The sequence below is a fragment of the Mauremys mutica genome, chromosome 16 (genome assembly GCF_020497125.1).
Source record: "Mauremys mutica isolate MM-2020 ecotype Southern chromosome 16, ASM2049712v1, whole genome shotgun sequence".
Classification (NCBI taxonomy): Eukaryota; Metazoa; Chordata; order Testudines; family Geoemydidae; genus Mauremys; species Mauremys mutica.
This window is the reverse complement of record NC_059087.1, coordinates 9,570,742-9,692,637: the sequence shown is the minus strand read 5'-3', so window position 1 is coordinate 9,692,637 and position 121,896 is coordinate 9,570,742. Positions and strand designations below refer to the sequence as shown.

Below are 121,896 nucleotides of genomic sequence, written 5' to 3'. Positions count from 1 at the left end.
GTGTGTGTTGCACGGTGAGGGGAGGGGTGTGCAGTGTGTGTTGCGCTGTGAGGGGTGTGTATTGTGAGGGGGAGGGTGTGCAGTGTGTGTGTTGCACTGTGAGGGGTGTGTATTGGGGGTGCAGTGTGTGTATTGTGCTGTCAGGGGTGTGCAGTGTGTGTGTTGTGAGGTGAGGGGTGTGCAGTGTGTGGGTGTGCAGTGTGTGTGTTGCGCTGTGAGGGGAGGGGTGTCCAGTGTGTGTGTTGCACTGTGAGGGGTGTGTATTGTGTGGGGGAGGGGTGTGCAGTGTGTGTGTTGCGCTGTGAGGGAGGGTGTGCAGTGTGAGTGTAGCGCGGTGAGGGGTGTGTATTGTGAGGGGAGGGGTGTGCAGTGTGTGTGTTGCACTGTGAGGGGTGTGTATTGTGAGGGGGAGGGGTGTGCAGTGTGTGTGTTGCGCTGTGAGGGGAGGGGTGTGCAGTGTGAGTGTAGCGCGGTGAGGGGTGTGTATTGTGAGGGGAGGGGTGTGCAGTGTGTGTGTTGCGCGGTGAGGGGTGTGTATTGTGAGGGGGAGGGGTGTGCAGTGTGTGTATTGTGCTGTCAGGGGTGTGCAGTGTGTGTGTTGTGAGGTGAGGGGTGTGCAGTGTGTGGGTGTGCAGTGTGTGTGTTGCGCTGTGAGGGGAGGGGAGTGCAGTGTGTGTGTTGAGCTGTGAGGGGTGTGTATTGTGAGGGGGACGGTGTGCAGTGTGTGTGTTGCGCTGTGAGGGGAGGGGTGTGCAGTGTGAGTGTAGCACGGTGAGGGGTGTGTATTGTGAGGGGAGGGGTGTGCAGTGTGTGTGTTGCGCGGTGAGGGGTGTGTATTGTGAGGGGGAGGGTGTGCAGTGTGTGTGTTGCACGGTGAGGGGAGGGGTGTGCAGTGTGTGTTGCGCTGTGAGGGGTGTGTGTTGTGAGGGGGAGGGTGTGCAGTGTGTGTGTTGCACTGTGAGGGGTGTGTATTGGGGTGCAGTGTGTGTATTGTGCTGTCAGGGGTGTGCAGTGTGTGTGTTGTGAGGTGAGGGGTGTGCAGTGTGTGGGTGTGCAGTGTGTGTGTTGCGCTGTGAGGGGAGGGGTGTGCAGTGTGTGTGTTGCACTGTGAGGGGTGTGTATTGTGAGGGGGAGGGGTGTGCAGTGTGTGTGTTGCGCTGTGAGGGGAGGGGTGTGCAGTGTGAGTGTAGCGCGGTGAGGGGTGTGTATTGTGAGGGGAGGGGTGTGCAGTGTGTGTGTTGAACTGTGAGGGGTGTGTATTGTGAGGGGGAGGGGTGTGCAGTGTGTGTGTTGGGCTGTGTGGGGAGGGGTGTGCAGTGTGTGTGTTGCGCGGTGAGGGGTGTGTATTGTGAGGGGAGGGGTGTGCAGTGTGTGTATTGTGCTGTCAGGGGTGTGCAGTGTGTGTGTTGTGAGGTGAGGGGTGTGCAGTGTGTGGGTGTGCAGTGTGTGTGTTGCGCTGTGAGGGGAGGGGTGTGCAGTGTGTGTGTTGCGCTGTGAGGGGTGTGTATTGTGAGGGGGAGGGTGTGCAGTGTGTGTGTTGCGCTGTGAGGGGAGGGGTGTGCAGTGTGAGTGTAGCACGGTGAGGGGTGTGTATTGTGAGGGGAGGGGTGTGCAGTGTGTGTATTGTGCTGTCAGGGGTGTGCAGTGTGTGTGTTGTGAGGTGAGGGGTGTGCAGTGTGTGGGTGTGCAGTGTGTGTGTTGCGCTGTGAGGGGAGGGGTGTGCAGTGTGTGTGTTGCACTGTGAGGGGTGTGTATTGTGAGGGGGAGGGGTGTGCAGTGTGTGTGTTGCGCTGTGAGGGGAGGGGTGTGCAGTGTGTGTGTTGCGCGGTGAGGGGTGTGTATTGTGAGGGGGAGGGGTGTGCAGTGTGTGTGTTGCGCTGTGAGGGGAGGGGTGTGCAGTGTGTGTGTTGCGCAGTGAGGGATGTGTATTGTGAGGGGAGGGGTGTGCAGTGTGTGTGTTGCGCGGTGAGGGGTGTGTATTGTGAGGGGGAGGGGTGTGCAGTGTGTGTATTGTGCTGTCAGGGGTGTGCAGTGTGTGTGTTGTGAGGTGAGGGGTGTGCAGTGTGTGTGTTGTGAGGTGAGGGGTGTGCAGTGTGTGTGTTGCGCTGTGAGGGGAGGGGTGTGCAGTGTGTGTGTTGCGCGGTGAGGGATGTGTATTGTGAGGTGAGGGGTGTGCAGTGTGTGTGTTGCGCTGTGAGGGGTGTGTATTGTGAGGGGGAGGGGTGTGCAGTGTGTGTATTGTGCAGTCAGGGGTGTGCAGTGTGTGTGTTGTGAGGTGAGGGGTGTGCAGTGTGTGTGTTGTGAGGTGAGGGGAGGGGTGTGCAGTGTGAGTGTAGCGCGGTGAGGGGTGTGTATTGTGAGGGGAGGGGTGTGCAGTGTGTGTTGCGCTGTGAGGGGAGGGGTGTGCAGTGTGTGTGTAGCGCAGTGAGGGATGTGTATTGTGAGGGGAGGGGTGTGCAGTGTGTGTGTAGCGCGGTGAGGGATGTGTATTGTGAGGGGAGGGGTGTGCAGTGTGTGTGTTGCGCGGTGAGGGGTGTGTATTGTGAGGGGGAGGGTGTGCAGTGTGTGTGTTGCGCGGTGAGGGGAGGGGTGTGCAGTGTGTCTGTTGCGCGGTGAGGGGTGTGTATTGTGAGGGGGAGGGTGTGCAGTGTGTGTATTGTGCTGTCAGGGGTGTGCAGTGTGTGTCCCGGGCGAGGGGCGCCCTGCGATGAGGGCTGCCCGGGCCGGGGGCTCCTGGGCGGGCGGGCGGCCCCGAGGGACAGGCCCTCCCGCTCCGCCTCCCGCAGGGGGCGCTGCAGCCGCCGCCGCCTGACTCCGGCGCTGCCCGCCTGGCGGGAGGATGCTGGGAGCGGCGGCCGCAGGCTCCTCGCGGTCAGGCGGCAGCGTGCGGCGCTAGGTGGGCTTGGCCGGGCTGAGCGACATGGCGGCGGCAGGCAGGGGGCGGCTCGTGCCCGGCCTGGCGCTGCTTCTCCTGCTGCTGCTGGGCGAGGTGGTGGGACCGGGAGCCTGGGCGGCCCGGAGCCGCGGCGCCGACAAGCAGAACAGCCTCCGCCGGGCGGCCAGCGGCGTCTACCAGGCGGTGAGCAGCCTGTTCGGCGAGGAGAACGTGCGGGCCCTGCAGAAGGTGAGACCCGCCCCCCCCCCAGGGGAGCCCCCGCTAGCGGGCCCTTCGGCCGGGCCCTCCCGCCATCCCGCGCAGCCGCCCTTCCCGGCTTCGGGCGCTCCCCGCCGGCCCCCTCCCCTTCCCGTCGCAGGCCCCGCTCTCCTTGCGCTGCCCCGAGCACGCCCCGCCAGCACCTGGGGGGCTAAGGCTGCCTGGGAGCGGGAATCGCTGAAAGCACCACGGAGGCCACCTGCCTTCGTTGCCTCCTCACCCCGAAGCGTCTCTTGGTTGCGTGTGGCGAGGCTGGAAGGGGGGGGGGGGCTTGGTGCGTGCACGTTTTCCTGTGATTTATGAGCTAATAAACAGCCCCCCTCCGCGCAGACATTCTGCTCCCCGAAAACTTAAATGAGACCCCATTGTAAGGATTAACCAGCAGCAAAGAGCCTTCACAGAGACCACGGGGCTGGACGGGGGAGCACTGTGAGCAACTCAGCGCAGCAGCGAGCTGCCTGGCTCCCTCTGTGGGTGGCTGCTCTGCATCTCTAATCCACCAGATACTAGCGCAGCTTCGTGCGGCTTAGAAGAAATGGGCAATGACTTTCATATTGTGGACCCTGGGCCCTCTGACCTCTAGTGGTCTAAAGCAAAGAAAAACAAGGTTTGAGAACGCCTTACCATCCCAAGCAAACATTGAGTGAGAAATCCTTAGCCGCCTCCTTGTTGTTACTACAAATAGAAGTGTGGATGAATTGTTGAACTAGTGCTGGGAGAGTAAACTAGAAACTATAGTAAACAATTTATACAGAGCATATATTTCTGTTTTGTCACAGTTCTTTTTGAAATATAGTTACATAATTGTTTGTATTCAATACAGTAAAGTATCGGAGGGAAAGAATCAAGACACCTGAGCAAGGAAAGAAAAAAATGTGTTCAGATAAGATTATTGAAACGGAGAGAGGGGAAGGCTGAGCTGAATGTCACTAGGAGGCCAGGAGAAGGTTCTTGCAGGATAGCTGGCAGTGTTAGGGAGCAGCATGGAAGATGCAGGTGCTAGATTAGAGGAAGCAAGCTGAGCCAAATATCCATCTTTTTCATCTATAATCTTGATAGCTTTTTGTTCAGGAAGTTTATAGTGACAATCTTCAGAAGGCTGCTACTACATTGGCAAAATTTGGACCTGAAAACCTTTGGAGTAGCTTCTATAGCAGTGAAGGCAGTAGCATTGAGAGGATGCAGGTGTTTTTTCCACAGTGTTGTCTGACCCTTCTCAGCGATTCAGGTCAAATTCTTCAGGGATACACACAAGAACTGAAATAAGACTAACAAGAATTGTAATCTTCAAACCAAATTTAGATTAGGCTGTTCCCAAAAGAAATCAGCCTTCAGGTGTACTCATTTTCTCATTCAGTCTTCTAACTTCACAAATTCCCAATCTTAACTCCCTCTGTATCATAGTAACATAAAGGTATGTTAATTTACTGAATAGAATGAGTATAATTTGCACTGTCATTCAAGTTTTGTGTATATCTCCAACACATTGTTTATGGACCTGTCAGGTTTTCAGTAAATATCTGAGGATTGCATTGAAAGAGTTTTTAGTTTTCACATACCAGTTATGAACCTGTTGCAAATAACACACATATGAACAAGCAGGCAAACAAAAACTATGTTAATTCAGTTTTTCCTGTGATCTGGAAGGGAAGAAAGATTTGCTACATTTATTTTTAAATACTTGGAGGCGCTCAGATACTATGGTAAAGGGAAATATATATTGTATGTACCTTGATTGATCAATCAGTGATGTATATATATTTTTAGATGCACTGAAAATTGAATAAACTGCATAAACCTCTCAAGGTTGATTTCCAATGGCCATTCTTTACAGTATCATTTTATTTTACAGTTTTTCTCTAGGCTGACGGAAAGATTTGTTTACGGTGTGGATGTATTAGTAGACACCTTTTGGAGAATATGGACTGATGTGCTGGATGTTCTTGGAATTGATGGTAAGTGTGATGTCTGTTAAACCCAAAATTATGCAGGTAATCCTTATGGATGTTTTTACAGGTATGGGAAGGATGGAGAATGTTAATAAGGTATGTATTACTTTGCATTTGTATTATCTTTGATACCTGTTTATTACATGCATTTCTAAATCATTCATCAGCGCAGTTTCTGGGAGCACTTTCAGGGTTTACATTTTGTCATTAATACTTCCAAACAAAAGAAGTAAAACAATCCTGCTACTCTGCATTCTGTAGCTTTGAAGCAGAGAATGGAAAGAGATCTGACCAGTGAGCTAAAATCCAAGATCTGATAGTTCACGGAGTTGAAAATCTGGGCAAAGAGATGTCTTGCTTATCTTTCTAAATCTGGACAGGTTAGTGGTTAATCTTTGTTCTTCACTGGGAGTTTTGAGACTTGTGACTGAGTGTCATCCACTAAAGAGAATGGAGAGGACAGTTTCTAGAGCAATGAGAGTATGCAACTATGAAGGCTGGTTTAGGTAGCTACCCCTTCTAATGTGTTGGTAGGGTCTATTTCCCACCTCTAGTTTGTTTCTCTTTTTCTTACTATTTAATCCCTCAAATTCCATCTATCCCAACTCTCCTCTCAACACTCCAGAAGCGGGTGAAGTGTATTGGTAAAGCAATATGAGAAAAGCTTTGCACTGCTGCTATATCTGTTCTGTAATTAGGATTCAACACTGTTAAATTCTGTGGGCAGGGGTCTGGGAAATAAAACTTTTAAAGGGTTTGTGTAGCTTAATCACTTTACTGTGTTAGAGTGATGAGGATGCCTTGAAAATATTTCTCTGGAGTGAGGACAGTTATTGGAAAGTTTTCCTTAGAAAAGAATGAAAAAGGTCTGCATAATTTTACCCAGTATTTTCACATTTTTTTCCCCGTCCTTCATTTTGTCTGTTTCCTTGCCTGTACCTAAGTTTTTTTTCTTGTTTTCCCTCCTCTTCATTTCTCCCTTTTCTTACTCCCATCTATGATATTTGTAACATTCTTAATGCTAAGTCTGGTTATATAGAGCACTCTGTAAATGTGACTTCTTTCCTCTCTGTAAGAGAGAAAAGAAGACCCATGGTCCTGGGGATGCTGTAAATCAGACATTGGGGCTGGAACAGGGACATATTAAGAGGATTTTTATCTACTAAGTTTGTCACTTAATGATGGAAACCATGTTGAAGTTAATGGAGCACTTTTCTATAATGTGCTTTGCAATAGTTAGTAGTAGAATGTTCTCTCCACTTCTAATATCTTTTTTTGGTTTGACCGAATGACTGGCTTTTCCAAAACCACGGCATATTGCTGTGGCTTGCCCATGTGCACTAATATGGTGACACACTCGTTGGTGCTTATAAACCTTGCCTAGGAAATAGCACCTTGCTCCGGTGTTGTGTGAATTTTGAAGGAAAACTTTGGGATATGTGGCTCTCTGATTATGATGACTGTGCTTGTAATCCATAGAGCAAAAAATAGACACTTTAAAAATTAAAATAATGTTTTTCCAACTAAATTATTTTCCTAATGGTTCTGGGATCTAGAGTCAATGAAGCTGAATAATTTTAAGCAGTCTTGCATGCATATGGAGTTCCTGTCATTAATCTCTTTACATGTTGTCATTATTTTATTGCTGATCATTTTATCAGATGGAATGGGATGAGGAAGAAGTCCAAAGGGTAAACTGAGAGTTGCTGCAGGGAAAGAAATGCAGAGAGGGGAAAGGAACGACACACAGGGAAAGGGCAGGGAAGCAAAGGAAGATGGGGGCAGAGGGAGAATGAAAAGAAACAAAGGGTAGAAATAGTCGTGATCCTAAAGGTGCATGTACTATTCTGTTGTGTGATGCTGAATGCAGCTTAACAAATAATATCTAAACATTGTTACTACATGAAGGCCATATTTACCCTTGATCTTAATTCTAAACTTATGCCCTGGACTAGTGTGGCCCTCTCTTTAACTGAAGTGAATTCACTCAGTCACAACCATAGAAATAATGTAGTGATTGCTGCTGAATGAAAGGGACACACAGGGGGTACATATATATTTATAATTATCCAGTAATTTGGTCATTCCCCCCCTCCCCCTTTTTTAGAAACCGCAGCCTTGAAACTTCTGCAGATATATGGCCTTTCACTAGTTATGCTCACAGTTTACACTTATCTTAGCCTGAGGTAATTAAACTAAATTTTAATTTCTCATAAATTTGTTTTTATTTTTCAGCTTCCAACCTGACTCATTATTTCAGCCCTGCAGTAGTTGCCAACAACCCTACCCGTGTTCTTCTGCTGATTGGTGCTGTTTTACTTGCTTATTGGTTTTTGTCTATCTTCCTTGGATTCTTCTTCTGTCTCTTACATATGCTGTTCGGTCGCTTCTTCTGGATTGTAAGAGTTGCTCTGTTTGCCCTCTCATGTGTATACATCCTCCAGAAGTATGAAGGAGAACCAGAGCATGCAGTCTTGCCTCTGTGCTTTGTTGTAGCAGTCTACTTCATGACTGGGCCCGTTGGATTTTACTGGAGGAGAAACAGCAGCAGCAGCCTTGAGGAGAAGATTGACCATATTGACAGTCAAATTAGACTTCTGAACATACGTCTTACTAGGATAATGGAAAACATGGACAGAGCCAATGACCAATGAAATAAAACCTATAGATCACTTTACACCAGCTCACTAGAAGGTTACTAAGCACTATCTCATTGAAAGTTACTAAGCAACAAAATATCACATGATAAAAATATACAATGTTAAAACTTTAGATCATGTGTTAAGAAGAATAAGAGTAATTTATCTAGACTATACACTCAGAAACATTACACTTGTAAAATAAGATATGAGATGTTAGCTGTATATTCAGAGAATTTTATCCATGACTAGAATTTTATCAGTGAAAACGCTTACTTTTACAAGCATTTAAAAACATCTTTTTGTAGAGTTTTTATAAAAGCAAATTGAGTAGTCTATTTAAAATATTGAAGCTGAGCTGAGCATTATGCAAATTTGACATTAAAAAAAAATCTTACTCAAGCTACCAAATGTTTTTCTTGAGAAGTAGTGATTGTGGGTCCACGTTTTAATTTTTTTTACAAAGTTGCGAGCATTCTAATTTACTGTTGACTTATTTCATTGCCTGAAGTTGCCTTTTCATATAGTATGAAAAATTTTCTCACATTCAGGCCAAAAAATATCATACCATAGCTTTTAATGGCAAGAAGGGAGTTACTTCATAAATCAGAAGCCCTTTAAAGCCACTCCAAAATGAAGAACCCATAACACACTACAGGTATGTGGTTTTCTTTCTTAGTTTTTCATATTATGGACTTTGCCATCAGTGTTTTTTTTTTGGGGGGGGGGGGGAGGGTTGTTTTTTTTTTTTAAAGTGCAGTTTAATAAAACAAAAATTGCTATGAGGATAACAAATGTAGTGTGCTGGCAAATTTTCAGTGGCAGAGTAGTTTATATTTGATCACAATAAAGCATTTTCCACATAGGAGTGCATAGGAAGAAATAGGATTTTTTTTTTTTTAATCTCAGGACCCACATGCTTCCTCAGAACAAAAAATGCAGCAGATAAAATACTTCCAAATGTATTGTTGCTTAAAGCTTTCTCAGGACCAATAAGCAGCAATAAATCTATCTTGAGGAAGATCTGGATTTTTTTCTAAAATTTTAAGTCTTACGGGTGCTTTTTGCTTGAAGTCCGTGTCCCCGGTGGATCTTTGGGGAGGTCAGTCACATTATGGAGTGTGTATAAAATAGGAGATTATTTCAAAGTGATGTTGGAGAGCTTTGAAGCAACTTTATTTTGGTGGGTGTATGTATTTGTATCCTCATCATGCTAACAAGCTAGATCATTATGACACTGACTTTGTAAGATTTCTTGAAGTGTGTTGAGACAAAGGTAACCTCAGGGAAGAAAGTCTGAGAAATCATTTAACTTTTGTAATGCAGTGCTTTCAAGGGTGTTACGGGGATGTATGGTGAGAGTGCATTTATACCATAGCAATGAGCACAGTATAAATACCCAAAAAGGTAAAATGCACCATCATTATGAAGAACCTGTTTCTAATATTTTTAAAAAGCTGTGTTAAAATCTGGTGCTGAGCCAAAAACTGCTATTTCACATGTGTCCCTGTTTTCTTCAGAGGAATTGCATATAACCACCTAAGCAGAATTTGGCATTCTGTCTTCAACTTGCTGGTTTGGGGTTTAACCAGGATTTTAACATTTCATTGAATTTTCATTGTAAATTTCCTTTTAATTTTTAATGCTGAAGTATACAAAACTATTTTAAAAATGTATGTTACTTGCCTAATCTCTCTTTTGGTCTGTCATATTGAACATGTATTACTATGATTTATTTTTAAATCCATATTTATGGGCATTTTAAAATGTAGGGTTTTTTTGACCTTTGGCACCAACTTGTCAGTGAGCACTTAAACTTAGTTAGTTGGTATAATGTGCAATTGACAGTATGTAGTGTGAGCCATTTTAATCCTTCATGCCATCTGAGTGGCCACACATGCAAATGAAAAAACCGTGAATCCTTATGAAGTTTTTGTTGAAAATTGCGAAGTATCTGATTTAACCAAAAAAAGCCCCCCAAAACAACCCAACCCTTGCCCATAAAACAATAAATAATTATTGTATGATTATGTGCAAACTTCCAGATTAATAATGCCGTATGTAAACTTTTTTCTTCATTCTTATACTTTAAAAACTAGGTTAGGGTCCTACAGGCTCAACCCTGTGAACTCTAATATATGTAGTGCTATTGATATCAATGGGACTATTCACAGTAAAAATCACTACACTCAGTAGTGCTTGTAGGGTCTGGGTACAGAGTAGTCTCTTAAATTAGGTATTAAAGCCCCAATTTAGCAAAGTGCTTTGTGAATTTTGGGCCTAAGGACTGAAACCTGCCAACAAACCTTACTAGAACATATAGTCGCACTACTGTCTTCAATGGGACAACTGGGGGAGAAGGAGACATGAGTCAGTTTTGCATAACTGTGTCCTAAATAAAGAAATACAGGGATGTGTAACTGTCGCCTGAAGTCTGTACATTCATGCCTGTTTTCTATGAATATGATTTATATTTTACATAAAATGTTTTATATTTTAGGTAATCTATATTTAGTATTGAAGAAAAAAATTAAAATATTATTCCCATGTCTTTTTTTATGTCACATTGTTAGTTTTTGATAAAACCAGCCCTTTTGTGTCAACACTCTTCTCCCAAACTTGCCCACCCTGCTGTATGCAGGAAAATATATTTTTGTATTTACTTACATCCCATGCAGAGTGAAATGTTTCATTTTAAACACAGTAGAAAATTTAAAATGTTCTAAATAGACAAGACAAATATGCTTAGGCAGTTTATTTAAAATTGGCTATTTTAATCAGTATTGTTTCCCAATATTCAATTATCTCAGTGTATCATCTGCTAACTTCAAAAGTAGTTATTTTGAAAGAGCACAAACAAAAATTAAATGATTGTACTTGAAAATGCTCTGAATTTAACGTGCACAGTAGTTAAAATGTTTTTGGAAGGCTAATCTGGTGGTGTATTTCAGTTCTCAAGTGACATTTGTAAATATATTTTACAAATATTTTTCCATACAAAATTATACTGTTCACCTACTAGGCTCTTCTACTCCATTCTTCATAATTCATTCCATAGGCAGTGACTGTGTTATACTGCCTTTTATGAGGGCCTCAGGGCACTTTACAAAGATATGTAATCATCCCATTTTACAGATGAGTAAACTGAGGCACGGAGTTTGAGTGATTTGCCCACAACCACACAGCAAGTCAGTGGCAGAGATAGGAATAAAACCAGATCTCATGACTCCCAGTACTTTGCTCTAATCACTAAATGGCTCATTCTGAGGTGGGCAGTAGTATCTTTGCATTCTTTAGCATAGTTTAACAAATCCTGTCATCAGTTCTAGAGGCTATAATATTAAACTGCTCCTTTTTATTGTCCTTTTACTGTCTTCAGTAGCTACTTAAAAGAATGTCACATTACTTGATTGATCGACATGATAGTTTATGATGGATCTCAAGCTGTCTGGCTTTAACAGAAATTCCATTAAGATCTTAAGTATTTATATTTCATAGTTTAGGTTCTAATATTTGAAACTACTGTATGTATTTCAATACATCAACCTTCTGCAAAGCTTTACATTTGTAGCAATTTATCTTAAAGTACACACCTCACCTATAGTTAACTGTTTTGTATTCAGAATGTAATGTTTTCAAAAGTGGTATTGAATGTCAGAGTACAATGTACAAAATCTGGTGTAGCTCAGTTCTGTACTTAATAGTGTGTTCTTCAAATTGTGATTTGCTTTTAAAGACTTGTTTGTTGCATAGTTAATGTGGAAACTTAGCTTTTTGATGGTGTAAAGTTTTTTAATGTGATTTGCCTCACATACTAATAATCTGTTTTGGCAGCTAATGATGTTATTGACTAAGTTCTACTTGTCTGTTTTTTGAGAATAAAGATTTTATTGTATCTGCATGTATTTTAAATTTTTGGATAATTCCATTGAACTGTGACTACAATTAGCACATTAAAAATTGATCTTTCTTCTTTTTAACCAGGAATTATATTTGCTATTGTAGTACTGGTTTTCAGCACTGATGTCATTTAATTTCACATCCTGTTTTGTACATGAGATTTAAAGTTTAGATCATGTTTAAATTTGTGCAAATTGTTATGTAAAATGATTTGTTCTGAAGAAAATTGTGTATGTTTACTTTTGACATATGACCCTTAAGGAAATATTAGATTTTGCTGATAGTTTAAGTAGTTATGAATATCAAACTTATTTTTACAGAGCTATACATGGCTTTATTTATTACTTCTCTGACCACCAGATCAATGTATTATGTAGTTATATTTGTAGACCAATTTCACGAATTATGGTATTGTGACTAAGCTTAAACAAAATAAATGTTTACTGAAACTTTGCACTGAGACCTGTACTGCTCTTAAGACTGTTCTGTTGCAAAGCATCTGTTTGGAGGAAAAGTAATTTTCTGGAACTCCACTCTTGTACTATTTGAGAAAGAGGTATGATGGCACCTGACTGTCTAAATTAAAGAAAATTTGCCTCATACATCGTTTGTGATAACCCTGCAGCTTAAAACCATTTAAGAGAAGCAGACGCTTCTTTAATCTTACCTATGCTATACAAGTTGTTGCAAGCCTGTGTCCCTTGATAGCTGCACGTAGTTCTGTTGACAGTGATCTATGGCCATTGCCCACATAGTCTGTGGAGAAGTCACAAAAGACTGTAGAGGGTGGATCATTGACTCCACAGATTTTACAGCAGTAATGCTTCCTCCCAAACCCTGTTGCTTTCTAGCACTATTCCATGTCATCAGGTGCCTGCCGATTTGTCAATGCAACAGCACGAATGGTGCCTTGTCCTTCAGGTGCACTTTGCGCCTGCCAGCCTGCCTGCCTGGGGGTGTCTGAGCTGGGTGTAGACAGAGCCCAGGCAGCTCACCACACAGCCCTGTATGGGAGCTGCCGGGGCTCTGGTTGATACCTTGCACTCATTGGAGGTCTTAAGTATCAGAGGGGTAGCCGTGTTAGTCTGGTTTTGTAGAAGCAGCAAAGAATCCTGTGGCACCTTATAGACTAACAGACGTTTTGCAGCATGAGCTTTCGTGGGTGAATACCCACTTCTTCTTGTCACAGTTACAGTGGGGGGTGGGGGCTGCTCTCAGGCCACGATGAGACAACAACTGTGTTGGGTGGCTGGGGTAGGCAGCTCCTCATGGGTGACAGCTGCCCAGCGCGGGCGGGCGGATTCCCTGCTGGCGGTTTGCCCCCACTGAACCGCCGTGAGCTAACAGCTGCTGCCCCCACCCCCACGGCCTAGCTCTGACTGATGCTGGCGGGAGGAGGGGGCGGCTTGTCTACGCGGGCCGGCCGGGGCCTATCGCAGCCCGAGTGCGGCCCCCGCATCCCAAGCTAGGACCTCCCACAGCCGGGGTGCGCGGCGGAGACCAACGGCCAGCTGCATGCGGGAATTTCAAAACCCCTCATCCCCGCCTGACCAATCCCTCCAGCCCCGCCGCCTTCTCTGACGTTAGAGGAGGGGTGACATTACCTGGCGCGAGGGAAGCTAAGCAGGATCCTCTGAGGGGAGACCAAAGAGGGGCACGGTGATAGAGCAGGGGTGGGTGAAGCTTTCTGCAGTTGTGTCCTTGGAGAAACGTCCCGGTCTGGGGGCTAGGGAAAGCTGTAGCACCCTGCCAATGGGTCTTCCTGAGGAGCAGCGCAGTGTTGCTAATTCTCTTGATCTCCATATTTGATGGTTTGTATTAAAGCCCCCCCACCATCGCACTGCCTGGCTCAGGACTTAGAGTGCCAGTGTCTGCCTCAGGGCAGACTGTCAAAACAGGGCCGAGACCCCAAACTGGTGGGGTGTTTTATAATTAGATTTTACCAAGCCAGGAACAAATGTCAACTCCTAGGGCACTATAACACTTACCATGGACTCAGACAGTCCCCTTAGATCTCCAGACAAACTGGACTTAGTGGTAAATGGTCACTTACACAAAACCACCTCATATGCAATTTGCTCTCAGTCTCAAGAGGCTGGTCACTCACCCCCAGATTAGCACAGTCCGCTCCGCCCTTCATCCTTCCAAGATGGATAAACTTTGCCTAAATTCCATGGCAACCCATGGGGCTACTCCCACGCCTATTTGTGATGCCAAAACCCGATACTGGGCTGGCCCTTGGTCAGGAACCCGAGGGCTCCAATTAGTTACATTGCCACAGGACTCTTTGCTGCTTTTACACATCCAGACTAACAGGGCTACTCCTCCGATACTATTGCACGCGTTCTAATCGCACGCTGCTGTGGGCAGTAAGCCCACACCCACCCCGGGTATTTCCTTGGAGCTGTATTTGATCTGAGAGGTGAAACAGCCAGGGCTGGTTTGCTGAGTTTACGGGCAATAGAAAGATGCAGCTGATCGGCCCTGCACACACAAAGGAGCGGAAAGCCGGGATCTGCATTGCAGCCTTTCCTCTGCCCCTTCGCCCACCGCCCTCCACTGCTCTGTGTCCTTCCCGCCACTGTCTCTGTGTCACTCCATCCACGCCCCGCCCCTCCCGCCTTCCTCTCGCGCCCGCCCCCGCCCCCCTGACCCTGCAGCTCTCGCGCGATCTGGGGCTGCGACCCCGGAAGTGTTTGTTTCTGGTGCCGCACGTGGGTGCCAGCCCGAGCGGCGGCCCCTTCCCTGTCTCGGGCCGGGACCCTGCGCCTGGTGCCGCCCGCCCGCCCCCGCCATGGGCAGAGCTCGCAAGAGGCACAACTGGAAGGCGCGGCTGCCGGGGGGCGCCGGGGGGCAGGAGCCGCCGCCCGCCCCGGAGCCTGTGCAGCTGGAGCTGGGAGGTGAGTCCGGCACCGTCTGACCGCCCCGGGGGGGAAGAGGGGCCGGAATGGGCGCCCCCCTGCACACTCACCCCCTCCCGGATAGGTAACTCCTTTGCACACTCACCCCTTCCTGAGTGGCTGCCCCTTGCACGCTCACACCTCCTTGTACGCTCAGTCTCCTTCCTGAGTGGGTGACCCCTTTGCACACTAAGTCCCTCCTGCGGAGCCCCAATGTCTCGCTTTTGGAAGAAAATGAACTGGTTGGGAGGTTGAATTGGCCCTCACCTTCAGCTGTCATGGTTTTGAGGTACCTTGTCACTGACAGTGTGGGGAAACTTGCACTGCATTTGCTTGTGCTGTGCCTGCCCTGATCTCAGATACAAGCCTATCAATAAATCCAGGGTTACTTACTCTTTAGCAGCAACAAGAGGTGACAATAAGTTGAGACCAAAGACAAGGTCGGTTTTAGACCCACGTGGTGGAGCTTTTGAGTGCGGCTAACTTGGTGTGTGGGCTTGGACAAGTCACCTAGCTTGTGTGTACCCCTTTCTTCATTATGAAAATAGGGGTAGTGCTCACTTCCCAAGGGAGGATTATTTGGTACAATGTTTTGATTATGAAAACTTAGCCTTTTTCACAGTGGTATTACTCAATAAGAAGAAAAGATGGATTTTTATCATGAAAGCAACCGTAAGGAAGAGGAGCATTGTTTCCCTGCACAGCCATCCTATTGGCTTTGTCAATAATGTAATTGTTGCTATTGCCATTTTATTTAAAAGCAGCGAGCTTTGCAATAAGTCTGTTAAAAATAAGCTATCTGAGGCCTGTGACTGACCATAACCGACACTTTCAGATGAGGCAAAGCTGAAAGGAGTGGATGGAAGTAATGCCCTGGTCCTGCCAGGGAAAAAGACAAAGACAAAAAAAGTAGCTTGTGACACACAACGAGAGAAGAAGCCCCTGAGCAAAAAACAGAGGAAAATATTGCAGAAAGTTTTAGAGCAGAAAGAGAAGAAAAATCAGGTAGGTTGCACCTCGGTCATAAGGCTCTGCCCAGCTGTTTAGTGTTAAAGAAAACTGTTTAAACAGGGCTGTTGTGAACAGGATTCCAGAGTGGCTTCCCTGGGAATATGAACAAGGTTTTTATCCTTAGAATCATTTTATAGCATCTGCCTATCACCAGCTTGGGGGAGCAGAGGTGTATCTAGACACCTTATTGTGACCCAGTGCAATGTCAAGAACTGTGTAGACTGCCACCTGCATTTCAGTGGGAGGTTGACACTGAAGCCTGCTGCCAGTTTAAATTGGAATCGCGTTCACTATTTAACTGCTGCTTTTTTTGGTAAAAGTATACAGCTACCTGGGGACTGTTGGTACAGTGTGTGGCTATGGACAAAGTTTGAGTAGAGTCCTACCACTGTCATCAGAATGCAGTAAGAGGGCAGGAGTGTAGATCTGGGAGCCTTGGACTTCTGAGGTCTAGTCCTGCTTTGGGCAAGTCACTTAACCACTTTGAGCATCCAAGTAGGGATGATTCTTAGAAGTATTATTATGAGGATTGGCTAATATTTACAAAGTATTTTGAAGGTGAAAAATGTTATTTATAAATAAAAAGCATTGGGCATACGTTACCTTTTTCAAGATGAATAGCAAAATGAAAGGCTCCAATACCCCTATTGTACCAAAATGAGACAAAATTCCATCAATTAAAATGTAGAGAAATAAATAGGATGATGATCCTTGACCAGCCTTACTCATGGGGTCACTAGCAACACTTCAATAGTGTGTGTCTCTAACTTATCATGGTTTTCCCCAGCAGGCAAATATAATATGGCTCTGTCCCCTAGTCCTTACTCAAGCTAAACTGCAGTTGACTTGGTAGCTGAGTAAGATAGAACTTGAAGTGAATCTTTTTTGCTGGTACAGCAGTTCTAACAGTGATTATATATTTTTTTCTGTAGCGAGCTGAATTGCTAAGAAAGTTAAATGAGGTCCAGGCTTCTGAGGTTGAAATGAAACTTCTGTACACCACTTCCAAGTTGGGTATTGGAGAACGCATGTACCAGACCAAACGGTAAACTTCCATCTATTGCTGCTGTTGCAACTCAGGCATATTATTGCTTTCTCAGTCTCTGTGTTGCACATAGATTCCTTTTTTGCTTTAAATGGCTTCTTCGCCTAAGTTACTATAAATATTACTTGATAGATTTGGAAATTATTTAAAGTAAAAATAGTTTGGTAGTTATGGTGAGGTAGAAAGAAAATGAGACTTATTACAGCCTCATGTTCTTTGAGATGGTTTCCTTTTTGGGGAGCGAGGATCTGAAGTGTGAAAACGCTAGCTATATTGGGGGAAAATGCCCATAATGTGTAAATATTCTGTTTTAGGACAGTACAAGAAGCAGGCACCACGTGTCCGGAGAAGATTAGTAGCATCAGTGGTGCAAATAAAAAAAGGCGCAGACTAGCTATGGAACTGGAGACTGAGAAGAAGACTGAATCCTCTGATAGTTCTGATGAGGATGAAGAGGAAGAGCATAAAGAAGCAATTGAAAAGACAGCCACTGACAGCTTTAACTTTGGAAAGGTGGAAGAATGCATTAAGAAGCCATTGAATAGTGATCAGGCTCTTCCTAGCACGCCAGCTCTTCAAAAAGCTTTTCATAAGCCATCTTCCAAGCCTGCAGTTTTCATCCCAGTGGACAGGTCACCTGAGATACAGGTCAGTCTTTGTTAGTAATTCATCACAATAAACGTTCTTCAAGGAGTTGGAGTGACACTCTTCATTAGACTAATTCTTGGCAAATACTGACTGATGCAGGTGAATCCCACAAGTCTCCACTTAAGTAACATTGATAGCACGGCAAACAATGCGGATTGCATTCCCAGCATTGCTTTAAGTGTTACTGATACCAGCTGTTGCTGGTTAGACACACAGCTTTGAGCTTGTCAAGTGAATAAAGAAGGAAACTACTTTCAGTTTTGTTTCAAAACATATGTATTTGTCACTCATTCTAAATATGTAACTTATTAATGATCTGAGATCTTAAACCCTTTGGTGTAATGTACTGAAAATCTTAATTGTTAAACTGGGTTTTATTCTCCATTATGATAAATGTAGTTTCAGATAGATTTAATTCTGCAGAAATTTGAAAGAGTCCACTTACCACTGAGCAGATATGATAGTGAGTTATGGAATGAGTTTCCATTTGAAATGTTGTTAAACTCAAGTGAATCTTAGATGACTAAATGGAATTTAATAAATCAGAGCACTGGTTTAGTTTCATGCTTGAGTAACCAGCTACATTTTGAGAAGTCAGGAAGAAATATTTTGCTGATCCTAGTTTTTGGTTGGCCTGGCAGTGTTTTACCCTACATTTTATAACTTTTCAAGGCATGAGGATGGCAGTGTGTTACCAAAATAGCCTAGATATGAGGGGGTCTATAGCCGCTTCTGCTCCTATATGTATTGGACTGTATGTGTAAGTATCACTCATGACTTTTGGAGTAGAAAATCCATGATGGGGTGAATCTTTTAGACTTTTCATACAGCTTTTTTTTTTTTACTTTTACTGAGCTTGACCCATTAAAAAGCCAAGCAGAAAGAGGGATCAAGATACACAAACTGAAAATAAAGTTTCTGTTTTGTTTTCAATAGGAAGCGAGACTAAAGCTTCCTATCCTCGCTGAAGAACAAGTTATCATGGAAGCTATTAATGAGAATCCTGTTGTCATCATATGCGGAGAAACCGGGAGTGGTAAAACCACTCAAGTGCCTCAGTTTCTGTATGAAGCAGGCTATGCCAGGTAGGATTCTGTTCTTTTATACTGCAAATTGATGAGAACATATATATATGTTCCATCCCTTTCTGGTTTTGGAATGTTGTCTCTGCTTAAGACTCCTGTGTTAGTGCTGTTACCTCTATGAGCAGCAATAGTGTCTACCTCAGATGGAGGTGAAATGAACTGGAAGGAGAAAAATCTGTGGGCAGTCCTTAGTTTGCACAAAAATCTCTCAAGATTATTTATTTTCGAGCTTTTAAACTGCTACCTTGTTTTAAACATCACTGTTTTATTTTTCACGGTAGGGCTGTAGTACTTGTCACGAACCGTGAAGGTAGGTTAGCTAAGGGGGAAAGCTGGTGGGTTCATCTCTCCAAGACACTCCGCATGTTCCTTGCAAAATTAAAATAAACACCATTCTCTATGGTGAAAAATGATCTGCAGCTTGTTCGGTGCTACCATCACTTTTACAGGTTTAGGCAGCGCAGGTTAAATGCTGCCTGCCTTCCGCAGCTCAGTCTCATTGTCGCCATAAACATTCTGCTTCTGCAGTATTCTCTCTCCAGCCCAGGCTTCTTGCCCAAAGGACCCAGTTTGGTAGGGATTACCTGGTCCTCCCAACAATAAAGGAGAACCTGCATGTGTGCTAAGACAAGCCCAAAACCCACTTGGAGGAATTCCTCTTTCCTAGGTTTGTCTGTAAAAAGCTTTTCTCCTCTATCTTAGTTCCGATGGCATCATTGGAATCACAGAGCCTCGGCGTGTAGCCGCAGTATCTATGTCTCATCGGGTCGCTAAGGAAATGAATATTTCACACAGGTAAGGGCCAAAAGATATGGGGCTAACCAGTAAAGTCAAAAGCAACAGAACCTAGCCCCTTCTTAGTATAAATCTTCTGCGTGGGAGAGGTTGGAGGGATGTTATCTTGGGGTCGGATTAGCTGCAGCCTGTTCTGGCCTTTCCAGAGAGGAACCGTAGGAAGTTTTCAATGAACTCAGCTTTGTTGCTCCCTAGAAAAACCGATGGTGGTCTTGGTCTTAACAAGCCCTCATGGTTCCCGTTGGAGAGTCAGTGGATTGTTGAGGAGGTGGGGAAGGAGACGTGGCTGTGCTGTGTGTAGAGGAGAGCAATGTGTGCCATAACAATGGGCTAGTTGAAAATAAAGCTATTCCGTATCCTGCTTTCTTAGAAGGAAAGGTTCCTGTATAGGGCAGTAGAATTCTGCATGTGCTGGAGTCTGGGAAGTGGAGACTTAGGCAATCTGTGATCTTCCATGCACCTTATGCTGTGGTACCAAGTCATAGCTGAATTGGGCTGAAGACAGGATTCTAACCTGAACTCTGACTTTCCTTCCTTTCCCAGCTTTTTACACTTGGTCTATAATGCTTTAAGTGTGTGGCTTTGTTTGTGCAATGCTGATGTATTTTCTCTACAGGGTAGTTTCATATCAAATACGTTATGAAGGAAACGTTACAGATGAAACCAAAATTAAGTTCATGACGGATGGTGTGCTACTGAAAGAAATTCAGAAGGTAAATTTACCTTCTGCAATGAACAAACAGAAGGCATTTAATGTCTCTAGAGAAATTCCATGCATTCCTGCTAGGACTTGCCATGAGTGCAAGCGTTCCTTCCTAAAACAAAACCTCTTTCAGCAGTTGTATTTTTGGCGACTAAGTGTCTATGATTATTCTTTTTATGCTTTTTGGAGGTACAATTCTTGTTTCAGCTGCTGTATTGACCTTCATAGGAATAGGTGTTGGGATTTCTTCATCACATTCTCCAGACTGAGAATGGTCCAGGGATTAGGGCACCAGTTTACATCTTGGGAAACCTGGGTTCAAGCCCCTGTTCTGCCACTTGCTTCCTATGTAATCTTGGGCAAGTCACTTAGACTGTGAACTATGGCTAGACTAAGACTGTGCCTTCATTTCCCATCTGTAAAATGGGGATAATAACACTTTCCTACCTCACAGAGGTGTTAGGAGGACAAATGATCCCTAATTTGGACCACCAGCCATTCCTCTACCCCCATGAGGCACACCCAATTTTAAGACCATCCATTTCAGTACACAAAAGATTGTGATGTGCTCAGATAGGACAGTAATGGGAGGGTCATATAAACCTAGATAGATTTGAAGTAATGACTAACCCAACCTTAACGTAGAGAGAGACCCGGTTGAGCTTTGACTTGATGTGATGAGAGGACTCAGCTTCCCTCTTTATTTCTAGGACTTCTTGCTTTTGAAGTACAAAGTGATCATTATTGATGAGGCCCATGAAAGAAGTGTGTACACCGATATCCTGATTGGCCTCCTATCTCGCATCGTGCCCCTTCGTGGAAAGGTAAGAAAAGCAGAGGTGGTTGCACTTCTTAGCGGGAGCAGATATGGGTCTAAAATGGGTAACAGAAATGATTAAATGCATGGAAAGGAGAGAGTGGAAAAATTAAGACTCCTCTGCTTGGAGACGAGATGAATAAAAAAAAATATTAGGAAGGTAGATTAAATAAAGAATTAGCAAAGAAAAAGTAGATAAGAACCCCCTTTTGTCTTTTCTTATATCACAAGAACTGGGGGGAAGTTCCATGAAACAGACAGGTAAAACACTTCAACACTGATAAAAAGGAAACAAATTATTACACAATACCCATTTAACCTGCATAACTCACTGCCACAAGACATCAAGTCCAAGAACTGAGGGGGATTTAAAATTAGACATTTAGTCAGAAAGTGAGGACATTCACCATTACATTTGGATGTAAACCCTCATCCTTCAAGGTATAAGACAACGATTAGGAAAAGACTTCCCCTACAAGAATCTTACACCTACCGTACACCATGGTTTTTGTAAAGGAAAATTATGCCTCACTAATATACTAGAATTCTTTGAGGCAGTCAACAAGCATGTGGACAAGGGGGATCCAGTGGATATAGTGCACTTAGATTTTCAGAGAGCCTTTGATAAGGTCCCTCACCAAAGGCTCTTAAGCAAAGTAAGCGGTCATGGGATAAGAGGGAAGGTCCTCTCATGGATTGGTTACTGGTTAAAAGATAGGAAACAAAGGGTAGGTAGAAATGGTCAGTTTTCAGAATGGATAGTGGTGTTCCCCAGGGATCTGTACTGGGACCAGTCTTATTCAACAGATTCATAAATGATCTGGAAAAAGGGGTAAACAGTGAGGTGGCAAAATTTGCAAATGATACAAAATTACTCAAGATAGTTAAGTCCCAAGCAGACTGCAAAGGGCTACAAAAGGATCTCACGAAACTGGGTGACTGGGCAACAAAATGTCAGATGAAATTCAGTGCTGATAAATGCAAAGTAATGCACATTGGAAAACAATCCCAACTATATATATAAAATGATGGGGTCTAAATTAGCTGTTACCACTCAAGAAAGAGATCTTGGAGTCATTGTGGATAGTTCTCTGAAAAAATCTACTCAGTGTGCAGCGGCAGTCAAAAAGGCTAACAATGTTGGGAATCATTAGGAAAGGGATTGATAATAAGACTGAAAATATCATATTGCCTCTATATAAATCCATGGTACGCCCATATCTTGAATACTGTGTGCAGATGTGGTTGCCCCATCTCAAAAAAGACATAGTGGAAAAGGTTCAGAAAAGGGAAACAAAAATGATTAGGAGTATGGAACGGCTGCCATATGAGGAGAGATTAATAAAACTGGGACTTTTCATCTTGGAAAAGAGACGACTAAGGGAGGATATGACAGAGGTCTATAAAATCATGACTGGTGTGGAGAAAGTAAATAAGGAAGTGTTATTTACTCCTTCTTATAACACAAGAACTAGGGGTCACCAAATGAAATTAATAGGCAGCAGGTTTAAAAAAAACGAAAGGAAGTATTTTTTCACATAATGCGCAGTCAGTCTGTGGAACTCGTTGCCAGAGGATGTTGTGAAGGCCAAGACTATTACAGGGTTCAAAAAAGCACTAGATAAGTTCATGGAGGATAGGTCCATCAATGGCTATTAGCCAGGATGGGGACAGATGGTTTCCCTAGCTTCTGTTTGCCAGAAGCTGGGAGTGGGCGACCGGATGGATCACTTGATGATTACCTGTTCTGTTCATTCCCACTGGGGCAGCTGGCTTTGGCCACTGTCAGAAGACGGGATGCTAGGCTAAATGGACCTTTGATTTGACCCAGTATGGCCTTCTTATGTACCTTGAAATATCCGGTACTGGCCACTGTTGGAAACAGGGTTGTTGGAGTAAGTGGACCACTTGGCTAATTTAGCATGACAATTCCTAGGTGTTTGTTTTTATTGTACCTGTGCAGACATGCAGCGGGAGGTTCAGTGCCTTGCCTAAGGCTGGCCTCTTGGTGAGTCTGTGGCAGAGTCAGGGTTGCCAATAGGATTTTTGTCTAAGATCCGCAGTATTTGGCCTTCTCTCTGTACTGTCCTGTGGCCTTATATTGCACTTCGTGCCTTCAGACTGTGAGGGCTTTGGGGCAGAGGCTTATATTTGGTATCTGTTATAGCAGCGCACATGCATGTGTGTAGTGCTACATAACTGATTACAAGTGGCCAGACTGCAGCGTAACGCTGCATATTTGCATTTCCACAGAAAGGGCAGCCTATGAAGCTAATCATTATGTCTGCCACCCTTCGTGTTGAAGACTTCACTGATAACAAGAAACTCTTTCCTGCTGTTCCTCCTGCTATACAGGTAACGTTCATTCTAGTGGGGTCTGACTCTGGTTTCCTTTATAAATCTGGATGCTTACAGAGGCATTTTTCCTTTTGCTGCCTGTTATTTACAGTCCTCTCAGCCAGCATTGCAGTCATTTCAGCAGTGGCGCTGCAGGCAGTTGTCCTGCTTGTAATTTGTTTTGAACTATGTATTTTATGGCTTCTCTTGCTAAGAATTCCAGCTCCCACTGAAGAAAGTGGTCTCAAAACACTGACGGTTACAGTTTAGAAAATGATCCAAGTGGAGTTCTACTTTTCATAGAGTGGAATCCCTCAAATTTTGACAATAATTTTTAAAAAGTCTTTTGGATTCTAAGTAGCTCTCCTGAGTCTCTGATTCTACTGACTTGTCATCAGGGCTGGAGAAATGGCTGCTATTTTTGGTAGCCTACAAAATGTTGGCTCTGCTGAAGCACTTAACACAGTATTCAGAGCTGTGCTGATATTGCCAATGCACAGAAGGTGAAAGGCACCGTGAGGTCAGATTAGCACCTTCATTCTTACTTTGAAGTCTCTTTAATGTTAATTTAGTCCCGTTTGTGTTTAGTAGGAGTGCAAGATGCTTGCAATGTTTCTGTTCATTGCACTAAATGTTACAGCTAGTTTTCTGTGGGTAGCAAGCTAGATATAAGGAATCTTAAGCCCTTGATTTATAGAAAGTTTTATACTGGAAAGAGAGGTCTCCATTCAAAGTGGTAATTCTGGTTGATTGAACATAAAGTATCATTGGAAAGGTCTTTGTAGTATGAAAAATACTGTTATACCCTAGGGCAAAAGCCAAACAAATTGGTTGTAGTGAGCTTCCTGTCTTCAGGGTCTCAAACTAACAATATGTTAGACACTGGGGCTTCAGATAGAACACTTACCAAAGCAATGCTGGACTGGGTTACCTCCCATGTATTCTCATTCTCTTTATTTTTTTAGGATGATTTGCTGCACTCATTTTCAGAGGGTCAAAACAGTAAAAATGAGCTTAAATACAGAGAAGAAATAGAATGGTTTACAAGAAACTGGGCTATTTTAAAACAAATGCATAAGCCAGTTCTGTGGAGTGTGGTGAAATATCTGTTTAACTGTGTGAAAGGACACATTGACAAAGCTTTTAATGAGCTTTCTGATTCCCCCCTGAACCACAGTACATAAAACCCGCTTCTGCTGTAATCGTAAAATGAGGCTCGTTTCCTGTTGGATTCCTTTCTAGGTAGATGCAAGGCAATTCCCTGTGACTGTTCATTTTAATAAGAGAACGCCAGTGGATGACTACAATGGGGAATGTTTCAGAAAAGTCTGTAAAATCCACCGAATGTTACCCGCAGGTAAGACTGCTGCAGAGAACTCTTCAGCATCTCAAATTCTTTACACTTAAAATATTTGCCAGAAGGGTCTAAGTGGTTTCGGGGACTAAAAAATTTTTATTAAAAAAACAACAACAAAACCCATAAAAACCAGCAACACTGTCTCCTGTACTTTATTCTTTGCAAGGGATGTTATTGGAGAATAAGCTTATACTTAAGTATGCTGTGGTATTCTGCATGATTTCTCACATGTGTTAGTAAGGAATTGTGAAGTGGGTCACACGTTATGTTCCACAGTTGTGATATATTTGACATTGTCCTCTCTGAAGAGTGAGCGCTAGTTCTGTGATTTCCCTTTTGAAATGACCTGTCTTCTGATTTAAGCTGACCTGTTCCGTTGCAGGAGGGATTTTGGTGTTCTTAACAGGCCAAGCAGAAGTACACTCGCTCTGTAGAAGACTAAGAAAAGCCTTTCCATTCCGGAAAAATAAAACTGAAGGTAACTCCAGGGACTAAAGGGCTGCTAACTTTTAACTGTTACATCGTATGGAGATGCGAGCTTTACTTTTAAGGTTTTAAGCAATGAGTGTTCCAGAAATAAACTTGGGGAAAAGACCTATTGAGAGATGTCCTGATGACTCAGCTTCAGCTTTGAGAAAACAGATATTTCTGTTTTGTGTGTGTGATTTTCCCCCTTCTTAACTCCCCTGGGGTCCATTGCATTTTGCCACTGTTTCAGCCTTGCATTGATTACAGGAGCTTGCAAGGAATGGTGCTGTTTCCTAAAATGGAAGATCACTTTCACATCCTCTCCTGTTGCAGCAAGCTAATCCTCTGCTTCAGAGTCCTCCTCAAAATGCACTACTTCAGAGCAATCTGCCAGTCCTCAGCCACTGATGTGATTCCTTAACATAACAAAAATGCCCGATGCCCTCTCAACCACTTGATCACTAGCTATTTTTTGCTTTGACATCTTGAAAGATGAGCTCTTTAGAACAATGTTAAGCTCTGCTCTGCAGAGTCATCTTTCAGCACTCTGAGAATCCTACATGCTTCTTCATAGGAGGTGAAGAGAAGGAAGAATCAGTCGAAGAAACCAGGAAATTTAAGAAATCCAAACAGAAGAAAACTATGGTAATATCTTTTAAACTTGAATGGAACTGGCACTCGTGTCAGTGGATAATTGTTGCAAAAGAGCAGGAATCTAGATTACCCCTGTTGACCTGAAAAGGAAGTTCAGTTTTGGCTTTCGTTTGTGTATAGCTCAGGAAAACAGAATGTTTTCAAACAGATTTAAAAAACTAAAAAAATACTTTGGTCTGATTTATAAGCAACTTGCAATTGTGTGGCTGTCCCTTAAGTAAATAATTCCATCCCACTTTGATCTAGATTTGTAACTGCTGCATTAAGTGGTTGGTTGAGGGAGAGGCTTGAATGCACCCCTGGGCACTACAAGGAGGGGAGATGGATTTCCACTATTAAGCATTAATAAATTAGCACTTCAGTGGAAGGAACTCTGGACTTCATGGGTTCAGGATTCCTTTATGAGGAAAACTGGTGTTTGGCTGCTGACCGTATAAGTGATGTGAACTTCATTGCCAACAGATCATTAAATTATTAAAATATTGCTCTCTGATTTTAGACGCTGATGGGTAAAATTGCCTGAAGGAGGGTTGTGGGGAAGCGAGGAACCTGATGTACAAAACATCATTTCTGCACAACACGTCCTTAAAAACATTTAACCGGCTTGTCTTTCCTGATTCCCCTCAGTTACGGATGCTGATTGAATGTTCCTGCCGTGTAATACGAATGAAACCATTTAGGGCCCCATCCCCCAGGCATCTTGAGATCAGTGGAAGTTCAGGATTGGGACCCTAGAGTTGCATTTATTACCCGCTTCTAAAAGCTTTTAATGACCATTTGCACAACTGCTAATATTAAATCTAGAAAGGCTTTTAATGGTTCCCCTTTTTCTCGCTTCTAGCCACTCCCCAAAATCGATCTGAACAGTTACTCCGTTTTGCCAGTGGACGAAGGCGATGAGGACAGAGAAGCTGAAATGGATGATGACGAGGATGCTGTGGGCTCTGACATTGACCTAGACTTGGGGGATGATGGACTCGAGGAAGGTTTGATACTTTGAAATGAAAACCACACATGTAAAACAAACCTCACTCACCAATACGTGAAGCTGTTACTGGGCACCTGTCCTGTTTGCTTTGTTTCTAAACTGGTGTGTGACTACTTTAAGCTGTGTAGTGTAAACCATTATTTATAAAGCGGGGGTTTCTCATTGCAGGGTTTCTGATGGCAATTTTAAAAGAAGCGATTTACAAAATCTGACTCTTTTCAGGTTGAAATGTGTATAAAAGTTTAGTTTGTCAGGACGCTGTTGGGAATGAAACGTCCAGTGTTTGCTTGCCATGTTTTTAAGAATGCCATTTTGTTTCTCTACAGGCGAGAAGTCTGATTCTTCCCTTCCACTCTACGTGCTCCCACTCTACTCGTTACTAGCACCAGAAAAGCAAGCCAAGGTAAAGGATTATTTGCACAGAAATAAGTGACTGTTCTCAGTACCTGACTTTACAGTGTATGCAGCAGCTCTTGGTTTGTGCGCTAAAATTAGCATCTTGACATAGCCTGCAGTGGGCAGACCAGCGGGAGATTCGGGTAGAGGAGAAAACAGGCCTCTGCTGACCTGTGTGCTCAATTCACCCACCAGGATACGTGATGTGAGGCCGCGCTCATTGTGATCGCATCTGTCTTTCTAGCTTGGGGTGGCCAACCTGTGGCTCCGGAGCCACATGTGGCTCTTCAGAAGTTAATATGCGGCTCCTTGTATAGACACTGACTCCGGGGCTGGAGCTACAGGCGCCAACTTTCCAATGTGTCGGGGGATGCTCACTGCTCAACCCCTGGCTCTGCCACAGGCCCTGTCCCCACTCCACCCCTTCCCCGCCCCTCCCCCTAAGCCTGCAGTGCCCTCGCTCCTCCCCCTCCTGAGCCTCCTGCACACCATGGAACAGCTGATGGGGAGGGAGGGGGAGGTGGTGATCGGTGGGGCTACCGGTGGGTGGGAGGTGCTGGGAGTGGGGTGGGGAAGCTGATGGGGGGGCTGCTGACGTATTACTGTGGCTCTTTGGCAATGTACATTGGTAAATTCTGGCTCCTTCTCAGGCTCAGGTTGGCCACTCCCATTCTAGCTTATCTGAGTTGACGTCACTAACTTGCTTTACGGGCAATGCGGTTCATCTGCCCAACTGTGTTTGCTGCAGGTGTTCCAACCTCCTCCTCTTGGAACAAGACTGTGCATTGTCGCAACCAACGTGGCTGAGACGTCTCTCACTATCCCCAGCATTAAATACGTGGTTGACTGCGGGAAAGTCAAGAAACGCTTCTATGACAAAGTTACTGGGGTTTCGTCTTTCAGAGTCACCTGGACGTCTCAAGCATCTGCAAACCAGCGGGCAGGACGAGCTGGCCGCACGGAGCCAGGGCACTGTTACAGGTTAGCCAGTTCCCTCTCCGTAGGCTTCTCGCAAAGGCGGGGTCAGGGTCTGAAAACCATTCTCTGTTTGTTTGTTGGGCAGCCAAACGAAAGGAAAATACCAACACTTGCCACTGTGTATCAGACAGCTCCCCTGGGTCTCGTTTCATGCACTTCACTTGTTTAGAATGCACCTCTCTCAAGCATCATTTAGTAAAACAGCCCAAATACAGAACAGTTAAAATGATCCAAATGGAACTGCCCAGCCCAAAGACAGCCCCGAGATAATGTTAGCAAAGAGGGAAAGGATTGCAGGATATTAACTCCTGGATGCCTTCCTGAAAATCCCTTGTCTGACCACTGTCTTTGCAACAAAGGAGATCTGGATGGGACTCTAGGGCCAGCTAGAGTTTTGAGAAGTCATGATTTCCGAACTGCAGCATTGCTAGCTGCCTCTGGCTCAAGGAATGAGACTTCAGTGGGAGGAACTAGACCGTAATGACTGGTGGGGCACTGCAGAGCATTAGCTGCTAAGCTAGCCCACTAGCTTGGCTTAACCTTTTATCACAGCATAGTCAGCCGTTCTGTTATGTTTTATTTAACTGAAATAGATGTAGCGTGATCGTTTCCACAGCTACCTAGTACGATATGTTGACTGCGAGACCTCATCTAGTGGATGAAAATGCTGGGCAATGAAGGACAGATACACTGAGCTGCTTGCTCGTGCTGGCTTAATTTGTACCACTGTGATTTTAGAAATATCTGTGAACACATTCTATGTCAGGTTCCCATTTAATGATGCTGTCTTAATGCTTTATGCATGAAGATGAATTGATCTCTCTTGTGTGGTATTTTAGATGTAAATGTGGTTAAGATGCTTTAAAATCTGAAGATTAAACCTTTAAAAATTCACTTGTTTTTAGTCCAAAGCGATGTTAAAAACAAAAAGAAACTTTATTTGCTTTTGTTTTCATCTGTGTGACGTATGTTTTGTGGGTTCAGATTTCATATCCGTCTCTAACCAACACGGCTCTTTCGTTAGGCTCTATTCATCTGCAGTTTTCAGTGACTTTGAGAAATTTTCTCCTCCGGAAATTACAAGGCGACCTGTGGAAGACTTGATTCTACAGATGAAAGCGTTAAACATTGAAAAGGTGAGCCGAAAAGCTGGCTTTGCATTCTAGCACTCTTTCAGTGTCTTCTGGGCAGGGCCGGCTCTAGAGTTTTTGCCGCCCCAAGCAGCGCACTGAATTGCCGCCCTGGGCTGGGGGGGGGCAGTCCGTGCGCCCTTAGGGCGGCAGGCGTGTCTAAAGGGCTCTGGGCTCCCCCTGTGGGGAGCCCAGAGCCTTTTAAATCCCAGCCGCGGCCGGGAATCAGAGGGCTCCGGGTTCCCCGCCGCGGCGGGCAGCCCAGAGCCTTTTAACTCCCAGCCGCGGCTTGGAATCAGAAGGCTCCGAGCTGCCCGCCTCGGCGGGGAGCCCAGAGCCTTTTAACTCCCAGCCGCGGCTTGGAATCAGAAGGCTCCGAGCTGCCCGCCTCGGCGGGGAGCCCAGAGCCTTTTAAATCCCAGCCGCGGCCGGGAATCAGAAGGCTCCGGGCTGCGCGCCACGGCAGGGAGCCCAGAGCCTTTTAACTCCCAGCCGCGGCTAGGATTTGCTGGGGCGGGGCGGCGCTCTGGCGGTTGCGGGTCAGCGGCTCCGGTGGACCTCCCGCAGGCATGCCTGCGGGAGGTCCACCGGGGCCCTCTGCCGCCCTCCCCAGGATGCCGCCCCAAGCGGGTGCTTGGCCCGCTGGTGCCTAGAGCCGGCCCTGCTTCTGGGAGCCAGACCTAAGCATAAATTGCCGCTCCGCTGCCTGTTTGGTGTGAGGATACGTTGTGTCTTGTATCATAGATGTGGGGAGGGGAGGTGCTATGTTGTAGTCCCAGGGCTTGGTTTGCATTCGGCTCTGATCTTGCAATGCATTGCATCAGACCTCCTCAATAGGCTTAACAGCCTCATCTCCACTTGTGCAGGCACTGTGCTTTTTCATGAACAGTCTCATGCAAACAGCCAGCAAAGCACAGACCTGGGATTTCAAAAATGGGGTGAGGAAAATAATGAAATTGATTGTTCCTTAAAAGAACTGAGGTTACGTTCGTACAAAAGCAGCAATAAAGCCTACGTGTCCATTGTTCGTGTATGTTAACTTCACAGATGTCCTCTAAGCCTCTCGACTTCCCTGTGAGGGGCAGTCTCTCCATTTTACAGAGGGGTGCTCTGAAACACAGGCTAAGGGCTTACTTTTCAGAGGGCTGCTACTGAGTCCCCCGCAGACTCTCATTGCCTTCAATTGGGAGTTCTGGGTACTCAGCCAGGGCTGGCTCCAGCTTTTTTGCCACCCCAAGCGGCGAAGGGAGGGGGAAAAAAAACAAAAAACCTTTGAGCTGCCGCCAAAGAGGAAGAGAGGGAGTGAAGGGCCCACCGCCGAATTGCCGCTGAAGACCCGGAAGTGCCGCCCCTTTCTGTTGGCCGCCTCAGGCACCTGTTTCCTTCGCTGGTGCCTGGAGCCGGCCCTGTACTCAGCACTTCAGAAAAGGCCTTCATGCGGCTTGTCTAAGGCCATACTTTGATTCAGCCATAATTGAGAAGAAAACCCCGGATTCCTGACTCCTAATCGCGTGCTTTAGCCACTCCCTTCCTGGTGTCTGTCTGTGCTGGGGCGTTCTCCTAAATATATTGCCTCTGTTGGCTTTTGGAACCAAAGAAGACTTGTCTCAGATGAACGACAGCCGAACTTTACTGTTCAGTGTCAGTTATACATTCGTTTCTTCCTGCGTTCGTAGGTGATCAACTTCCCTTTTCCAACCCCACCTCCAGCAGAGGCACTTGCAGCTGCTGAAGAGTTACTGATAGCGCTTGGAGCCCTGAAGGAGCCACCCAAGACAGGAAGGTAGGGTGCCTGAGGTCTCCCACAAGTTTTTTCACTGCCATGACTTACTGAGGATTGTAGCAGTGGCTGGAAGCAGCTACAAGTGGGGTGTTTTTCCTACATCATCTTTTACGTGATAGTGAGACGGAGCTTTACCAGTCTCCCTTCTGTGCTAGTTCTCTGACAATCTCCCCTTGGTATCAATGCTGTAGCAGGTTTGTCAGCTGGGCTGCTTCCCAGAATCCTTTGCACTTCCTAGTCTGTAATAAACTGATGTTTTAAACTAGCCAAGCTGAGACTGATTCAGACTTTTTAGTGGCTTGGTTTTTGCTCCTCCTTCCTTGGATTTCTACTGCACCTTGCATCGAGACAGCTCTTGAAGCACTGTGCAGATGGGGAGCATTTCATGCACCGCTGAAATCTTGGTTAATAATGTTCAGAGGCCTTTCCAGGCCTTGTAGTGTCTGTGCCAATCAATTCTAGGGGACCCAATAGCTCCCCTTGGCTACCCCACACGCTTGCAGCAAAATAACAGTCAGTTTTAATTCACCCCTTTTGTTGTTTTGCCGCGAGTTTCTGCGTGGCCACTCTTACTCGGGAATAAGTGCCCTGTTTTGATATTCAGCTAAATCAGTAAAAATATCAATTTCAGCTACATCAAAATTGGACACTTTTATTCTGAAATGAGGGTTTGCATGCGGACTTGCTATGAAATAACGAAAGGGGTGAATTAAAACCGATGCTGTTCTCTTGCTGTGAAATTGGATAAATCAGCCCATGGTGACCATTTCAAATGCAGCCCACGCGTCTAGGGACCAGAAACTGTCACCATGTGATTCTTGTTCTGCGAAATGAATCGGGTTTTCAGCCTAACTCCTGCTGCCGATCCACACTTGCTCACAACCTGAGAGTCCCAGGACTGAGAATGAGCCCTCCTGACACTGGGAGGTGGTCCCTCCAGGGCAGGGCAGGGCGGAAGCAGTGTTGGGAAGACAGGAATTCAGGCTGAATTTGGAGTCTTTCATCGCTACTAAAGTCACATACGCAATCAGAGAGAGAAAAGTGCAAGTGTGCAATAAACAGCTGGCGAGTCAAAGTCTATAGAAAAAGCTTGTGTGAAAGGGGGGAAATGCTGTTATCACTTGACTTGGTTTCCGCCTCTTCCAGGCTGAAAGATCTGCAGATAGCAAAGCTGAGCTGTCCAATTAGTCCCTTGGGCGTGACCATGGCGTCCTTTCCTGTGGCCCCACGCTATGCTAAGATGCTTGCTTTAAGTAAACAGCACGACTGCCTGCCGTATGCCATTACCATAGTGGCGGCAATGACCGTTCGAGAGCTCTTTGAGGAGTTTGAGAGGTGAGTGGCTTAAGCTGGAGTAAAAATAGGTTCCCTTAGCACCAGATACCATTTAAAGAGTGCCTAGGTATTGCTTTCTGGAATACCAGCCAAAGCTGGAGAGACAAGCTGGACAGGGAAATATTTGTTTTAACCCCTTATATACAGCATCTCTAATGGTTACCCCATGAAACTAGTGCCTGTAGAACTAAGCATGAAGGTGGCAGTGAAGTATCATTGACTGACCTCTGTATTCTGTGCTTGGTGGCATTAATTAAAACTATAGCCTTGTAGATACCTAGAGACCTTTTCTCCCCATTTCTAACATTTGTCTTGTGATTGCACTGTGGAAGAGTTACAGATAACAGACTAAAATGCAGCCCATGTATAGCTGACATCAGTGGTCATTCTGCCAGTAGCCTGAAGTTGGAAAGCTCTAGGGGAGATCAGAGTAGAGGCAGGATATTCTGTTAATCATGACCAGCGTGCTGTCTGTCTGATCCCCAGCACTAATCATTTAGCTTTTTAAAGCCTCTCACTCGGAATTGTTTTGCCATTCAGTCTCGCTGGATGGGAATTGGGTCCATATGTAGGCAGGGGTATGGTGGTGAGTCTGAGTCTCTAGTCCCATGACTTCCTCAACACCCTGTTCAGACGTACACCTCTCGGATAGGCTGCAGTACTGGCCCCCCCAGCAGCAGTGTCCCATATCCTTTGTTGTAGCTTCTAAATACTCCTGGGGATGGCGTGCCAGGCTTGGAATTCACGCTCCATTCTCCCATGTGGTAGAACAACCACTGGAGTGTTGGGGCAGCATTTTCTTCTCCCAGTCACCCAGTTTTATCTATTTTGGATCAGCCTGAGATAATGAACCGACTGATTCCCTGGGTTTTCTTTTTATCTTCCAGTTTTATACAGGATTTTTGCTACCAATTGTATATCAGTCTGTCTGGTGTTTAGTGATACTGGAAGGGACGATACAGAGCTGCTTTGACATGGCTGATGGTGCTTGCTAGAAAGCTTTAAAGTGTATTGATTGTGCTTTTGGTTTAGACCAGCTGTAAGTGAAGAAGAGACGGAGAAGCTCAAGGGGAAGAAAGCAAGAGTTATACAGATGCGAAGGATCTGGGCTGGACAAGGGCCTTTTCAAAAGCTAGGAGACCTCATGGTGATGTTAGGTATCTATTGCCTGTGACTTGAACATACTGTTTCTTGCAGGGAGGTGGTTAATTTCAATCAACATGATCAGATATACAAAGCTAAAGGATTCATAGTGCCGTAGCAACGGGAAATGCTGTATAAGGAGGGCTACGTGCTGTTCATAGAAGTTGAGTCCTGTAGTCCATCTCTTGCTGCTGGAAGATGGTGTTCTGCATTATGTTCATCAGTGCATTCTCCAGCCTAGTTCCAGCCAGTGAGCAAACCTGAATAGATAGAAACAATGGGATTCACTACCCCGCTGGGGGGAAATGTTCTGAGGCCTAATCAGTTTCACCCTTGGGAAGCTAGTTGGCTTTTTTGTTTTGTTTTGTTAAAGCTCTTTGTTCTTTCCCTCTTCCAGGAGCTGTGGGGGCCTGTGAGTATGCAGGGTGTACTCCTAAATTCTGTGAGGCAAACGGGCTGCGATACAAAGCGATGGTGGAAATCAGGCGCTTACGGGGGCAGCTGACGACAGCAGGTAATTTGGGCTTTCTCTGCGCAGCACGGTGCAGACTTTTATGCTACCAGCAGCGTAGCCCATGCTCCGTGGCTCACCACGGTGGTATGTTTCATAAACCCAATGTAACTAGAGGCTAAGTCTTCATGGCAAATACCCCTGGCTTTAGAGAGTATTTACCTATCTTCAGGTAGTGGTAAATTAACTGGGATCCTCTAGTCACACCCTTTTCTTTCCAACTTTGTCAGAATCTTAACCCTCTTGCTCTTCCTCAGTGAATTCAGTCTGCCCCGATGCTGGCCTCTTCGTTGATCCAAAAATGAAGCCTCCCACGGAGACCCAGGTGACCTATTTGAGACAGATAGTGTTGGCGGGGTTAGGGGATCATATTGCCCGAAGGATCCAGTTGGAGGAGCTTCTGGATGAGAAATGGAAAAATGCCTACAAGGTAAAGATGAGTAGCATGGCTCAGTTTGACCATCGCCCTCCTCCTGTAACTCTGTGATCTTGAAATAAGAGTTCTATGCGGAGCATGGTCTAGTGGCCCAAACGCAGGACTGGGGCTCTGTTCCCAGCCCTGCTCCAGTGTCACTATAGGAAGTTAACTCTTCCATGCTGCAGATACCCCACTCCTAGTCTGGGGTGATTACTTTCGATGGTGTCTTGTCAAGATTTTGGGAAGTGTAATGAATGGCCATTTGCGAAGCGCTGTGAGGTCCCTAGAAGGAAGGTGATGCAGAAAACCAGGGTGTTACCAAAAATCTCCATCGCTTAGAGAACATGGTAAATTGGTGAAGGATTTAAACCAGGTGCTGTCAAGGAACTGGATTGCTAATCATCACGGTCTCCTTCCATGCTACCGTTCATCCCGAGCCCTTTGTGCTTTCTTTAAGACTCCTCTGCTGGATGACCCTGTCTTTATCCACCCGAATTCTGTCCTCTTCAAACAACTCCCAGAGTTTGTGGTGTATCAAGAAATTGTTGAAACTACTCAAATGTACATGAAAGGTAAGGTTGGGTAAGATTGCTCAGCTCCGTCTCCCTCTTCAGATCTGTCCAGCAGTTCACTATGGAATCAGAAGAGTATTTCACTTGCTTGCAGCACAAGTCCCGCCTGCCCTTTGGTGCGGGCCAGGAGTGTGGGGATCAGTAGATGGCAGGTCTAATTTCTCATTGACTTATCCCCAGGACCGAGGAGCCCTGGCCAGCTGGAAACACCCTCCAGAGCTGCCAGCCCTTGATGGCTCTGGGCCTCCCCGTGGCAGCCATGGAAGTTGCTGCTGATTTCCTTCTTGTTTCACAATATCCTAGACCACCCCCCTCTGGCTCCTTGTGGTCTTTCCCTTCCTAGGTGCAGAGTTGGATTGGCTTAGGAAAACTACATCCAGATGCACGTTGCATTCTCTCCGACCACTTGGATGGTTCTCCTCCCACCCCCAATTGACTGCCCTAAGCAGGGAGAAAGACTTTCAAAGGAGCCAGGTAGTCAAAAGAGGAGCTGGAGCCCCATGGCTGGCAGCTGCTTTCCAGAGACCAGCCAAAAAGAAATGGGTTTGATCAAGTCAGATTGTGCCTCCCCTCCCAGCCAACAAAATGGTGCGGGGCAGGAGAGTGAGGCTTGGGCTCTGGAATGAGGGCTTAGAGTCCCTCTCCAGCTCTCCTTGGACTCTAGGTCAAACAAAACTGTGCTGGAATCCATGGGGATACTTTCAAATGGACCCTGAGGCAGCCCGTCTGAGGAGCTCACCTCCAGTGAGTGCGAGTTTCACTGAACATTACCCCTGCTTAAACAATACTGAACAGATCGTTCTGAAGGCAAAGATGCTTCATTTTGTACTATGTGTTTCCATTCTGAAGGTGTTTCAGCCATTGAATCTGAGTGGATCCCAGTCCTGCTACCTCCGTACTGTCACTTTGGGAAACCTTTGGAAAATCCTCCTCCATTTTATTGCCCTGAAACAGGCAGAATAAGATGCCACAGACCAAGTGTTTTCTGTAAGTTTCTTGAAGCATTGCATGTTGGAATGTAGCTCTGATGTACATTACATTCCCCTGAAAACTGCTCTCTGTGGCCCTACTGGCTGTAAGGCCATGGAATAAACTCTTTATGTCCAAAAGGACTGAACCCTGCTAGTCATCACTGTTATACATGCCTTGAGATGGCTTATGTATCTTCACTGGGTTCTCCAGAGTTAGCACAGAGCTGCTAGCGTACTAACCTCCTAGGCGCTGGTATTGCTGTGATGTGTGTCACATCCTGTCCTATACCTGAGGACTTCTAATGTCACTGTTCCTAGCTGTGCATTTCTCTAAATGCCTGCAATGTCTCTTTGTGCTCTTCAATCTTACACTGATGGAACAATCCACGTTGAGAATTAAATAGAAGACCTAATACGACCTGTCTTTCCAGATCGAGTAGGCTGGCAGCTTCCAGCAGTGGAGGTAGATTACCCAGAGGGTATTGATCGCTACAAATACTTTGCCAAATTTTTACTGGAAGGAAAAGTAAGTGTATTACAACTTGCATGGTTTCCCCGTACATTTTAGAGCATCCTCTTACTTTATGGCAAGTGTCTAACGAATGCTAATATTTATTTTAGATCATTAAACAGCTGGGCTCTTATAAGCGTTGTTTGCTGTCCAGTCCGCTCACTATGCTGAAGACATGGTCCAAGTAAGTTGTTAAAACAGTCGACTAAACAGGTGTCATGCACCCAGCAGTGGTGTTAGTCACTTGAGCCTTCTTAAAAGAGAGGGACTTCCAAACTGAGACGAGTGCGAAGATATTTACCTCAGTTGTTAAGCGGAGAGAGAAGGAAAATTGTCTTAGCAAACCTAAGGCCAGTGGCCTTTATCAAGCAAAACTGGTGAACAGTAAGGATTTACACATGGGAGTAGTTACTCTGGCTTCAGTGGGATTATTGGTGCTAGTAAAATTACTTGTGTGTAACTATTTGCAGGATCAGTCCCTGGGATTCTGTACTTAATTTTCTTCACAGTTTAGCCAGCTAAACTGTTTTCAGTTGTCTAACAAAACAGAAGTTCCAAAGAGGTTTTGCCTTTTGTGGCAATGACATTGTAGCAGTACAGTAATTTAGGGCCCTACCAAATTACTTTCCGTGAAAAACGTGTCACAGAACATGAAATCTGGTATTTTGTGTGCTTTTACCCTATACTGTACATATGTCACGGGGGAGACCAGTGTTTCTCAAATCGGGGGTCCTGAACCAAAAGGGGGGTGCAAGGTTATTTTGGGGGAGGGCTCACAGTATTGCCACCCTTACTTCTGCGCTGCCTTCAGAGCTGGGCAGCCAGAGCGTGGTGGCTGCTGACTGAGGGACCAGCTCTTCCAGTAGCAGCATAGAAGTAAGGGTGGCAATACCATAGCGTGCCATCCTGACTTCTCCGCTGCTGCTAACGGTGGCTCTGCCTTCAGAGCTGGGCTCCGAGCCAGCAGCACAGCTCTCCAGCTGCCTAGCTCTGAAGGCAGAGCCTCTGAAGTAAAAGCAACTCACTCTACAATAACTTTGCAACCCCACCCACAACTGCTTTTTGGATCAGGATCCCTACAATTACAACACTGTGAAATTTCAGATTTAAGTAGCTGAAATCATGAAATTTACAATTTTTAAAATCCTATGACTGTGAAATTGACCAAAATGGACTGTGAAATTCATTGATAGGGCCCTATCAATGATCAACACACCCTCCTCCCCCCAACACACCTTTCAAGATCCATGGAATCCACACATGATGTGGTGTACCTCATCCAATGCACTAAATGCCCCCATAAGAACTGCGTGGGTGACTATCACAATACTCTCAAATGAGCTCACACAGGAAAAAGATACGACAGAAGCACCCTATTACCTGTGGGCGAACACTTTTCACAAAGCAAGCACTCCATATCTGACCTCATTCTCAAGGAACCCTGCATATTTTCAAAAGACGAACCTGGGAGCTTACATTCATAACTTTGCTAGATACTAAAAATCATAGTCTTAATAAAAACACTGGATTTATGACTCATTCCAACAATCTGGAACCCACTCACCCCCTTTTTATCCTATGACTACAGGGGTGTTAACAGCCTACTTCACCTTGAATATGTGCTAACTGCTGAAGTTAAACTCCCTGTTCAATCTTGTATTTAGCTGTGACACTCTGAGTACCTGTCCCAGACCCAAAGAAGAGCTCTGTGTAGCTCGAAAGTTTGTGTCCTTCTCACCAACAGTTTGTCCTATAAAAGATATTGCCTCACCCACCTTGTCTCTCTAATATCCTAGGACCAACATGGCTACAGCAACCCTGCATACAACAGTGGTAGATTTCTAGTTGGGGCTGTCCCTTTAGTCATGCATTACATGTTTTATGTCTACATCTAACCTCTAATCAGTATTGTTATAAAACAAATGCAGAACACTAGACTGAAAGCACTAAAGTAGAGACGCAGCCATAATATAGTTAAATAAATGAATGTAGCTCACATCTATATTTGATCCTCTTTCATTTTCGAATTCACTCAGGCTTCAGCCCCGGACAGAAATCCTGCTGAAGGCTCTTGTTTCAGAAAGTGCTGATGGTCGTGAAGCTTTGCTGGCTGCATGGAAAAAAAATCCCAAATGTAAGTGTTTAGTTTGCTGGGTGGTGATGATTAACCATTCCAGCATAGGGTTCTTACCTGATTTCAAGCAGAGCTGGTCTTTTGAACTTTAACTAAAGGAACAGACAATACCCTACCAGTGAAAACAGCAATCATTTTCAGTGTCTTTCTCATTAGGGTAGTTCGTGTTGTGGTTTTGGTCTTCCAGTAGGCCTGGAAGAGTTATGAGAGTTCATAAACTCTCATCCTCCGGAAATGAATATTTGAAAAGGTTTGGGGTTTTTTTGTAATACAGTTGTCTGGATTTGTACATAATTAGGATTTGTCGCAGCTCTGTTACAAAGTGGCCATGTTATAGGAAGACTCCTGTGCCACTTCTATTTATTTTTCACAATATTAAGCATACCAAATAATCTGACCTTTATACCAGATGCTGCAAGGGGTAAAAAATCCTTCCCTAGTAGGATTCCGAGAATTAACTTGAACAATAACTCTTGCATTCTTATTCATACTTTTAGATCATTAAAACACTTTAAAAGTGTTACCAGTCGGACAAGTATTTCACCCATTTTTACAGGTGGGGAAGCTCAGACAGAGGTTAGTGGCCTGTATAAGGTCACAGAGAGAGCTTTGAGTAGTTCCTGGTTTCCAGTCCTGTACCTCTCTATGTACTCCTGTTCACTCTTAAACCCCAGGCCTTATCTTTTAATCCTGGGAATAGTCCTATCTAAGTTAATGGTACTACACACATGTATAAGTATTCTGTTGGATCAGGGCCTTAATTTGGATTTAATGATGATTTGTCTTTGTCACAAAAAAGCAGAGATGCCCCAACACTTCAGCTGTACCTTTCTCAAGGAGAAAAGTTCTCTCTCAAGTTTGTGACCCTGAACACTGAGATTTCTTCTGGGATGAATGTGTGCAAAGGAGTTTCTTCTTTGGTCTTTCCCAGGAAGACACAGTGCAACAGAGAAATTGAAATAATCCAGCCTTCCATTATTATTTTTTTTCCCCCCACTGGCTGTAAGCAGAGTCCAATTCTTTTACAGACTCTCTTGAAAGCATGATCAAACTGACCCAGTTGTTAGAGCCCTGCCTTCTAGTAGACCCTGTTCTGCTGTTGGCTATTTTTTACTAGTGAACTGATGATTCTTATCTTTCTGTTTCAGACTTGCTGTCTGCATATTGCCATTGGATCCCCGAAGTTATGCACGATGACGTAGACAAACGCTGGCCACCTGTGACATTGTGAATTGTCAAGATTTTCCCGTCTACAGATAATCCCTATCTCACAGACATGTCCAGAACTCCCTTTTTCTAGGAAGACTCAGAAGCAAAAGGAAAGTCCATATTTTGATGGAGAGAGACTGATTTACTAATGGAGGACATCTTACCAGCTGTTTTTGCTAGGGTGTTTTGTAATTATTATTTCTTGGGTAACTTTATCCATTGTATTTAATTGATTTTTCTTAAAAGCTTCTTTTTAGACTATATTAGTCAATTGGACTAGAGCAGAGGTGTAGAGTACTTGACTTGAGCAAGTAAAGGGGTTTGTATGTGACTGTGGTATGCTGTAGCTTAAAAAAACAAAAAATCTCTAGTGTTCATGGTCATCCAGAATGAACGCCTCATATGCACACCTGAAGTTCAAGACACAAATGCGTATGTAGCCCCTTCATGTTCCAGTGTTCCTTTTGTCATTTGAATTCACCATAGAACCAGGATAGCCACAAACCTCACACCTTCAAGCCACTTTTTCTTTCTTCCTTTTTTTTAATTTTAATTCCTTTCCTGTCTCATCACTTTCTCCAACTGTTTTTTTTTCTGCAACCTCCCTCTGCAGTCAGCCTGCCTGTGTCTAGCCCCAGTGGGGAAAGAATTCCAAGACTACTGTCCTGCTAGACAACATGCTGTACCTTGCCAAAAATCCAATTGGTGCTGGTCATATTTCATGTGGTCGGCAAATGCTGTATGGTTATTGGTATTGTCAGTTTGTACAGTGCAAAACTCCTTTTGAAAAGTAATAGGGCAAGGGGGGAGGGGGATGTGAGAGCTGCCTTAAATTATTTTACAGAAATAATCTTTAATATAAAAAGTGAGCCTGACTAAAACGTCATAAAAAGGTATCATGATTTCCTTGCCTAGGCAAGTCAGCATCCCACACTAACCCGGAGATGTATTGAAATGTGGACAAAGCTGATGCAGCTTTGTTTGGGTCTGACTGTTCAGTGTGCATCTCTAGAAATGTGGTGAGCTATTGTGTATAAAATAGGTGGGTTTTTTATCCTTCATAGAGACCATGGACCTGCCGTTATTGAAATATGGCCATAACAGCTGTTTGAAACTGTTTATACATTGTAAAAAATGTAAACATTGTTTATATTTTGGAAGGGGATTTTGTGAATTAAAACTTGTCTATTTCTTTTATATCTGCTGGCTAATTTTTTCCTGTTTGTAGCAGGTTTGCAGAGTGCTAGACATGTCCCTATTAGGGATGTAAATACCGTTTTAAAAGTTAACCGTTTAAACCATTAAAGATATTTTGTTTAAATGATTAACCAATTTAAGCTGGTGGGGCTGGGCCCACTCCAGCTGGCCCGGGGTCGGCGGGCGGGCTGGCTGGCACGTGGGTTAATGGTTAAGGCGGGTTAACCGGTAAGACTAATGCTTACCAGTTAACATTTTTCATCCCTAGTCCTTATGATGCACACTAGCAAAGCAGGATACAAATCATGGTTAATCCTAATGAGTCCCTTCTTTAATACCGCCAAAGTCAAATCACATGGTCCCTAAGGAAATTAAACTTGATAAGATATCAAACTTTGGATTTTCTTAAGTGAACCACAAATCGGGGGGAAGCTGCTGCTGCTGCTGCTATAGATCAGGATGGCCGCTGATCTGTTGGTCTGTGTTTAAAGCCATTGAACGCTGCCGAACAGAACAAGGCCAAAGAGAAGCCTGAGCACAGAAAGCAGGCTGTGACAAAAGCATGCGGTCACGTCTGCCTGACGTGGGCACATCTGTGGATCCCTCACCACTTTACATTTGCCCAAGATGCACTACAAGAAGCGGACTCTCAGGTTGACTATGACGGGAGACACCGATGACAACAAAAGCCAATGTCAATGGCTAAACTTCTTCACTTATAGGATTTAACTGAAAGCAGGCACAACTGTAAAGTGCAATTGAGACTAGAAGATTATGTAATAAGGACACCTCCTCAACAGCTTTGTTCCCTGGTTGTATATTCACAGTCCTATCTGCTTTGGTCAGTTACAGTTTTTATTCTTAGTACAGCAAAGCCTGCAGCTCTGGAACTGCCAACTGTTCTTACCAGAACAGGACCAGTAGCAGAGCCTAAACTGGATGTGTTCATTCTGGGCTGGCTTGAGCACAGCCCTGCTTTTCAGATTCTGGGGTAACTTGGCAACTGCAGGAGGAGGAGGTGTGTTGGGGAATGAGGGGAAACATCTCTTGTAATTTGAGCAAAGAAGATATGGAACTAATGAAGACGTTGAATAAAACCGGCCCCAGGACTGACCCCTGGACCATTCTGCTTGATACCGAGTGCCAACTAGACATCAAGCCGTTGATCACTACCCGTTGAGCCCGATCTAATCAGCTTTCTATCCACCTGATAGTCCATTCATCCCATCCATACTTTTTGCTGGCAAGAATACTGTGGGAGACTGTATCCACTTCTTATAAGCTTCCCTTTTGGGTTTAAACTCACCAAAGATTTCTCTGCGAAGCCAACCTTGTCAGCGTCGCCTGCCATATTTACTATTCTTTCTGCATCGAGTCTAGGCCTAAATGAAATTGCTATAGTCAGACTCAATGTGATAAACCTTGTCCATAGGCTTTTCTGTACCCTCAATTCTGCACCCATGGTCTGGCTGATGGAGACCCTTCTGTATTCTGCACTGATCCTGACAAAATGCACCTCTGACGGCAGGAGTGGCTCTATGTATTTTGCTGCCCCAACCATGACAGTCAGGCGGCTTTCAGCGGTGCGCCTGTGGGAGGTCCGCTGGTAATGTGGATTTGGCGGCTTGCCTGCGGGAGGTCCGCCGGTCCCGTGCCTTCAGCGTACCTCCTGCCGAATTGCTGCTGAAACCGCAGGACCGACGGACCTCCCGCAGGCATGCCACCAAAGGCAGCCTGACTGATGCCCTCACGGCGACCGGCACGCCACCCCTCCGTGGCTTGCCGCCCCAGGCACGTGCTTGGTGCGCTGGTGCCTGGAGCCGCCCCATCTGACGGGCCCTCTACCCTAGCAGTGTGAATTGAATGGAAGCAGTAGGCACACTTGGGCGGTGGCAAAGAACAGCTCTAGCACCGTACACGCATTCAGACTGAGTCCGTTGGCAGGAAGGAAGCGTGTTGCATTCTCTAGGTTAAACCACTAGCCACACTTCCCTTTCCCTACTGTTGCGATGTTCCTTATTGCTAAATCCATAGCTCAGGCCCCATCAATTCCCTTTAAAGCTAGTCAGAGGGTGAGGGCAGCACTGGGCATTGGCGCTGGAAATAACGTACCCCGCACTCGCTCTATAGTTTGAATCATACCCGAGCGTAGCTTCTGCATTGCAAATACAGGACATGGATGTAAAATGTTACTGCGCGCCTGATACTTTAGCAGCACTAACCCGGTGGGGGGCGGGAAGGATTCTTTTTTAAGGGCCCTGCCTCAGGCGTCAGCACTTGTGGCAAGGAGGTTGCATCAGCTTCCTCGCCTGCATTGCTTGGCAGCGACCTGCCACAGGTGGCCGGAAGGCAAAATTCGGCCGCCGCTCTCAGGGCCCAGCCAAGACCCAAAAGTGGAGATGCCGGGGATTGAACCCGGGGCCTCATACATGCAAAGCATGCGCTCTACCACTGAGCTACATCCCCTCCGCGGGGAGAGCCCTGCCAACCGCCGCTACATGGATGCGCAACGCCAAACGGGTCCTTCCCTCTCTCTCCACGGCTGGTTTCTAGTCAACACCTTCCCCCGCGGCTCCACCTCCGCTCCCTCCTCTGCGACCCTTCCCCGGCAGCATCCCCCAGCCCGGCTGTCCGGGCCGCAGGGAGCCGGCTCGCCCCAGGCGCTGCTGCTGCACCCCGAGGAGGGGAAGGAAGCGGCTGCTTGTGCGCGCAGTAGCCGTGCTCTAGGCGGCCGCGTGGGGGCGGGGTAAAGCCCAGCTCCCGGCCTGGGAGCCCTGCAGCTAGAGAGAGACTCAGCGCTGGTTGCGTCGCAGCGCGCGTGTCCGGTATATCACAGCTTGTGGGCGAGACCTTGGCCAGGTACCTCCTCGTTAGTATAGTGGTAAGTATCCCCGCCTGTCACGCGGGAGACCGGGGTTCGATTCCCCGACGGGGAGACCGCAGTGTTTTTATTTCCTCCCTCTTCTATCCAAGGGGAATTTTGGCTTTGAGGATGGGGAGGAAAAACCCAAACCCTTCGTGAAACGTGTCATCATTGGTACAAGCCAGTCTTAGCACATAAACATCTTGGGCCAAGCAGCCTGTTCAACTGTTGCTTGTCAATTATTTTGCTGCAGTGGTATACTTCTAAAAATGATGTCCTCCACTCCAAGCTGGGTCCCCACGGTGTGGGGTCATTTATTGCAGGAGACATTATTGCAGTGACAGAGACGCAACTCCATTAAAAACATAATTGTGCTGTAAAAAGCTTTGATGTATGGATAACCTACATATCCATGTAACCTAGTGAGAGAAATGGAAACTATATGAGTCCTGCAACTGCTTTGAAGTTAATGGAGTAATAAACTGTGGGGCAGGCAGACTGCACCTCTCTATTCACACCCCACATGCTATTGTAATAATCTTTTTACAAAATATGCCTTGTGAGGTTTAATTTGAAAAGTAATAACTCAATGGTCGATAATGTCATGATGAAATGTGTGTTGCAACATTATAGGTAGAGTTATGAACATAAGCTTAAATTATGGCTGAAGTGTGTTTACTGGACAAGTCCTGGGAGTGGGTAAACCTGTTTCTGAAAGACAAAGAACAAGGTGACAACACTAGCCAGGTGTCATCAAAGCTGATGGACAATTACCTATCAAGTAGCCATTCTTTGGCAAGGAACCGGTTAGGATCAAACAGATCTGCCTCTTAGCAAACAACAGCATACAATCTCTTTCACCACCAGACCCCTTGATTCCAACCTTGCAGTGGAAATGAACTTTCTCTCTGGGTAACCCTCAGGAAAACGCATTTCAAAGCATGACTAAACTATAAAAGTGAGGGACAAAACCACCCCAAGTTCTCTCTCCCTATCCATCTCTTTCCTAAGAAGACAAAAGAAGCAGCCACTGGACTTTGGGTGAGATCCTGACCTGAAATTTGGTGAGCCCTGTTGCTGGAAGCCTCTGGTAAGAATTTTATCTTGAACCTAGTCTAGCTTGTAAAATTGTATTTCTCATGTAACCGTTTCTGACTTTAACGCCTTATATCTGTACTCACTTAAAACCTGTCTCCTGGTACTTAAATAAGCCTGTTTTTTTTTCCCATCAAAACTGTGTACTATGTGGGTAACTCCATTTAGGGTGGCAAACTGATGTATGTTGATCCGCTTAGATGGGCAATGCACCTAATATATCTCAACTGCCCAGGAGAGGGATGGAAAGTGCAGAACACATGTTTTGGGGAACATTCAAGATTGGGAGTGTGTTGGGGTCACCCCACAAATAGTAACCAAGGCAGTTGCAAGACAGCATGGCTGATGGGACAGGCTGATGGGGTCAGAGTAACTGGACCAGGTCTGTGGCTATACGCAAACACCCGGGGTATGCCCTGCATGCTGTTTGGCTGTTTGTGAGTGGCTCAGGTGGGAGCTACAGCAGCAAAACATTGTGAGGCAGCCCAGGTTGCAGGGCAATGGTGACACACCCCTCACTGTCTGGACTGCACCCCAGAATGTCAGAGGGGGATGGCCACTCTGGTCTGCTCTCTGACTGATTGAACTTTTAGATTGTACAGTTTTGGAGCACTGTAAGGATGCACTATCTGCAGCAGACCACCCCTGCTTAATCCCCTCGTTCTGTGTGCACTGTATTGTGTGTGTGTGTGTATATATGCACTACAGTGCGTATAGATAGATATAGATATATAGATTGCTGGAAGGTTATTTTAACTGAATGTATTATCCTCTCCCCACAATACTGTTTACCCATGTCAAATAGCTCACAATGCTTTGCACAGCTGAAGTCAGCGTTGGCATTTGAAAATAGGAAGCCGGTTAAGCTAAGATACATGAATGGTGATTCCTAGCAGAGGTCAGGCTGTTCCTCTCCACCCAACTGGTTTGGAACGTAGTATCCAAAACAGAGATAAGAAAAAAATCAGAACAAAACAAGTTAAAGGACTATTACAAACTGGTGGGCGTAAAGAGTTTTGTAACTTATAACATCATACTATAAATTCAATTAGCTAGAACACGTATCTTTGAAACAGACCTTGTGTGTAAGGGGAACATACTGCGAGATAAGAATTGCTTCCGGGTCTGTATGTCTCCTGTATGTAGGGTCTGTATGTCTCCTTTTCATAGTGGACTCCTTTGCCTTTAGACAAATTTGGCTACATTTGGATATTTGGTCTCTTGAACGTTTTTCAGCATGAACCTGAATGTCATCAAACAATTAGCTACACCTTTTGTTAGTAGGATACATGCATGGGAAGAAAAGCAGTGAAGGGGTTAGGATTTGGGCCATAATCCATATGTGCAGAGTGGTCACAAGGTTGCCGTGGAAATCCGAACTGCGTTTCCTCATTGTTGTGTATTTAGTCTCTCACTACCAGCGCTGGATACACATGGCTGTTCATTGTTTGGAAAAGAAAAGCAACAGAGTATTTGTTTGTATGTGGCTAAATACAGACACATTTGACTGGTGTAACAGGATTGCAAGATCCTGACTGGGTCTGAGCACCTGCACCCCTGTTTAGGCCTGACCTGGTTCAAATTGGAGAAAGTCTGGGAGTTTTGCCACTGACTTAAATGGGAGCAGGACAGGGCTGTTGATGTCAGCGGGAGTTGCCTGTGCCCAGTACCTCTCAGAATCAAAGCAGATTTTCACACTCCTGGGGTAAACCCTAGAATGCATGAAACACTGGAAACTGCAAGCATCGGGAGCCATCAGAAAAGCCACCAGACATCGAGGGCCTTTTCAAATACACAGTAACCTGCAATCAGCAAGTGCTAAAACCGGTAAGAAAAACTATGCTGAACAGCTCTGTTTCCTCTTGTTCACAGCTTCCTTATTTCTTAACGATTTTTGTTTAAAAATATAACAGAGCTGCAGGCCTCACTGAAGCTTGATGCACGTGCTATGCTTCAAGTGTTAAACTGAAAGCATTTTTCAGTTACTTGAACACACACATACAATAATTGGATGCTTCCATTAAGTGTAAAAAACATAGTTTTTATGCTCAGACAAGTTGAACATGACCAAACTGTTTGAAGGAGATGAGCTCGGCCCTGTCCTTCAAAGACTCCTGAACACCCATTTATTTCAGCTACACCACTAGCTACGTTCAATCCTGCAGGCCAGACACATTAGGAACAGTTATTAAAAACCGTAGGCGCTCTCTGCATGAGAATTTACAGTATCAGGCCCTTTGTTCTCTATTGAAAAAGTATCTTAAGTGGTCTAGTCTGCCTCTATGAGTCTGGATTTATTGAATGGCACAGCTAACCCACAGTACAGGTCTGTGTTCATATCCAGGCCTACATTAATAATAAATAATAACTGTAAACAATTCCTCCTCTGCACATACACAAAATACTCCTTTGGGCAGAAAACAAGCATTTAATCCATAACAACATTATTTAACAAATGTATGAACATGTCAACCCAAAGATCCACTACACATGATGAAGTGCTGCTGGACAGCAAGCTGGTGTTCATATTCAGCCTCAGCTTTCATTACCTGCCGAAATAGCTCAGTTGGGAGAGCGTTAGACTGAAGATCTAAAGGTCCCTGGTTCGATCCCGGGTTTCGGCAGATAATTTTCTCCTTTTTAGGAGGGGGGTAAGGGCCGGCGGTGTGGTGAGACCGGAAGTGCGGGAGCGCAAACCGAACCTCATACCCTCTGACGGCATTTGTGTGTGGGGGGATGTGATTGTTATTTTGACGGTGGCAAGTGGAAAGGTTCGTGTCCCCTGGGTGCGCTGCAGCTTTGCGAGCGCGCTGCCCGCAACGAGACTCCGGCGTTTGCTAGGGGCCGCGCGCGGGGCGGGCCGGGCCGGGCCAAGGCGCAGCGCACCTGCAGCAGTTGGGGGGCAGAGACTAAAACCTGCCCCCGCCCCCGCCCCCGCTCCCGCTTCCCAGCGGCGGGCAGCTTTGCAAGGCTCCTTGCACAGAGTATTCCCCAGGCTCGCGGCCCGGAGCGCGCGCCGGCCCCTTCCGCAGGGCTGAGCAGCACGTGCCGCGGACCGCAGCGTGGAACAGCCGCAGACTCCGCCCACCCCCTGCTCTGGGGTGGGGGCTTGGAATAGCCGCTCTGGGGAGGCGCCTCTCAGCCAGTCCTCGTTAGTATAGTGGTGAGTATCCCCGCCTGTCACGCGGGAGACCGGGGTTCGATTCCCCGACGGGGAGGGCGAGCTGCTTTTGATCCTTTTGCTCCATTTCATAGACCAGGGCGAGCTCTAGGGACCCTCCGCCCGCTCCTGTCGCGCTGTTGGGGGTCGTAGCTGATCCCTTCGCACGGCAGCCTTAGGCTGCAGCCACGGAACCGGGGAGCCCACGCGAGTCTGGACACGATGGCGCTGGCGCGGCACAAGTTCAGATTTGAGTCACTGGGTGTGTGCGGGGGGGGGGTGTGTATATTGCCAACGGCGAAGGGCCTTGCACGGAAAGCCCTGTCTGTCGCTCGTTGCGTGGCACCGGCTGCATCAAACTTCGCGCTGCAGGTGTCCGCTCTTTCAAGGCGAGCATCTATTCACTTGGCTGCAGCAGCACCAGCCAGGAAGGGGATGTAGCTCAGTGGTAGAGCGCATGCTTTGCATGTATGAGGCCCCGGGTTCAATCCCCGGCATCTCCATTTTTTTTCCCCACGTACCTTAATTTTTTAACAATAGCCACCGGCATAACCCCGTTTTTGGTGCTCCAGACCAGCATGACTATATAAATTGCATATATTTACAAAGCAATAAAATGATGTTTCTAGCAACATGGTAAGAATAGGTCTCATGTACTATTTATTGTTATTATTCATAATTGTATTGAACCAAAAGTGCTTTACCGACAAGCCTGAAGACAAGTTTCCTGCAGTAAATGGTTTACAATACCAGTTCAGGAAAGCATCACAAAATACACATTTAAGTGTTTTTCTGAATGAGGGTTTAAGGTCTCAGGCCTGTAATCTGAGCCTCTAGCACAAGCAGGGCACCCCACAGATCTAAGTGCAGGAGTCAGGCTTTAAGGGGAAATTCACCCATAGTGCCAGGCACCAGGCCAGGGGTGGCCAAACTGGTCTGGAGCCATTTTAAGCCGGCCCCCAAGTTCTCACTGGGGAGCAGGGTCTGGGGCTTGCCCTGCTCCGGCACTCCACTGGGGCGCTGGGTTGGGGGCTGTACCACACGGCTTGACCCCGCTCTGGCGCTCCAGCTGGGGCAGGGACCACTCCAGCACTCCAGTTGGGGCGCTGGGGCAGGGACCACAGCACGCGGCTCCTGGAAGCCATGGCATGACCCCACTCTGGGGCGCAGGGCTGGGAGCCGCACCACGCGGTTCTCGGAAGCAGCTGCATGGCCCTGCTCCAGTGCTAGCAGTCAGGGGCCGCTCCAAACACAGGAGCCGGAGAAGGGACATGCCACTGCTTCCAGGAGCCGCTTGAGGTAAGCGCTGGTCAGAGCCTGCACCCCTGAGCCTCTCCTCATGCTGCAACCCCCTGCTCCAGCCCTCATCCTCCTCCCACTCTCCAAACCCCTGAATCCCAGCACCGAGCACCCACCTGCAACCCAAACCTCTCATCCCCAGCCCCACCCCAGAGTCTGCACCCCCAACCTGAACCTGCACCCCTTCCCCCAGCCCTGATCCTCCTCCGACCCTCCAAATCCCTCGGTCCCAGCCCAGAGCACCCTCCTACACCACTAACTCCTTATCCCCAGTCCCCCCCGAGAGCCTGCACCACCAACCAGCGCCCTCACCCCACCCCACCCCACCCCCTGCATCCCAACTCCAATTTTATGAATATTCATGACCTGCCATACAATTTCTATTCCCTCATGTGGCCCTCAGGCCAAAAAGTTTGCCTACCCCTGAACTAGGCCCTACACCACTAATGTAGATATATGGCAAATAGGGCATGAAAATTAGGCAGGTATCTAATCTATCTAATCATGCTGTGAAACTCCATCTTGTAGCAAAATAGGTTGTTCTTCAGTTTTTATATTTGATCATTTTAAAATTAGTCCTGCCTAAATGCACACCGGCTAACTAACAGAATAAGCCTAACATCCCTGCCTATTTTCAGACTAGATAATTGGCCTTCTAAATTTGAGCTTCTATTCAAGTCTTTTATGTTTCTATAATTAAGAATGCACACAATGCAACCTCTTCCCTACAATTCCAAACCTACTTTGATCAGAAACTAAGGGACCTTTGCTTCAACTAAGCCAACTAGATGTTTAGATTTTTTTTAAACCTATTATATTATTGAGTAAATGTTAATACAGAAGAAGCTTACAACCCACTTACAGGCTGAAATAACTCCCCAAAGAGAAACCCCTCCTCCTGTAAATTCTAGGTGTGTCATGTGAATGTATGCCTGAAACCAATCAGGTAGCTGTTGCTGGGTTTCAGCTCGTTTTCAATTGGTTTTCAGCACCGTTAGGCAGCTGTATCTTTTGCGTACATGCAAAGGAAGGATTTTGTAGGTGGAGTGAACTAAATGCCATGTCAATGAATCATGCAAACAAGGCCAGGTTTTGTTATGGTCTTGTTGAAGGTCTGTATGCTTTGCGTATGACTCACAAGGCTCACTTTGGGGAAACTTGTCTTTCTCACATTTCCAAGTATCAGAGGGGAAGCCGTGTTAGTCTGGATCTGTAAAAGCAGCAAAGAATCCTGTGGCACCTTATAGACTAACAGATGTTTTGCAGCATGAGCTTTCCTGGGTGAATACCCACTTTGTCAGATGCAAGTCATCCGACAAAGTGGGTATTCACCCACGAAAGCTCATGCTGCAAAACGTCTGTTAGTCTATAAGGTGCCACACGATTCTTTGCTGCTTTCACATTTCCAAGTCTTTGATCTGCCCCCCTACGTGGCAGTCACCAGCCGCCAGTCTGCCTCTCCCACTCTGCTTTGTGTTTCAGGCCCCCTTTGACCTCAGGGCCTGGGTGCCAGAGGACAGAAGTATTATCAGACGAAACGAGAATGCACAATGCTGCCTGTTTATTTTTTCTGCTCTTTTTTCCACGTTACTTTTCACCTAGACATTCGCAACGACCCAGACACACAGAAGAAAACACACCATGAGACACAGAGCCCCAGCACACAATCACACGCAGGGACGTGTTCCCCAGGCTGAGCTGAGATCCCGTTCCAGGCAGGCGGAAATGCCAGTCCTGGTTTTGCTCCATCTTCCGTTTCTTGGCCGTCTCCGTCATCGAGTCATATCACACACTGAGCGGCCGGCTGATTCCTCCGCATTGCCGGCCGCAACTCGCCCCACCCCCGTGCTGGGTGCGCGCGCCGTATATGCAGTGAGACGAGATAGTCCCTGGCGGAGGGATCTCAGCTAGGGGCGGGAGAGGCTATATAAGGGTCGCGCCGGCGCTGTGACGCAGTTAGATCCGCTTGACTCTTCGTGACCGGCAGTTTGTTTGTCTGTCTGTCTGGAGCGCCGTCCTTGCGGTGAGTGGGGAATGGGCCTGGCTTGCTTCTGGGCTTCCGTGGAGAGCGAGAGGGGGCGAGGCCGGCCTGAGGGCAAAGAGGGTCCGAAGCTGTGCGGAGAGCCCGTCTGCTGAGGGATGTGGCCTGGGCCGTGGCGGATATTGGGGGCGGGGGGTTGGTGATCAGATTTGAGGAGCCTGGCGGGGGGGGGGGGGGAGCCAGCCCTCTGCGGTGACTGAGCTATAGGGGGGCGGCTGTGCCCCAGCGCGGGGCGGGGGGGAAGGTGCGCGACGTTCGGAGCGACGAACGGCGGTTCCCGGGGGGGGAGGGGAGGGGGTATCTTAGAGCTGGGCCTGCGCTAAAATGGCGGTCTGGGCGCGCGGAAGGCCCCGCCCCTTCATGGCCGTGGGCTGCCTCTGACGCCTGCCCGCCTGGGGGCGGGGTCAGGGACCGGCTTGGCCGCCCGCGGGAGCCTGGGCCGCCCTGCTCAGACCTGCTGAGCGCTGAGGTGAGCGGGGTGGTTTGGCACGGCCTGTCCCAGTGCATTGGGCGCGGCTGACCAACCGTGCTGACGCACTGGTCCTGCCGCACTATCGTTTTCAGTGTGACACAACTCGCGGGAGCAGGGCCCTGGAGTGAGCTTTGGGAGGAGGAAGTAGCCTGTGGGGGGGGAGAGCTGGAGTTGCAATTCAATGTGAGTACTGGCGTCAAAAGTTTTCTCTCCACTGCTTGATACTTAAGTGAAAGGGTAAAGTCATGCCTTTGTGATTTCTTGTGATGTAACTAGTATTTTGGAGTCCAAAAATGCTTATATATTTCAATAACTTTTTTTGTACAGAAAATGCAGATCTTTGTGAAAACCTTGACAGGGAAAACCATCACCCTAGAGGTAGAGCCCAGTGACACCATTGAGAATGTCAAGGCCAAAATCCAAGACAAAGAAGGCATTCCTCCAGATCAGCAGAGGCTGATCTTTGCTGGAAAGCAGCTGGAAGATGGGCGCACCCTGTCCGACTACAACATCCAGAAAGAATCCACTCTGCACTTGGTCCTACGCCTCAGAGGTGGTATGCAGATCTTTGTGAAAACCTTGACGGGCAAAACCATCACCCTAGAGGTAGAGCCCAGTGACACCATTGAGAATGTCAAGGCCAAAATCCAGGACAAAGAAGGCATTCCTCCAGATCAGCAGAGGCTGATCTTTGCTGGAAAGCAGCTGGAAGATGGGCGCACCCTGTCCGACTACAACATCCAGAAAGAATCCACCCTGCACTTGGTCCTGCGCCTCAGAGGTGGTATGCAGATCTTTGTGAAAACCTTGACGGGCAAAACCATCACCCTAGAGGTAGAGCCCAGTGACACCATTGAGAATGTCAAGGCCAAAATCCAAGACAAAGAAGGCATTCCTCCAGATCAGCAGAGGCTGATCTTTGCTGGAAAGCAGCTGGAAGATGGGCGCACCCTGTCTGACTACAACATCCAGAAAGAATCCACCCTGCACTTGGTCCTGCGCCTCAGAGGTGGTATGCAGATCTTTGTGAAAACCTTGACGGGCAAAACCATTACCCTAGAAGTAGAGCCCAGTGACACCATTGAGAATGTCAAGGCCAAAATCCAAGACAAAGAAGGCATTCCTCCAGATCAGCAGAGGCTGATCTTTGCTGGAAAGCAGCTGGAAGATGGGCGCACCCTGTCCGACTACAACATCCAGAAAGAATCCACCCTGCACTTGGTCCTGCGCCTCAGAGGTGGTATGCAGATCTTTGTGAAAACCTTGACGGGCAAAACCATTACCCTAGAAGTAGAGCCCAGTGACACCATTGAGAATGTCAAGGCCAAAATCCAAGACAAAGAAGGCATTCCTCCAGATCAGCAGAGGCTGATCTTTGCTGGAAAGCAGCTGGAAGATGGGCGCACCCTGTCCGACTATAACATCCAGAAAGAATCCACCCTGCACTTGGTCCTGCGCCTCAGAGGTGGTATGCAGATCTTTGTGAAAACCTTGACGGGCAAAACCATTACCCTAGAAGTAGAGCCCAGTGACACCATTGAGAATGTCAAGGCCAAAATCCAAGACAAAGAAGGCATTCCTCCAGATCAGCAGAGGCTGATCTTTGCTGGAAAGCAGCTGGAAGATGGGCGCACCCTGTCCGACTACAACATCCAGAAAGAATCCACCCTGCACTTGGTCCTGCGCCTCAGAGGTGGTATGCAGATCTTTGTGAAAACCTTGACGGGCAAAACCATTACCCTAGAAGTAGAGCCCAGTGACACCATTGAGAATGTCAAGGCCAAAATCCAAGACAAAGAAGGCATTCCTCCAGATCAGCAGAGGCTGATCTTTGCTGGAAAGCAGCTGGAAGATGGGCGCACCCTGTCCGACTACAACATCCAGAAAGAATCCACCCTGCACTTGGTCCTGCGCCTCAGAGGTGGTATGCAGATCTTTGTGAAAACCTTGACGGGCAAAACCATTACCCTAGAAGTAGAGCCCAGTGACACCATTGAGAATGTCAAGGCCAAAATCCAAGACAAAGAAGGCATTCCTCCAGATCAGCAGAGGCTGATCTTTGCTGGAAAGCAGCTGGAAGATGGGCGCACCCTGTCTGACTACAACATCCAGAAAGAATCCACCCTGCACTTGGTCCTGCGTTTAAGGGGCGGTAACTGAACTTGCTCCTACTAGCATCTGAATAAAAATTTCACTGCACCTTGTTCCAATAAAGCTGTTGCATTCACAACTTTTTTTGTCTGTTCCTTTCTAATGTAAAAGTGCACCAATTTAGTCTGACTCAATTCAGTTCACTAGAATTATAGAATAAATGACTCAGCTGGTAAATAGACTTTTTATTTCATTACTCCAACTGTAAAAAATTTTTACACTGTTGGTAAAGGTGGTAAAATTGGCCACTAAATGATAAGGTGCTTCTGAGATGTCTGGAATCTAGAGTCTTATGGCTGAGCTGTATCAGCTACTTGTTACTAGAGTCAGACTAACCTTTAAAGGTTGCTGTTGTGCTTGTGGCCCCTTCTGTGCTAGATAATGCGCACAAATATATAAGCACAGTACCTGCTTTGAAGAACCTTAATTTGAAACAAGCAAGGATGCATGGGGATGTAAAAGTTACCTGGCAGTTCTCAGATTTGATAGTCATTTCCAGTATTCCAGTGTGTGTAAATCAGATTAACCAAATCTGCCCTGTGAAGAATAAATAAAAACAGCTTGTCCATTAAAAAAAATAAATTACAACCCAGTTAAAATTGGTCAAGGTGGTCTCACCAGACCCTTACAGTATGCTGGGAAGGAATCCATTTTAATAGCTGCAGTGAGTTTGGCATATATCAAGTAAGCATTAAGGTTACTGTATTAGAGCAGTGTTTTTCAATCCGTGGGTCGCGACATGTAAGGCACTGGGTTGCTTTGTTCTGGTCAACAGCGATGACCGGGACATTAAAAGTTCTGTTGGCAGTGATGCCCAGCCATGGCAGGCTAGTGCCTATCTCTTCTGACACTGCGCTGTGCCCTGGAAGCTGCTAGCAGTGATCTGGCTTTTAGGCTGGGGGGCCATGGGGCTCCATGCACTGCCCCCACCCCGAGCACTGAGTCTGCACTCCAGCCAATGGGGGGGGAGGGCAGGAGTGGGGCCTTCGGGCGAGAGTCATGTGGAGGCGCTTGTGCGCCTTTGCCTAGGAGCCAGACCTGCTGCTGGCCGTTTCTGGGGCGCAGCATGGTCTGTGGTCATGCCACTGAGCTGCCAGAGGCAAGTCCATGCCCCAGTCCCCAGCCCTGACCCCCCCTGCACCCCAGACCACTCAGCCCAGAGCCCTGACTCCCTCTGGCACCCTGACCTCTAGCCCTGAGCCCCACCAAACACAGAACCCCTTCCTGCACCCCAAACTCCTCATCCCTGGCCCCACCCCACAGCCCTGTCCCCATCCTGTATCCTACCCCAGAGCCCCCTCCCACACCCTGAATCCCTTATTCGTGAGCCCCTCCCAACCCCCTCATCCCCACTCCCTTGGGTCACAGGTTTGAAAACAACTGGTACAGAGTCCACTGTAGCTAAGGCCTCAGTTCTAGTGTGAACATACCTTGCTGCTACATTTAGCAGTAACCTTACAGTAATGAAAGATGAGGATGCTTGAGCCCCCAGTAAATGATTGGGATGAAGAGAACCTGCAGAAGTATGTTAAAAATTCCACATTAATGCTATCTGCATCTCTAATAAAGGGATGCAACATCCCAGTTTGAAATAGTGAATTAAATTGAGCAGTAGTTGTCTGCAATACAGTGCAAGGGGTTGGTAATTAGAAACATTCTGAAGGATCCAACCTAGTCCTAAGTGATCTGCCTCACCATGGATGCGTTTTCCTGATTAGAGATGGAAAAACAGCAGGAGTCTCAAACTCCTTTCTCAAAATGCTTTGATTGTTGGTAGGGACAAATGTATAGGGAACACAGAATGTTATGGAACCCTACCTTCTGTTTGTGTAGTCTGCTGGTAGAGCAGAGTAATGCATCACATTAAATACACAGTTGCTTAATGAGATTATGTACACTTTACCATTCCTCATCTGTGCAGGAGTCAGGACCTGTGGTTTAGCCTGCAGTCAAAAGTCCCTGAAGCCTTTAAGGAGAAAGGGAAGCTGCATTGGTAGTTCAACATGTGACATTTCCTTCTGAGACAGTGCTGATGGTGGTGCTAGAAGGATGCTGAAGAATTGTATATTTTGAATAAATGTGTAACTAAGGTCCTGACCACTGGGAACAAACTTCTTGTGGAAACTTTGGAAAAATTATAGGCCAGGTCCTCTGACTGAGTTCAGCCTACATAAAGTCACTATACAATTTCAAATAGTTTTTCCCAACTCCTGTTCTAGGGGAGCATATGGTGTGGGTGCCATTCTACTTCAAAGCAGTGATTTCTAATTGAGAATACCTGTGATGTGATTCAGATTGTATGCTAAATTAGTGTATTACAGTACCTTGAACGTAAAGCACTATTTAAAAAATAAGAATCGGGATAGATTCATTTAAATCCATTTTAATAAACTTTTCTGTTTGTATTTCAACTATTTTCTAAAGAGAGGTGCATTCTCATTGCTTAATATAAACATTAGAAGATGGTGATTTGAAACTAAATAGAGCCTTTACACTAGATTTTGGTACCTATTTTTGCTTCCTGGGAAGGAACACTATATATAAATTAATGTAAGCAACTACTTAGCTTAATATTTTTGCATTCTTAATTGTTTTCAGTACATTAGGAAATGGTGAATGATTCATTGCTTGTTTACTAATCACTTTTTCCTCATGATTTGTTATAACTGGAATTTAATTAAATACAAAACAGCATAACATTTATTATTATTATGAACAAAAGCCCTTAATACAATACATGACCAAAGTAAGTGGCCAACTGCACTTACATAACTCCACCTCCACAAGAGGCATAGCACTAATGTCAATGTAGTTAGGATGATGCAGTATGTGTGTAGACTGTGCTACTTATGTCACCTGTTGGCTGTCCACTTTGAATGGGGCTGACCGCTGGAGCCCTGCCTCCACCCCAGAGCTGACAGCCAGGTGCTGGGTTCACAGCTGTGAGACCTGCCCGGATGCTGACAGCCCAAGTTGTCAGCCAGGCGTGGCTTGGGGCGGAGGGGCAGCTGTGACCCTCCACCTACAGCTGAGGCTGTCAGCCCCAGGACTACCAGGTTCCAGCTGTCAGTATCCTACAATGCCCCACTTCAGCCTGTGGAAGTGCTCCTGATGAAGATGTGCACCACTGACAGAAGAAGCAAGTGTGGACATGAACCCCTGCTTTAATTACTGCAGTGGCTGTATGTCAACTTAATTTTGTAGTGTCCGCAAACCCCAAGTGTCACATCCTGGATTTAGCCGAAGGTGATGGCTGAGCCCCCATTTCTGGCCTCATATGGTTAGGCCACTGTTAAAGATCAGGATGATGAAGGCCCTGGGGTGTCAGGGTGGGTTCCAGGTGACTGGAGTGGCAGCTATCCCAGTAAAGCTTGCAGCTTTTGGCCCCCTGGCTCCTTTGAATGGCACAAAGAGGCTGTAGCTTCATCCCATGAACATTAATCTATTGAAACGCTTTTCCGTGATTTCAGCAGTAAACATTTCCTCCCATTTTTAGAATCTTTCAGCTCATTGTCATCTCAACATGTGGTTTCGGGAGGAGCCTTGAAAAAGATCACTTATCATAGTTGTTTAACTTAATCCAGTTTGGATCAGTCTGTTTACCTTCACCTTTTGCTGACTTTCATAAACAATTTTATAGAACACTCTGAACTGGACTTTTGTTAGGTTGGCCAATTTAGAATACAGGGCTCTGCATAAATGGATCCAATTCCATGGTCCTTATTAGGCAAAACTCCAGCTGGAACCAACCAATAGTTGTTTTACCTCAGTATAAACCTCAAAATTGAGCCCACAGTTGATTTTTGATCATCCTCATCCCATCTGTCTCCCTTCCCTATTTTCCCTCACTCCACTGATTTACAATTCTGGTCTTTTTCCCTGGGCTTCTCATCTAAATTCTTTCTCCCCACTTCCTGGTTCCTTGTCCCAGAAGACTACTGAGCATGTGCAAACACATTTTTCAAATGCCTATTATTTGGCAAAATTTGAGTGGATTTCCCAAGGACAGCAAAAGGCACATCTCTGACAGAAAGGCCATCCCCGTCATATATCAACTTCCTGCTCCAAAACATAGGGGTGCTAGAGCTTCTCAAAGAAAGGGTCACTAACATTTTTTTTTGTAAAAAATATATTCCAAAACAATATATTTTTTCCTGACTTTGTTCTTGGAAATGGCTAAACTGTTTTGACTGTAATTATATATAAAATCCTGACGCAGACACCCAGTGTGGAAAATTTCAACCTAAATCTCAAAGTTGGGCAAACTTAAAAGCAACTGAAAACAGGGCCTCTCTAATGGGAAGTATCAGGCAACCTTAACAACAGGGAGTGCTATCAGCTGGATTTAAAATTTATCTAAGAACAGTTTAAACCTTGTTCTCCCCAATGCCAACAGATAATAAATATATTAAAGTAGAGATGGGCCTAAGTAGGAACATTTGAGTCAGAACTTCCAATGTGCAGTTTGGTCCGTTATAGGCAGATACTCAGGGCCAGCTGTGGCATTTTGACATATGGGACTACCTCTCGCCTACTAGAACAATATGTGCTCATGCTGCACACGCTTCATTTCCCCACCCTTGTGTCCCTCCTAGATACCAAATGGTGGGACCTTTTACCAGCAGCAGAGTGTGAGGAACTCCAGTGGGCCAGCTTATATTCTATCTCAGTCCTGCGGCCTGCCGGGGATATTGGATGGCGGCTTCTACATAGAGCCATGAGTGGGGGGGGGGGAGAGACTTGGCACGGTTCACCTCTGTCCCTGAAGCCTGTCTTCTGTGGCGTAAGGGAGACCCTGGCACATGTGTACCTTCAGTGCGCCAGGCTGCAGCCCCTTTTCTGGCTGCACTTTTCCCTGCACTTGTTTATTTACACACACCCGATCCGAGGCCCCGTGAAGTCGCAGGACCACCTCATCAACCTCCTCCTGTCCATGGCTAAGGTGGCCATTCGTAACACCAGGGAGAGGAGGTTGGTAGAGGGGGGGACCTGCAACTGTGGGGCTGTCTTTCATTCTTCTATCCGCTCATGTATCCGGGCAGAGTTCCTCTAGGCAGCATCCGCCAGCTTTCTTGATGCCTTTGAGGAGCAATGGGCACTGTCCAGGGTTCTCTGCTTGGTTTCCCCTTCTGGTTCCCTAGTTTTGGCCCTTTGACCCCCACGCCTGTTCCCGTTATTGCCTTTGTTGTCTCCCGAACTTGGTTGGGTTCTGGGTTCAGTAGCTCCTCCCTAGGCTGGGGGAGGGGCTTTTAGCAGTGGTGAGCTAGCACCCGCTCATGTCCCAGCGCTCAAAAGGACTAGAACAGCCTGGGAAATACACTCAGCAGCTGTGTTTGCTGACCTTCAGGCCAGGCTCCAAGGCCTATTTACATAGGTTATTTGCTGAGTGTATATTCAAGTGTGTACTGAGGCCCTGGATTTGAAGGCTCATTGAGTTCTTTATTTTGTCAAACCAGTTGCTGCAGTGTGTTAATGTATTTTTAAATATTGCACATGCAATCCTGCAGATACCATGCACTGTACACATTGAGAAATACAACATAATACCAAAAAGCTTCACTTGGAACCACTGATGTGGGTTTTTGGATAAGGACCTGTTCCCTTGGCTAATTTTGCATCTTTGCCTCACGCCGAGTGTGGGACTAGCAGCTGTGGTAGACCTCCACCCTGCCAACGCTTATAAATGTGCCTAGTTAAGTAGTTCAGAAGTTTGCAGTACATAATGGAAAAAGCTGCATGCTGACGGTTGGGCATGTGTTTGCACGACTGAGGACCTTAATGCTATCCTTGCCTTGGCTTGCTTTTTGTCATCTTATTAAGACCCCTGATTTTAAATATAAGGCCTGGTACTAGTGATGTTATGATTTTTTTTAAAACAATGATCTGAATGTCAGTGCTGCAGCAAGCTGCGGGCTTGACCGCTATGAGACCAAAAGCCTTTCTTTGTTCACAGAAACAACCTAGGACACTGAAAGGGCAGCATTAGTGCAAGCGCATCCATTCTGCCTTGCCAGCGGGCCTCAGCTATGCCCCTGGTGCTGGCAGCACTGCTTCCGGCATGGGAACTTCGTTTGCCTCCAGGGTCTATTTGCTTCTTGGCCTCTTGACTGAGTCTGAGTGCCAGTTAGTGCCGCCTGCCTGTCACGAACCAGGACTCGCTCAAAGCAAGAACAATGCCAAGAATTCCCAGTGCCTTATACAAGACTTCACCGATTCTCATGGGTCTGTTGGAGTGGATGGCTGGGAAAAAACCAACCCAGAATCGTATTTGTCCTGGGGGTTGGGAGGGGCAGGATTAGAGAAAAGCACCTCAGGATCTTGAGGGAGGAGGCGGGGAGAAACTGGAGAAAAACTGCCCAGGATCCTGGGGGGACAGTGGGGGATAGGGTTGTCAACCCTCCATGATTACCCTGGAGTGTCCAGGAATTAAAAATTAATCTTTAATTAAAGACTGTCGTGATGAAACGTCCAGGAATAGTCAAACCAAAATTGGCAACCCTAGTGGGGGAGTTGGAGAAAAACTGCCCAGGATCTAGGGGGAGGGAAGGTGGGGAAATTGTAGAACAGCTCCCCAGGATCCTTGGGGAGGAGGTGGGGGGGGCTGGAGAGAAGCTCCCCAGGATCTTGTGGGGGGGGACAGAGAAGCTCCCCAGGATCTGGGATGGGGTGGGGTGGAGAGAAGCTCCCAGGGATCTGTGTGGGTGTGTGGAGAGAAGCTCCCCAGGATCTGGGGGGAGGTGTTGGAGAAGCTCCCCAGGATCTGTGGGGCCAGAGGGGTTGGAGAGAATCTCCCCAGGATCTTGTGGGGGGACACAGAGAAGCTCCCCAGGATCTGTGGGGCCGGGGGGGATTGAAGAGAAGCTCCCTAGGTCTGTGGGGGGGGGGTGTTGGAGAAGCTCCCCAGGATCTGTGGGGCGGGGGGGTTGGAGAGAAGCTCCCCAGGATGGGGGGGTAGAGAAGCTCCCCAGGATGTGGGGTGGGGTGGAGAGAAGCTCCCCAGGATCTGTGGGGCCGGGGGGGATTGAAGAGAAGCTCCCTGGGTCTGTGGGGGGGTGTTGGAGAAGCTCCCCAGGACCTTGGGGGGGACACAGAGAAGCTCCCCAGGATCTGTCGGGCCGGGGGGGTGTTGGAGAAGCTCCCCAGGCGCCTGGTCCTCGGGGCGGGGAGGGCGCGGAACAGCCTCGCTCGGCTCCCCAGCCAGCGCCCGCCCCTCGCCTCCCGCCCCGCGCTGGCCGCTGTGGCCGGTGTCCCGCTGCCGGGGCGGGGGGCGGCCCTTCCCCGCCTAGCGCGGGGCAGAGCCGGCCGAGGGGGCGGGCCCGGCGCGGCCGGAGGGGATAAAATCGCGGCCGGCGGCGCTTTCGCCGCGCTGGCTGCAGCTGAGCCGCGGGCGGACCGGCAGCGAGGCCCGGCTGGTGGCTCCGCTCCGCTCCGCTGCGGGAGACGTTTCTCTGCTCGCCATGGCCGCCTCCGCGGGGCGCAGGGTCCCCCTGGCGCTGGGGCTGACCGGGCTGGCGTTCGCCCTCTGCGGCCTCGTCCTGCTCTTCGTCCTGCCCAGCATAGTCCGGGACCAGGTCATCAAGGTGAGACCCGCGCCCGGGGGGCAGCAAGGGGGGGCTGCAGCCTGCGCTGGCGGCCCCTTTGCCGCCCCCATCAAAGGCGGGGGTGGCACCAAGTGCCCAGGTTCCTCCCCGTGCCCCCCCCCCCAGTAGCTGTATCGTGCCCCCCCGCCCCGTAGCTGTATCGTGGCCCCTCGCCTCCAGATCCGCCCTGCTGAGCTCTCTCGAGCTCCAGCTCCCTGCTGCTGAGGTGCTGACCTGGCCAATGTTTCCAATCAGGGCGGGCTTTAGCAAGTGCGGGGCCCAATTCTAACTGTTTCAATGGGGCCCCGGCAGGGATGACTATATATATAAAAAAAAAATGTAAAAAACACATGGGGCTTGTACTCACCGGACAGTGCTCCGAGTCTTCGGCGGCGGGTCCTTCACTCGCTCCAGGTCTTCGGTGGCACTGAAGGACCCGCCGTCAAAGTGCCGCTGAAGACCCAGAGCAAGCGAAGGACCCACTGCCAAAGTGTCGCCGAAGACCCGGAGCGCTGCCAGGTGAGTAAAAATTTAAAAGGCGCCTCTAGCCAAGGAAGAGATTCTCACTGGGTGCGGGGCCCTCTTAGGCGCGGGGCCCGATTCGGGGGAATTGGTGGAATTGGCCTAAAGCCGGCCCTGTTTCCAATCCCCCCCACTGAGCCTCATAGAAGTCCAGGGCTGGCAGGGACCTCCCAAGGTCCCCATGTCTGATCCCCCGGCAGGGCTCGGTAGGTGGTAATTTCCCTCCCCAACAGAGATGGGGGCCGGACAGGACAGGGCTGTAGCTGGCTGGGTATTGAAATGTACATGTGGCTCGAAGGGCAGACTAGCCCCAGCTAGCCCAGGGTTGATCCGCCGTCTCTCGTGCAACAGGAACAGTGAATTCTGGTCCAATGAGTGACCTGTCTCCATTGATCCTGCCAGGTGCTGGCCCCTCTAACTCCCCCTGAAATCAGTCAGCAGTAAAGCTGGCCTATAGAGGATACTAAGGTAGCAATAGCAGCAAAGAATCCTGTGGCACCTTATAGACCAACAGACGTTTGGGAGCATGAGCTTTCGTGGGTGAATACCCACTTCGTCGGATGCAATGAGTCCGCTCTAGTAAGGCGTAAATGAGATGGGGTGCAAATACTATTGACACGAAGTATTTATGTTTGGTAATGTGAGGAGTTGGGCTCAGATGCACAAATGATAGACTGGGGGGTTCTGGTCAGCCATGGCTTGTTACCTGAAGCACTCCTCAGGTAACGAGAATGAGCAGGGCTGGGGTGTGAGGCTCTTGCACTTCCCCATAGTGTGTGTGTGTGTGTGTATATTTCCTCTCCACTCCTTGTGCAAATGGCTAAACCTTGCCCTCCTTCCCATCCAGCATTACAGGAGTGATGTCTGGCTGCTGGGGCTCTCTGCTTCCATGCTTCCTCCTGACCCCCTAAAATGCATTGGTAACTATATTGAGCAATGCTAATGACCCCCAAGTCCTGGGCACTTCTGTAAGCTATTGCTGTACTGAGTACTATCCTACATCATGGATTGCCCCTTATGTGTTCAAAACGCTGACAGTTACTCAAGTGAAGGACGCTGTAGAAAGGGTTAGTGCTAACACACTAGCTGTCTGTGCTGTAGTATATTTTAAGGTTTCCATTCCCTTTCCAAGCAACACTAATTCTTCTTCGAGTGATTGCTCCTATGCATTCCAGTCAGGTGTGCGCGCCGCGCGTGCACGGCTCTTTGGAACATTTTTACCCTAGCAACTCTGGCGGGCCGGCTGGGCGCCCCCTGGAGTGGCGCCGCTATGGCGCTGGATATATACCCCAGCCGGCCCGTCCGCTCCTCAGTTCCTTCTTACCGCCTGTGACGGCCAGTTGGAACGGTGGAGTGCTATATTTTAAGGTTTCCATTCCCTTCCCAAGCAACACTAATTCTAATTGCTAAGTGACATAACGGCAGCATTTGTTAATGAAAACGAAGTATTTGGTCCATGGGATAGGTAGCAATAGAAGACCAGAAGGGTTAGCACAAAAGGAATATAAGTAGACCTCACAAACCTGAACAAATTAGGACTATGAGCAAAGCTATGTTCCTTTTCCCTGAGATTTCGTGCTATTGCCTCTACTGGTGTTGGCAACAGTGATCGGGGTGTCAAGTTCATGAGAAATGTTGGCATTTTAAAATACGGTTCAGTTTTGAACTACAACAAAGCCAGACGTTCTGAAACGGTGTTTCCAAATGAAAAATTGCTCCACCAGACCAACCTACCGCTATGGAGTGAGTGACATTGTTTATTGCAACAGTGACTGTCAGAAGACTGTCAGTTTCACTCCAAAGCTGCCGGGGCTCCCAAGCCTGTGGTTTGAGGGCAGCAGCCAAACCCTGAGTCTGCCTTGGGGCTAGAGACTCCAGAGCTTCCAGACTCCCAGGCCAGCTGTGTTTCATCACTAAGTTTCTGACTAGCTCTCCTGCCAATACTTTACCTGTGTTCTACTAGCTCTATTAGTGGCTCCTGGAATCTTTCCCCCTGTGCTGTGTAGACCCTCTTTAAGTAGGGAAAGATTATTTGATTTTAAAAAACAACAAAAAACCTTGTGTCTGCTTTACTCTAGTGCTACCACTGATGAAGCTGCAATGGTTCAAACGTGCCTAGTATAGACAAGGTCATAGAATCGTAGGACTGGAAGGGACCTCAAAGTCTTCTAGTCCAGTCCACTCAAGGCAGGACTGAATATTATCTAGACCATCCCTGACAGGCGTTTGAAGGTTTTTTTAGAGCAGGTTAGACAATGATGGAGATTTCACAACCTCCCTAGGCAATTTATTCCAGGGTTTAGCTACCTTGACAGTTAAGAAGTTTTCCTCATGTCCAACTTAAACAGCTCTCGCTGCAGTTTAAGCCCATTGCTTCTTGTCCTGTCCTCAGAGGTTGAGAACGATTGTTCTTCCTCTTCCTTGTAACATCTTTTATGTACTTGAAATCTGTTCTATCCCTCCTTAGTCTGGTATCCTTCAGAGACAAAAGATGCTATATAAAAGTAAGTGGTTATGCTGCCATTGAGAATAGGTCACTGGAGGGTGACTTTTTCCTAACAAAGCAGTGTGATTTTAAGTTTCCCCTCAACTTTTCATTAGGTTTTCTAAAATTTCATTTTGACATGGGAGCATGCCCTCCTGACTGCATAGGGCTTGGTTAAACTTGTGAGGTTAACTAATACAATATTGGCATCTTTTAGCAGGTTTTACCCTTAGCATCAAGTAACTAACATCCTGGGTAACTCTGAATAATTCTTGTGATGGAAGATCAATATTGATTGTACTAGGTAGCATGTAAAAGCAGCAAAGAATCCTGTGGCACCTTATAGACTAACAGATGTTTTAGAGCATGAGCTTTCGTGGGTGAATACCCACTTCATCAGATGCAAGTAGGTAGCATGTGTTCCATTACATTCATCTGGATAGTCAGAGCTGCTCACTTGAGACATAGGCCCTATACTGCTAAGAGCTAAAGGAGATTTTCTTTAGCTTAAGTGATAGGAGGCCTGTCCTCTTGGAGCAGGAGGATCTGAGATCTGGTGCTGTCAAGTTCTAGTGGTGTCCATGGCATGTGGCTTTGTGATAGGCATAAAGCTGTAAGGGGCCATAGATTGTTACAGTATTTAGTCACCAGGAAGCTGTACAAGCTAGAGACTTACACTACTGTCATAAAACAAGTATTTGTTACACTCTAGCGCCTTTTAGCCTGGGATTTCAGAGGAGCCAAGGAGTTGAGCACCCAAATCCCCTTTAAAGTCAATGGCATATGGCTGTTGGGATCCCTTAGTCTCCTTTAAAATCCCAGCCTTAGGACATGCTACACTTAGGAGCATTTTTATTCCTCTAAAATGGTGACAAGTCACTTTCTTTAGGTTTGGCTGAATTAAACCTTGAGGTGCAGTTCAGCATTCAGGCCATCTGTGTTTAGAGTAGGTGCTTGTATGGCCCTCGCAGGCCTTGAATACAAGTACCTAGATAGCAGGCTCCTGGTTACAGTATCTGTAATGTGGTGCTGTCCTTACGGGGTGTCTGGTGAAAAATTTGAAGCCTCATCCTGGGCTTTCCCCTACTAGGCTCGAAGGTCCTGGGTGACTGCTCTCAATAGTAGGAAGTGCTCAGCATTGGAGAGCTGCTTGTTGAACTTCCTGAACTGGCAATGGTAGAGCCAGCCTTTTAGGCAGTGGCAGTGGTGGCTGCAGCTGCTGCTTGCTTCTGAGGTCAAAGATTGTCTTAACAGCATATTCAATGCATTGCCTAGGGTGCTAGTATGGTTAATATGCTTGTTATGTAGCAGGTCAAAGATTATAATACCAGGTGCCTGGCAGCAAGAGATTCTAGTGGTAAATGAGATACCTGAACATGTGATATTGACTTGAGAATCAAGACTATCTAAGGTCCAGGGAAGAGATAGTGAGATGAACTGGCTGACACTTCAAGATGTGTGGGAAGGATAGCAAGAAATGGGATACTGAGGAGACCTTCCCCTCCCCTCCTTTTTCCTCCACCTCTTACTAGCATGATCTAAGTTTAATCTTATTTCTCCTTCCTCTTATCCCATTTGCAAAATTTATAGTTATGTAACTGATGTGAGGTTCATCAAACACAGTAATGGATGCAACATATGCAAGTCTTAATAGTTTAAAATGTTTTTAGACCAGCAGTCAATAACTAGGGCTACTGATTAACTGCTTCCAGGTAGCTTGGCCTAACCTCCATAAATACTGGCATGAGTGAACATCAGCTTAAATAGGTCAATTATACTTGCCCCTGTATGTTTGTTTTTTACTGTGGAAGTGTTCTACATTGACTAAAAACATATGGAGCACCAGAAGGATTGTAGTGGGGTGACCAGGGGGATTGGGACAGTCATGAGTGCCAGTTGTCAGACTTGCTGCATGGCCTTAGTGATTTACTTTGTACAAAATGTCAGCCTCCCTTCACTCATTATGTTTCAAAGCTGTGTTGGATGCTCTTCGGCCACGTTGGCAGGATGCACTAAGACACCCCAGTGCTTCCAGCTGTCAGACTCTCTGATGCATGAAGGAATGTGCACCCTGACCCCAACAGGTGCTGCCTGCTGGGTTGCCCCAGAGATTTTCCAGATCTGGGAACATCTTTGTGTGATGCCATCAATTATTCAGTCTCAATGGTCCTCCACACAGGTCCGGCTTTAGGAAGTGCGGGGCCCTGGCAGGAATGACTAAAAAAAAGTGTAAAAAAAAAAAAAGCCTTTCATTTCTTCCATATATTATTTACTTTCCATAACTATATAATACAATTATATTATGTACATTGTATCATATATGCTGTTGATTGGTTATTAATGACTGCTGTTTCACATGTGGGGGGGGTGCTCATGTGTGGGTCCCAGCTGCTCCATGCCCCCCTCATTGAAGCAGGTGTGCAGGGCTACTGCCCTGGGAACTGCAGGGCAGCAGTGGACATGGGTCTGGTTGGAGGCAGGGCAGGGGCTGACTGGAGGTAGGGTCTGGCTGCAAGCAGGGCAAGGGGTGCGGGGCTGGCTGGAGACGGGTGTGTGGGGTGGGCTGGCTGGCTTCAGGCAGGGCCGCAGGGGGGTGCAGCAGGGGTTGGCTGGAGACAGGGCTGGGTGCGGGCAGGGTGGGCATGGCAGGGTGTGCAGGGCTGGTGCGGGCAGGGGTGTGTGGGGCTGGCTGGCGTTGGGCAGGGCTGCAGGGGGGTGTGGCAGGGGTTGGCTGGAGACAGGGCAGGGGGTTTGGCAGGGGCTGATTGTGCGCAGGGGGTGCTGGACTGGCTGCAGGCAGCAAGGGCGGGGCTGGTGAGCAGGGCAGGGGGTGCAGCAGAGGCAGCTGGAGCCCTGGCCCTTTAAATACCCCCCAACCCCCCTGCTATTCCAAGGCTCTGTGGGGGCTATTTAAAGGGCCCAGGGCTCCCCTGCTTCTACCTCGCCCCGGACCTTTTAAATAACTGCGGGAGCCCTGGGGAATGCATGGGGGCGGCGGGGCTCCAGTGGCTATTTAAAGGACCGGGGTGGCAGAGGCAGCTGGAGCCCTGGCCCTTTAAATAGCCCCCAGAGCCCCCTGCTACCCCAGGGCTCTGGTGCTATTTAAACAGCCTGGAGCTCCAGCCGGGAGAGCAGGGCTGCAGGGTAGGGCTTGCCACACTCCAGCCAGAGCTCCAGCTGGGAGAGCGGGGCTGTGGGGCAGACACGCTCCCACCGGCGCTTTGGTCAGGGGAGCGGGGCCACGGAAGACCCTGGAGCAGACCGCAGCCAGGGTAAGTAAAATAAATAAATAAATGAAATAAAATAAAAAGGTGCCTAAGGCGCAGGGCCCGATTCCTGGGAATCTGTTTTGACTCGTCCATCTGTAAATACTTGCTTAGCTCACGGGTGTTGAGGCTTGATCTAGCGAATGTAGGTGATACAAATACTTGAATCACTGGATGAAAGAATCACCATATCTAGTGTAAGCTGGGTAGAGCCTATGCAGAGAGCACCGATTTAACATAGCTGTCAAACCATTTGTAATGGAGTGGCTGGGGGGCGGGAGGATGTCAAATAACCACCTGTATAGTAATGAGAAATGTTAATTCTTAGCAGATATTTTAATTTAGGAGCTGGTTCCCTATTAACCCCTAATTTCCACAATATCAGTCCTACTACTTCACTCTGCTGCTCTGATTACAAATACCTACATGACTGCAGGTCCCTCCCTGGACTTGAATGAAACACTGGCTTACTTAGCAAGCTTGTACTGCTTCTGCAGGCAATATTGCTGGACAACTGTCTAATGAACAAATGTCCTGCAGCAAAACTGTTAAGTTGGATGTGTTTTCTGGGCTACAGCTGCCAGGCTTTATAGGCTGTTGCGGTCACCGCTAGTGATAGGACAGGGTGAGAAGCTGGTAGAAATCTAACTGTAGCAGTGAGTCTGAGATGCTACTGGTACAACTGCTTACAAAATATTTCTGTTGCAAGTGGAGGTAAAGGCAGTAAAATGTTCTAAAGCAGTAGTTCTCAACCAGGGGTCTGGAGCCCCCTAGGGGGCCTCAAGCAGCTTTTGGGGATCTCCAAGCAGGGCCAGCTTTAGACTTGCTGGGCCCCAGGGCAGAAAGCTGAAGGCCCACTGCGTGGGGCTGAAGCCCAGGTCCCTGAGCCTTGCCACCCAGGGTTGAAGCTGAAGCCTGAGCAATGTAGCTTCATGGGGGGGCCCCTGTGACATGGGGCCCCAGGCAATTGCCCTGCTTGCTACCCCCTAATGCCGCCCTGGCTTGTTCATGCTGGCTATGGAAGCTTAATGAAGGCTGACAACCTTGCTCCCCGTTGCAATAGGAAATGTCAGGTCGTATGGCTCTGTGCTCCTCACTGTAGCAGTCAGCGTTTACAACAAAAGGTTCAGTAGCTGCTGGCCGAAAATGCTGCCTCTCAGCTGAAATAATGCGCTGGACCTAGAGAGAAGTGCAGCTGAGCAGAGGCTTAATGTCAAAGGGGAGCTTCATATAACCAGCACTAACCATTTCCAGTGAGTTAATCAGGGCCCCTTTCTGATGACTCTGAGGGGGGCTGAGGAGTTGTTCGTGCATCTCCTAGCTTTTAATTGCTTGAGTAAAGCCCATTCCAACAGCTTTCTTGGATTGCATCAATCCCTTCACTCCCAGGAGACCAGCTGATCTCAGTATGTCAGATCTGGGGTGGGAGGGGCTGCTAGCTCTCTGCCCTTGCTCCTAATTCTTCAGCACCCCACAAATAATAATGCCCACATCTCTTATTGGTGGCTTTAACATGAAACTGATGATCACATGGGAATAGCGGAGTATCTTGTAGGGTCACATGTAGGTGGGGGTGGAGGGTGAGAAGTGACAATCAAACCCTCAGTTTGAAGTGTGCAATGCATGTTGCTTGCCTTTGGCCTTCCTGGGAGGAAGACACAAGGTCTGTGGCTTGGAAGGAAATGGAACTTGGCTGCTTTTGGGTGAGGTTAAGCACTTAACCTCTGCTCAGGGAATCTGTGGAGTGGGAGGAGAAGCATGTGGGTGCATATAAAAGAATATGCTGAGTCCAGCAGGGTTGCAGCAGAGCTGCCAGACTCTGCTTGTGGCCTATTGATGACACTTCCTTTCCAACAGGATTTAAATCTTCACTTATTCTAGCTCTGTCGCTTCAAGAAAACCTGTGCGGTATTGTCTTCTGAGCTTGTGGCTTTGTGAGAAATTGTGCCCCCCTCATACATGTTGTGTATACTCTTCTAGCTTGCGTTCTTGTATTCCTCTGCAAACCATGCCTACATGAACTGCTTCAAGCTCCAGCTACAGCGTGGAACACAGCAGCTGAGACTGCATGGGAGGAGGAACAGGAAGGACACTTACTACAGATCCTTGGTAGTTTAAGTAGCAGGCTTCCATCTAGTGAATCTGAGCTAACCATATCCCTTTCCACGGGTTTCATGGAGACTGGAAAGCTGTTCATGATGTTCCTGCCAAGTGCTGAATTCATCTCGTCGGTGTAGGGAGACATCTCTAGATCTCCAGTCTAGCAGTGCTAGAGTAAACGGTCTGTCGGACATTAGTTTTAGGGGGAGACTTTCAAAGATATAAATAGCTGTTAGACCCCCCAACTGCCACTTGCATCTTTGTAAATTCCCCCTAAACTCTGATTCAGGGATTTGTAATGCCAGGTTAAAAATGGTCTTGAGCAATTCTAGCATGTGCTGCGGATCTTGGGGCTCAAAGGAAGAGCAGGGGATGCAAGATGCTATGTAGCTCCCTTGTGTCTAAATGATAAGCCCTGTGAAGTGTGTATTGGACTTTATACTATTAAAACCTCCTCCATTATGATCAGTGAACTGAAACCACTTGCAAGCAGTTGCTTGCCTATGACTTGCCAAACACAATTCCCCCAACCTGTGCCTGCAGTTGGTTGATGCAACTCCTAGTCCAGAGACCCTGGTGGTGATGTCATCAGATGATGCTGTGCTCTGATTAGAGCTGGCTGAAGGCTTCTTCAGATGACCTGGTCTCCTCCAGCATTGGGTTGTCTCTGCAAATGTCCATTATCTCCTGGAGGGCTGAGTGAAGGGACTCTCATTTGTAGGTGAGGTGTGTCCTTAGCCATATCTGAAAGAAGGCTAAAGAGAGGTAAAATCTCAGCTTGATTGGCCCACCCCTAGCATTTATAGTCATCCGATCTAGATGAATTAAGCAGAATGAATTAGGCTAGAAAGTCTGCTCTGCTACAAAGTCTACTGAGGGGAAGAAGGTTATCTTGCAGAATGTTAACTGTACCAGTGAAAACTTGACTGACTTATTTAGGTTTGTGGAGTCTCTTTTGCCTGAAGACTTCTGGGCTCTAGACATTTAAAATAGATTTTGACCCAATCACCCCAGAGTGGTGCTGAATTAAGTCACATTGTTTTCAGTGAAGTTGCATGGTGGTAACTGAAAGCAGATTTGGCTGTGTGAGCTAGGCTTGACTGGTCAAATAATAGGACCTCATCCACCTTGCCTCTATCTTTTATTGGTCCAACTTCTGTTGATAAGCTACACAGATGTGTCGCTCAAATTCTCACCAATGGAAGTTGGTGGAATAAAAAAGATGACCTCATCCACCTCGTCCCTATAATACCTTGGGACTGACACGCCTACAACTACACTGCATATGGCCTGGTCAAATGATGTCCGTTGACCACCTATTTGATCACTGTTAAATATTGTCAAATATTCTGGCAAGAAGACCTTGATGTAGGCAGCCACCTAAATATTTGATTGCATCATGATACCCTGTTAGGCTGGTTAAATTTCACTTTACTACCTGTTATGCCATCTGGTGGATGTGGGGCAGGGGGAGGGGAAGAGACAAAATAATTGAATATAAAGCCTCTTGATTGGCTGGAATCTTCTACACTAGCTTTGTATAGCAGGCCATAAACCCATGTGGTGGCTTACAAAGCACATTCAACAAGTTAAGACATAGTCCCTGCCCTGAAGTGTTTATAGTCTAAACTGACCAGACAAACCTATAGAAACTAACCAGAAGGGAGTGCAGGAGGGACTTCATTTCATTGTATAAAATTTTTTTTCTGAGCTAAAATAACTGTTAAATCTGGGTTTTTGCTAATTAGACATAAATATCTATCTAAGCCAGTTGGAGACTATCAAGTCATACTCTTTGTTACTGTTCTAGTAAATTAGTGCTTTTAAAATATTTGACTGTTTTTTGATGTGTGACCATTCTTGACCAATAGTCAACTGATCAATTTATTTTTGGACCAGTCAGTTTCCCAACCCTATCGTAAATGAATCTGAGCTTTTGACTGATATGATTAATGCCTTATTGCAGTAGCAGAATCTCTCTGGCTAGCTCCCCAGGAAGTTCAGAAAATGCCATGTGTCTTCATAAGAAGCATTAAGATGGACTAAAAGCTGACCGTTCGATTAATGCTGTGTAGCTAATGTCCCTCTACTGTTCCTTCCCTTCTGCACTGGGGGCATGCAGGCCAAGGGGTCTGGTATGATGCAGTTATCTGCAACCATGCCACCCTGGAGTAGTTTTTAGCAATCATCCTCGCTGCAGAGTCCTGACTCTTCAGTGTGTGAAACACCCAGAGGTCCAGTAGAGCAATTCAAAGATCCCAACACTTACTTGAATAAGGCATTAAGCATAACCTAAATTCTCCCTTCTGTTATGTCCATGCAACCCCACTGGCTCAAACTTTAGATGTGGCACAAACGATTTCCAAAGCGAGGAAAGGCACTACAGCGATCAAAGTTAGGTAGGCTCCTAACTTCCATTGATTTCAAGAGCCTAAATACTTTGGAGGGTCTGGGCTTAAGTGTGTCTAGAATTAAAAATCCTAGCATTCACAATGTAACAGAGAATCAGTAAAATCCACTCCCACTCCTCCATGATCCAGCTGGTGGCTGGAAGACCAATGGAACTCCTGGTGTAAGGAGGGATGTGGAGAAGAGATCAGAGCACTAATTTGGGAAGAGTCAGATTCACACCTCGGTGTGCTTGCTGCACTTGAGTTCACATTGCCAAGTCCTGTTGCAGGATCAGTTACTGCACTGGCCCATTTTGCTAGCAAGGCAGAGCTGTTTTGGGTTGCATACTACAGAAATTCAGCAGACAGAGTGCTGCAGCAGTAGAGAACATTGGCAGACCATATGCTCTGTTTTATAACACTTACCTTCTGGTGGCAGAGAGTGAGTAAATAGCTTGTGTAAGGTGTGGGAAGGAGTGGGAGAACATTGACTGACTCAGTGACTTGAATCACTGCCTTGGGGTGGTAGGAGAACCATTTGCATATTTCTTGGAAGACAGGTGAGCAACTGCTTAGCATTCAAATCCCACTACTCCAAAGCAGAGTGGGAAAATAGACCAGCATGATTGTCTTGCTTGGAAATATGGATGTCTGCTTGGCTATGGTCCTAGATATCCACAAATAATTCAGAAAGACTTTTAGGTGCTTGTTAGCTATTTTTGTAGTAGCGCCAAATTATCAGCAAAAATTAACACCTCCCCCTCCAAAGAACATTATGCAACCAGATGAGTCATGTGGCCCAACATCTACAATGTCATATGATACTAGGTTTAACCATTAAGCATGAAAAAGCAGCAGAAGGAAGTGGAAGGTCATCCTATTTTCTGGTATTTATGTGCTTCATGAAACATCTTTAATCCTCAAGTGATATAACTGTTGAATTAAGCAAGACAATGTTCAGGGTTTTTAGGTAGAAAGGAACTTGTTTTGGTTGATAAATCCAATCTTTGCGCTCACATCACATGAAGAGCCACTTGATCTGACGTAAAACAAATCTTATGTGTTCAGTAAAACTGCTGCTGTAAGAATCACTGGGTAGTGGCCGTTCTTATTTTCTCCTTTCCTATCCTCTGCTGCGTTCTTGCAGTGACCCTAAAAATCCTTCCCTGTCTCCAACCCTCCCAGTGAATGGGCATCTCAGCTTCCATCCTTCTGGCTGAGGACTGTACAGGGATAACTCTTAAAATTGTTCTTTAAGGAGCTGGTAGAGCACCACATTCTTATTTCACTCCCTTCCCCAGGGTTGAGCTTGCTGGCTCCATAGCACTGGCTTGCTGCAAATGCAACAAATACAAATAGAACTTGCACTAGATTAAGGGTCTATTGGCTATGGTGCAGGTTGTGTTTGGGAGATGTTCTAGCAGGAAGAATCCACTTAAATACTTCCCTGCTCACCTAAGTTCATTTAAACTAATTTCTTCAGTACTGGACACATATGCAGTCTGACTGTCAGCCAGAGTTTTGCAGACCACTTATTGAAAGATGGTTGGCCTTGCCTATTCCAGCACTCATGTCATGTCACTAGTTTACTAGTATCTCTTGTAACATCTTTATCGTGGTCTCCAGGGTTCTGGCAAAGCTTAACCCCAGTGTTACTGACTCGTTGGCAGAAACCCTTTGCAATTTCAGCTAAAAGTTTTCTCATGCCTCTGAGCTTTAATGCTGTCTCAACTATGGCATATGTTCATGAGCTCTTAAAATCTCTTGTAACTTCCACAGTACAAAATGTCAACACTTAATCTCAAATATTTTCTGTTGCATAAGATATTTGAAAGCTTGTCTTAATTTGAGGAGAAGCCTAACTTGGAGTGAGGCTAGTCCATATGACAACATTGTAAGTCCTATTCAATTGCTGTTGTACAAGCAGAACTGCATGAAAGGAAGCTGTAGATCTGGGAGGCTTAAACTAGTATCTACAAAACAAGCTTTGAGCATCAGGACAGCCCAGAGGATTCCGGGGGCCCGGGGTCTGCGGCGGCGGGCCCTTCCGTTCTGGGACCCGCCACCGAAGTGCCCCGAAGACCGCGGCGGGAGCCCCCCGCTGCCGAATTACCGCCGAAGCGGGACCCGCCGCCGAAGCGCAGCCCAGTCTTCGGCGGTAATTCGGCGGCGGGGGGGGGGTCCCCGCTGCGGGTCTTCGGGGCACTTCGGCGGCAGGTCCCGGAACGGAAGGGCCCCCCACTGACGAATTACCGCCGAAGACCGGGCTGCACGTCAGCGGCGGGTCCCGCTTCGGCGGTAATTCGCCAGTGGGGGGGGGGGGTCCTTCTGCTCCGGGGCGGAAGAACCCCCCGCCGGCGAAGACCAGGAGCGAAGAAGCTCCTGCGCCCTCTTGCCCCGCCCCCTCTGGGCGGCCCTGACCGTATCCACCCCCCCCATTCCCTGCCCCCTGACCACTCCCCCAACCTCTGCCCCCCTCCCTGTGCCCTGACTGTCCCTGGGACTCCCTGCCCCTTAGCCAACGCCCCCCCCCGGCCCCAGCCTCTTACCCCTGGCTCCCTCCTCACCCGGAGTCTCAGCGCCTCGCCCGACAGCCGCAGCGTGTCCCCGGCGGGGCCCCTGAGCCCCGCCCCGCTCAGAGCCGCATGGTGAGGAGGCGGGGCTGCGAGCTCCACGCCGAGCGGAGGCAGCTGAGCTCAGCCTGGAGCTCGCAGCCCCGCCCCCTCACCACGCGGCTCGGAGCGGGGTGGGGCTGTCTCAGACGCCGCTTGATGCGCTGAGGCTCCAGGAGAGGGGCGGAGGCGGGAGCCTCAGCTGTTCTCTTGGGGGCCCCTGCGGAGCCCGGGGCAAATTGCCCCATTTGACCCCCCCCCTCTGGGCAGCCCTGTTGAGCATTGTTTGTGAATAGCACATACCAGTTTGGGATGACAAATGAGATTTGCTGTTGGGACACTTAATCTGGTAGACAGTAGCCGAGGATCCAGAATCCATACTACACCTAGTCAGTAGCACACAGTGTACACATTGCAGGGGCAATTCATTGCTAACAGTCTCAAGGCCTACCTGACTCAGTGGCTCTGTTTAGCTAAAAATCTGCTATGTGACTGGTTCATGCAGTGCTCACTGCTGGCCTTAATACCAGCTGCCTGGATGATTTTGCTGTACACAAGCAACAGTAGATTCTAGTATTTTTATAGAATGCCAAATTAACGCAAACTACAATTAACCTCAAGGTGCCTTTTGCAGCTCCACAGGGAACTGAGAGCTGAGTACTTCTGTCATCTAATATTTGCTCTGTCACTTCTGGCCTTCAAGTCACTTGACTCTGGCATCCCTGTAGGTAAAATCAGACATCTACTTACTGCCTCTGGGGGGGTCATAAGTGAGTGTCTATGAAGCATTAAGTGCTATGTATTGTATACAGGTAGGATAAGGACAGGGGGAACAGGGGAGGCAGAAGAGAATATAAGCAGGTGAGGAGAGTGGACAACAGAATAGGGGATAAATAAGATTCCAGGAACAAAAAGAGAGGAGGTGTTGCTCTTCAGAGACTGAAAAGTATTGGCTATAAAAGCATGGGATAGCAGCCCTATAAATGGAAGGCAAGGAAGGAATAAAGTGATAATGGGTGTAGTAGGGGTAAAGAAGAGAAGGTCCAACTCGAGTGAATCCTTTCTGCTCACCATTTCCTACTAGATGTCCAATCTCTCCAAACTCAATGACAAGGATGGGGTGGCTGTCCCTAGCACTTACCTTCCACTGGCCGGGGACCTGGTGGCAGGCATGTCCCTGTTGATCTGAAGGAAGAACCTTCAGAACAGCTGTGCTTTGCTTCTTGTGCCCCTTCAGAGGCTGATGGTGGTCCAAAGACCTTCTCTGTCCCAGCCTCTATAAAATGAGCCCACTGAGTTAGCATGAGCCTTCCCAAGATACTGTGGCCAGCCCTGTGCCTGATGGTGACCATAGTGAATGGGCATTGGTAGGGCAAAAGTGGGGTACCTTTAAAGCAGTTGACGTATTGACTGCAAAATGCTGCTGGTATTAAATCACTCTGATGCAGATAATCAGAGCATCTTAAATTTGTTTAGTAACGGACATGTAAAACTAACATCAATGGGATGCAGAGTTCTGAGCCTCATGTGATTTTCCTTTTTAAAGACCAGACTAGTCATGGAACAAAACTGCACAAAGCAGGATAGATGCTGAAATTCCTTAACTGATTATTAAAAACTTTAATCTGGTTCCATAACTGTCTTGAGTTACTTTAATCATTTGATTGGAATTTAAACCCATTTACAAAGAAAGGAAACAAATAGAATTTCAGGGTTGGAAGGGACCTCAAGAGGTCATCTAGTCCAGTCTCCTGCTCAAAGCAGGACCAATCCCCAGACAGATTTTTGCCCCAGATCCCTAAATTCCCCCGCTCCCAAGGATTGGGCTCACAATGCTGGGTTTAGCAGGCCAATGCTCAAACCACTGAGCTATCCCTCCCCCTGTGAAACTAACCATTGAACATGCACCAAATCAAATATGAAAAATGATAAATCCAATTTTATTTGTTCCTGATCTCCCGATAAGATGGGGTTCATTTGAACTGATCCAGCAGAGCAAAATTCCATCCCCAGTCCCACTTCAGTTTGTGCATTGTGTGCCTGGGGCAAGGACCCAGGGGCGGCTCCAGGCCCCAGCATGTCAAGTGCATGCTTGGGGCGGCATGCCGTGGGGGGCGCTCTGCTGGTCGCTAGGAGGGCAGCAAGCAGGGCTCCGGTGGACCTCCTGCAGGCGTGCTTGCAGAGGGTCTCCCGGTCCCAGGGGTCCACTGGTCCCGTGGCGTTGGTGGAGCTGCGGGACCAGCAGACCCTCTGCAGGCATGCCTGCGGGAGGTCCACTGGAGCCCCGGGACTGGCGACCGGCAGAGCACCCCCTGCGGCATGCCGCCGTGCTTGGGGTGGCGAAATGTCTAGCGCCACCCCTGCAAGGACCTTATCTTCATATGTATTTTTAATACATAGATGCTGGCGTACAGTAAATAACTCCAGACAGCTTACCTGTCTCAGGCCTATTGAGAGTTAAGGCTTTGTAAAATCTCTCATTAAAAGCCCTGGAAATGCTTCTTATAACACCAAAATCTTCAATATCTGTAATACAGCAGAGGCATATTCAGTCGAGCTGTCTTTCCTTTGTCCCCCCTCTCTCTGATCCTTTCTTCATTTGATGCATGCTTATAAAGAAACACCAGACCTTGAACATTCTTGTCAGAGTCCACCTGGTAACTAGACATATGTCATGTCATCTTGGATGGTAGGTTGGGACATGGGTTACAGTCAGAGGGAGCAAGGCAGGCTCTGTGTAATCTGGATCTGATGGAAGTACTTCTCCAATTAGAATAGCTAGAATCTTGTTGCTTTCTGCAGCACTCCAGCTCTCTGAGCCATGTTACTTAATAGACCCTCCTTCTCTTATTTTGAAGGAAGTTTTTGCTTGTCTGAGGACAAACAAGCTGAGTTTTGTTGTATCCTTTCTCTTCCTGCCTTATGCCTGACGGAGTAGTGTCTTAACTCTCCACTGGAGGGGAAACACCAAAGCTGATGCTCTGATGTCCATTTGATGATGCTCTTGTGCCAAATATGACTTGACAATTTTCAAACAGAGGAAACCACAAGCCATGTCCTCTCAATGCCAGTTGAGTCCCTGGCAGTCAATAACTTAACAAGCTGTAAGGTTCCCTCTGCCCCCCTTAGTAGAGAGAGTGGTGCCCTTTTCCAGATATACCTGTGACATGCTTTGCCTTGGGGGAGCATACTGTAACCTCCATGTTCCTCATTTTTATATAATCGTGATCTTGCATATGAAGCATGCCATGTAAGGTATCTGGGGAAAGGTTGACCTGCTGAAAGTAATTTCTCTGTCCACATATGTATATCATTAATGCATATGAAGTTTGGTTGTCACTAAAACATGCTGCAAGTTGGGGAATCAGCCAGATATTCGCTCCCCAGAGGTAATAGCGAGGAAAGTAACCAACACCCAGGCAGGGTTTCAAACAACCCATTAACCATTGTCCATCAAGGGAGCTACAATTCAATGACTCCCTACATGAGGCCACACTAGAGGATTGCTCAACCTTGCCTGGAGACTCAGCAATGCCCTGAGATGCCTGAACTTGTTTTCCAAGCACATGGACTGAGGGTATAAAACACAGAGTGGACACATACTGGGCCCTTCTCCTGCCCCCACCTACATTGCAAGCAACCAAGACACTGAGAATAAGACAGAAGACACAACAGAGGAGATTGGCCCAAGTTTAAGGAACAAACCTGCATATTAAGGATTGCAATATCCAGTGGGATGAAGAAAAACTGCTTGGTCTAGTTGCTGCCCAGTCTAATAGGGTCGAGAGTTTAGTCTGCATGGTTGTTTTATTTCTTTTGGTAACTAACGCTGACATATTTGCCTATCACTTAAAAATCTAACTCTTGTGGTCAATACACTTGTTTTACTGTTCATCTTTACCAAAGTTTGTATGAAGTGTGGGCAAATCTGCTCGGGTCTGGTGCAGGCTGGTATATGTCCACTTTCCATTGTTGAAGTGGTGAACCCACTAATCGGCACTGCCCATCTTGAGCAGTGCAAGACTGTATATTCCTGAGGTACAGTGCTGGGAGGATTTGGCTCTGGTCCCTTTCTCTGTATGATTCATGAGTGGATCTGGGAGCATTCATGCAATCTAGCCAGGTGTGGGGCTTCACATGCTTTTGTGCTGAGTGATCACAGCACCTGGAGGGGTTTGCTGCTCGTCACTAGCAAGGCATTGTGAGAGACAGCCCAGGCTGGAGAGAGTTAAGGAGGCACAGCAATCCTATATCCCTGGGGGGATCCCATTAGTAGCGAAGTTGTCTCAGTCCATGAGGTAGGGTTCCTGGGGAGTCAGTGGGCCTCATGTAGATCAGCCTGCAGGATCAAGGGCTTTATCTCCTTCCTCCACGTGCTGCTGACATGTGCACCTCCCCAGAAAAGCCTGCTCATTGGAGGTACACAATTGTACAAACAAATGTAGCCAAGTTGAATCCAGAGATAGAGGTGCTCTCTCTGGATTGCCAAATAATCTATTTAGGGTCTCTTATCCTGCTGTTGCTATGGAATTTGAGCAACAAAATAATAGCCTTCTATTCTCATTGGAATGAAGAATCTAGCAGAATCCTGTCAGGCTTCGCTCTTCCTGACTTATCGGAGTACAACTGGTATCCTACCATGGCTTGTTACAGCTTGAATACAATTAAGAAGATATTAAGGGAAGCATGTTGTAGCTGCTCAAATTACTGTCTTAATGCAGCTTATGGCAAAACAGTCTCCTGCACCATTCACATCACCTGTGCACCTGTCCTGGCCACTCCCTCTGTTTACTTCCACCACTCTCAGCGTATGCTGTCTCAACCTTCCCCTATGTGCAAAGGTTTCCCAAAGCTCGCCTACCCAGTGCACTCATCTGTGTTGTGATTCATCCTCGGTGCCGTTAGACTGTAAGCGCTTCAGGGCAGAAAGTGCTGGGTGTGAAGAAAATTTAGTCTGAACATGATTCTACCCTCCAGTGCTGGCTTGTTCAAAGACAGTGTAAGCATTTAGTGTGCCTGTGAAGTGTGGTGTGAAAACTGGGTGTGAGTCAGCATGCTCATGTTAAAGTGTCTCGAGAAGCCAGCTTCGTATATCAAAGCTCAATATATCAAGAGCATGTGTTTGAAGTACATGCATGTGTTTGAAGGTGGTAGTACAGGGACAACTAATTCAAATCCAAAACAAGGACCTCATAGTGCAAAGTGGAGCAGCCCCAATGCCCTAGAAGGCCCGGCTGTCTGCATCTTCTTAACCTGCTCTACTTGATCAAGTTGTACTTGAACTTGTTAATCCAGGCTAGTTCTCACTAAAGGAATTCAATGAAAGGCCAATCCCCCACAGTCACAAGGGGCTTTAACTGTGCCAAAAAAACAAGTTTTTGGCATATGAAGAGCCCTCTTCCAACTTAGCCCTTAGTATGACCAATGTAACAGACAAGCTATCCTTTTCTTTTACACATTAAAAGCTGCTTCATAATGAGCACACTGCATCAATGACAGTAAAATCACTGTCTTCTGTGAGGGAATAATACAGGTGTGATAAAGCCTAGCCCAAATGTCTGCTTTCTCTTCCAGAACGTGAGGATCGATCCCAATAGCATTGCCTTCAGTATGTGGAAAGACATTCCTGTTCCTTTTTACCTGTCAGCCTACTTCTTTGAGGTGATGAATCCAAAAGAGATTCGTCTGGGAGCCAAGCCTGTGGTGAATCAGCGTGGGCCTTATGTTTACAGGTCTAGTATTGCTATTGGCATAATCACCTGCATTCATGCTTAGCAGAAATGAAGTGTTCACTGTTAAACTTTTATTCCTGGAGTTCTGCTCCAGCTTGGTGAAGGGGTACGTGGGGCTGAGTGATGCAGATTCGTGGGGAGGAATGGTTGAAATCCATGCTAGGCCTTCTGTCTCGTACATCACTGAACCCAGACAGGGCAAGACTGGGAACAGTTTGTTTTAAGTCTTCATCTAATCCTCCAGCTCATGGCTATGTCAATTAAAACAGAGCTATCTATGATCAAGCTTGTAAGCAGGGCTGAGCAAACAAGGGGGCAGCTAGGAGGTACAGGAGAAAAATGCATCGTAAAAACTTAGGCTGAAAGCACTAATTTTTTTTTAACTCCAGCTAAATTGAAGTGCACTCCTTCCACCTACCCACACGCTTAACAAGCCTGACTTTTTCTGGAAGTACTGGGCTCCTGCCCTCTGAAATCTGGCCTTTTAAAGGGAGCAGAAGCATTAAGGAGTACATCCCCAAACCAATAACTTGTTGAAAATCTTGGCTTTGGGGTTTTTGGAGGGGGAGGCATTAGACCAGATGGCCTCGCATTTGTTAACAGCAATCTTATCAGACATCCCTGGCACAAACTTGTACCCAAAGTCAATTCAGTAGACCAAGAAAGCTTGTGTGGGAAGATTAGCTCTTTAATCCCAAAGCGTTTTTTTAGTTGGGTAGGATTTGGGAGCCTGACTGTATATACACGTTGGAGTTGCCATCCGAACTGGCAAGTCAGCACTCTGCTAAAGCCATGCTGACTGCCTGTAGGTTGAGATACCTTAACATGCTTTCAGTTTTGAATGGGTTTATTATGAGTCTACAAACTGAATAAGGGCAAAGCTGCTTAATATAAATGTCTGTTTTCCAGCTGATTAGGATTACTTAAAGCAAATCGAGCCTCTTGTCCTTTCTCTGCTGTAATTATTAGGCCTCCATTCTTACCTGGCCCATACAATACAAGGCTTTCTGTTGGGCTGCCACTGATTCAAAGCTGCATAATTAGCTAGTTCTCCAGAAATCCCACAACGTGTGCACTTTGTGTAACAAACTAAAAACTCCCAGCCCAGGGGAGCAGGTCTGTTGTACTGTACTGGCCACATGAACCTGGAATTGAATCTCTGATCTTAACTTAAATCCGTGTGGGAATTCTGCCAGTTGGATGTGCTAGATGTTGTGCTGGTGTCTGCCTTGGGGAGGGGAGATAAATCTTACCATGCGGCCTCATTTTTGTTGGGCTTCCCAGTGAGAGAGGGTTGTGCATTCCTGCCCCTTGTTAACAGCTGGGGAGCTCAACAAAAATATCTCCCCCTCCCCAAGGAAAAGCAGTTTGCATTTCATTGATTGTCAACTGTTTTGGAGAGTAACTAGGTATTATAGCAAATAGCTGCTACCCTAGATGGGTTCCAGTTGCTATCTTCAAACAGCCACAGTGTTTCCCGGAAGGCATCGATCCTTCAGATTGCTGTCTGCTAGCTACAGACTCTCTTTCCACTAGCAAAGGGTGTTAAATCAAGTAGCCAGGCACTCTGCTATTCATCTGATCTCTCTTGGCCTGATTTTACTTTCTTCCCCAATTGATTCCCTTCAAGTTTCATTTCACTCTGGCTTCCTGTTTGTCTTCTCTGCTACATCCGCTGCCTCCTGCCCTCTGCTTTTCACTCTTCTGCACAGAATTGTATTAGAGCTGGCCGCCGGCAGTTCAAGAAGTGCTTCAGTACTGCTCTTTTAGATCAGACTGAAAACAGCAGAGAGGTGGCCAGTTATAATGGCTATATTCCCACCACAAGTCTCCTCCCACCCCATCTCAAAGCCAAATCTCTTGAAATGGTTTCTACAGAATACCTCATGAAGTGCCAGATAAGCACCTACTCCTCTTGCAGAAGAGAACCTAATAGCAACTTCAGCCATGGAGTTAATGAAGCCAGAATTGAAAAGGCACTAGTGACATGCCAGCAAAACCTTAGCAGGTTGTGTGAGCTTGTCTCCAACTCCAATGTTGCAGGAGTCAGAGCAATGTAAACTGGAGCTGATGGGGAGAGTGCTCCATTGATTACTCACGCCTGGTCTTTTAATTTTTTTTAACTAGAGAATACAGGTATAAAACCAATATAACTTTCCATGACAATGGTACAGTTTCCTTCCTGGAATACCGGAGATTTTACTTCTGTCCAGACCTCTCTGATGGGATGGAAGAGGATTACATTGTTGTGCCAAACATCCTTGTGATGGTAAGACTACTTTAAACTCCAGAGGGGTATTACTTACCCTTGTGCCTGCAGGGGTTGGGAGAGTTACCCTGCTGCAGCACGCTAAAATGACAATCTGCCAGCCTGCCTTGCCAAGGCTGGGCATTCCCCTGCTTAGACTATAGACACTAGACTTAATCCAGGACAGGCTCCGTATGGCGGCTGTTGCCTACAGGACACAAGGACCTTGTTTCTTTCTTTGTGGGTATTTTGATAACTTTGCACAGTTGTAATCACCTGCTCTTGGGTGATTGAGCAAAATGTGTCTGCTACAAGTATAAAGGAATTGGGTCAAGATACAGAGGAGGGCAGCCACAAAACCCAAAATTGAGCAGTCCACCTCAGACAATACTGCCCTGTTCATCCCTCCTTCCAAAACTTGGGGAAGTGAGGGGTGGGGTGTTAATAGCTCACTCCTGCAAAAGGGGGGAGGTATAGGCAACTATGAAATTGTCCAGATGGGGGGGTGTTTTGTGAGGGCAGGCTCAGTTCTCAAGTAGATGAGGGGATATCATATTAAACCAATGGTGTGTTGCAGCCAGTGCTGAGGTGAAGCAGCTGGGGGATGGGCGGGCGGGGCAGGGGGGTGAAGCCAGCATCAAGTCTCTCTTCAGCAAAGCTCTTGGACAATACAAGAGCCTCTGCTCACACCACGTGGTACTGAAGCATGTGCAGAAAGCATCACCTTAGCACTTCAAACTGCCCCTGGTAGAGTTGGGCCTTCTCCACAGAGGACTCCTGAAAGTACCTTGGATTGTGATAATTGTTGACCTTGCTACAATGTTACTGGGGGTTTGGTTTTTTCTAAAAACCAAACAGGTTTCCAGGGACTTGATTGGGGGAAAGGGGGAGGGAATGCTGACTTTGGTTCATTAGCCTTAGCTAAGCTGGGCTGAGTGTAGTTTGTGACCATGTAAAACCAGGGAGTGGCATGGAATTTGAATGAGAATTTGGCAGAACTCGGAGCAGAAAATGTTACTCCCACTGCAAGCACAGGATACACAGTAACTGCAAAAGGTCGAGTTGGGGGAGAAGTTTCTGGCTTGAGGAATCCATCCTGGAGCTTCAGACCAGCTGGCTGAACAATGGAGCCGACACTAACTTTCCCTTATTACTTGTTACCATTCACTTCCTGTACCAAATGGCACCCTGGTATCCCCTGTCTGAATCTCTCTCTCTCTAACCTAGGGCGCAGCCATTATGATGGAGAAGCTACCTCACTTTTTGAAGGTGGTAATAAGTGGCGCACTGGCTGGCTTGGGACAGGACGCTTTTATGAACCGAACCGTGGGAGAGATCATGTGGGGCTACGATGACCCGCTTATAGACGTGCTGAACAGTTTTGTGCCTGGTTTGATCCCTTTCAAGGGGAAGTTTGGCTTATTTTTGAATGTAAGTAAACTCGTGCTTGGTAACATTAAAACCAACTCTTAGGCTACTCCTCTGCCAACATAGGATTGTTCATGCAGGTGAATGTCGCCCACAAGGACGTGTGTCTCAAAGCTTCTTGAAAGAGATGGGTTAAGTATCGCTGAGTTCACTTCTGCACTGCTTGCAAGCTTGCATCAAAGCATTGAAACAGCAGTTCATTTAGCCTCCCGTATTCCTGTTCCATATTATCTGTCTTGCATACAGGGGATCTGATGCACAGTCTTGCTTGAGGACCCGTAGTAAGTCTGCCAAGACTGGGGATGGAACCAGGGAGTCCTGATGCCCATCCTCCTCTCTAGACACTAGGCAGCACTGCCCCAGCAGGGGAGGAACTTAAGATGTCCCTAGGCATACCTAGGAAGGAGTTAGTCAGCAAAGTCCTTGTTAACCCAGTTAGTCTTCAGAAAGTGTCCACAGAACTAGGCTTACATAGGTAGCGATGCTACCACATGCATCATCTTGCTGCATAGGATGGGTCTGGGGAAGTTTATTCTTCTTTCTTCTTTTGTACAGTTTAACAACTCGAATACAGGACTGTTCACTGTGTATACTGGGGCCACAGACATCAATCAAATCCACATAGTGGATACATGGAATGGATTAAAAAAGGTAAATGTCCCCTTGCTCTCTAGAAAGCGACTCTAGCTTTCTAAAATGACACCTTCATCGAACATGGTTCTGCTGATCAAAGTTGAGAGCTCTTTATGGCTGGCCACTTTTTTCCTGAAGTTAAAATGGTGCCTGATGCTAGATGGATCTCAGATTGTGGGTCGGGACCCCAAAGTGGGTTGTGACCCTGTTTTAATGGGTTTGCCAAGGCTGGCTTAGACTTGCTGGGGCCCAGGGCCGAAGCCGAAGCCAAACCCTGAGGGTGTCAGCCCTGAGTGGCAGGGCTCAGGTTACAGGTTACCTGCCTGGAGCTGAAGTCCTTGGACTTTGGCTTTGCTCCTCGCTCCCCGGTGTAGTGGGGTTTGGGATCTTTGCTTTCACACCCCCCACTACCCCCTTCAGGGTGGCAGGGCTCAGACAGGCTCATGCATCCATTTCCCCCCCCCCCTTCTGGGGTTCTTTAGTGACTCTTGTTGTCAGAAGGGGGTCATGGTGCAATGATGTCTGAGACCCCCCTCCCCGCCCCGATCTAAGATTTAAGACTTGTAACCTAGCTGGAAGATTGGTGCTTGGAGAAGGCAAGTTAGATAAATATTGGCTTCCTGTGAATAAACACACTGACCAGATAACGACTAACGAGTTCTCAGGCTTTTTCAAACTCTGGATATTTTAGTAAGACTGACTTGGTAGTGATGCAACTTAAAGTGGAAAAACTGTCCAGAGGCCATACTAGTGCCTGTCTAATAGCCAATTTTAGCAGCCCTACAAAGTTTTTTGTAGTAGCAATTCAAAACCTGCTGTTCCCAGATAGGGAATCAGACGTCAGCAATGCTAGCCTAAATCTATTTTGTCATGAAGCACTGGTATTTAGTTGGACTATCCTCAAATATAAGAGGGCATCAAAGTCAGTGACGGGGAGTGGGACTTTCAAACATAAAGATGGCACTGCATGCATGGGAAACTTGAAGACCATATTAACATTACTTCCCTTTTTAAAAAAAAAAAAGGAAGTAGAAAACTTCCCAGCACCTGTGGAGCTCTAGAGAGGTCCTGCCACCTCTTGCTTATTCTGGCAAGAAATTGCATATTTCAGGAGGCACCACTGCATGAATTGTCCATCTTAAAGGTTGAGGGACTAGACTTCCTCTTGTTGGATGGGAGACAAGGTTTACATGACACTCTTTTGAAGGGTCTCTTTAGTTTTGAGCTCTCTAGACTTCTTTGAACTCCTGCTTTGCTGCTAACCAAGTAGAACTGCTGGAAGACTATCTATTTTGAAGTGGAGGATGAGGAACAAGCAAACCACTCAGGGCTGAAATGTAGAGGAAACTATTAGTATGGCTGTTTGACTAACATAGTTGTCAGTCTGGCTTTTTTAAATTCCTCTTGCAACTTTTCTTGCAGGTGAATTACTGGCGCTCCAATGAGTGTAACATGATCAATGGGACTTCTGGAGAGATGTGGCCTCCTTTCATGACCCCTTCCTCCTCGCTAGAGTTTTATAGTCCTGATGCCTGTCGGTAAGATTAGCTTAAATTTTGTTTTATACACTGTAGCTGCATGTCTAACCATGTGACTGGAAGTGCAAAGTCTTCAGCTTCAGAATGCAATGTTGCTGGAAGACGTGTGGTCTTGCTTGGTTAACAAAGATAGCTATTTGTAACTCATCTGTCCTAAAATAACACTATTTGTAGAACTAAACTTCAGTGTTCAAGGTAGAGTTCTGAAGTGATCTCAAATACTCAGAGTACAGTTGTTTGTCTGATTGGGCACATCTTACCATCAAAAGATCTGCTGCTCTCAAATGAGTTTGCAGTGGTCTACTACCTTTTTTTTCCCAAAGGTGAGCAGATATTAGCATCCCCAAAAGGGGGAAATGGAGGCTGGAAATCCTGCATGGCAGAGGAATAGAATCAAGGCTTCCTTAGTTCAATCCCTGCTTTAGCCTGTAGACCACACTATCAAATGTTCTGTAACACCTGTGTTCAAAGACTCAAACAACCTAGCAGCCAAAGGTGTAGCAGATCCAGTTGCTGAAAGTTGAAGCTAGATAAACTCAGACTAGGAATAAGGTGCAAACTTCTAACAGGGTAATCAACCATTACTACATCTTCACAAGAGTGGTTGTGGTTTCTCTATCACTGGAAACTTTTTTTTAAATCAGGACTGGGTGTTTTTTCTCTGTTCTATTTCAAGCTAGAATGAATACAGGGAAGTCCTACCGCCTGTTAGACAGGAGGTCAGACCATGGTTGCAGTGGTGCCTTCTGGTTTCAGCTTCTATGAACTCTAGGACAGTCAATTACAGAAGTAACTTCAGGGAAGCTAGAAGTACTCTTTGCTTTCTAAGCAGCTTAATTGCTCCAACTGCTGCCTCTAGGCTGTTTCATGAATTTAAAGGGTCTGCAGCATGTCTCTCTTGGTATTAAAGTGGTGCCCTTTATTGTTAACAGTACTTGGAATGGCCCAGTTGGAAGCCGTGATGCATTTCCACAGATTCTATAGGTGCTGAAAAGCAAGGAGGTTCCTTCCCTGGCAGTAGAGGTTACTAGTATCTGTATAAAGTGTTTAACATACATTGTCTGCATCACTGGGGCAGAGAAGTTCATTACTGCAAAATGGATTCAGTCTGCAACACTAATTGCATTACTGGGTAGCAGTTGCAATGCGAAACAGTAAGTTCTTGCTATGACAGCAAACAGAATTGAAAATGTTTGGGTTTAACTTTTCCCAGTTACCATGCAAACTAGTTCACTAAGCCAGAGGCTGTCTTACAATAAAAACTGCACATCTGTGTGTGCAGAAGGTATTAAGTAATACCAAGAGAACCTAGTGCTAAGGAGACAGGGTTGGGCACCCTAGTAATTAAGAGTCCTGAGATGTGGGTTGTGAGAATCAAGCAAGGATAATCTGTTGGCCTTACCTTTCTCTAACGAAGCAGAAAGATAATATTCCAAGGATGAGCAATAACCTGCAGGCCAAAGTAACAATCTGTTTCTCTTGGAGCTCCATGCCATGCAGCATTCACCACTCACCTCCATATGCAGAGCGAGCTATTTATTTGAAGGCTGTGGAATCTAACGTGCTCCAGTCAGGTCATGGTGCTGTGGGTCCCAGTGAGGAAATGACATTGGTCACTTCCAATTCAGTCCCCTTGTCTTGCTCTCATGCTTTTACAAACTGACATTAACACTATACTTATACAGAATGTTTCCCCAGTGCCTGGCGTGGTATTTATGTGAACCTTGCAGGCTGCTGTCTATAGGGATCACCTGCCTTGGCTTCCTAGAAGGGAGAATGCAGGGTTAAGTACTTAGTCCCCAGTCAAGGGGTCAATAACATGCTCTGAGTACTGCTATCCCAGAACTAGACAAGGGAGGAGCCCTCCCACAGGACAGACTCCGACTCCTAGAGACATGGGTGAAGCTACATGAGGAAGGGGGCGTGGAATCTTCTCTGCATCCCTGTTCACTTTCCTCGAGTTCAGCAATGTGTTCTTTCCTGATTCCCCTCGTACCAGACTGCCCCATAGACTGTCTCCCTGCTTAGGACATGTGAGAGAAATGCCCCAAATGTAATAGGGGTGAACTTTCTCCTGAGACCCTTCTCTGAAACTTGAGACTAAACAAGGGAGAGCAGATATGGCCCATCAAATAGTCTGGTGACCCCACAAAGCAGCGCCTCTGCATCTCTTAGTTATCTGTAAGAAGAGCTTTCTGCTTCCCTCTAATATTTCACTGTAATCCCTCTAGATCCATGAAGCTAGTGTACGAGCAGTCTGGAGTATTTAAAGGGGTGCCGACCTATCGATTTGTGGCTCCGAAGACTTTATTTGCCAATGGAACAGATTATCCACCAAATGAAGGCTTCTGCCCCTGCAGGGAATCTGGAATCCAGAATGTCAGCACTTGTAGAATGAGTGAGTCTTGTATGTCAGTGTCTCTCCAATAGCAGCTGGAGACAGAGCTATTATGCAATGCAGTCCATTCCCTTTTCATTGCAGAGAATGCACCCTAGACTACTCTCTTGTGTTGGCTAGGCTAACCTCAAGCCATAAGCAGTAGTTCTCCCATGAGGCAAATCTCTTTATGGTCTTGCTACTGTGTAAGCAAAACAACTAGTTACCAGTGGCAGCATGCCTGGGAATTCTGATTGGGTAGCACTTCTACCCATGCGGCTCACCTCTGTGAGGTGCAAGGAGGTGGGGAGCAGGGCCTGAAGCTTAAAGCAAACAAAAATCCAGAACTGGTTTTAGGATATTGTCAGTCACTCTAGAGTGACTACAAATGTAGATGTGTAAAGCTCAATGAAAATAGGTGACCAAATACTTGAGATGCATGTTTTTGCTCCAAGCAGTTATGCTGCACCTCTAATAATGTACGGAATGGGCACAGTTCTAATTCTACAGCTTTTTTTTTTAAAAAAAAAATCATTCTAGGCTGTTGCTTTGTGTAAGGCAGTGATGGCCCAAGAAAAATAGGCAACAGGTCTTAATCTGAGATTGCACAACTTCTGATGGGCTGTGTGGATTACTTTGTGGCATGCCACCTCTGGCAGCACTTGTTGCCCATGCAATCTGTTTTTAAAACTGCTACTATCCTGATCATAACAAGAACCCAGTGAATGTTGCCCTTTAGAACAAAGCCTTTTACGCTTGGCTTGTGCCATGCACAGAGGGGGCATGGGTCCATCGGCTATGCATTGAATCCTGAGCATTTCCAGGGGATTAGCAATAAGGACGGATACATTTTCATGCAAGGTTTTTGTCATGTTCAAGTTGCGCACATCTAACCTGACGTGGAGGGAAAATAGTTAAGCACAATTAGGAAGAGAGAAATGCATCAGTTGGGGGCACACAATTTACCCCTGGGTGCAAAGGAACTAAGCTGAATCCAAATAACCTTTCAGCTGTTGTTCTGGAGAACAGGCCGCAGAAAGGTAAATGTCCAGTTTTGTGAAGCTGGAGGTTTCACAATCTCCAAAATGCATAGAAGATGCCTGACACAGATGTGTCATTAAATCAACATGGACAGTGAGAAGTGATTGGATTATGCTGCAGCAGGGAAAAAGTAGGTTAAGTATTAAGAAATTTTAAGCTTCATTAAGCAATGGAATAAACTGCCAGGGAAGGTATGGAAATCTCCTTCACACTCATCTGCCAAAGCAGGCTTAGGACTGATTTCATTCTGCCCAAGTCTGGAGCATGGGGTGGTGGGGCAGGGGGAGGGAAGCAGACCCTCCAGGATCCAGCTTCCAACCCAAAAGATCTTGTCTGCATTTTCTTAGCTGGCTAACTCCTCTAAATAAGCATGTTCATGCGAGCCCTCTAAGATAACTTAACTCTGTTCAGATGCACCAGTGTTCATATCCCACCCGCACTTCTACAATGCTGACCCTGTCTTGGTGGAAGCGGTCGATGGATTACATCCCAATAAGGAGCAGCATGGGCTCTTCCTTGACGTTCATCCGGTGAGCTGGCTTCAAGTCGCATGCAGGCTTTCTTGAGAGATTGACTCTAGATGTTTTTCTGTCTAAACTTTGCGCAAAGAGGTGTCTGGGAATGTTTTCAGTGTAGACTCTAGACAGATGCACATTGGCTGCCTGTCAGCTTCCTCTCACTCTGGCACGAAAACTGCCACAAGAGCAGATTCCATAGTACAAGGATTTTAAATGTTTATTGCTGAGATGTATTTAGATAAAATGGCTGTAAAACCATAATTAAAACACACTCACTGATCTACTTTCAGAGAATTGCAAAATATAGCATGCCAGATAGACACATCACCAATGTAATTGTGTTGACAGCTCTGGTCTAATTGCCCTGCTGGGAATGACTTCTCAGCCTGCTAAGGGGCTTTTCAAAATTAGTGAATAAAAGTCTAATATGTGTTAAAGAGAATAAATGAGGTTCAACCCCTCCCCCACCTTCCTCACTGCACATCAAACCTCACCAAGAACCTGCACTAGGCTGTATCTAGTCAGAACGTAGCTGTTCTCTTGGACAGTCTGTCAAGACAACATACAGGTCTGACAAGAGCAGCAGCTAATCCTGGAGAAATACTTACCTGGAGTTGACCACTAACCTATTGTAGTGGGTGAAATGTCATCTTCTCCCTTAGTATCGGGCAGTAGGACTCTGCTCTGTGGTGCAAACAGAAATGCTGTCCATGAAGTTACAGAGCAGAGCCATTTGATGCTGTGAGAAGTAGCCCAATGGCATACTCACATGTACAAACAGGGCACACTTCCTAGTGATTGTGCAACAGCTATAACTAAGTGACCTCCTGACAGGCTGTCATTACAAACATGGAGGAATAAATACTTTTCTGCATCCGGCACTTCTTACTGCTAGCTGGCTCCTCTTGTGACTCAGTTCTATTTCTCACCTGTTTCTCTTCCACTTCCAGTGTATAATAGACACCTCCAGCTTGGTAGGCTACCAGGTCAATCCTAAAGTCCAGTTGCTATCCTGGATCCAGTATTTTATAGGGCTTCTCAGGGAAACAAGCACCCAAGGCATGCTCAGTAAGCTCTAGAGAATGTAATGTGAGGATCGCCTCCTGACCGGCAGCCATGGGACCTAGAGTGCAGTGGTGCTCTTACCAGAGGTTGGGTTGCTGGGCAATGAAGCCATCTTGAACCCATTAAGGGGCTGTGTTCTGACTTCTAGATATCGCTTGTAGAGCTGTTTTTAAGCCTGCCTTTAGATGAATGCACAGGCTTAAAATAAACTCCTCTGGTTAACCAAAACAATGGCTCTCATGCAAGTGTCTTGTCCTTATCCCTGAAGATTGACAAGTACTCTCACTGCCCAAGTCCTGGCCACCAGTTCAGGGGGCTCTGCATTTTCATTTAATTTTAAATGAAGATTCTTAAACATTTTAAAAACCTCATTTACTTTACATACAATAGTTTAGTTTATATTTTCTAGGTTTATAGAAAGAGACTTTCTAAAAAGTTAATGTATTACTGGCATGCAAAACCTTAAATTAGAGTGAATAAATGAAGACTTGGCACACCACTTCTGAAAGGTTGCCCACTCCTGATCTAGAGCTAAGCAGGGATCTTAGATGGGGTGAGATCGAGTTACTACAGAGAATTCTTTCCTGGGTGCTGGCTGGTGAGTCGTGCCCACATGTTCAGGGTTTAACTGATCGCCATATTTGGGGTCGGGAAGGAATTTTCCTCCAGGGCAGATTGGCAGAGGCCCTGGGGGGTTTTCGCCTTCCTCTGCAGTGTGGGGCCCAGGCCACTTGCTAGAAGATTCTCTGCACCTTGAAGTCTTTAAACCATGATTTGAGGACTTCAATGGCTCAGACATAGGTTTGATACAGGAGTGGGTGGGTGAGATTCTGTGGCCTGCGTTGTGCAGGAGGTCAGACTAGATCATAATGGTCCCTTCTCACCTTAGTCTGAGTATCTTCTGACTATGGTTGTGTGCCATCAGTCCATGTTTTTACAATATTTGGGCAGAGGTAAGTGTACTTTAATCTTTTCCTTTTAGGAGAGCCAATTTCCCCCCCAATTACTCGCTAATCTATGTAGACCATAAAATAAAGTCCATGGCAATAAGGCTTAATTAAAATAGCTGTAATAAACACTAACCATAGAGATAAAACCCCAGTACTGCACAATTCACAATTTTCTGTTGCTTCACACAACAAAGCTATTGAAGGTTAGTGGCAGAGGAGTGGGAAAGGCTGGTGAGGGTGGGGAAGATATTAAATATCTGTAAACAGAAAGCTGTAGTGATGTTGCAATCCTGCTAGTGCCTTAATCTTGTTAGTTTTAACTCTCCATAGTAACATCATTTTGGCAGATGTTTTGATATTCCAACAGTTTGTATCCAAACACCTGTCAGTCATCCTCATGGATGTTGGCACCACTGTGGAAGTAATCTGACTAAATGATTAGTAAGTGGCTTGAATCAAAGAACGAAACATTGGGTGGGTGGTCATTCGCTTGCCAAATTCCCCAGTGACGGGGCTTTTTGTGCATCTTACCACCTTGACACTTAGGATATTGCCCCGCAGACAACTCATGCTCTTAAACGTCAAAGCAAGCTGAAGTTGCACTAAAACTATCTTTTCATAAATTAGACTAAGATACAAACACCCAATTTCTTAATAGTTCCAACTTGCCTTTAGGCCTTTGATGCATCTGATGAAGTGGGTTTTAGCCCACAAAAGCTTATCGTAGAATCATAGACTATCAGGGTTGGAAGGGACCTCAGGAGGTCATCTAGTCCAACCCCCTGCTCAAAGCAGGACCAATCCCCAGGCAGACTTTTTTGCCCAGATCCCTAAGTGGCCCTCTCAAGGATTGAACTCACAACCCTGGGTTTAGCAGGCCAATGCTCAAACCACCAAATAAATTTGTTAGTCTCTAAGATGCCACAAGGACTGGTTATTTTTAGAGTGTAAGTCAGTTGTTTGGCCTTCTAGGGTGTTGCCGTGTGCTGACTTGACAATATTGGTCTGCTACAAAACCACCTAGTGTTTTGCCGTTAGCACTACTCTGTATCAGTAGCAGTTCTTTTGTGCCAGCTTTGTGTTTTTGGTCTTGTCTTGTGATTTGAGGAATGGCTTGGTCACCCACCTTGGAGGACCCTTTCAAGTACCTTCTGAGAGCAGAGTTCTTCTGCTAACACATCACTTTTCCCAGAAAAGTCTGTTATGATCTTCCCAGAAAACTGTTCTGTCTTCTGAATCCTGACTTGACTGCCACACCTTGTCTCTGCTTAAGCACTCACTGTAGCCCAGGCTTAAAGTGAAAAGCAATGATACAGTTTGCCTCCTAAGGCAAAGTCTTCCTCAGAGCCATTTACCCTCTTTCTGTTCTCCTTCCCTCTCCTCTTTTGCATGCACTAGGCACTTTCACATGTTGCAATTCTTTGTTAGTGGTTTGGGGAGGGTTCTGAAGCGCTTTCTTCTGCATGAACACAGGCAGTATAGCTCAGATGTGCTTGGTTTCCTGTTTTAATGCAGGTCACAGGAATTCCAATGAACTGCTCAATCAAGCTGCAACTGAGTCTGTATATAAAGAAGGTCTCTGGCATAAGGTAAGTAGCTTGCTTTGGGGATGTCCAAGAGACATGTGGCTTACATGCTTGAAAGTTAATGACAGACTAACGTCACAAGTGTAATGCCGTTTGAATAGCTTCTTTGTTATAATTCTTCTGGATCCAAAAAAGCTCTGTGTAATACAATCTATTCACTGTCTAATCCAGGGATTGGCAACCTTTCAGAAGTGGTGTGCCGAGTCTTCATTTATTCACTCGAAGGTTTTGCGTGCAGTAATGCATTTGAATGTTTTTAGAAGGTGTGTTTCTAGAAGTCTAATATATAGCTAAACTATTGTATGTAAAGTAAATAAGGTTTTTAAAATGTTTAAGAATTTTCATTTAAAATTAAAATGCAGAGCCCCCTGGAGCAGTGGGCAGAACCTGGGCAGTGAGAGTGCCATTGAAAATCAGCTCGCGTGCTGCCTTCGGCACATGTGCCATAGGTTGCTACCCCTGATCTGATCCCATTCCTCAGTTTCACGTCAGTTGTCAAACCTAAACTTGTCAAGATAGTCATAAAAATCTCACTGCCTAGTGGCTTCTCTCTTGGAGAAAGACATTTGGTATCTTACTACTCAGCTGAGCTCATGAACAGACCAGCCCTACATGGCTTTCCATTTTTAACACCCCATATGCAGGGGTATGCCTCTTCAATTGGCTTTCTTATTTATCTTGCTTTAGCTATTTGTGTGGATGAAACCTCTGTACCAGTTCATGGCTGTCTACACTAGACTCCTGATACCATGGTTGTGGTGTTCACACCCCTGACACAGCTATGCCATCAAACTCCCAAGTGGAGACACAGTTATACCGGCAAAACTGTAGCTTGTAACATAGGGAACAGGGGTGGCTTCTATACTGGTGCACAGTGCAGTTTTGCTTTTACAGTTGCATCCACACTAGGAAAGAGACTGGCAAAGCATTTCTAGTGTAGACATAGCCTAACATCAGACTGCAGCTTTAAGAGCTTGGAATGTAGCAGTGCCTAGTCATGCAATAGTCTCCATGTTCTGATGGCCCTGTTGCAAATGAAATACAAAGTAGACTTCCTGGGTCAGTTCTAAAATGCTGTGTGCTCACAATTGCAGTCAGCCTCTCAAAAGCACACTCCTGCCACTCAAGTATCAAAACAAGTGGCCAGACTTCCAAACTGGATGCTGAGCTCTTCTTGAAACCTGGTGCTATAGCACTTGCTCTTGTAGGAGGAGGTGAACTTGCGCTCTCTTTAAACCAGGTTTATTCCAGCCTCTAACAGTTAGCTGAGACAGCAACACTGTTCCCGACACTTTGAGTACCACCTAGATTACCAGAATGCATTATAACAACTCTTGGATTAAGCACAGAGGTTCCCATTAAACTCAATGTTTGCAAAATGATCCCTTTTGGAAGTCTAAAGGAAGAACCATGGTATTTCAGATACTACGGTGATATCTGGGAAATGCTGACTACTTATTAAACATCTAAAAATCAAGTTTTTCTCCTAAAAACTAACAACTTTAAAGTTTGCATCTAAGAAGTTAAATCAGACCTAATATTGCATAGAAAGAATTCACTGAAATGAGCTGGGGGGAATCACCAACTCTTCATGCCTGTCAAATTTTGAAACTTCTACTAAAAGGTGACCAGATCCTTAGAAATCATTGGAGCAGAACGCTGGTATGTGTAGATTGGCTGATTGTGATTATAAATGTGTGTGAACCTTTCTTTCTGTTTAGTCAAACAGGACAGATTGAGCCGGTTGTCTTGCCTCTACTTTGGTTTGCAGAGGTGAGTTGGATTTACTGCCTTTGGTTGGAAAAGTAATGTTAACCATGCAAAATCTGTACCGCAAAGGAGGAAACGCAGGGGTAGTCAGAAGATGGCTTGTGATGAGAGCAGTGTGGGGAGGAGCGAAAGGGCAACATTGCATGTCTTTACTGGAGAAACTTCAACTGGAGTAAAGGTCTAAGCTGCACATTTCTCAGTCGGGAACTTTGCATAAATGGATTAGGAACACTTTGTTCAACACTTGGCTGCACACTTAATCTCTTCCTGATTCAGCCTTGCAATTTGAGTAACTTCTCTGTTCACTTCTGTGTGTTTAGAAAGCATCAGTGATAGTCTTGCTCAACTTCTCGATCTAGGTCTCCCGAGTTAACACAGGTGGGCAAATGCCTACTAGCTGTAAAGCTGGCAGAGCATGCTGGGTATTTGTCACTTAATGAAATGCATAAAACTTAATGTCGCAGCCCAAACGTTTTAGACCCGGCTGCCTAGGCATTTATTATTGCCAATAGTAGGTTTAACTTGTAATACAAATTCCAATGCAGCCTCTCTTTTAAAGACTAGCATTTATTTCCTTGTGGTCTGTTAACTTCTTACACTTCACTGAATTCCTCTATATACCAAACTAAGTTTTCCAAGCCATGCTTTAGAGGAAGCAGGGACACCACTAATACAGAATCTTTGTGCTGTGAACTATGATCTGCAAAGCTGCCACTGAAAACTACTCTCTTCTGGGCAGAGCGGAGCCATTGAAGGTTCAGTCTTAAAGCAGTTCTACACCAACCTGGTACTGATCCCATCTGTGCTGGAGTACGTGCAATATATCTGCATCGGTCTAGGTGTCGCTTTGATTGTTGCTGCCATTGTACTGGAGGTAAAGAGACAGGTAGGAACAAGCAAATGGCAAAACTCGTGGCTTTCAACTGATGCCATCTTTCAACCTAATCCCAAAATTTGATTTGATTTTTTTTTATTAATCATAGTGCTAGTTAATCTAACTCAAGATTGCTGATGGTTTAAGAGGTCATAGCTGGATGGCCACACTCCCTGCTGTGAAGTAGGCACTAGGGGGCATTGCTCACCTCTGCTCACTTCTAACTCTGAACACTTGAAAGACTTCAACAAATGAGTGGGTCACTTTAGCTGACACTCTAAGATCAATGAGGCTTTTGTCTTGTAGCTTCTAGCTCTGCCGCCAAATTCCTCATCGACATTCCTACAAGCCATTTCCGCCACATGATAGGTGTGGGAAGGTCACTCTCCCTTCTTCTTTTGGTCTGACCAGAGCAAGCATTGAAGTAGCCACTGATGCTCATTAGTTATTGCTTGAATGGCTCAAAGTATATGAGCACTTCCTTTCACTAGCTAAACCCCAAGCTTCTTCTCCAGAAGTCTGGCTTACTATACAGTGTTGTGGCAGTTGGTCCCAGGATATTACCCAGACAAGGTGGGGGAGGTAATGTCTTTTATTGGACCAACTTCTGTTGCTGAGAGAAACAGACCAGCTTTTAAGCTCACACAGAGCTCTGCTTTAGGTGACCTTGAGCTCAAAAGCTTTGTCTGTCTCTCTCCATGACAGAAGTTGGTCCAATAAGAGATTCCCTTGCCTAGCTGCTGCTTAGCACTGACTGACATCTCTATGTAAGATCACTCAGTGCCTTAGCAGTGGGGTTTGCTAAAGCATGTAGAAGTCTGGACTGCAAATACTTTGTGGTGCTGTGATCCTTTGCCACGGGTAAAATAGACTGGAACAGGGCCAGGAGCTCGCTATGTTCAATGCAGCAAGCAGGAAAGAAGAGGGTGAGCTGCTTCTCTCTTTCCTGGAACCCTGACTCCTATTCTCTCCCCCCCCCCCCCCGGTACCAAAGGCAGCAGCATGACAGTAGTTCAGATCCTAGACTTCAGAATCCATTGCTGGTGTCTGCTGCATTTAGCAACGTTAGGATATTTCTACACTGAAGTTTGTTAGGTTGACTTACAGCCACCACAGTAATTACTGCAGTGGTGCATGTCCACTCTACCTTCCTTGGGTTGGTGGTCTGCATTCTCACCAGGAGCACTTCCACCAGCCTAAGAGGGGCAGTGGAGGGAGCTGAGAGCCCACCAGCTCCTGATAAGCTGCCCTCCCCACCTCTCCATTCCCTACTGGGAGCAGGGGCCAACCCATGTAAGTAACGGTGTTTACACAGGCGGTGTCACCCTGACTACACCAAAATAAGCCTCTCATGCAGGTGGAGTAGTTACGCTGGTGTAGGAAGGCACTTACGTGGGTGGGACAAGGCTGTAGTTTAGACACAGACATAGTTAGATTGACATAAGCTGCCTTGCATTGACCTAACTGTAGTGTAGGCCAGGCCTTAGTGACTCAAGCCAATGGCTAAGTTCCTAAGAAGTCTGTTAACCAGTGTACATATGCAGTAGTTCATCCCAGGTACACTTAAGACAGGAAAACTTCCTGGGGCCCTTTCTCTTAGGGAAGATCATCAAGGGGTATTGAGAATCTGTGCTGTTTACTCAAAGTGCAGCATATAGGGCACTTCAACATGAGTGGCCTTGGGACTTAAACATTATGGGGTGATCCCACTCCCTTACTGTGCTGGAGTAATCTTGAGGATTGCTGTGTAACATGAGGATAACATGTGAGAAGATGCCAAAAGTTAAAGCTTTAAAAAACCTTTGATGGTGACATCTTTCAACTTTGGCCCCAAAACATGCACCTGGAAAGACTCTAAATAGTCTGTTGGCTTTAAAACAGCCTCCTGGTTACTTACCAGCAAGTCCCGTGTGTATGTAATCCTCCCAACTAGCTCATTTAAATCATGCAGCTTGGTGCTTTGGCTCAACTTGCCTGTGATTGCAATATCTGCAATGTTATCTCAACAGATGCCCAAGCAGATCCTACTTTACCCTCCAGTCCTTAAATCCTTGAAACAAGCATGACTTCTGCATACACTGAAGCAATGGCTGACTTTTCCTTATCCCACTTACCTTAAAATGGGTCTGAATATCAGCAGTTAACTAGTTGCCAGGGTTTTCCCAGTGGTAATTGGATTTAAACCACGCCACATGGCAGCATAATTGACTTTGGCATATTATTTCCAAATCCTTTTGTTGCAAAGTGAGTGTGGATGAACAATTCCAAAGGAATACCAGGTCTGTAATCTTTAAACCATTTACTGTAGTGATACTGATTCAATAATGTTTGATTCACTTGATGGTTCTCTGAAGTGATTTTAGATTAGTAAATTAGCTGGGATAAATGATCAAAACTGTTGCTACTAACAGGTCAGTCACTTGTACAAGCTCAATTATGTGAAAAGCAAAAGTGCTCCTATTCCTTGGCATAAAGTGGGAACAATGAGTGTAATTAACCGTAGAAAATTTCACAAGGGTTGTGGGTGGGTTCTCAATTCCTGGCATCCTTTAAATCAAGGGTGTGTTTTTCTTTTTTAAGATGCTGTAGTTTGAAAGGAAATATTATGGGGAAGTTCTAGAGTGTGTATGTGGGGGAGGGGTTACAGGCAGTTAGACTAGATCAATGGTCCGCTCTAGCCTTGGAATCTATGAAACCAGAAGCTACTCCACATTTATGCTAGTTTGAGACTTTACCCCCCTGTTCTATCCACCTTTTGCACCCTTAGATGGAGGTGGGGCTTTGAGTGCAGAGGAAGGAACCCAAGTTAATTCTGTAGGGAAGCCCAGCCCAAAGAACTTCCTATGGGGGTGTTTATGGAGGGCAGTTGCAACCAGTGTATTGCTGTCAAATACATTGTCTCACAGCTCCTTCCAGTGGCCAGTCTGCAGGAGTTGGTTTTAACAAGGACATCAAAACAGACCCTAAAACATGGGTATCCTCTACAGGGAGCACTCTACCAATGGGGATTCAGTATGGGGTTAACAAACTCCAATTGGCCACTTGCATGAATGGAGGCTTCTGGTAGCAAAATCTGAATACTGATCTGCAAAAGAGCATCCTAGGCACTAGGCAGTTGCAATTCTCCATTGGTGAGCAACTAGTGTTGCCAGCTAAGCCACAACTGAGCCTGTACTGGTGCTACACAAGCAAATGCAACTTCAAGAAACTTTCTCCTTACTCACTAGAAAACAAGTGAACAAAAAATCGCAGCAGAGAACCTGGAAGTGGCCCTATACATTTGTAGGGGAATCTGGCTGAGCATTTAGGGTTGTGTAACTGCATAATGATCAATAGATGAATAATACAAACTGCAACACAGGTCAAAATAAAAGGTGCATTCTTGATTGTTCTAGTGAAGTGTTAATAATCAGCTCTTCATAAATTGCTTAATCAACCACAGTCCTCCCTCTGAAGAGCCAGAATTATCTTGATTGAGTGCCTGTGCTTAAAACAAATACTCTAAATCCATCTGTGATCCATTATGAAATCCCCTTAAATTCTTGCAACTGCATATAAAATGTACTTCATTCCCCAGAGCAGCTTTCCAGAGGGTGCACTGTTGCTTAAACTCAACCTCAATGAAATACTGGACAATGTTAAATAGTCTCTTAAATGCAAAGTTAGATTCTGGATTATAATTTGAGCCAATTTAAAATGGTGTGTCTGTCCCACCAATCCAAACAAAAGCTTTAAAACAAAAAATCCCCCCTGCACAACCACAGCGAAGTTTGCATGCAGCTGACTGTGTGCGACAATCCCAATCCACTGAACAAACCCTTTTGTTTCATTAGTCTCAAGAGTATGAAATGTGAACAGACCATTTTAAAAATGGCTTGGTACAGATTGTTCTTATTTTAAGAAGATTAATCAAGTTGTAGCTCTAGAATTTAAACTCCATGTAAAGAACTAGAATTTAGTAACTAAGCAAACCATGATTACAACTTAAACACAGCCTCCCTTTTTCAAGTGGAAACATCTTCCAAATGTCTTTTAAAATACAACATAAACTAGCCTGATTATCTTCTAGGAAAAATGCTTTTTATTTTGGAGTAGCAATAAAAAGACTAAAGAGGCCGACCAGGCCTTGTCCGAAAAACCGTTGACACCAGTTAAGGGGACGGTGCTGCAGGAAGCCAGCCTGTAGGTGGGTACCAAGTAAAGGTAAAACTCTTCTCTAAACAATGCTAACGTGATAAATCTGCTGAAATGTTGCTTAAATCTGCTATCAAACTAAAGTGCTCAATGTTCACATGTAAACTACGCGCCCTCTTGGTAAACTTTTTTTATTCATGCTTCGTGGCAATAAGCTTGCTTTGGGTTAAACTAGGCAATGGGAATATTGCATGCATTTAGATTGCACTTCATTAGGTGTTGGGGGGAGAGAAGGTGCAGGTAACTCTTCTTTCAAAACGCTCTTCTTGGTGGATTCACGGGAAGCACTATCTGCAGTCCTGGATGTGGGTACGATATTGGCTACATGTATGTGACGGTTGGCATGGAGGTGAGGTCCTAGCATCTGTAAACTTTTTTGCTTGCTGGGGCATAGGAGGTAAAATCAGCAATGACGTACAAGAGCCTGGGTGACACCCATGGATCTGCCTCACATTGGCCAAATCTGAAAATGAATTTGGAGACAAACTTGTTCAGTCTTAAGTGTTATAACAGATACAGCCAACACCAGTTGAGACTAAGCAACACTTTTAAAAGCCGTGAATTAAGAATGAATTGATTAAAACTTTCTTGGCACATGCTAAATATTTTTAGTTTCTATATCAAGATGTTGAACTGTTCAACCTTTTAAATGTGTGCTCGCTTTGTGGATTGAGATGCATACTCCAGTTAAAGGCCCTGTAATCAAGAAAAGAGCCCTTCCTAAAGGGAGTCTAACACGCTTAAGTGCTTTCCAGGTTGAGCAGTCTGAGATTGCTTACCCTCACTTGGGGTAAAAATCTCCCAGGAGGGGCCTTTGCTGGGATTTCATGAGGTCTCGGTGGGAGCTCTTTACAAATATGGAGCACCCACATGGAGCTGAGAATACTTCTCTCATTAGGAAGAATAGAAGGTTTTATTGCTTCTGATTTTAGGCTTAAAGAATAATCTGACAAGATGTGTCCTGGTATTACCAGTTTGACTATTTCATACCCCTTCCATACATTAGGATTGCTCTTCATTAGTACAGAAAAGTAAGTCAACCACTTCCTAAAGAGTGAGTCACCAGGTCACTCTGTTCTCATGCATGATGCTTACTTTGGAAAGCTTTTTGGGTTAAGTTGCCATATGGCTTGTTTGTATATGCAAAAGGCTTTTGCAATAAACTTTCACTGGCAGGATGGAACAGCCCAGGAATGGCCAAGGGTTGCTGGGGTAATGTATTAATCTAGAATGCCTGATGTATTTACTGTCTCATTGAGATGCTACTGTAGTAAATGCCAATTTTACACCCCTCTTGGAACCTGTATTTCATTCTTCAGGCTTATTTCATCCTGGCTTTGTTTTGAAAGCTGTGTTGAATTGAGGGGTGAAAACATTACCTAAGTTGTATCTGTTCTGATCAAATGGACCACGTGTTGGTGCTCCTAAGCATTTACTTCATCCCAGTGTTTGTTGCCACCCTTGGGAGGACAGTAGCTGTGGGTTAATAAACAATCAGTTTCTGGTCTCTGAATGGGACCTGTTGTGGGGGAGCAGCTTGCTCCCTCTTTCTGGGTGTCGCTAAACTGCAGATTAGTCTGGAGTTTTTACATGATAAATTCCAGTGCTGAACATACTGTCAGGTATCCTATGTAAATCTTCTGTCACTGGGGTATGTGATGACCAGTGCTGGTGTCTAGCTGCACCCTGAGTCACCTGTCCTTGCTTTTATTCATTCAGAGAAACACCAGAGAGACGAGCCTGCAAGAGCCAGACCCACAGACTGAACCCCCTTGGTCTTCAGAAACAACACCACTCCTTCAAGACGCTAGTAAAACAAACCAGAATGACGACGCTGAAGCCTGAAGTGCCAATCTCTTACAGGAGGGTGATTCCCACTGGTGCCTGACTGTGCTTAGGGATCAGACTCACTCTGGGTCCATTGGTAGGATCCTAGAAAGGAGATGCAGAGTTGGATAAAATAACTGATTCTGAACTCTCTTGAGAGGCACAAAATCATCTCCGAGGCTATTGAACTGTATTGCCACAGCTCTTGCGTCCTGCACCAAGACACGAGATGAGGATAAAACCACTTCAGTCCTAGCATTTGAAATACAAAATATTCAACATTTGTTGGCCTGGGGCTGGCATGGGCTGAGACCTCTCACCTGCTACTTCCAGCCTGGTAGGGATGAAGAATACCTGCTGGCTAATCCCCTGAAGTCCTTTCCTCGCCCACATAGTGTCTTTCCACTTAGAAGACGAGAATCCTAAAAGAAATAGGCACTTTAAAGCAAACAAGGTTTACCTGTGGTGTAGCAGTAACTGGTTTATTTACAAAAATGTCTATTTAACAACCTGTGCTGCTCAGGCTTATGGAGAGGTGCTTACTAAATAAATCTACACTGGCTGAAGCTCACGTCCATTCAGGAGGCTAACACTAATCTGAGAACTGGATGGGATGGATTCATTTGCTCAAGTTCACTGAATGGAAATGAGTTCTCATGTGCCCCACATCTTAAGAGACGTATGCTGCCAACGTGTTTAATATACTAGTATTAGGCTAGGCAGCCATGTGCAGGTGTAAGAGTCAAGGTTGTGATTGCTGTTCTGGAGGGGTGGTGCTCTAGACTGAAGGCTCGCTCATCACTACTTTAAAGCATAGTGGGTTTTTCCAAAATGAGCAACTTGGTTCATCTGGCTAGTTGGTTCCAAGTGCCATTGTTTAGACACGCGGCAGTGGCTCTCATTTGATTTCTGCCAAAGAAATATTGTTTAGCTCCCTGGCTATCCCACCTGCACTTCTGTGGTACACTCATGCAGAAGCCACTGACTCTTTTTTTTAACTTTACAAGTCTTTAGTTTTTTCCCTGGATTTCAAATTAATCGAAGCTCTTCTATCTACCCAGAGCCAACCAGGTGCATTGCCTTGTTCCACACATGACCTCAGACTCTAAAGACATTTCTCACGGTTCTACTAATCGTGATACTGTACAATGTCACCATGGGTAAGAACTATTCCAGAGCTGCTCCATTCCCCAATCAGCTGAGATCTCTTCCTTGCAGTGACACTTGTGCTGCCCCGTAAGGATGGGAACTGAAAACTAGCTGGCAGAATGGGAGGCAGGTCACACTCCAGCCAAGAAGACTTTGTGGCTGTTTTGTAACAGCAGAGTGAAAATAGTCGTTCTGCAGGCAGTGTTCCCTGCAGCTTTCCAGGCTGTAAAACCTTTGCCATGTCCGGCGATTCCATAACTCTTAGTGGGTGGCTCTGAGGGCATCTTAAATGCGGCAGACCAGCAACAGCTGAAATGCACCCAAATGGTAGGAAAACCACTCCTGTGGCTTCAGCTTTGTGTTGCAAGTACTGATGGCAGCAAAGGACTTTCCTATGTGAAGCACCGGGCTGCATGGGCCATACACAACGTAGGGCTTCCAGAGGAGTTGAGGATTTTTTACCATGCAAATTGCTATTAACCGCTGTGCCCTAAGCCTGCTTGGGTCAGGGCTCTGAGAACAGACTCTCAGTGGGCTGGGGTTATGGCTCTTGTGCTAGTGCTGGGCACGCCCAGCAGGTATGGGATGTTGAGGGACATGTATCAAGACACTAGCTTAGATCATAGACTCTTGGCAAATGACTTATAGGGTTCGCACCCCACCTCCGATCTCAGCTGACTCTGCATTCTGTCCAGCCACATTTGAACGTCCCTAGTGGAGCAAGTGTCTGGTAGAGCACAGAAAAAGGAAGCTATCAGGCTATTACTCCTCTTCCCCCCCCACCCCAACCCCTCTGTAGTTAAAGCTTTAATACCAGTGATGGCTGTGCCAGAAGCCTTCCTGGGGTAGCCTGAAAGTGCGTGCTATGCACTATGTTGGATTAGGAAAGCTAGCTGAGGAAAACTCCCCTTGCATCTAATACAAGGACAATAAAGCTTGAAGGCTGAGAATATCAAAGCATTAGGGGCACCCTCAGAAGACTTGGCCAAAGCATAGTTGTTGGCCTCTGCTCAGAATCCTGAGCCCATCCCTGGCTGTTCCATCGGTTACTTGTGGTGCTTCTAAAGCTGCCTTTTTAAGGGATATGTGCCATTTGATGCACTGTATCAAATAGTGGACCTTTTAAGTGAATCCTCTCTGGCTGCTTCATTCCCTTAATGGAAGGTTCCTCAAAGTCCCCCCCTGCATCATGCTGCTGTGTGTTGGGGTGGGGGAAGAAGGAAACCCATGTGCTAGCTGGATAACACACTGCTACTTGTAGGTAATCAGTTACGGCATAGTCAAACATGATCTGTGGACTTGTCTAAAACAGCTTCAGCATCCTAGAGGGTGTGTAAGTGGAAAACAGGGCACAACCAGCGGGAGGGAGCATGAGCTAGTGATGCCTGAATACAAGCAGCTCTAGTTTGGGTCAAGACTGTCCTTGAAGTGGATTTCAAAATCTGCCAAACACTTGTATGGGATTCATTAGTTAAGATCTATCTTTTTATAACCTGATGGTAACTACCAAACTGGGTATTAGACAACTGGAAAACTTTCACTATCCAATAACAATCATTCTGAGTGTAGGTTGCCTTGGGGGTTTTATAGATCTCAAGTGTCTGTACTACTGAAAGGTGTGAGGTGCTGGTGCTGATCACTCTCCTTTCTACGGGGAAAATGCTACTGTAATACACCTAACACTTACCTGCTAGTAGCAGGGAAAGTTAATGAATCTTCATGAAGAAAGATCGAACATCCCTAAAGTAGCAAACTCTCAAAGGCCTGCAGTTTGCATTGTGATGTATCAGTCTTACTATTTCTGAACAAACGCTTCCCTTTCTTAGCACTAGTATTCTTGAAAGAAGCTTCATTTTTTTTCTATCAAGAACTGTTGTGATAATTTTCCTCTGTCAACTTCAGGCCAAATTGTACAGCAAGGAACTGAAAGGTTTTATAGTGTAATCACCCAGGTCCCACTGCTTAAGAGCAAAATAAAAAAATGTTCCCAATTCAAAGCTGGACTCTTTCTTGAGGTGTATAACTAGAATGATTAATGTCACACATAGCTGTTACTTTTGGATGTGACCTCTGTGAACAGGTTCCAACATCAAAGACGGCATCTAACTTTGCCCTAACCTTCTGTTGAGGGGCCTATTTCCACCTCCCTCCCCTGCCCAGGGGCCTCTCTGCCTGCTTCTAGTAGGGGAGGGAGGAAATGGAAAAACCCTACCCCCCCCATCTTTGCCTGTGTAGATGCAGCTAAAGTCCCACCCGTGCAGCTGGGAGGGGCTGATGGCAGGGTGCAGGTTTAATACGCTTCCTTCTGTGGCTGGCCCAGTCCTGTAGCAAGGGGCCTCCTTCCCTAGCAGCTCGGTGAAGGCTGAGGTGAGTGTCCATGTCAAAGCAGGGGTGAGCAGTCCCCTGCCTGTGAACCGCTCCAAGTCAGCGTGGGATGGTGTCCTTCCCTAAAAGTCCACCAGGCCCCTGAGGGAGGGGAAGAAGGGAGAATCTAACTCTTCCAGGGGTGAGGGCCTGTACCCTAGGGCACAAGCCTTTCCAAGTATCCTGCCTCTCCTAGCTCAATCTGGCGCGAGTTGGCATGACTGAGGGCACTTTCCAAGGCCCATGATTTTGGCAGGGGCTGGAGCCAGTCTATGGCTGATGCTCAGGGTGGAGCTTCTTGCAGCTCTGAGCCCTCTCCGTTCCCTCCCCCCCCCTCAGGAAGGGAGAGGCAGCTCAGTGGGCCCAGTCCTCTCCTCACCTGTGAGCCATGGGGACAGGACAGGTGCTTTGCTCCTGCCTCATCTTCCCAGCCCCAGAGCTGGGAAGGAACAGGACCTTTGTGGGAAGAGCCCCTGGAGCTGCTCCCTAGCCTGGGAGAGGGACCATGTTGGAGCCAGGGGCGGCTCTAGACATTTTGCTGCCCCAAGCACGGAGGGTCTGCTGGTCCTGCAGCCCTTCCACAGGCGTGCCTGCGGGAGGTCCGCCAAAGCCGCAGGATCAGCGGCCCCTCCGTAGGCAAGCTTCCAAAGGCAACCTGCCTGCCACCCTCGCGGTGCGGGCAGAGTGCCCCCCGCGGCTTGCCGCCCTAGGCCACATGCTTGGAGCGCTGGTGCTTGGAGCCTCCCCAGGCCTGGGAGAAGGGGATGGAGAGCCCCATAAGTGGCAGAGGTGAGGGTGATGGGTGCTCCTGGGGCCAGCATTAATTGCTGGGCAGCAGGCACAAACATCCCGTTACCTGACAAACGGGAGAGTGAGCACTGCTGCTTGTGACATGCACACACGGGGATCAGCCTGGGTGGGGCGGAGGGCGAAAGACAGAAGAACTGTGTCATCTCTAAACAATCTTTGGGCAAGGTGCAGCAGGCTCTGACTCAGCTGTTTTAATCTCTCGAGGTTGGCAGCAGTGGGGCTGTGCACTAGTGGCAGGCAGGCTCTGGTCACGTTCCCCCAGCCGCATTCTGAAGTCTGATGCAGTAACAGAGCCGGGGCCCTGGGGCATGTGGGTGTTGGGTGGCAGGGGTGGGACCGCCGCACCTCACCACCAGCACTGCTCCTCCGTTGGCCCTCGATGGCTAGGCTGTGAGCGTTAATTGAACACTGTCTAGGAATTACTGTTTGTGAGCTCCAGTCTTGTGCACTAACAGCCTTTAGGCCAGGTCCCAGGCCTGCTGTGAGAGCAGTGACCCTCCCTTGTGGTGGGGGGTGGACTCCACCTGGGGCGCCCCAAAATTGAAGGGGTTGCATAACAAAGGAAACAGTGAGTTGGGAACAAGCTTTATTAAAAGTGGACAACTTTAGTCACGGTACAAAACTCCTCATTAAAGTGACATTCAACAGCTAATATTTTAATTCTAGCCCAACCCTTCCCCTGGTAAAAATTGTCTGCAGCCCTGGGATGGGATGGGAGCAATTCGAGGTGTAGGGGCATCTACCCTCTTCTTTGGGTGGGCATCAGCTGTAGGGGGGTGGGGCCAGAGTCAAAATCCTTGCTGCTCCCAGGGCAAAGGCAAAATACTGGCTGCCTGATGTGTGGGTCCTTCCCCATCCAGGGCTATAAGGTAACACGCAGAGGGGATGGGGTGCAGGGTGGGGAAGATGATGTTTAAACAGTGACGTTAGCTCAGCCATTGCATTGAAAGCACTTTAATATCAGTGCATAACCATATCACTGTAATGCCTTTGCAACCCCAAAGCAGCCTGATCATTTAAAATAGCACTCTCCCTTCTGTGCATATTGGTCCATTTCTGCTCCTAGACCTTGTCTATACTTTAAAAAAAAAAACTTTTTACTGTGGCAGCATAGCAAAATTGACAACCCCACCCCCCATGTAGATGTGGTTATGCCACTGTCTATAAAAATTCTTATGCTAATGTGGCATTTGCTGAAGCAAAATAAGCTATACTGTTATAAAATCCTGTATAGTAGTATAACTATCTGCATGAAGGCTTTTTCCAGCATAGCTATGTTGGTGCAAATAAATAATATATATATACACACATACATATGCACATACACAGATCACACTCCATAGTGATAGCAGTAAAACATTTTAAATGTAGACTAAGCCTGACTGTCTTTACACAGACAGTTTCATAGGTGCTATGGTGGTAGAAATAATGGCCGCTAAGTCCATCTGCTTACAAGGCTCCAGCAGCTTGAACCATATACCCAGCTTGGCATAGTTCCTGTGCTATGTGAGTTTTGTATAGGAGAGGGGAATCTTAATTTTCCAAAACAGATGCAGGGAGATGGCTGTGCAATCCCTCCATTCTTACACTCTTCTGGCCCCATCATAAATGTTACTTGCAAAATTTGCTGTGATGTTCATTCACCCTGCCCCCAGAAAGTATCCTCCCTCCTGCAGCTGGTTGAATTTCCTGTGCTTGTTTGATGTCTGTCATTCTGGGATGTATAAAGCCACCACCAGCACTTAAACAAACCAACACTGCTTAGCAACAGGCAGCGGGACTGTCGCTATCTTTATTGTGCCAAAGTTCTGAGAAATACCATGCTCACCCAGTCTCTGCATATGGTGTGTGGGCGGGAGGGGCAGGTGACTGACAAACCAGGCCATGGGGCCACCTTATGTTGAGGGGTTTGGGGTTTTTTTTTGCACAAAAATGTCATGTGGATGGGAGCACAGGCGTAGAGGTGCTGCTGCATTATTTTAAGCACCGTTGTGTGCCCAGAAATTACTATCTAAACTTCCAACCACTTCACAGGAAGGAAGTTGGTTTTATTCTAGTTTCTCCTATAAATAACCTGAATTTTAGCATGTTCATTGCCAAGTACCTAGCTGCTAAGAGGTAAGGAATTGTTTTAAAAATAGGGACTCTAGTTTCAGAGTGGTCTTTCAAAGTACAAATATTAGACCCCACCTCTGGCACCCCTCTCCAGGCTTGTTCTCATGCTGCGTGGAATTACATTCATCAGGAGGTATTTATTAAATAAAACAGTTCTAACTACAGACTCGGAGGCTTCCACACAGTTTGAGGGCCAGCTTTGTTTCTCTTGTTTACGTGGTTCTCCACTGTCTGGAACGATAGACCATGGAGATATCTACTGGCTGAATAACATAGTGCAAGTAAACATATATCACTATCACTCTAGCCATATGCTCTTTAAGCAAGTGAAATAGGAACATGACACTTTTCCAGGCTGCCCCAACCTTTTAGAACTGTGTCCAGACCAGCAGCAATGACTTAAAGCCCTCACTTCCTCAAGAGCTTGCTGGAGCTACTATAACACTTCTGCAAACAAATCTGAACTGGACTTGCTGGTGTCTCTTAGCAGACAGTGGATTTTATGTAGACAGGAAAGCAGTGTTCTGTAAATCACGTGGAGTTGTTTGTAAAGTCTCATCTAGAGTACGAAAAAGATTTAGAATTCTACCCTATAATTAATCACTGATAAACTGAGGGCTTGAGTTTCATGGGGCATGAAATAGGGTTTTTAAAGGCAGTGTATCAGGAAACAACTCCTGCTAGAAGTACATCCCAGTGGTCACTGGGGGGCACTGTTGGTACATGGGAGGTAGGATGAATGTTTTAGGTCAGCAAACCCACATTTCCAGCCCAGTAATACAAGGAGGGTGTATTAGCGGCTGCTGTTAGTGCTGGAGGCAGATAAAACTGACTGAGCCAAGGGAACTTTTTATAAAGTTTTAATTTAATCTCCCAATGCAGGGAAAAGGATGGAACCTACAAGCTTTTCATTTTGTTTTGTTCGAGTCTGTCGGATGACCCAGCTGATCCCCTTGCAACCGCTCACAGGACAATTTTAATAATGCTTCCTATCACTTGGCAATACATTTTTAACCTCTGATTCTTCCCAGTATGTGCCCCGGCCAATAACACCTTGTACATGTTTAAAGGGCCTGAAGATCTTCAAGTTTTTACATACATCGATTAAGTCTCCCAAACTCTCCGTTGGGTCAGGTGCTATTATATTGCAATAGATCTATGGCTGGCTAGGAATTCATGGTGGTTGCTTTGCTGCATCCAAAACAGCCACTTAGAACAACATTGCAACAGCTGGGATAAAACACAGTTTCCACCTGGAGAACCTTCATTAGCTGTCAGCAGTGCAGGGCACAGGACACACAGTTGAGCAGTTCTGATTCTGTTCAGTAGAGGGCAATGGTGCACATACAGCTCCACCTCATCCATCAACATACTTGTTTTACAGTCAAGTATAAGGTTAGGGACAGAGAGGTTAAATGACTTGCTTAAGGCAATGTAGTGAGTCAGTGGCACGCCAGGGAACAGAACCAGGTTCCCAAGCCCCTGTTCTAATCATTATGCAGCACTTCTTCTGCTAGTAACACCTGCAGAGAAAGCTAAGGAATGCAGCCATGATGCAATGCTGTCATCCATGATAATTTTATTGTCCTTTGTCTCATTGGGGTTCACTTGCAAGACCAGAATATTCACAAGATCTAAATCAGTGGCGCTACGAGATGGTGCTATCTCAGGGGTGGGCTGGGCGTGCCCCTTTCAGCACAGCGGTTACGTGCTCCCACTGGGTTCCATCCTGTCTCACCTGCCTGCTCACCTCTCTTGGGCTAATAATACCTGGCTTGATTTGGCTTTCTCCGCAGCGCCAAGTGGCAGCATCTCCTGGCTCTCTCCCTAGCAGCATGACAGACGCAGCTGGGCACTTCAGAAATGGTGAATGCTCATTTCTAATGAAAGTGGGAGCTGCTCCCACCTGACAGCTAGGCTCCTTTTTCGCACTCCCACCCACCCAGTCAAAATGTGAATCTCAGATGACTGCATAATAATTCCATAGATACATATAAGTTGCCTAGATGTTCAGCAAATCTCAGAACACTTCACAAGCCAGGCTCACCCTGGAGACGAAGGGGAGCATCCTTATGTTTGTTTTGCAGCGAGGGGAAACTGAGGCACAGAGCATTGCTGTGAGGGCGTGGCAGAGCTGGGAATAGAATGTAAGTGTCCAGGATCTCTTTCCTCTGCTCTAATCCCACTAATGAGATCTTTGATCAACGGACAAGGCTCCCCAGGCGATTAAGTCACGTTCTCGCCTCGGCTGCCTCCGTCCTGGTCGTTTGTGCCTTTGCGGATTGATCTGCGTTGCTCCGGCTCTCGGCACACGCTGTCTGGAAGCCACAGCTGGTCGGCAGCTCTGCAATATGGTTACTCATCAGCTTGGAGCATTTTGATTCTATTTCCCTCGCGTGTCAGCCACCTCATTGGCTCCCTCTGAAGTTTCCAATTCATTTAAAGATGCTTCGAGCAACCTCCAAGTCCTTTCATGGCCCTGACTCGCTCTCCCTGGCCAGTTTCCTTTTCCTTTCTACTCGGCTGCGTACATTCTGTTCCTTGGCCACAGGACTATTATGTCCGCAAATACAGATGAAGCACAGCAGGTACCCCTGCCTTGGTTAATGTGCCCCCTCTGCTTTCTGCTGTCAGGTCAGCATCCTCTCTCGCTCTCTATTCCAAGTTAAGTTAAAGACATTCATGTTCTCCTGAGGATTTTAATTGGCTGAAACCAGCTTGGTAATTATTAGAATGATCTCATGTTACCGTACAGAGCCTTGGGAGGCTCCTTTGGAAAGGTATTATCCGTCCTGCCTTAGCTGAACTCAGAGACATCTAGAAATAGGACAAAACAGATCCACACGCCCTCAAATTTAGTAGGATTCAGGCCTGGATTTTGCTTTCGATCCACTTCTAGGAGGGACCCAGTGAAGAAAGACTCTCTCTAGTCCCCCATCAACAATCCTCTGGGTCATTCAGGCTTCAAATACTACAGAGAGGCATGTGATTTAGAGCTGAGTCTGGAACATGTGTTATATGGGTTCTAGTCCCCGTTCTACCACAAACTTCATGTCACCGTAGGCAAGTCACTTAGGCCCAGATCCACAAAGGTATTGAGGCACCTGAATCCCATTGAAGAGCAGGGCTTTATCACACAAAGGACGGGAGACAATTCATTAATGTTCTATGGGAATTAGTGCCATAAAATGCCCATAAATAAATGAATTATTGCCAATCAAAATGCATTTACCCAACAGAAATCTCTGGGACTTGTCTCCTGATGAACTGAAGTGGAACAAATTCACTTTGAAAAGCTCAGCTTGCCTATTTGACTCAGAATTATTTTGACCAGGAGTGCTGAGAGTGAGCGAGCGAGCGAGCATCACAGTGTTATCCAGTGGTTAGTGCAGAGGACTGGGAGTCAGCCTGGGCTCCGTTGTTCTTTCCTTTTGTTTGAGGCTGGTTTTACAGTGCCTCAGTTTACTCATCTGTAAAATGGACCAACAATAATAATACATACATCACCGAGGTATTGTGGAAACTGACTGGTGCTGGGAAAACGCATTAGGAGCCAGCGGACGGCAAGCACTGCAGCTGTGCAAATTGTGTATAGGCTCCATAGAAAGACTGTTTCTATTCTGTGCCTGTCTTCACTCAGCTGTGGGGGTGGGGGAACGTTCTCACTTGTTCAGACCAGTTCTTTCCTAGACTTCTGACATCACCAGGTGATTTGATCCCCACTTCTATTTTTTGATAAACACAGTGGACTCTGCAGACAAGCGTCCTCTGGCTTGGGTAGGAGGGGTCTCCAGAACCTGAAAGTCCAGGAGATGCTATGCTTCTGTGACAACAGGTCTGCTCCCAGCCTAGCCTGCTTCTCCAGAGACTGCTCTCAGCGCATGTAAGTTAATTAGCACTTCTAATACACTCACACTGGGGCTCCAGCAGCCACTTGCAAAGAGGAGGTGGTCAGCGGCGAGGAAGGCAGGTAGGGGTGGGGACAGAAACAGCGCCTGTTGTTCATTTTCTACACAGAGCCAGCCAAAGCTCTTCTGATCCAGCTGCAAAGTCTCCATTGCCCCTTTGCTTTATCCTGCTCTTCCTCTCTGCACCCTTTGGAAAACTGGCCCCCCGCCCATGAGTTGTGATCACTGAAGAGCCCATCACACTGTCCGTAAGAGGAAAAGCATCCACCCAGCTGAGCCTGGGTAATTATTTTCTGCTACTAAATTCCCTCTGCAGCATCAGCTGAATGTGACCTTCTTTATTTCCTGTCTTAAACTGTTGTATGGTTTTAAACAGCTGCCATGTTCCACCCCAGAGGTGGCCGCTTTTCAGTCTGAGAGAATCCAGGAAAGGCACCTTATAAACAGAAAATGATCATTACTTTCTCTTCCCACTGCCACATCCCTCTAGCCCTTCTTCTCCCTTTATACTCCCTTCTCCTCAGTGCTAATTATAGCCCAGTTTGGGGCTGCCAGCAGGCCGATAAGCCCCAGGGCTGGATGCAGGGAAATCAGCTAAAGTCGCCTGTAACAGGTTAATGGGCACAAAGGCAAGCCCAAGTGAGGTACAAAAAGGGGTGGGTTTGAACTGTCTGAAGGGCTGAGCTCTGGGGACCTGATTCCCATGGCCTTGCACTTTCTGTTGTCCCATACACCTGTCTCGGCTGGCTGTCAAGTGCTGCCAGGGGAAGGAGTGGAGGGGGTTGGCCTAGCAGGCTTGTTAAGGTTTCACAGTAGCCCTAAGTGTAACTTCCTGGCTTCACACAGGTGCAGGTTCTACCTTCGTTCTCTAGCTGGGTGGGGAGTTGCTTTGCTTTGCCAGTGAACTACTTCCTCTGGGCTAAGCCCAGTGTAACCATGATGCAATTCCATCTCCTCTGTGCCAGAGCAGTAACACAAAGCTACAGCTGTGCAGGATGGTGAATGTGAGTGAAAGCCTGAGGGCTCTTGTCTTTTAAGAGCACTGGAAAAAAATCTGCTGCACTTTGTCCAGTGGCTGATTTTGCCTGTGTGACAGAAAATTGCTGTTGTCTCATTCCAGCCCATCTGAAGTTAAATTTACTGGCAGTACTTTCTTTCCTCATAGATCTTGTCCTTTTCTAAAATATGATTGTACTCTCCTCCCTTCTGTTGATTCCCACCTTCAGGCTTGTTCAGACTGGGCTGATTCGTCTTTCATTTACACCAGAGATTTCAGGGGAATGGCTCCTGATATACACCCACGTAAGAAAACTCAGGCCTTGTGTTGCTTAGCAGTTACACCTCTACCCCTATATAACGCTGTCCTCGGGAGCCAAAAAATCTTAGTGCGTTATAGGTGAAACCGCGTTATATCGAACTTGCTTTGATGTGTTGGAGCGTGCAGCCCCGCCCCTCTGGCGTGCTGCTTTACCGCATTATATCCGAATTTGTGTTATATTAGGTCGTGTTATATCGGGGTAGGGGTGTATGTAGTTAACAGTGTTGCTGAGCTTTCAGTTGGACTCTAAAGCTTCTGTGACAATGCCAAAGGGAGTCGGATGCCCAATTTGCACTGGGATTGGGGCACCTAACTCCCTTAGGCTCCTTTGAAAGCCTTAGTCTAAATTCTAGGCCACTTTCCTTGGTTGTGGAGCCCTTGGGAAAACTCAGAGTTGTTGCTTCTTGGTAACTGGCCACAATGTTTGCGAAGGAAAGTCTGGCTGCGGGGAGGGTGATAATCAGGTGTTGTAGTGCAGATTACAGGAGCCCCACCTCCCCTGCACATACCATTCATGCCGAAGTTCACCGGTCTGTAGACAGCACCTGCTGCAGTTATTGCTGCTGTACGCTTGCAAGGTGGGGTGGAAGGTACCATGCTGTGGATCTAGCTATGGAGCGCTCTCCTTCTTTCCTCTTGCTGCCGAAGCAGCGTTGCTGGTGCAGAGGGCTGCAGGGCTGCTGGGCCACAAACAAAGCCGGTGAGGAGGCTGCGTTGCAATATTGGGGGGAACCTGTCTCAGAGGTGCTAAGGGAAATTGAACTTCATTGTGGAGCCTGGTTTCTCTTGGATTTGGCCTCTGTCCAAGGAGGAAAAATGCTGGACGGAGGATGAGGCACTTGCTGGATGTTGGAGAAAAGCACGTGTGGGCCTGATACGCTGAAGAAATTGTTCAGGAACGGTTTGCCCTTTGCATGACGATTGCCCTTGCAGCCCTGCCAAGGTCAGCTGGGCTTGTTGGGAAGCTGAGTGCTGGTCACTCAAGCGCTCCGAGAGCAGGACTCAGGGTTTTTGTAAAGCTCTGCTGTGCGGACCGGTGCCTTGGCTGGCTGTGCATGGGTCATTCTGCCTGTGGCTGCCCGGGGCTGCTCTTGCTGGTTAGCCCTTCCTCTCAGATGGGAGACTTGGAGCCTAGGTCGCTGCTCGTTTCCACAGGCTTGTGGCCTGATACAGGCATCAAATCCCAGCTAAACCAGCATCTCTCTAGCCATGTGCACACGCACGGCGGGAGTGCAGCGTGTATATAAAGCAGCCACTCCAGACACACGCCTGTTCTGAGACAGCAGAAATTGGCCCAATCTTCACTAGTTTGGCAGTGTGAAGCTTCATCCCCTAGGATAAAAAGGATTTTTTTTTAAAAAGGGGTTAGGGATGGGGTTTTGCTCCCTCCTTGATCTTTATGATATAAGAAATTGGATTGTGCAGTCCAAACCATCTCCCCATCCATCAGAAAAAGTGTGCTTCTGATTTTTCTTTCCTGCCTTTGTTTTGCTGGAGACGTTTGGAGAGTTTCAGAGATGCGCACTGTCAGTTCTTGCCTCAAGGGAAGGGTGGAGGGCTGCTGAATATTTAACAAAGATGTCCTGTCTCCAAAATGTTTATTGGCCACTGGAGCTAAATAAGGAGTTGAAAACACCAACTGTGTGTAAGCGGTCTGACTAAATTCCCATTCTCCTCCCCGCTCCAGGTGTTTACCTTTTATACTTTCAGTCATTATGTTCCTCCAGGGTAGGTAAGATCTGAAGCTCTAATTTGGAAAAACAAGTGCGTGTACTTGGGGAGGGACCCCCCTCTCCCCAAACCTTTCATGCTTTCTCCGTCCATCATAAAGAAACAAGAGGGTACAGGCCGTCTCTTTCCCCTTGGGAGGTCACCTGTAATGAGATCCGAACCTGGTTCTGTCCCAGCTGGGTCCATGCCTGAAAGTGTCACTCAGACAGGCACAGGTGGTGTGTCTGGGCTGGGTTACTTTCTCTTTGCTGCTGGGATGGGTGGGGATGCGCTCTGTTTCCATGCTGTTCTCTTCCCACGCCAACCTCAGGGTTCCCCTAGAACCCAGGCCTTCCAGGTGAGCCCAAGATAGGGATCATTTTCGAATACCTTGCTTTGCTTTTGGCAGGAGAAGGGATGGATTCAGATTCCATCGACATACCGTTCCGTGATGCATGTGGGCACAAGCCGCTGCAATCCTCTCTGGGTGGTCTCTGTCCCACTTGGCTGTGCTCCGTTAAAGACTGAGGGCATGGCACTGGGAGGAGCTCCTCAGGGGGAAAAGCGATGCTCGCATTGTCAGTACACGCCAGGCCCTCAAACTACACAGTGCAGAGTGGGCCGTAGTCCAGGACCTCCCCCTCTCTCTGTTCAGAGGCTTGCTGGGAATGCAGTTTCTGTCACTGCAGAAAACATTCCCCCAAATGATCAGCTAAATGGAAAACTGATCCCAAATGGGGATATGGCTCCCCCTGGAAATAGGGTTTTATTTCTAAGCCTGTGCCCCTTGGGTGGAGGCGATGGAGATACACATGCTGTTTTGGGAATGTCTTTCGTTTTCCTGCCTTAAGTTTGTGTGTTTCCCAGAAATGAACGGGTTTTCCCAGAAACGAACGAGTGAAAGATGGCACAGGCGGTTGTTTTGGACGTAATGGCCTGTGGTGTCCTTTCTAGGATGAATGCTGCATATTGACACGCACTGAGTGAGGAGAGCCGCCAGGCCCAGCTCTGGCCCTTATATACGGCTCTGGCAGTGCACAGGCACCAGACAGGGGCCTGACCCTTATGGAGGAGGATTCACCATGTGTCCTTATGCTGCTCCCATCACAGGTGCGGGAGGGGATGTGTCGGGGTGGGAAGAGGAGCACCATGGAGATTCTGGGAGGTGGGGCAGCTGGGCTGAAGGCTGCTGTAAGATACACCAGGCTTTGTGGCTGGCCAGCTCCGTACCCACATACCACAAAGGCAGTGCACTTGTGAGGGGCAGTACGGCATCTGTCCCTGGGAGTGTGCAGGGCTCTTCTGTGGCCCGGTAAGCTCCTGGCCCACCCTAGCACTGGCCGCTGCCCTCAGTCAAAGTGTGGTCAGCTTGGCCACTGGCCTTCTAAGGAACACAAGGAAGATGTCACACATACAATGATGCCCCTCGTCTGTCTGTCTCACTCGGTTTTCTGCCTCACTCATCAATATACGGTACTGAAGGCCCCGTTCTGGCAAAGACTTACTGTATTGAACCTCCTGGGATGCAGACTGTATGAAGGAGGCTCTAAAACTGTGTTCCCCTCAGGATGTGTCTTGTAATGAGTGACCCCTACTGCATATTTATTTATTTATTTATTTATTTATTTATTTAAAAGCACACCAGAAAATGGGCTCAGCTGCCAAACCAGAGCTGGGCAAATCCCAAAGTCTTTGGTGCCCAGATAAGTATATTATCTCATTCGCTGAAAAGCGGGAGAGCAGAAGGTCCAGTGCCTCTAGGCTGGGGCGTAGAAGAGCCAGGTTCAAGTCCCCACCCCACCGTAGACTCTCTGTGTGACCTTGGGCAAGTCATTGAGTCTCCCTGGGCCTCAGCTTCCCATCTGCGAAATGGGGATGATAGCACTGCCCGGCCTCACAGGGGTGCTGTGAGGATCAATATATTGAAGACACGGAGCTGCTCAGACACTGTGGTGCTGGGGCCAGGTAAGTACATCACCGGCCTTCTCTCTGAGGTACCGTAGCTGCTACTACATGCTGGGACAACTCTCCTCAGAACCAAAGGTTCTCGATTAAAGTTCGTCATATTTTACTTTCTGTACCGTGACTCCGTGTTCTCCAAACAACAGCTGAAAGGCAGCCACCTCTGGGGTGGAAATCAAAGTTTGTTTTCCAGTGCAAACAAAATTTCATGGGGGAGACAGGGAGTTAGTATTGTGCAGCCTCTGAAGCGGACTTACGGCATGGTGGTGTGTTCTCCTTTGATAACCTTGAGCTGTGTCACTGAAATCCAGAGCCAATGGAAACATTTTGTGACTCTCAGTTTTATCCCTTGCGCTTTCATAGCACCTTCATCCGGGGACTGCAAACCACTCTAAATGGGGGTTTTGCTTGGTTGTCTCGGGTTCTGATCCTGCAGTGTGATGCACGCGGGTAGAGCCTTGCACTCCTATGGGCTCCTGCATGGCCTGAACCCTTTGCTTTGCAGGATGGGGACCATGGATTGTAAACTCCTTGGAGCAAGAGTCTTGTCTGGCAGCTCTGAGCATGCTAATGGTGCCTGGAAAACGATAAATACCCACACTGTGAATAATGCTATTCCTGTGCTTGCAGCTAACATCCTCCTGCCTCAGTCTGCCTTGCTCAAGGTTGTGCTGCAAATCAGTGACAGAAGCCTGACTCACCACTGTCCCAAGCTCTTACCAGTGGCTACCTTCCCTCCTGCCTTTTCAAATGTTCCCTTCTAAAATCCCTTTATTTGCTTCCTTATAAAACCGTGCTACTCCCAGCTCTCTTTCTCTGCTGTGGCTGGAATTACAGGGGAGACGCTTCTACCTTGCCGGGAGCACTTCTTCAAGTCTGCATGTAAAAGTTATTCCAAGTGTCTTTTACTTTGCAGTCCTGTGGCTGCAAACGAAGTGCAGAGAGAACAAGCCCCGCTTTTCATCCCCAGTGCCTCGGTCAGTTTGCCTGCAGTGCTAATTTTTCAGCTGCGCGGGCTGCCTCTTCCTAGTGGCCATTGAGTCTCGCAGCCATTCAGTCGTGAGTAAGTAAATAGGCTGAGTTCACTTTTATAACAACATGTGAAGTGTTGCTGGAACATCTGCAGCAGTAGCTAGCAAACAGAGTTTATGGAATTTGGGTGAGGAACTTAACTAGATTGCAAGGCGACAGCAGTAAAAAGGAGTATACAGGACTGAACTTCAGTTGGTCGTGTAAGTATGTTCTTGCTTCTTCCATTAGGGGTCACTGACAACTAGAATATTACTGTCAAATGTTTCCTATTGAATGTGGAGATGATGGTATCTATTGATTTGAGCAGAAGATTGAGTGAGGAAAAGAGGAATTCCCTGTCTCTCAAATGCCTCTTAATCAGGCTGTGCAACAGTTTCCCAGTATCTGACATGGAAGTAAGTTTTACCCGTTGGCCTGAGGAAAAGTGTTTTGAGATTGTCTCTGATGAGAGATGCTATCATTGTAAAGTGTCCATTTTAGATCATGTCTTTCAAGTGGGGTCCACACTTTCCTGCTTAACCTTCAGAGTACCACTTTGTGGGCTGTAAAAGCCCGGCATGCTGGGATGCAGTGCGGGAAAAGATGTGGATTGAAGTCGAGGCCTTTCTGCTCTCCTGGATCTGAAATTCTGGCATACAGATTCTGAGCTAGACTTCTGCAAAATGCAGGTAAATGATTGCTAGAGAGACTTTAAAATGGCAACTTGAAAGACCAGGGTTTAGGAGTACAGCTGGGCAGGAAACTGTTGTCCTATCCTGTGAAAATTCTTGAGATATTGAAAAATGTTCCCATAGCGAATTGGGACAAAAAATCGACCGCAAATTATGATCCAAAAAAAATTGTTTCAGGTCAATCCTGTTTCATTTCAGTTGGATACAGTCGTGTTGTAGCTGTGTTGGTCTCAGGATATTAGAGAGACAAGGTGGGTGAAGTTTTGACCATTTTTTTTTTTTTTTTTTTACTATAATGAACAATCACGTTGAGCCAGAAAAACAGAACTTTTCATTTAAAAAATGTCAAAACAATCTTTTGATTTTGATACTTTGTGCAAAACATTTGTTGAAACTGATCCATTGTCACAAACAGTTTTGGTTTCAATGACTCGGTGTTTTCCAAAGAGAAAAAACGTTTCATTGGAAAATTCCTGACCAGCTCTGCCTAGGATGGCTCCTTTAGGGGCAGCTTCTTACTGGTACTCCAGAGTGTTTTGTATGAGTGTTTTGTATCAGCACATGCTGGGACAGGATGCTTTGGCAGTTCGAGCTCTAGGCAGATTTTACATGGGAGAAAATGTGCTCGGTGAAGCTGCTGGTTCCTGAGATGGATGCTGAGTCTTAATTGCTTTTATACCGAACTCTCTGACTGCAGCTAGATAGTCTAAGGAATGCCACCCTTTTAGAGGTGTGTGTGTGTGTGTGTGTGCGCAAAAATATTGCGGTATTCTTGTGTCTGTAGGTTTATTGAAGTTGTTGATATATTGCCAAGAACTTCCTTGACTGCACTTGAGGGTTAATTCTGTGCTTTCAGAAATCTGGGAAAGCAGCAACCTTTTCCTTAGGTAAGGACCCTGCTGCTTTGTCTCTTTCATCTGTGAGCCATTGTTCCTTGGAGCCCGCAGTTCCCATCAGAAGTCTCCTGTGGATTCCGGGGTGCCAAGGAGCACATCTCGATTTCTTGCTCCTTTTTGTACAATAGCTGCATGCTCCCTCTGTTATCTTCCACCCGCTGATGTTGGGAGTCTGAGTTTCCCCCCTCTCCCTTCCCACAAACGATGAGCAGACTAAATTCTCTAGGTTGGATGCGGACCAGCAGCGAGAGCCACCCTTCGTCTCAATTTCTTTGATGGTGAAGGAATGTCCAGGGATTACAAATCTCTTTCCCCAAAGCGAAGAATATTTAAAGGAAACTCCCCCTCCTCCCCTGCCGAGATGTTCTCTGTTTTTCCAAGTCAATCTTTGGTTTGGCTCCATGTTTCTAGAAAATCGAATGAGCCGTCAGCTGGATCCATTGGAATAGTGTTTGAGCTGCAGGCTCTGGCTGGCCCTCTCTATAATCCCCACTCCCACACACTTGTTTTGGGAGTGATAAGCACTGCTAGTGTCTTGTCCTAAGTACCCCTCTTGTGAGTCTAGCTTTGTGCCTAGTGCTGCACTGAGACATTCCCCGATGCCAAGAAAAGACAAATGGTTAAAGCTTTACGCTCTGTACTGGTGAATCATAGTTGATGAGCCAACTCCTGTCTTTCTCCTCTGCCCTCAAAACCATGGACGTCCCCACTCCCAAAGCCCTGATGGAGTTGCTGTGACTTTTTTGCTCTGATTGTGTGATGCCCTTTTATAAACCATCTTCCTCTTGGGGATCAGGAGTCCCCTCTGTGTGTTACTTTGGAGCTCTGCCTCGCGCAGCTTCGCCATGCCAGGAGCAGTAATTGTGTTTCATCCCACATCACTGGATTATAGATTGTTGGGCTGCAAAGAGTGAGACTTCCCCATTCTACTCAAGCACAGTGGTTCTCAAGCAGTGGACATCTGGCTAGTCACACGGCACTGGCTTCTCCTTGTGCATGCCTGTTAATGCATTCTCAGCTTCTTCGAATGCACTTGAAGTAGGCTAACAATGTTACTTTTCCACGAAAGCAGTTGCCGTGGTTCCTCCGGGGATGTTGTGTGGTGGCCAGTTGGAGGGGAGCGATTGTTATATAGGTTATCGCTCTTACCATCTGCAGTCTTCAGTGGATAGAAAGGTTGAGATCCGTGCAGTAGGATTCTCACAGAAGTAACCAATCCTGCCCATCCTAGGGGGGTGAAAGGTATGTATAGATCATGTTCCTTCATTCCTGGGCTTAACCTGGCTTACTGCAGCAAACATGCGTCCGCTCCGATGGAGGGCAGCACTAGGGGGACACAGTTCAGATCTTCCTTGGCTTGAGAAGCCTACCCCTTCTCCCGCCACCTCCTAAGGCAAATCACTGAT

The 121,896-nt window shown here is 46.6% G+C and overlaps 4 protein-coding genes and 5 non-coding genes across 11 annotated transcripts; 8 read left to right on the top strand and 1 right to left on the bottom strand.

The window, feature by feature from the left end:
* Positions 1–2,666: 2,666 nt before the first annotated feature.
* LOC123350984 (BRI3 binding protein) lies at positions 2,667–7,757 on the top strand. Its single transcript, XM_044989994.1, has 3 exons — positions 2,667–3,124; positions 5,007–5,109; positions 7,339–7,757. Exons 1-3 carry the CDS (start codon positions 2,921–2,923, stop codon positions 7,755–7,757), a joined length of 726 nt encoding a protein of 241 aa, XP_044845929.1. The 5' UTR covers positions 2,667–2,920.
* Positions 7,758–14,364: 6,607 nt separating this feature from the next.
* On the top strand, positions 14,365–40,738 carry DHX37 (DEAH-box helicase 37). The gene is made up of 27 exons (XM_044989993.1): positions 14,365–14,542; positions 15,378–15,547; positions 16,486–16,598; positions 16,913–17,246; positions 18,183–18,331; positions 19,034–19,126; positions 19,743–19,839; positions 20,540–20,653; positions 22,900–23,001; positions 24,226–24,340; positions 24,723–24,818; positions 25,383–25,453; positions 26,304–26,448; positions 26,777–26,853; positions 27,595–27,827; positions 28,849–28,960; positions 30,631–30,737; positions 31,884–32,072; positions 33,105–33,229; positions 33,613–33,729; positions 33,984–34,156; positions 34,602–34,716; positions 35,566–35,703; positions 36,119–36,213; positions 36,309–36,382; positions 38,235–38,332; positions 39,481–40,738. Exons 1-27 carry the CDS (start codon positions 14,437–14,439, stop codon positions 39,561–39,563), a joined length of 3,441 nt encoding a protein of 1,146 aa, XP_044845928.1. The 5' UTR covers positions 14,365–14,436; the 3' UTR covers positions 39,564–40,738.
* Positions 40,739–43,132: 2,394 nt separating this feature from the next.
* TRNAA-UGC lies at positions 43,133–43,204 on the bottom strand. The gene has a single exon. It is a non-coding gene; the product is annotated as a tRNA-Ala (tRNA).
* Positions 43,205–43,602: 398 nt separating this feature from the next.
* On the top strand, positions 43,603–43,674 carry TRNAD-GUC. The gene has a single exon. It is a non-coding gene; the product is annotated as a tRNA-Asp (tRNA).
* A 3,573-nt stretch (positions 43,675–47,247) lies between these two features.
* TRNAF-GAA lies at positions 47,248–47,320 on the top strand. The gene has a single exon. It is a non-coding gene; the product is annotated as a tRNA-Phe (tRNA).
* A 522-nt stretch (positions 47,321–47,842) lies between these two features.
* TRNAD-GUC lies at positions 47,843–47,914 on the top strand. Its single transcript has one exon. It is a non-coding gene; the product is annotated as a tRNA-Asp (tRNA).
* A 373-nt stretch (positions 47,915–48,287) lies between these two features.
* On the top strand, positions 48,288–48,359 carry TRNAA-UGC. The gene has a single exon. It is a non-coding gene; the product is annotated as a tRNA-Ala (tRNA).
* A 2,659-nt stretch (positions 48,360–51,018) lies between these two features.
* Positions 51,019–53,898, top strand: UBC (ubiquitin C). Its single transcript, XM_044989876.1, has 2 exons — positions 51,019–51,178; positions 51,996–53,898. Exon 2 carries the CDS (start codon positions 51,999–52,001, stop codon positions 53,826–53,828), a length of 1,830 nt encoding a protein of 609 aa, XP_044845811.1. The 5' UTR covers positions 51,019–51,178; positions 51,996–51,998; the 3' UTR covers positions 53,829–53,898.
* A 7,308-nt stretch (positions 53,899–61,206) lies between these two features.
* Positions 61,207–103,657, top strand: SCARB1 (scavenger receptor class B member 1). 3 transcript variants are annotated; one of them, XM_044990416.1, is made up of 13 exons: positions 61,207–61,399; positions 80,349–80,506; positions 82,634–82,775; positions 83,982–84,185; positions 84,738–84,833; positions 86,238–86,353; positions 88,585–88,751; positions 90,183–90,301; positions 93,820–93,893; positions 95,612–95,663; positions 96,400–96,546; positions 100,604–100,720; positions 102,448–102,583. In XM_044990416.1, exons 1-12 carry the CDS (start codon positions 61,277–61,279, stop codon positions 100,718–100,720), a joined length of 1,515 nt encoding a protein of 504 aa, XP_044846351.1. In that variant the 5' UTR covers positions 61,207–61,276; the 3' UTR covers positions 102,448–102,583. The 3 variants fall into 3 exon arrangements, with proteins under 3 accessions (XP_044846351.1, XP_044846350.1, XP_044846352.1); XM_044990415.1 differs by lacking the exon at positions 100,604–100,720 and having other exon boundaries at positions 61,212–61,399; positions 102,448–103,657; XM_044990417.1 differs by lacking the exons at positions 61,207–61,399; positions 100,604–100,720 and adding an exon at positions 69,284–69,381 and having other exon boundaries at positions 102,448–103,657.
* Positions 103,658–121,896: the final 18,239 nt, after the last annotated feature.

Excerpts from the sequence above, each read along its gene's own strand:
- LOC123350984 (XM_044989994.1), top strand. The coding sequence starts at position 2,921 with ATGGCGGCGGCAGGCAGGGGGCGGCTCGTGCCCGGCCTGGCGCTGCTT. Across the intron at positions 3,125-5,006 it reads ACGTGCGGGCCCTGCAGAAG|TTTTTCTCTAGGCTGACGGA; the intron begins GTGAGACCCGCC and ends TTTATTTTACAG. Across the intron at positions 5,110-7,338 it reads GGATGTTCTTGGAATTGATG|CTTCCAACCTGACTCATTAT; the intron begins GTAAGTGTGATG and ends TTTATTTTTCAG.
- DHX37 (XM_044989993.1), top strand. The coding sequence starts at position 14,437 with ATGGGCAGAGCTCGCAAGAGGCACAACTGGAAGGCGCGGCTGCCGGGG. Across the intron at positions 26,449-26,776 it reads GGATGATGGACTCGAGGAAG|GCGAGAAGTCTGATTCTTCC; the intron begins GTTTGATACTTT and ends GTTTCTCTACAG. Across the intron at positions 33,730-33,983 it reads GGGGCAGCTGACGACAGCAG|TGAATTCAGTCTGCCCCGAT; the intron begins GTAATTTGGGCT and ends GCTCTTCCTCAG.
- UBC (XM_044989876.1), top strand. The coding sequence starts at position 51,999 with ATGCAGATCTTTGTGAAAACCTTGACAGGGAAAACCATCACCCTAGAG.
- SCARB1 (XM_044990415.1), top strand. The coding sequence starts at position 61,277 with ATGGCCGCCTCCGCGGGGCGCAGGGTCCCCCTGGCGCTGGGGCTGACC. Across the intron at positions 82,776-83,981 it reads TGCCAAACATCCTTGTGATG|GGCGCAGCCATTATGATGGA; the intron begins GTAAGACTACTT and ends TCTCTAACCTAG. Across the intron at positions 86,354-88,584 it reads TATAGTCCTGATGCCTGTCG|ATCCATGAAGCTAGTGTACG; the intron begins GTAAGATTAGCT and ends TAATCCCTCTAG.